General features: G+C 40.2%; 1 protein-coding gene across 5 annotated transcripts; it reads left to right on the top strand.

The window, feature by feature from the left end:
* Positions 1-44,661: 44,661 nt before the first annotated feature.
* PIK3C3 (phosphatidylinositol 3-kinase catalytic subunit type 3) lies at positions 44,662-119,184 on the top strand. 5 transcript variants are annotated; one of them, XM_074569253.1, is made up of 26 exons: positions 44,662-44,835; positions 46,471-46,659; positions 47,162-47,305; positions 49,571-49,700; positions 52,465-52,551; positions 55,847-55,942; positions 63,323-63,394; positions 63,825-63,914; positions 64,491-64,595; positions 65,095-65,187; positions 65,839-66,024; positions 67,328-67,482; positions 68,727-68,814; positions 70,027-70,094; positions 73,194-73,299; positions 74,153-74,269; positions 75,881-76,012; positions 77,753-77,881; positions 78,217-78,286; positions 78,957-79,021; positions 81,735-81,819; positions 83,048-83,122; positions 93,784-93,952; positions 99,146-99,236; positions 112,354-112,479; positions 118,410-119,184. In XM_074569253.1, the coding sequence occupies exons 1-26, from the start codon at positions 44,768-44,770 to the stop codon at positions 118,422-118,424; spliced, it is 2,751 nt and encodes a 916-aa protein (XP_074425354.1). In that variant the 5' UTR covers positions 44,662-44,767; the 3' UTR covers positions 118,425-119,184. The 5 variants fall into 5 exon arrangements, with proteins under 5 accessions (XP_074425354.1, XP_074425356.1, XP_074425355.1 ...); XM_074569256.1 differs by lacking the exon at positions 44,662-44,835 and adding an exon at positions 45,089-45,216; XM_074569255.1 differs by lacking the exon at positions 63,825-63,914.
* Positions 119,185-144,179: the final 24,995 nt, after the last annotated feature.

Below are 144,179 nucleotides of genomic sequence, written 5' to 3'. Positions count from 1 at the left end.
TGGAGGAAAAAAATGACACTTGCAAGCACATGGCAATTGAAGGAGCTTCAGTAGTGGACGGAAGTGAGCAAGTGGGAAAGCAAAAGTGAATTCAACTTCATTACACTTTGGAAAAACATCATATTTTTGTGGAGGACAAAAAAAAATAAGAAAAGTTAGTTTTAAATAGTCTTTGTGCCATTATTTTAGCAATTTAGAGCTCATAGAAACTAAGTAAAATGTAGTGCTTGGTATCCAAGTCAACCCAAACTCTGGAGGCAGCAAACATGAAAGGTTAAATGCTCTAGAAATTGCATTTGTAGAGTTTCTCAACTTAGGAGATTAATAGTTACTCAAAGCAATGGATAAATATTAGCAAAGGACCATTAGCAGAGAAAAACACATCAGTGAATCAGAGCTCCCCAGATTATCAGATCAATTTTAAACAGGTTTATCTTGGACTTTTCTAGCACCTTAATGAGGAACAAATTGGTTTTTCACCCCTTTTTTGTTTCCTGAGCCTTTGTTGACTTTTTGATGTTACCTACATATAACCATTAATATAAATGGGTCGGTGGCATAAGACTGTTAATTCCCTTTCCCCTGCAGGTTCCTGAATGCAGTCATTTTATAAAAGTTCCCTTTTATTACTCTGTTTATGGTCATCTAAAGTTTAAGAACAAATGAGTTACTGTTGTTAAGTGATTCTACTAAGGCAGAGGAGACCAAGTAACGAGTGGAAACAAGGCTAGATACAGGAGACCAGCTTTTCTTTCTTTTTATATATATATGTAGACAGCAATTTGAACAGCTAAATCGGAGCTTGTACACTGGCATGAGCCTCTGGCCAGAGAGAAAAGAATCACATCTTGTGTTTGCAAGCAAATATGGAACCCAAGCAATTGAATAGGAAAGCTCCATTTTACGTTTTAAAACTCCATGAGGGGAAAAAAAAAAAAAAAGAAAAGAAAAAAAAAGAGAGAGAGTGATATTTGAAACATTTGAAATACAGTCTTTGTTAAAGCAACAAAACTCACTCATTGTACTTTATTAATGGTAGAGAAGAGACCAAAGCAAGGTCATTCTTTCTTAACTAAACTCATTTGCTCACACGTGGAAATCTGAGTCTATTTGAAAAGCCCCAGGACATGCCCCTGGCCTCTCACTGCCATCGCAGAAAACTGCAGGTCCCCATAAATCCTGGGACATTTCTGACACTGTCATGCAGATCTCTTAAACACCCAAGATTGTCTCAGATGATTCAAAGCACCCAGGGGAAAGAAAACGGAATGAACTTGGAAAGCTAAACCTTCCAAGACATGCAGACACCTGCCTCTGGGCCAGGCATCTCATTGACTATTGACTTCTGTGAGCTTCAAATGACATTTAGCAACTAAATGCTTCTGTGGAGCTGACTGTAGGATCCTTTTCCCTGGGGTTCATAACATTGCTCTGAAAGCTGGGGGCTGAGTTTTCCTCCTGATCAGCTGAGTAAATCTTGACAATCCATTACTCACCTTTGTTTTCATTTGGCACTGTATGAATTTGCTTTATTTAAATTGCTTCCTGCAAGGCTGAATTTCTCTATGACACTGTTAACAGAGCCTCAGTCTTCTTTGGACACTAAAAAATGCTGAGGTAACAAAATAGTTTTCGTGGCCTTTGGATGCTGAGATGTGGGTGGTCATTTTGGAAGGATGCTAGAAGCTGTTTGTGCCTTGAGGTGACTGTGAGATGGAAAGTGGTTACTCTGTGGACTTGTAAAGTCTCACGGAGGAACAAGCCCCCACCTCCATCAGCGCTTTAATGACTCTTAGATGAGGTACATCATGTAACTCCCTTCCACCACAGACCTCACAGACTAGGGACATCTACTCATTCTCCTCCCTCGATCCACCAGCCACATCAACCTGGTATTTTTCTGCAAAAGTCTTATGTTAGATGAAGCAGAACTTTTTACCAAAAAATTCCTAACAGGCTTTGACATGAGTAGTTGGTTTTATACATGATTTGGATGTACAAGGTCTAACAGGATAATGTAGGAAGCTCTTTTTATACCATCTGCAGCTGACAAGCCGATGCAGCTGCCCTTATACTTTTTTCTTATAATCGGAATTGTCTGAGTTCTGCAAATAATGGTGCGGGCAAGTTTAGAAAACTTCTTTTGGATTCATATATTCATCCCATTTTCATGACAAAACAAGTGCTTTTTGTGTGAATACTTCATGCTTTTACAGAGGGAAGAACAGAGTTACCATGAGGTTAAATGTTGCAGTGCAGGTCTGAACAAGCTGAAATTCAGAATAACATTTCTACTTCCTCCAATGAAATATGCATTTTATCTTCTATGGAGACTTGCTTCTTGCTAGTCTCTGTCAGCAGGAGCCATCAACATAATAGTGTTTTGCTGACCTGTGAAAGAACTTCTGGTAACCACTACTCAAGAGCTCCATTAAGACAGAATCATTTAAGCTGATTCCATAACAATGTGAAACTTTTGTAAAATGAGGTTAGGAGGTTGATGCATTTTATATAACAAAATGCAACCATTTTGGGCCTGAACTTGTGAGCTGCTGAATAGTCTCAACTTCCATTAACATTATGGACATGCTCAGCATTTTATGAGACCAATATCAATGCAATCTAAAATCTTAAGATAATGTTTTAGTTACAGTAATAACAATGAAAGTGCACGGGAATTTGAAGACATTTCAAAAATAGAAGAAACAAAACCCATGGCATGTTTACTCATTACTTCCCTTCCCTTTCTTCCCCTTCCCTTCCCTTCCCTTCCCTTCCCTTCCCTTCCCTTCCCTTCCCTTCCCTTCCCTTCCCTTCCCTTCCCTTCCCTTCCCTTCCCTTCCCTTCCCTTCCCTTCCCTTCCCTTCCCTTCCCTTCCCTTCCCTTCCCTTCCCTTCCCTTCCCTTCCCTTCCCTTCCCTTCCCTTCCCTTCCCTTCCCTTCCCTTCCCTTCCCTTCCCTTCCCTTCCCCCTCTTTAGTCTGGAATACCTCTTAGAAAACCTAGTAAAGTGAATCTGATTCATGACTTAATACAGTTTTTGACACTGTTCCTCAACAACCACCAAGTATTTTATATGCTAATCATTACTTGGGCAGCTTTAATATTTATTAAGTACAACATAAGAGAGCCAGCCCATTAAATGTGAATGTAAGGGCCGGTATCCAATGTAGATGAATCAGATCAGTAATCTAGTCTGGAAAGAATACAGTCCAGTTCCCTGTTTTCTCAGGAAAGCTTATAATTTAGTCACACATATAAAATGTACTGGACCCTGTTTAAAGCCTTGTTGAGTCTAGTTGACTCCATCAGGAGACAAGTTCCAGAGCCATATTCCTCGAATAGATACAATCCTTATCACCTTCTCCGGGTTAAATATGTTCATGTGTAGTTTATCCCTACCAAAAAGATCTTGGTGATACCAGTAAGGCCTGTGACAACCTGAACTTATAGAGTTTTAGACTTCTAGAATACATTCAAGATCCTCTGTTTCTACTGATTGCAGCAGGCCTGGACAGACTCCACCAGCCAGGTCAGAGCTAGGATGTCTTCAAAACTAAATTCCATCAGTGTAAGTAGAAACATCACTGCTAAGAAGCAGGTTAAATATTAGTTTGTGGGAAGTTATAGACAATTTCCCAAACAAATTCACTTTCCTCTTGAAACTCCTAGGACCTGAACACACAAATCACTCCTTTTTCTCAGGCTATTTATCATTTTTAGAGGCTATAAATTATACACACCAAGCACCAATTTTATACACCAACAACCATAACAATGCAGTTGCAAAACAGAACACTCTGAAGGGTACGTTCCCCTTTCAAAAAGGAAGAGAAAGAATAATAATGCAATGCCTAGGTCTGCAGTAACATTTTCCAAAGATCTCAAACTGGTTATAAAGGGGCCATTAACCTCATTAAACACCTGTGAGGCAGGAATCTAGCCATTATCTTCATTGCTTTCCACGAAGGGGAGGAGGGGGGGGAATTATCTTAAGTTTGCATACCTTAAGGGGAAGCTTTGCAAATGTTTTCTGCTCTTGCTATGACTGGTTCAACTCCAACAGTTTTAAGCAAATTCTGGAGCAATGTATTGATTGTTCAGAGCCAAGATAGATTACATGATATATAACATGCTGACAGCAATACTGGATAGATCAGGCTCCTAACACCGATCGACTGATTGTTGTTAGTATCGCCATTAAGTTAAATCATAGGGTGGAAAGGTCCCACAGAAATCAAAATTGTGTATCACCTGCTTCTCTCGAGCCAGGGACTCACTGATGGAGTTTGGGGTCTTCCACTGCCTAGAAAAGGGTACACTTGGCTCTTGGGAGAGCTTCCCACAAATTGGAAGTGGGAAGTCACCCTCAACCCCCTGTCGAGGGGGACATCCTGAGTGAAGAGGGGCAGCTCGCAAACCCAGGGCTGGCAGGATGAAACCGCGGAGACATGACCTGCGTCTCAGTTTTCCTTTTAGCTAGTTCTTGGCGATTCCCGTTTAGCTGACTTCTGGATCACAGACTAGAGCTAACTCTCTCCCTCTAGTCACTGAGCAGCTGCCATGACCTGGGGTACCTGTCAGGCCAGATTTAGGCTTTGATGCTTGGTGTCTAGCTGGAAATGCCTGCAACCGAGGTTAGCAGCCTGAGTTTTCATTATATTCAGCAGTGATTCATTCAGCAGCATATGGAGCACTATTCAACCCACCCTGAAGCGGCATTTCCTTAGCTGTCGCTCACCACCAACAGTATCAACCGGTTCAAAGAACAGCCCTTAAGACTCCATTGACTGTGCTGTACTGACTGCGACAGACATACAGACCCCCAGCACATATGGAAACACTGACATCTAGGGTCCTGCATCTAGAGCTGAATCCCACCCTGGATTGCGCTCCCCCTTGTCAGGAATCTATTTTTTCAGACGCTGCGATGCCAAAGTTAGCTGCCTGAGTCTTGTCCTGTGTGCTGATAGCCTGTGTGACTTTTTGTTTCCTACTTTTGCTTTATTAACAGCATTTTTTACGAAGTTTCCCGGACAAATGGACCTAGGGAGGCTCAGCCATTTACTCGAGGTCACCAGCACAGAAACAGAATCTGAATCTCCTGCATCCCCCAAATGATAAGCAAAGCTCCTTCTCCTGTGGAAGACATGTTTTCCATCAGGGTTAGCTTGTTTTCCAGAAAAAGTGTCCTCTGAAATCTCTCTCTGGCTGTCTCCAGCAGCTGGTCTTCTCTGTTTCAAAAACACACAGCTCAACTCTGACAGTGCCACTGGCTCAGGGAGGTCATGCCGTGCAGCGTCATGCTTATCTTTCAACTTTGATGCTTTCTCTCTTTTTAATGCTACATGTAGATGGTTACAAAACCTTAGAAGATTACCGATATGCCATATTCCCCCAGAAATACATAAACTAAGATACTTGGACTTTAAGTAATATCCAGGTTCAGGCAGTACTTAGGAGGAAACTCCCAATTTTTGTTTTGCTTCATAACCATTATGAAGGTCAGTCCTTGTTCACCCTCATTACAAAGGAAATTTCCTGATAAATGACAAAATTGTCTGTTTCTCTAATTGTTTAATCAGTTTGGAGCTTGAGAGATACATCCTATGTGGTGAGGACATTAAGGGAGTTTGAATGGTGTTGAGGGAGGTGAGAGTTCCCCAAAATCCAGCGTCGCCGTTGTGGTAAGGGCTGTACATGCCATGACTCAGAGCATCCCTGCAGCAGGCAAGCGAGACAGAAGGCGAGAAAAGAAATGTCCACAGAGGCACTTGGCCAAAGTTATAGGAAGGTCAAGGGGAGAATGAAACACAGATCACAAATCTCTCAGCTTGTACTAAGTGTTCTTGCCACAAGGTGAAATATGAAATGGACTTCTTCATCTAGTCTTTCTATTTCAGTACCTATCCTAGCTGTGATTCTCCTACCCTTTGTCCGGACTAATTATAGTTTTAAATAAAAGCATGTAGTATAGTTTTAAGTAAAAAACCCAGACTAATATAGTTTTAAAGTTCCTGAGGTTTCTTCTGAACTTTCATAAGTCAGAATGAGACGCAGAACAAAACCAACCAGAAGGAAATTCCATTTGCTTTACCCTTACTGCAGAGACGTTCACAGGAAGCATATGTGTCACCTGCTGATTGCACACAGGGAAGGCTACATCATAGTTTTGCACTGTGCTCTTAAACAAAAATGAACCTGAAGCCTACACACTCTGCTTTTCTCCCACCCACCCCCCAAATGCACGTAAAACCCTAAAGTGTGTAGTCTTTGCTCTTTGTACATATGCTTACCTGGGATATGAATTCAAGTCGGAGCCGTGCTTTGCTTGATCTGGAACTCACTTTGCCAAGAGGATGCAAACAAGAACATATAAGTGCTGACAGTTCTCCAATGCCATTTCCACAAATACTCCTCCAGGGACAGATAAATAATGAAACAACTCGATGGGAAATAACACTTAAGCATCTCAGCCCACGGAACCACAGGATATGCACAGACACACATGGGTGAATGCAGAAACGCTGAGAACATTTAGTTACACAGATAGGACTTTGGGAATCCTCATGCTTGCCTAGGCTAACTGAAGCGTAAACCTGGACTAAATGGAGCAACAGTGATGAAAACTGTCATAACAGATTGAGAACCAGACTCAGAGCGCCTGCCATCTACCTACATGATAGGAAAAATCTTCATCATCTCTGTATCAAGGCGTATTTCTTGATATTTCTCTTTCGAATGCCTACTCGGCCCGTTTTAGCGGCGCTGAAATGCAAAACATTCCATCTTACGTTTTCCACAGCAGACTCCCGTTCTGCTAATTCAGTTATGCAAGACTTGACCCCAAATGATTCCTCTCTCTTGACTTTTTTGTTACTACTTTGCTGATATTTGTAGGCAGTCTTCGTGTCCGAGGCTGTCAGTGAACTAAGTTTGATCAGGCAAATTTTTACTCCCAAGACTGTGCTGCTGAATTAGACTGGTAGTGTGTGCTCTCGGCTAAGTGCATTAAGTAAAACAGCATAACAGCATGCAGCATTTTAGACTTGTAGCCTACAATTTCCCCTCCTGCCCAGAACTTATCAGGGAGATCTATTAACATCCTGCAAGCACAGGATTTTTCCATTCAGTTACCATTTCCTTTCCTATTCATTACTAACATGCTATTAACCATTTCAATCACTGCTGAGCATTGAGATGAAGTTTTTGGAGAATTATCTAAAATGATTTGAAGGCTGTGTTCCTGATTGTTAAGTATTCCCTTAAAGATTTTCATAACTACTATAAGAATATCTTTTTTTTTTTCCTTATTTAGTAGGTAGCTTGGACCCGTCTAATTATAGGGGCACCATATACCACCGCGGTCCCAGACATGATCTCTGTGACTTCTCAGACACATCAGAGTCTCCAAGATGGATGATGAAATGCTTGCTACTGACAGGATTGACTTCAGTTTTCTCTAAGCAGAAGACAACTGGAGGACCTACAGTCTTGTGCCGCTGTCATGATGCTGCGTGTCATCCTCCTCTCCCCATTCAAAGGCTGTCTGTTGACTCCACTCTTCTCAGCCAGGGAGATGCCTCTGATTTGAGACAACGTCATCAGTGGCCTGATTTTTTATAACTGGCTTTACATAGGAGACATCTCTTTCAGTTATCCAGTACCGCTTTTTTGCTGCCGGAATGGCTGTGGAACAAAACGTAGGTTTCTTTCTGATACGATACCTGTTGTTCCTTGGGAGGTTTTCTGATTTTTATGCAAGACTGCAGTGTCCCACTCGGATCCACCTTTAACAACAAGGGGCAGGGGAGGGTCTTAAACCTCTTAAAACCAGCTTAAAAGGGAAATGCTTTTCATACAGCAGCTCTTCAGTTTTCATATGGCTCTTGCTCATTGTGCTTTGATCCTATTGACGCTGAATGCTCTCTTGCTATACCTCAGTGTGATATAATGGAAGGAACGCCATGTGGTAGTCTGCAGAAAAGTCGATTAAACTAGCAGACATAAAACTGCAAACAGCTTTTACGCGTCACTAATGGACTGGGACCGCTTGGCTTTTATGATAGCTCAGAAAACCTTACACACCTGAGGTGCTGTAAAAATGAGTAACAGTTAAAAACAGGAAGAAATGTAAAGGACGAGGTGCAAAGCTAGATGGCTTTTGGCATTAGCTGTTCAACAATGTCAGACCATGGTCTGTTTACAGGTACAAACAAAATGAGCTCTCCTCCTCATGGGAGAACTGCCTTTATCCCAAATGTACCCTGGAAACTTGGTGATCAAAAATTTTACTGTTAACAGAGTCCCTCTCCATCTGTTAAAAAGAAGGAATGGCTTTGGTCAACAGGGACATTTTAACTGTAGGTTCAATGTTTGCCTAACTGAGGACGTGATTTGGCACTTTCCTCCGAGTTAGCAGAAATACTGGTCATTAAATATTTCCCCACATTTTGTTTATCTCCGGCTAGTGCTGTCTGTCTTTTGCTTTCAGAGGAATTAGACCCTCAAGGCTTTTGGCCTCATCACCGTGTTGCCACATGTAACTTCTGCATAGTGCTGTTTCCCCTTTCAGGGCCCAGGATTCAAAAGTTCTGCAAAATCCTTTTCTCCTGTCCTCAACTGGCAGACATGTGGACTAATTCTCCAAGATGAGCTTAACAAAGCGGCATCAGAGAAATGACAAATTTCCGTAAATAATGCCGCATACTGAAAATGATATGCCTGAAAAATCACTCGATCATTAAACAATAGAAGATGCCTTCTGAAAAGCAAATAAACCATGAAAGGAGAAGGCAAATCTTCAATCTAAGATTAATATGGTCTGAACAGTTCAGGAAGATGTTGGCCAAGTGCGAAGATACTCTGTATGTCATATACCTTTGAAAGATCCTGTCCCCAAAGCAAAACTGAAGTTAGTCTGACACCTGATTGATACCAACAGGGAAGACGGAGAAATCTCCAACGCTGGCTCAACTAGGCAGGAGACAGCAGGGTTTTTTACGGCAAAATCTTTTGACCATCATAAATTTTCATGCTCTGTACCTGGATACCATGGTGAATGGCGATAGATTAGATCCATTTTTCATTTTTTTCTGAGTCACTGCATTAAAAGAACGTGACACTTAGAAATCCGGTAACGAAAAAATAAAAACTCTGTGATGTCTTATTAATATTCCTACACATATTTGAAGGAAAAAAAGTTAAATTGCAGATAGTATAGCTCAATTAAGTGGAAAACACACATCCTAAAGAAAACCCAACCCTAACTGCATAGCTTTGACCTAAAATGAATCAGGTTTGATCTTAACTGTCTGGGCACCAAAATATATATTCTATTATTTTTTATCTTGCTGTGGTAATTAATGTAAGAAATGTTTCATGCCAAGTTAGCTTTGCCTGTAGTGTCCTCAGATTAAAGGAAAATGGAAATAGCATCTCTGTCAGAGTGGTTGCACAGTGTTCTCATCCCCTGAAGGAAACCCAAGCTCTGCTGACTTAGAAGACTTCAGCTTTTGATCATGAGTTATTGGATATCGACCCGTCATTCAGTCAGGGTTGCAGACTGACTGTCCTGAACTGAAAGGGTTGGAATCAGATCACATCCAGGGGGAACAGCTCTCCCAGCAAAACTTCCTTCCCATCTAAATCAAGCCTACAAATAGCAACTCACGTTTGTCATACATTCATCAAATGTGACATGCTTCATGGAGCCAGGCCACAAAAACACAGGAACCTGTCATAATAACCTCACGCAAGACAGTAGACAATCCTGATGCTGTGTGACATGTCGGGTAGCAGATATTGCGCTTCCGGAACAGGTGAATGTAAAACTCGATCTCGTAGAAAGAGAAATTGTCACTCATAAATTGAAAAAAAAAAAAAAAAAAAAGACATCTATTTGATCCAATTAAAATGTACATTGATTACTGTCAGGCTGTGGAAATGCTGACACTTAGGGATTGATCCTGCTTGGGGATGTTGCATAAAGCAGCAAGCCCCAAAACTGGAAGCTATCTGTCTTTCCAAACCCACAAGGAGGGGCTGCTAAATCCAGGCAAAAAAGTTCTCCGAAGTTACGCATCTCAGCCTATCGCTTAAAAGCACTACTGGTGTGGGCAATGATAATCACTATTTTTGTTATTTTTCAGTACAGCATGCCACAAGTTAGACATTTTGGTATCAGCATAACTCACTGATCCTCCTGCAGTAAAGATCGGTCTGGAAAAATCTGGGCTGTATACAGACATACTCAGTAAAAACACAGCAGAGAGGATATGATAAGCAAGAACAGTCAGTGCCTACCCAAGCCCAGCTTGCTTCAACAGTACGGGAAGACCGCATCAACAGGTAACGCAGGGGGAAGGTTTTGAGATGTGGCTGAAAGCAACAGTGAAAGAAAACTAAAATAAGACAGAACATTTAAAAAAAAAAAAAAAAAAGATGTTTTTAATAAAACTGCCTCCTTTTCAAAACTAGGGAATGGCTTTGGAGAAAACTATTTTCCCCTTTAATCATTTGTCTCTCCTCAAAATTTTCTCTTTTTTAAGTTGACATTTTCTCCCTTTGCCATTTTTATATATCCCTTTCTTTCTATATCTACCTCATTTTTCCATAGGAGAAAGCAGAAACAAAATTAGGAAAATGAAATTAAAGCCGAACACTTTTAATAAAACTTCCACGAAAAAAATTTCAAATAAACAAAAAATATTCTGATTTGGAAAATCAGAAATTTTAATTACTTTTTTTTTTTTTTTTCTGTAGCAGATTTACTGGAAAACTCCCATATCCATTAACAAGTTTATTTATTTTCTTTTCCTAAAAGAAAAAATGGATGGTCTTGTCTGGTAGATGGCTGTTTTTTAAACCTTGTTTTCCCATATGCCCATGTGCCAATTTGATTATGTGTTGGGAGGAAAAGACAAATAAGGATCTAAGTGTAGATAAGTCCATAGTACATGTACTGCTGAGGTGAAAAGACGAGGGCTCCCAGTGCCCGGTTGAACCTGGTAGTGTCACACATGTGGATGTTTCAGTGGCAAAGAGTATAAAATGATACCTACATTTAGGTACCTGCACGGCCCCATGGGTATTACTCAGACTGTATCCCCTTAGGTGTATTTAAGTTGATTTTCCTTGTATCAGTTCATTCACCTTCAAAAAAAAAGAATACTAATCTCTTGTACATCACTTGGAAAATTCTATTCAATCCATTGACAAAATTATAGACACAAAATATTAAAACAGATTGACATATCTATCTAATGTATTGATACATTTTAGACCAGTAGATGAAGCGATGCGATATACCAGAAAAATATTCCAATTGACTGGCCAGAAGGAAAGTAAAACTCAGCCTTCCCCTAGAAGAAATCATGACTGCTCAACTATGTCTTATGTCCTTTAGCACAATAGAGAACTGCTAGAGTAGGTAACAGTTGATAACTGATTTTCAGGTAAAACAATAGATGTCAGTAGTTTGCTGATAGAAATTTTTGCCCTTTTGATGGTCAAGTTCTAAATTACCGTGACAGACATTTCATGGACAGCCTGTGACAGTACTGTACGGCTAGAGAGGGGCAACAGTGCCCATCCAGTTTATGTATGCCTAGCAGCCTGTGAGCCAGAACCTACAAACTTCCCAAAACTGCAAGTCACCTTGGAAAAAACTCCACACAGAATTTCACACACGCACATCCTTCTTCTTAACACAGGACATAAGAGATCATTTACACCATGACAAAAATTGAGCAACCCACCCCCTCCCGCCCCCCATCCCCACCCCGATTATTGACAATTTGCAGCTGGAATGAGGTGCCTTATGATTAATGCCTTGTGAGGAGGATGCTGTAAACAAAACATTATTTTGTATTGCAAATAAATGGGACTGCTAAGTACTGTGTAAATCCCCCCAGGTACCAATGGTCCGTAGCTCTGACAAAAATGCATTTGCAGAGCACTTAGTGTCAAGAAATCCCATCTCTTGGTGCCAAAGGGTTAAGAGTCTCTCCAAATCAGAGGATAAACTCATTAAAATGGGCCATTACTGGAGGAAGAAGCAGCCCCAAGACTCCTTCGCCATTTCTTTGCCCGGTTAGCAGGACGAACCAAAAAGCATAATATAGGTTTGAGTGTACATAAAACAATAGTGAGCTCCATACGGAGCGAGGATTCCAAAGTAAATAGAATACTGAAAGTCAGCAGAGGCAAAAGTTAACTTAATATAAAATACTTGACCCTCAGGTAAGGCATTAAGATGCTGTTTTGGCAGCCAGAACTGATAGCAGACTTGCTGAAAGGGTATTGGCTTCAGAAAGAAGACAAATACAATCCTAATCCCTTTTTCCTGCCACACACTGGAGATGAGTGAAACCCAAGGGGGAAATTCTTATTACAGCAAATAGGTGCAAGTCCAGAGGAAAAATTAAGTCAACTTGACAATTTACAAATTTCCTTTCAAGCATGAAAGGTGGATGAAAACAGAAGGTTATTTTTAAATCCAAACCACAGTATTTTGTATCTGTTAATATCACTGACAAAGAATAAGGGACAGAGGAAAAGAGTTCATAATGAACCCAAGCTTCATCTCACTGGAATGAAGCCAGGACAAAATAACTTTTGTCAGACAAACAATATTAGAAAATCTAATTCAAGGAAGAGACATTTTTCCTTCTTCCCATCGGGGGCAGCGAGACCTGGAGGTTTACCCACAGCTTTCCGGGTGAAGATGCAAACCAAGGTAAAATATGCTTATCCCTGACTTTTCTGGGGTAAGGAATATACAGCACAATGTTCCTCAGAAAAAAAATAAAAATATATTCTTTTGCTGTTTTCTTCACGTTCTTCCTCATTTATTCCCCTGCAGACAAAAGAGGATTAGGAATAATCAAAGTTTGCCATCAGCATACCCATACTATTCCACAAATGAAAGACCTTGAGCTTTGTGGAAAACACCCATACTGCTAGGTGGGCACCTGCTTAACTCTTATGGACCCTTAACATGTGTTTGAAAATGCTCAGGCGTACCAGGATCTAGCAGTATTACGTCTTGCTTTTGTAGGTGAAAAAATTGAAATCCATGCTGTGTTACAGTGAAGTGATCATGCAGATCAAATGATATCCTACCCACTACATAGAGCCAGATACTCTCTGATCCTGAATCTTGGCCTCAAGTGCTCCTATCTCCCCTCTGACATCCAGCGAGCTTCACTTCCACTGTTCATTTTGGGGGTGGAGAATACGCCCCTTTCCAAATGCATCGTGGTTTGGGTTTACATCAACATAGGCATGATAGTGTCAGCGACTGGGGCCAAAATATCTGGTTTGGGGATAAAATACAAACTGCTGAAATCACATCCTTTCTTGATGTTCCAGCAAGTGGTGGTTTGACTTTTTTCCTCTCACTGTAGAGCCAGGTGCCTCTTCTTGTTGAGGGGGGAAATCAAAGTAGAGCACTCTGCTCAAGGAGACTTTCTACCACGAGAAAAGATCTGATGCTGAGGAGCAGGTAGGTGCTGGAAGAAAAGCAACTGCACCTCAGAGACTCGAAGAAGGAGTTTTGCCCTTCCTTTGTAGACCACAGAGGAGCCGAAGTGATGTGGAAGATAAGATGAGAGAACTGGTTTGGGAATCTGCTTTGTTGCTTCTTGCAAAGGTCACCCAGGTGAAGAAACATGTCCATTCCTAGGGGCAATCTGCAGATTAAGGCAGAAGCTGCGGAGACTTTTGCGGAGATAATTGCCTGGAGGAGAGAACATCAATTAAAATTCTGAAATGGAAAACATCACGGAGGCTCATAAACAGACAACATTCAAATCTCTCTGTCAGCAGATACGCTGGATCATCATTTCCTACCTCAGATAGCAAAAGGATGACCATCCAATAAATAGAACAAAAATATCATGCCCAACCACAACAAAAGGCTACTGGAAATTTCCACACCAAGAGAGGTGAGTCCACCTGGTGGTATATTTTTATGATTTTCCTCAATACGACTTAGAGTTGACTTATAGCTGAATATGGCATATATCTACCTTAGCTAGTATGATGGGGTCTAGTGTTATATAGATAAAGTTAATTACATAATTGCTACCATGAATTGCACTGTAATATTGTTAATACACGGGAAATGTTTGCAGGATTGGGGCCTAAACTGCTACCTCATGCAAAACTTTCCCCAAATCCCAAACTATTCTTTTTGAAAAACTGCTCTTCTTTGACAGCACCTAATTAGAGAATTGCCTGGCGGAGAGGTCTATATGATTATCTATATAAGTATATAAATATTCATATAAATAAACATATAAATACCTACAGATGAATATATAAATATCTTTACATAGAGAGATTTGAATAAACATTAAAATATGTCTTGGTTCCAGCAATGTCAACAAAATTATAACTAGGACGCAGAACAAAATTCCAGTGGGTTTGGTTTTAAAGATTTGTCGGCACAAATTCGTCCTCTCTAATTTTATATGTTTAGCTAATAGCTGAAAGTTAGGACTTGGTCACCCTTGAATTTCTCTGTAGCTCAGAGAGAGAAAGAGAGGAAGATACTCTTTGAGAAGATGACTGATCTTTTTTGGGTTGAATCACCCTCTCTAGATGCCTATTTTATCTCCTGCCTAAGCAGCCAATGTAGGATTACTTCTTATTTAGCATGCTGGCTAAAGAGGTAGAAGTTGAATTTGGTCCCTAGTTCCAAATTCCTTGATCAGACACATAGAACGGTGTCTCTCCTTATCTGGTGCAGATCAGTAGAAAGGTATGTGAAGGCAGTGAATTTTGTCTAATTTGCACAGCGGCTGACCTCATCTTGAGACAGGCATCTGAGGCTGCTGACATCAATTCTAGAGTGGTCACCCTACCATGACTAGCCTCAGACATTAACGTTATAACTCTCTGACACCTGAAGTTACATAGAATCATAGAATAGTTTGGGTTGGAAGGGACTGTTAAAGGTCCACCCCCCCCGCCATGAGCAGGGACATCTTCAACTAGACCAGGTTGCTCAGAGCCCCGTCCAACCTCACCTGAAACGTTTCCAGGGATGGGGCATCTACCACCTCTCTGGGCAACCTGGGGCAGTGTCTCACCACCCCTAGCATAAAAAATGTCTTCCTTACATCCAGTCTAAATCTCCCTTCTTTTAGTTTAAAACCATTACTGCTTGTCCTTTCGCTACAGGCCCTATTAAAAAATCTGTCCTCATCTTTCTTATAAGTCCCCTTTAAGTACTGAAAGGCTGCAATAAGGTCTCCCCGGAGTCTTCTCTTCTTCAGGTTGAACATCCCCAGCTCTCTCAGACTGTCCTCACAGCAGACATCTTCCATCCCTCTGATCATTTCTGTGGCCCTCCTGTGGACCCGCTCCAAGTAGTCCATGTCTTTCCTGAACTGAGGGCTCCGGAGCTGGATGCAGTACTCCAGGTGGAGAGAGATTATATGAGATGCTCCTCTCCCTCCTCTTTTCATTATATGCAAGTTTCCACTCATCTGAGTGAATCTCAGATTTCCTTGCAAAATCATCTCTTAAAATTCAAGCACAGCTAGGATGAAACATAGCAGGTTTTTATCAATTGCTAACAACAATTTACAGTTCAGGACAGAAAATGATTTAAGTCTGAACTAGACACCTAGGCTCCATCATAGATAATAGAAAGAGGTAAACATCTTCAGAGGGCAATTAATCCCAGGCTCAGTCTGGTCTTGCTTTTGGTAAAGTGAAAGTCATTTTGGGGTGGATATGAAATGTAGGACTGTCTTGCAACAGTGATAAATATGAGGAGAGAGGTGTCATGAGACAAGAAGAGTGGAGATAACAGTACAGCTGCTAAACTTCTGAGCTAGGAGTGTACAGGCTGGAATTCATCTCATTCAACTTCATCCACTTAAAAGATCATCATCAGGTCCAAGTTCATCATCTAGACTCCTTTCTAGTTGATGGAGAGAGATGCAGAGACCTGAGGGTCTCTCTACCTGGCACCCACTATTGGCAGGCTCAAACACCCATGGCATGTGCCAGCGTGTGCCACCAACTTCAGTAACAACCTTGACACCTAATTATTGGATGCCTTACTTTTAGTCAGCTTAAGAGAGGTGAGATGAATTCCATACTAGATATTTCCTACGGAGTCACGTTTGCTTAATTTAACTGTCGAGTTGGGAATTTGCCACAGTCCTTCAAAAAATCTTCTACTATATAAGCTCAGGGAATGTAAGGCCTGGACAGGGAGTATTAGCTCACCTAGTCTAACCACTGGGATTATCATCAGCTATTTACTGACATACAATTATAACTCTACTAAACCCAGGCACTTGGTTTCGCTTAAATATAATCTTTACTTGGCTACATTTACTTTTCAGTCTTGAACTGAAGACTTCAAAAGCAAGAGAATTCCCCTCATCTCTGTATTTTTTTCTGAGTGTTAATTCCCTTCTCCAGTATAAATGTGCACCTTTTTGCCCATTTGAATTTGTCTGGCTTCCAGCCACTAACTCTTGTTAAGACTTTATCTTCAAGATTCAAGATCCTTTCACAACCCAGCATATTTCCCTTAGGAGGCAACTTGCACATGGTCACAAAGGAAATACATAACAGAGCAAGGAACCAAACCTTAGACTCCGAAATCTCAGGATAATGGCCAGATCATCAGCTCATCCGTGCTGCTGACAGCACTTTGGAGAATGGGGATGGATAATAGTTATTAATGCAGCATGTAGAAAGGTTTTTACAGGTGAGACTGTGAGACAGGGCAGTGTTACCTCTGCCCCTTCCAGTCACATGCTGACCACTGAGTTGCAGCTGGGAGACAACAGAAGAGACCTGGTTTTAAAGGACAGAAATTGCTCAGGAATTCAGCTCCGTGTGGCGCTGGCCTCTCATGAGGCAGACTATTTCCCATATCTGCTTCAACCTGTAGCTAATGTAATAGCAAATGCCTGCCTTGATTGTCCCCTGACTTTCGTGGACCAGACGATGCTATCTGCAACGTTGCAAGAACCGGGTGCCCGTGAACCTGGCATCCCTCCTCCTCCTCCAGCTTCTGTTGCTGGCACCCTGAGGTTATTATGGCAAAGAACCATGAAAGGGCACGCAACTTTTATGGAAAAGTGGCAGATTTCATGTATGAGAAAGCACCTTCCCCCTCCCTGAAACTTCACCTTGCCGTTGTGAACTGAAGCTCTGCTCCCTGTCTGCTGCAGCCCCACATAAAAAGAAAATTGTTTCTCATAAATTACTTCGGAAATGCACATTGCATGTTAATTGTAAAATAAACAGTTTAAATTCATTTCATTGAGCACAACATCAGAAAGAAAATGAGCCAACTGCAGTAGATTATTTTTGTTGGATAGGTTTCAATCATCTTTACTGATGCCCTTCATTCTTCTCCTGATTACCATCACTAAAAACCCCCATAGCAAATTTCATCTGAGCATCTAAAAATAGAGATATTTATAACTTGGCTGTTTTTGTCTCACATCTCTCCTCCCCCTTTCCTCCTTGCATTTCTGATCAGACTTATTTCAGACCCTGGTGAAACATGTAAAGCAGACATGCAAGGACTATGTACGGGGGAGAGTCTGGGGGCTTCACCATCACCTTTTCTATCTATCTGTCCCGTAGCTGGCCAAAGGAGCAGCCTCACCCCATTCCCAGTTGCTCTACCAGGGGCTGTCATCCCATGAGACTTGCGCTTCCATCTGTTTATGTGAACGTTGCTATTATCACTCAGATTCAGCCAAGATAGCAAAGACTTCATAATTAAGCTAAGGTTAAGCTAACCTAGTTTATTTTCACTACAGAGACAGAGGAGCAGAGGACACAAATAGTCCACCCGGCAGGACAGCAAGAGCAGGACTGAATAGATGGCATTGGACAAGGAACAGCAACTTCTTCAGGTAGTTGCACTCTAGCCACGGAGGTGTGTGACCAAGGCCTTAGTGCAAGTCCTCATTTGGAATAAAAGTGGCATAGCTCTATTGACTTCACACTGACGAGGAGCTGGCTGACAAGGTGGATGCAAAAATAGCAAGTTTCGCAAGTCTCAGAGATGGGTGAATGTCACCCTTCTAAGTTTCTCTTCGATTTTTTGGTTGACGTCCCAAAAATTAAGCAATTCATACTGAGGCCAGGAGTCTACATCTTGAGCCTACGTGATCACTTTGTAGGTTGTAAGTCATACCTTGAGGCACAAGGTAACTTGAAACTTAGCCCAGGCTCGTTTAAAATTCAGCTCAGGTTCCTAAAACTACAAACCTCAGTGAACCCTGTGAACTTGGCTCAATTTTAGGGTTTGAACAGTCCAGGTCCAAACGCATTTAAAATACTGTTTTTTTTTTTTATTTTTTTCCAAAAGGAGCCTGGGCAACAATTGAAAGCCTTGGGAAAAGTTCCTCTGCATAGGAAAATAGCTAATGCATCAAGTTATGGTTTCTTAATGGCATTCAATTAACACATCACTGTTGTTAGTTGATTAAAAATTAACTGTGAATACGCATTTAACATTTAGTACTTACAAATGTTCCTTGATTTATTAAAATTGTCAGGAGTTAAGGAGTCTTGGGATAAGCAAGGAATATTTTCTTTGCCTATTTTGGTAACTCTGTAATGAAGCAAGCAGCTTTTAATAGAGAGTTCAGACTTGCTGAAAACTTTTCCATAAAGCACATTATAAATCATCCTTCACATCTGAAACGCTCACTTTGCTCATTTCGTGTTGCTCGTGAAAGCGCATATTGGCTAGCAGCGGTTGCGCCAGAAGAAGCCACCTTTTTCAGGAGTGCAAAGGAAGGGAGTGTTGTTCGGAAGAGTCCTTCAGCAGTGCAGCTGTTTCCACTCGTATCTGCGTTTGCTAATGGGGAATCTTCTCCACACTGACTTTTTGGATTGCGATACGACAAGAAATGCCACCACGGGCCTTGCGCTGCACGGCATCCCGGTGCCACTACCGTGTCCACGGGACAAGAGGTGACACCCCCGGCACGTGGTGGCGAGCAAGCAGGAGGAAAGCTCAGAGGGAGCACGGCCACATGCTGCACGGTGAGGTGCATCCTCCGCAGGGAGGGTCTTCAAGAGGCTGGCAATCCTACCCAACCTCTGACGTTATTTACAGGACCACCTCTGGCAGACCTGCTGATGCTGACAGCCAGTATCCCCAGCATCTGAGACCAGCGTACTTCCTCCTCTTACATGTGATCTTCCTAAATTTGGACATGTCAGTGCCGATGCGGTACCCAGGGCTGACTCTGACTGCACGTGCAGTTACTGCAATCACATGTTCAAACAGACATTTAAGCCTCTGAAGAAATATTTGTACTCTCAGATGTGGCTAATGTGTTTATTGAAGCAGGTCCAGGCAATGACAGGCATGAGGACACTGCGGAAATAGAAACAGCCCAACCAAGAAGTAGCAATAGCAGTGCAAGTTGCTCAACATTTCAGCTAAAGAAGTCAGGGGGAAGAGGGCTTTCCTCCTACCTGAGCACTGACATTTCAGATCTGCCTGCTTTAGTCCACGATTGCGCCTCTCTGATTACGTCTGTGACATATGGATGCAGATCATGAAAACAAGACCCCTACAAAGTGAGCATTTGGTCACCCTGCTCGTGAGATGCTGACAAAAATCTTTTAAACACAGAAGTTGGTTTCCAGCACTATAATTTTCTGCCTTTTCCCTCCCACATTGTTCTACCCTCTGTATAACACAAATGAGAAAAAAAAAAAAAAAAAAAAAAGAGAGAGAAGGGAAAAAAAAAAAAAGCTTGGGAGCACTTTATATCACGTACCCCTCTGACTTGCTCCCAGGGAATGCAGCAATGTTTTTCCCTAGTTCTGCACCTAATGAAACTCTTGACATGATGCAGGGATTAATCTGATTATTCATTATTTGCATTAGGATGATACCATCTGCCCTTCCCTCCCCTCTCCTCTCTTCTTCCCTGCATGATTAGGGACCTATTGTGTTGAGCAAGACGGGTACCGTGTTAAGAAAAGGCTGTTATCCCTGTTTCAGGGAAAGGAAGTGAGGTGGGGAGAATTTCATGATTTAGACGGAGTTCGCTGAAGCACAGTCAAAAGCATCCTATCCATTTCTGTGGGCTCTGGATTGGCCTCAAAGCACAAGCCTGCTCTGCATAAGACATCACTGTGAGATAGAGATTTAAATTGGCTCAAAAATAGCTGAGTGTCTGCACTGCAGCATCGCCACCTGAAGAGATGCTAGTTCTGGCTGCGGGAGCAGACTGGCCATCCCAGCTTGGTGCTGGTAAACTGAGGTCCTGCAAGCCTCCTCGCTCAGATCTGGTCCAATGTACAGCGCTCCAGGCTTTATCAACCAAATGTGACCATGAATGCCCAGGATAACCTCCCTCAACTCACCCAGGAAGCAGTAAAATGAGAAAATACTGCTTCCATTCATAAACTCTACTTTACCACTGCGCATTCTTAAAGTACATCTGCCACACTGATAAAACAGGGTTCAGGATGAATCTGAAAGTAAGACATAGCTTCTCATTTTGTCTCTTCTCAAGTCTTCTACCTCATTTAGTGTGTCCTTCATCATGTCTAAAAAGGCAGTTTATCCTGTAATTAAGTGAATAACCATTCTCTAGAAAAAGGAAAAGCATTGCTTTATGATACCACCAGCATAACTCCTAAATGCTCTGGCAGAAATGCTTTTTAGTCCTCATTTTAAAAAGGAAGAACTTTCATCTAGAAGTTGTCAGAGAAGTTTTTAAAGACATCTAGATACGTAAAGATACTAATAAGTGGTAACTGAAATTAAGAAAAGACGGTTATCTTCTGCTGGAGTTAATGGGCATGAAATACATGAAAACTTTTGAAAATCTTCCCTCTCATCTGCTGATCTTTAATCTAAGAATCCTTGAAAATCTCAGTCTTGTGCTCATTTAAAAAGGAGATCCCATTGTGCACGTGCGACACTTCACTGTCGAAGTATTTTGCTGGCATTACTTACAGCCATGATGCCCCAAAAGAAAGCTTGAACCAATAACCTTTTTTGCCAAGTGGAGATGGTGACTTTCATGTGGTTAAAAGTCCACGACCGCACTCTCAGAGCCTCTCCAGATACACCTTACTCTTTTACTAGACTGGTCTCGTCTCACCATCTTCCCACATGAACCGCATCTTTGCTGTTACCGGCATTTACTGCTTAAGTCTGAGCCTGACATTCTTCAAGAAAATGAAGGGAAAAGGCTTACTCACCCCAACGCTCTCCATGTAACGCGTATGACAGAGCTTATATGCCTCGGAGACAGAGAAGGATCTACCCAGGCAACAAAAAAATCCCACAGAAAGCAGGTATTTGTCAGGTTGTGAGATAAAAGGCTCATCTCCACACACACAGAGCAGCATCGAGCATAACAACGGGGAGGGGGGGACCCAAGGAATTTCAGGAGGGGAACGTGCCCCTGCCGAGGGCATCAGCCCACCGCGGTGAGTCACGGGAGCTGCCCTCTGGAGCCCCTTGGGGACAGGGAGGGGTCACCGCCCAGGGACACGTTATGGGGGGCACAGGAAGAGCGGTTTTGGGATGGAATGAGACTTATTATGGGATGTTTAGGGGAGGAAAAAGAAAAAGTGGGAAAGGGAGGGATCAAAGCAGTTTGTGAGGGCCAAACATGGGAAAACTGAGGGAAAAGGAGACAGAAAGGCCAGCTGTGTGTAATGTTTACTGGGCAGTGCTCTTGTCTGTATCCGCTCTGTGTGCGCGTGTGTGCCATGGTGTGTGCAAGGGGTCTGTGCCCCGGAGTGGGGCTGGGGCCGCAGGCCCCCCGTGCCCAGGTACCAGCAGCACGGGGGAGGCTGGGATCCAACAGGCAGCTACAGGGCAGACCGAGCATCTGAGCCCAGCTACTGAGGAACCCCTATTTTATAGGCGTTTTGCTCTGACAGACTGTCCCCCTGATCAGCCAGAAAGGGGACACGGTGAGGCTGTTGGTGCTGACTGTGTTTGTGCGAGTGCTCTGTGTGTCTGTGATCCCTGTGAGTCGGAATACGCCTCTCTATAAATACGTACGCTGTATATGTGTCTTTGTGTGCGTGCGCGTGTGTGTGTGCCTGCTGGGAATACACGCCCAGTCTCTCTCCTGGTTGGACCTGGGACGTGGATCTGCAGCAGCCTCGGCTCTGTCGGGCTGCTGAATTCAGTCTTCCCCTAACAATATTCTCCAGCCACTAAAACAACGCAGGAGTGCCATAAGCCAACCTGCAACAAATTCAGCAATCTCAGTATTCGGAGGCAGACTTTGGAGGTTCGGAGAGGCTACTGTATCGTAACGCTCTGTTTGATAAGCTTCACCCCCTGGATCCGAGGAAGGGAACAAGGCAAGGAGGCACTGCTGGGCAGTGCTGCCAGGCAGATGGACAGGGGAGCCTTTCTTTTCAGTTGAATGATCCCAAGCACAATTGCACAGAATGGTTTATGGTGCAAAAGGAAAGATAATAAGAATCTAATGCAGAGGAAATTTTCTCTCTTTTTCTCCACAGACTGATACTGCTTGGTGCTTTCATTTTTTACTCTTTACCTCCGAGCTGACTGTGATCTCTCTTGATGGAGGCACCGAGAAAAATAGCAGTTGGGTGCCCAAATATCTCTGAATATCTCTGTGGACATAACTCTGAAGACCCTGAGCACTCAAAATTCAAAACAGGGTTAGATTCCTCCAGCTGCAGAACAATAACTTTTCTATCCCTTTTCCCCAGACAGTCTCCAAGTCTACAGTTTGAGACTATAATGAGAAGTTTAGAGCAACTGAAGTCTCTGATTTCATATTCCTCTGAATGAGGACAGTTCTGGAACTTGGAATATCTCACTTTTTGCTTAAAAAGCTAGACTTGTTTTACCTACGAAAGGGGCCTTGGCTGAAGTAAGGCCTTCTGCTGATCTTGAAGACATCAAGGAAGGTTCAAGTTGTACGTATCAGATTCAGAGACTTGACTTTGCCTATTTCCTGTATCCCACTGGGATTTAGGCAGGAGTTAACCAAGCCACTGTTCAAATTTAGGGGTGCCTAGGGTATGTTTTCAGGGTAAAAGCATAGACACCCAGAGAGGTTATGATTCCCATGGATCAAACAGCTGAAAGGAGGTGTGGTTTGGATGACACTTTGAGACTATGTTTGGCACCAAAGGCCTTCTTTGGGAGTGCTGCTGAAATGCATTTGTGAGCAACAGAGCAACGAGCATTACAGGCAGTGTTTGCAATTAGAAAAGGTTTAATCTCATCTAGTTTTTCCCATTTCACTGGGTAGCAGTGAACGTGGAGTTGCCTGGAGTCGCCCAGGCTCCCTCCAGTGAGAGGTAAGCAGAAGGGACTCCTTCTCTGTAAGCTGTGCAGCACGAGTTACCTTCTTCATAGTTGTGTCTCTCTCCTTCCCCTATAAGAAGGAACCTGGATGTCCAGCTCAGAAAAAGAAAAGGGGAGGCTGAAAAGATGAGTCTTGCTCGACACAACACTCTTTCTTCCCAAAGCCCTGTCCTAACCCGCACGGAGTTTACACCAGACAAAACTTTGGGAACTGACCACTCATTTCAAAATCTTCTTGTCTAATTGGAAGATGCTCACTAGCACAATACAGCTTGTTAATTATGAAGCATTAAACAGATGAGGCCAGATTTTGACATCTTGACAATGATGGCAATCTTGTATACAAATAGTCCTGCTGCAATAAATTGGACTGTTTGTGCGAGGGGATCTACCCAAGGCTACGAGTGACTCAGTGTGAATCCAAATCTGACACCTAATATTTATAACAGGGGACTAGATGACTCAGGGCTTTGTAACAAAACGCGGAGTTTTTCAGCCTCCGGCTACCTGCTTTCATCTCCCCGCTGTCAGCCGTGACAAAAAGTCAGCACCGCATGACAGCTGTTCGGAGACATCCTAATGAGGGGGTTGATGTCGGAGGTCCTGGTGGACATCACCCGGCAAAGCAGCGCTATGCCCGGGCCTCCGCGCTGGCCTCCGGGTCAGGGTGGGAGCATGTCGGGCGGCGTAAAGAAACCGGCGCCGCCGCCACTCCTTCCAGCATCTGCTTCGAGGGGAAAGGAGCATCTCGGCTCGCCGGGCGCAGGGAGGACAGAGCTCCCCATCAGCATGCACGACCAAAAATAACCCCCCCGCCTTCCCCCAGCCCTGACAACTTTTGGCTCACCAGTGAGGCCTAAACCGTGTATTCTTCAGGGAGCGCAGCAAACCCGGAGACCATAATTAAAATATGTTAATCTACACTGGGCACTTACCCATGGATAAACACTTCCATTTGGCACTATTTCCCGCAATCTTCTTCTGAGATTTGAGACTGATCTCAGAACCCCACTCCTTTCCCTTTTGACATTTTTGGGCTTACTTTTGAGCCAAAAAAAATAAAAAAAAAAAGAAAGAAAAAGAAACTAAAAAAAAAAATAAATAAAAGGGAAGAAAAAAGAGAAATAAAAAAAATTTAAAAATTGATGCTTTTTTTTTTTTCGTAAGCTTTGTAATTCCAGTTCGTTTTTACTGAGGGTGGGGGAATGCTGTAGCTAAGCTATGTGTTCATTACAGCCAGGGGGGAAAAATGAGGTTGGCTCCCAGTTTTGCTTATGTTGTTAAAAGAGCCTCTGAAGCTGCAGTTCTGGAACAGGTCTCCTCTTTCTTTGAAAGCATGCTGTTTGATAGACTGTCATTTGTCCCCTCCTTTCAGAAGAGCCAGCTGGCAGCTAAGTGCTAAAGCCAGTGACTTGCATGTGTTTTTCTGACATTTAACAAATGGGAACAGCTTGCAAATCTGCATTAACTCACTCTGTCTCACAAATAATCATCGGCTACGCGGTGTAGACATTCGGAACATTAGCGCAAACACAAAAGGGAGCGGGAGTCTGTGGGAAAAACAAGTTGGCAAATAAAAGATGTTTTACTAAGGGACAGATATAGCTTTTTTGGTTCAGATGGAGGGTTCGGATATAGCTGCTGAAGGTGGGGAGTGTGGGGGGTGATGGAGGTACGGGGAGCGCATGGCGAAGGGAACTAATCCTCTCCCTCGAACCGCAGGGGAAGCTATCGGATTTGCACCTGAAATGAGAGCTTCTTTCACCTACCATTCACGAGCGTTTATCAGCGGAGCATTTTCATTTTGCAGCCACCACCTGAGACAGTCTGAGGAAAATACAGAAATTGCACCCAATGCCAAGTTGTTTCCCCATCAGTGCTTCTGTGGGGGAGCTTACGGATGTCCCTGAGTTTTTCTCTTTGTAAATTAACATGGGAGTCTGTTACTAGGATAATGAATACGATGGGATGGTTCAGGTAATAAAGGAGCACGGATAAACCCAACACATGATCAGTTCTGTGGCTAAAATACAGCGAGCAAAACATTTACCTCCTAGGCTTAGGTGAGGGATTTGGACTTTTCACTTGAAAAAAGAAATGGATACTTAATTCCTTTAGCCTTTCTGAAAACTATAGCCACAGCTTTTAGGGAGTGAAAGAAAAACCCAGCTGTTATGTCATCTTAATCACTATTTTCTTCCCCCCTTCTAGGGACTGAGTAAGGCACATCCCCAGGTAATAATGTGGATTTTTTTCCCCTGCACTAAAAAAGCCCCCCTTCCTTTGTAGGCTCACGCTCTTGTGGGTCATGAAGTGACATAAACCACATGTAAAATGACGGGAAAGCCTCATGTATGGGCCATATCAGTTTGGGACGATCGTCTGCTTTTGTAATAGCACCCAGGCCAGGACTCCAGCATTTAGACCAAAAAACCTTCTCGCTGAAGCTAAGGATGAAGTCCTGTGCCTGGGAGTCATCACAGCTTCGTGGTACCTGCAGGGGCATCTCCTGAGGCTGTGAATAGTGAGTTGCAGTAACAGACTTGGTGCCCCTCCTCGCACAGAAGAAAATCACCACAAGACTGGCACAGTGAAGGGGATGCGCAGGCAGGAGATGTAACTTCCAGACAGAATCTGATGGATCTGAGTGTCATTAAAAATCGTTTTGCCGAGTGGACAGGTAAGTTATTTTGCATTCCTGAGAAGGAAACATTCCTTGGCTGCCCCCATGTAGCACACTAACATTTCAGAAAGTGTCACTCAGTGTGAATGCATTCATATTTCTGAGATAATTTAATCAAGAGGATATAAACTATGTATGGTATCGCTTTGCCCCTGAGTCATCCTGCCCCATGCTAGTTGCAGTTTAAAATCTTGACTATACGCAAGTTTTTAACTAGTCTCACTGGTGCCAAAAAAGCCTAGAATCAGACCTCATGCCAGCCTTCCCATGAGGCAGGATGCAGCAGCCCCGAACACCCCGTGAGGACGCGGCTCCTCAGGACCCTGCCTGGCCTGTAGGCAAAGCCTCAGCGTGCCCAAGAAGTCATAGACAGCCGGACTCTTCTCCCACTGGGAGCAAAAGCAGCCCCACACTTTCCTGGGTGTGCCTGTGCAGGTACGTGCTTCTTGGTGTGCAAAACCTGTGTCAGAAAGAGCAGCAGAGCCATAGGTGCTGGGTGCCTTTGTTTCCCCTCACCGGAATATCTGCAGGCACGCTTTTTGTCTTTTGGGGGTTAAAGAGATGGGATTTTAGGCAAATGAGAGTTATTTCTTGTACTCAGCTCTGTTCTCCCCACCTTTCCCCGCAAAAAAATATTTAGTGTGCTGGTAAAAATCATCTGGTCATTCAAACCAGCTATAGGAAGTTCAATGCCATGGATGATAAATTATATGCACCATCTCTAATTACTCTGTCACCTGTTCTCCCGTAAGTACTGGGCAATTGCAGTGAAGCCTTAAGTGGGGAACTCAAGTCACACTTCCTATCACACGTCCAACGTCCACTGTACTGTATTTGCCCCTCTGAAACAGAAGAGCTGCCATTTTTCCTGTAGCATCAACATTTCTTTTCACTGCATCCCTCTACCTCCTTCTCTCTCTCTTTCCCTCCCTCTCTCTCTATCTTGCAGCACTTGGCAAGTTTCTCCCTGACAAAATGTCCATCTGTAAAAAATAAACAGAACAATAACACCTTGTAGGCATGATGTAAGTGTTGCCTGGGTTTTATTTTTGTACGGATATTCATATATTTAATTAAATACAGTCCTGGCAGCTTTGTAATTGCTTAAGAGTATTCTAACAAAAGCCTAACTGCTGAAGTGGGCAGAATTGCATGTTCCTTCATTTTTCTTGCTCTCTTGTAGCATATTCTGTGCAGTGCAGCAATGAGTGTATGATTTACTATTGTCCTGGAACAATCTCTGCAAAATCTTACCTTTGATTCCCCTCACCGCCTCTGACTGTTCAAATGTACAGATGCACAGTTTGGATCCGGACTGGTCTCCAGGGAAGCTCGTGGACCACGTTCATCCCTTGTATATCTTCCTTGAACCCAGTGAAGTTTCACCATCGCGGATGAGCAAAGCTCTGCAGTGGTTACAAGAGGTACATGAAACCACCCAAAAGGTACTCCCTTCCGGACTGTGAAGCGGCAGATCAGACAGACAGATGGAGCGACAGACAGACAGGAACAGATAGGATTTGATCTGAGAAGAAGAAATGGTGAATACTTTCATGGCTGAGCTGGAAGTGATGCAGTTCTAGGGAAAAAATTGGAAAGGAATTCCAGGGACTTGAAGGCAAGTTGAAACTAATGAAACAGAGGTTACCAACTGGAAGAAAGAGAAAGGTATTTTCAAACATGCTTACATCAGGTCCTATACCTTAACCCCCTTGAGGTTATAGGACACATCTGGCCAACAGATACAACCAGCATGTGACTTTTGAAGACGCTGTAGAGCATCCTTAGAAAACACCACAGAACAAAATAAAAAGTGCCCAGAAGTTTACTTCTGAACAACCTTGATTCTAGAAAATAAGCAACTCCTGGCCAGTAGCTAGTCAAACTCAGGAACTGCAGGGTAAAACTCATGTTCAAAGGTTTCGCACATGGACTCATTACCAAAGCCAAGTCCTTTGGTGCAAAGCCATTACGTGAGAGCAAATCTCAGTGACGAGATCAATGCTATGGCTATTCCCGAACCTTTATTTCTGTGGAAAGAAGTCCTGTCCACAGGGGCTGCCATGAAGTTAAAGAATGGACATTGTCCTCAGGGACAACTTGTCCTGTGCCAAGGAGCTTTGGCTCAGGCCCAGAGCTGTTGGTTTTGCCATAGTCAGGCAAAGAATTATGAAAAAGCAGAGAGAAACTCACCTTTTCCTAAAGAAAAGTTAGGCCTTGGTAACAAAGCCATTCCCTACTAACTCTCTGGATGATTTAATACCATGTAACATTTTTACATGCACCTTTCCAACTTCAATGCCATTCACGGTTGTTTGTATAAAGATATAGCAGGATTGTTTTGTTTTGTTTTGTTTTGTTTTGTTTTGTTTTTTGTTGGATGATCAGAGATACCAAACAAATATTTGGAGGTTTTAGAGCTCAATGGCACAGAATACCTCAGAGAGAAATCATCTGAGATACTTTTAGAAAAGATCTAGTGGCATTTTTTTTAAAGATTAAGAATCAGACTAAGATTTTCATGTACATTAAGCAACAGTATTGATCTGCATAGCTCTGGGGACAGCGTATAGGCAGAAGAGGTCAGGAAGAAAGGCTCCCAGTTGCAGAGCCGGGTGTTCAATGGGAGGAACTGCAGGGAGGTATTTCTCATTCACAACTTCCCAGAAAATCTCACTGACCTCTTCAGTGCTTCTTCTTCCTGTAAAAATTATGTGAGGAATGAACCCAGACCAAAGCATCCGATTACTATTGAGCCTGGGATGGAACGGGAGAGGTCACCCAGCACAGACTGAATAACAGTTTTGAGTCCTACTGCTTCAAAATTGGAATGAAAATCCAAAATCTGAAGCCGAAGTACTTTTTCAAATTTCCAGGTATCCACTGCAATATCATTCCTATACATGGAAATTTCTCCCCTAGTCACTTCTGGAAATAGACTATCCCTTCTGGAAACTCGAGCTGGAAAAAAGGAGCAACTGTAATTGAGCTACCTATTCTCTAGATCCTGCTACCTATCTCTTCCAGCCTTTCCCCTGGAAAACAGAAAAATTGCGAAAAAGTCAAAAAGTAACACACGGGCATTTATGGGTGTGCAGCCATGTGTTTGCATGCATGTGAAAGAGAGAGATGGGGAGAAGATTCCTGTCCCAGAAGCGTGATTAAATCCAAAGCAGGTTGATAAAGGATCTACTGTAGTAGGATGTATTAAAAAAGAGAGTTATTGTATCTTCCGAACTGATCAAGGTGATAAAGTAACTGATCACACAGAAGAACTGCAGGAACTGCACCCAATTCTACTCGATGAGTAAACAGAGTCCTGTGGCTCATTCAAGAGGCTATAAATTTAAGCTTAGTATTTCAGGTCTATATCTAAAGAATGACAGAACCTCATATCTCCTGATTCATCCAGAAAGAATGCATCATCTTTTTGTACCAGTCTAATCAGGAACGCTTTTGCCATGTCCATTTTTCTTTTTAAGTCAAAAAAGGCACAGAAGAGATTTAGTCTTCTTTTTTCTTTCTTTCTTTTTTCCTTTTTTTTTTTTTTTTCCCCCCCTTCCTGGATATGGGGGAAAATAAAACCAACCTCGACTTCGCTAAGCCTCTGACACAGGTACCTTGACTATACATCTCACAGTAGACCAGCTCGTTTCAACCCTGTGCTTTAAGTACCATCTAGTGGTTAGAAATGTATTTGCATGGCTCTTGTTGGAGGATCTTCGCATTCAGATTTCTGTACCTCTTAGCGACGAACTAGTCTCATCATTTTCTGAAACGAAATAAAAATAAACAATCTGCCATTTATTATTCCTCCCCTTTTTTAAAAGAAAATAAAATCTTCATGTCTCGTTACCCACCTCATCCCAGTTCCACCAGGAACACTGCAATATTTAGCAACTTCAGAGAAAAAAGGGCTCAAGAAAAATGTAGCTGTGCCTTTTTTCCTTTTCCAGGTAGAAAATAAATGTCAATGCATGATCCTTTTTTTCCTTATATTTTTTTAAAAAAAAAAAGAAGATATTTTCATTAAGAGCTGAACCCATATGTCTCTGAATATGCATTTGAGAACTGGCCTTCAATTTGAGCCATTTATTTCTTTTGAAAGTATTGCTCCATCTATCTGTCTGTCTTAAATTAATATCTCTCTTTCTGTGTTCCCCTTTCCATATTGCCTGCCATCTGTTATGTGATCACTGAGAGGTAGCGCCTGGTTCGCTTGTTTGATTAGTTATCCTGCTTTCTGTTTCAGTGGACATTGGTTAAACGTACCCACGGTGCTGCTCTCCTGATACCAGCAAAGTTATGCCATAAACAGGTGGAGGTGACCTCCTCTTTTCCACCAAATCTGTGTGATTCTTTCCTAACATAAGGCTCCAAATGCCAGTTACGTAAGTCACAGCCAGTCACCTTTAAATAATCGCTTGGGAGAAAGTAGATTTTGTATCATCCTAAAATAGGCACTTACAAAAGATTAAATGAAAATGTGGCTTAAGGCACCTGTCTTCTCCCCTGATTACAGAGGGAGCTCATCGATGCAGGTCAGAGGAGGCCCCTGGACCATGATTTGGTTCCTCGCTGTAGACTTTCAGCATTGGTCAAGCTCCCTCAGGCACGAAAGAGCCTTCAGAAGACCTGACCTGTCTCCAAGTGGCAGCCCAGGGCCAGAGGGTACTCACAGCCCCTGAAAGGGCCCGAGATCGGGTAGTGTGAGTCCCTGCATACCTAGCCTCTCCCTGCGTCCGGGGGAGACCTGTCAGTGCAGCCTGAGGAGCCTGGGGATGCTGCTGCTCACCCAACAGCGGGCACCAGGACTGTTCCAAAGCTCCCCGTGGGCCACCGGCAGTGCTGACTGACTCCTACCGGCTGTGAGGACAGCTCAGACACCAACCTGGGCACAAACAGCCCCAGGTGTCTAAATTCGAGTTTTACTTATGCACTCTATCCCACTCAATACTTTAGTCAGCTAAAATTTGGCAAGACAAATTCCACCACGGAAGGTTACTAATTTCACCTTGTAAGTCTAACTGGCAAGCGATGTGAGAAAAATAAAGACAATAAAACATTTATCATTCTCACACCGCCTCAGCACGGGTTATTACCCTCTCGGAGTTTGTCCCCACAAACATTCAATTTGGTGTTTGTCACAAGTGATGGAGCAGGATCCCATAAAGAAGGTCCTGCTGCTGCTGCTGGAAAATGTTTCTGTCCCTGGATCTCGGTCCCAGCCTCTTACTCCCTCTCCCCCACACTGGAGATTTCCAACCAGCTCTGCATGTAGCCATAGCCAAACTCCAGAGACAGTAAGAATGTATGCATGGGAGGAATTTTTACACGACAGTTTAAAAAAAGTCAGTTAAGTTCCTAATTGGGAAAAGCAAGAATCATTTAACTACATCCCATTTGACAAGATTTAGAGATTGCACCTTTTCTTGTTAGAATACCGCTCGTGCTGCTTATATCATATATCATAAATTGCTGCCTAATGTTGAGCTGTGAAGTTTCATCCTAGAAATTCTTCTGGAGACATTTTGACATGAGCACAGGATTTATTGCTGGGCAGCTAGTGGATCTGACGTCTGTGATGACAGATATTCTTTTTTCAAATGAGCATAATGACACTGAAAGGAACGTGATCAACCTTAACATCACTGAAGTCTTTTCCTGTGAGTTGCAGGTGCACCCACATGCAGATTTCCGAGGAATCCCCATCAGCAGAAGCAGCGGCATCACATAAGTTTACTGAGCAAGAAAAATGTACGTGTTTGTTCGGTCAGGCAAATGCATTTTGCCTGCAGGGGTGGGGGGCAGGAGGGTGTGATGGAGTCCTGGACTGAAGAGAAACTGGTGGGGAGATCCTGCTCTTATGCTGGAAGATATTGCACATCTGCGCGCAAAAGCACATTTCTGTTACGTTACCCAGAGCGAATAGTTTATTACGTATCATTACCTCCGAACAACAGATAATCAATTTGGATGTGTCCTTATTTACCTGGACAAACACTGGAAGGCTTTGCAATTTAATGGCCTAACTGTTTGTTAGAACAAATAGACCTATTCAATTCTGAGATCACAGTCAATCTGACGGTTTATAGCTGGTTGGTTTCTGCTTTCGAACTGTGAAACCCTGATTTGTTTTCAAGGTGTAAAATTAGCAGCAACATTTTCACATGCTAACGGATAAGTCCCTTATTGAAACATACGAGTGCACTTGCTCGCTGCAGAGCAAAAACAGCCTTGCTCAAAAACCCAGCACAAAGCCTGTGGCCCGCCCGAATTTCACGGAAGCCCTGGTGTGATGCCAGGTGTGAACTGGCCCAGCCGCCGGCTGTCTGCACAAGAGTAAATTTCAACTATTAATTTACAGGTTGAAGCAGGAGGTTTTCCCGCTCATTATTAAATTATACTATTTGTATACAGCTCTGTAGAGCCGCAATGAGGTGCTTGAACCGAACATGGGCATTTAAAACAGTAATTCTTCACCTCATCTCTGAAATTACTAGCCTTGTTAAATCATTCTGAACATGGAAGAGGGGTGCTCAATCACATCCCCTTGGTTTGGCAATATATTCCACCTTGTAATCACACCAGTGTAAAAAAGCACAAAGTTAAAAAAATGAAGGAATAGCTGATCTCAGACATCTGTCTTCCTATCTTAGAAGCCAGGGGAGTCAGAACACGATACAAGTAAAGGGAAAAACAAGAGGAGAAAAAGCATTTTATCGTATTAATGTGTTTGTTATTTTTTCTGTTTAGTTGGATAAGCCAAACTAAACCCTCAGAATCAGAGAGCCAAGGTAAATTTCGAAAATATCAAAGTGGACTTCAGTGAGAGAGCTGAAGATGGAGAACGGAAAAGTCTGGCAAATGAAACAAGCTCCAGATGTAGCAGTTCCAGTGAAAAGCATCAGGCCTGTAAATCTGCTTTTTGGCCAGTGTGGAATGAGCTGCTGTTTCCAGTACAAATATCAGCTCATCCAGCAATATCCCAGCATTAATCTGCTTGAGAGACTTATTGGAGTTTGGACTTCTAAAGAAGACACTTATTAGGACGCACTGATGTATATGTGGAGTGTATGTGATAAGGAGATGCTCCAGAATAAATAGCGACGCTCAGAGAGGATGCTTCCAAGTGGCACGTGGGTGCTCCCAGCACTCTCCATCCAGAGGACAGCTGCACACAGCTATTCAATTTACCTGCACTAATCTGAATTTTTCATTGTTTTCCTTTAACTCGAATATCTTTTCCTCCTTCCGGGGATTTGCCCCCATAAGGAAAGATAATTATACAGTAATAATACTACTTCCCTGCCTTGCCCCCATCCCTTTTGCTCTAAAAGCCCAATCTCTTCTAATCTCTCCACATAAAATAGGTTCTCTATTCCCCTGTTAATAGTCCTTCTCTGTATCAGCTCCATTTTGGATTTGTCTTTTTGTGATCAGTAGAGCCTCCAAGTTCCTGCTAGAATTTTTTTGTACTTACCTTTCTTTTGGTTGCATCACTTCAATGATTCACAGACATCACACAACTTCTAGAAAGCCCAGTTCTTTCCCCTTTCGCAGTAATAACTGATCTCTCAATTTAAATCAGAAATGGTTAGGTTAAAATTCCTCCAAAGCTATTTCAAAAGGGATCCTATCAGTAACCTGAAGGAAACATCCACGTCCGAGACAATGTTTTGACAAAGCCCATTTACGTTTTGGTTATTTTACCCTCATCCATGCTGAGACGGGTTACTTTTTATTTAATAAATATTACAACTTAAATCATAGAGATTGAATGGAACAATTTGCTGACTTTTGTGTTACTTAATCACCAGTCTACAGAGAGCAGATGCCTTATTAGAGATGTTGCAAGCATCTCAAGGAGGTTGCATGTGAGAAGTAAAACCACGCAAGACACACAGACAACAACTGCCCCAGTAGCTCTAACTCAGACCGGGACATCCATGAATTTAGGATGCTTCATTGCCTTATTCAATTTCCAGTGATACTGGTAACATCTCTGTTTAAAGGCTCCATCATCTCATAATAAAGCTAGTGCACACTGCCACTTAGATTTCCCCGTCATAAAGCTTCAAAGCACTCTGGATCAGTGGTATTTTGCTTACTCTTATGAAGCCTTAGATTTTTTTCTTTTCAGTTCTTGACATAAGTGATCATATTTGACAATCTTTTCTTGAATTTTCAATTGAAGGTTTTCATCAAATGGAAGAAAAAAAATAATTGCACAGCGAATCCTTCTCCTTCTTATTACCATTATCACTAATATTATCATTGTCATTACCCAACACAGACGTAAATTCTTCAGCTCTTTTTAGCTTCTTTCTGAGGCTTCTTGACTTAGAATATCTGTGAGTGCCATAGGAAAGGCTTTTATTGGAGGTCCTGAATAAACTTCCAGAAACATTTTTGTACCAGAGTGCTACGGGGATTTATTTAGTTATTGCCAGGGATTCATCTTTAAATTAACTGTGCCTTTATAGTACTAAAATTCTGCATTTTCATTAGTGACATAGCTTAATTGCTTCACAATCAGGGGAAAAAAAATTAGAAAGAAGAAGAAGAAGAAAGAAAAAAAAAAAAAAAAGACGAGCAGCAAATACCTGCCTGACTTAACCACATTAAGCAGCATGGTGCAGAATATAACTTAACAGTCCAGTGAACTGTCAGTGGCAGAAGTAATTGGAAATTGGTGGGATAGTTCTTCATGTGATGGGGATGGGAGTTTTTCATGCCTATTTTTAATGGGCAAATAGCTCTCAGGGCAGCTTCATATTCTGTCATTAATTTGTAAAGATCCTTTATAATGTAGAAAAGTTAAGATAGCAAAAAAAAAAAAAAATTCCAATTACATGTTTAATGACTTGGCATTTGTGGTAATGCTATCTAGCACTAATTCACCTGTTAGAAAACAGTCTATCTTTTAGCCCCTGGGGTTAATAGAGTGCAAAAGCCTAGTCTTATCAGAGGGTGGGAGAAAAGTGATTAATTTTTTCCTACAAATAAGAAAGGAAAGCAAGAATGACAAAATTGATTATGATTTTTCAACTTGCTTTTTGAGCTCGGACTATTTATTAAATATCTTTTTAAGGAAAATAACAAGCTTCTAATTGGTGTCTGACCGGCCCTCAGCATTTTGCGGGGAGGCATGGGGGGACCTCAGTCCCTCTGTGCCCAACACGAACACCTGCTGGAGAGAGGCACATACCCATACCGTGTCATGAGGACACAGGGATGGTGCCGTGTGGCCCTCCCTTGGGATGAAGGCCTGCTTTCCTTCTACATGGAAATGGCATCCATAACAAAAAATGTGGTTTGATAGCTAATAGGTGGACGGATGGATTTATCGTGTCCTCAGCGGCATGCTCGTAACTACACTGAAATCAAGAGCAGATGCTTAAATGTAACTAAGTGCAGAGTTTGCTCCAGAACAGCAAAGAAATACAGTTTATGCAAACACCCATATTCATTTACATGCCTGTCTTCATCAGTCGCTGCTTTATTTGCATCTCACCCTGGACAAAAGGCTAGCAAAGGCATTTGTAATCAACCCTTCCATTTTAAAACATTTAAATAGACTGTACTGTAAATTGCATATTCTAACTGACTGCTCTGGTGTGAATTTCTGAGCCCACTGAAAGGAAGAGAGGCAGCATTTACTGTGTTTGTGCTACACCTTCCTTTGCTTAGTACCAGACTTGCCTGTGTCAAGGCTAAACCAGGATTAGAAACAGAAATACTAAATGATGTTAGAATTCACCCAGTCCTGTCTAGCCCGTGTAGAACACAGAGATACTGGTAATATATATGAAAAAAACCAAACCAAACAACAAACAACCCCCCCAAAAAAAACACCAAGCAAACAAAAAACCAAACCAAACCAAACCACCCCAAAAGAAAAACAATTGCCGTCAGTCTAATCTCTAAAACTAGCAGTTTCACAATAAAGATAAGTGCTGTCTAACGGCTGGAAAACAAGCCCGGAAATCAAAGCTTATGACCCCTGTTCTTAACTCAGCTCGTGGCTCATCTGTCAGGAGCTAATGAAGGCTGAATGCCGAGCATCCAGAATATTGAAATCCGGAATTCTGTAACTTTCGGCCTTCTGAGCAGTCAGCCCGTACCACTTGCTCTCGAGCCCTTTAGGGTCAATTACGGTTTTATCACTAACTGCAGTTGGACAAGAAAACATCAAACTTTATATTCCTTGTACCTCAGCACCTCCCATCTGTGGCATGGAAGCACCCTGACCATTCTGGATGTGTCTTGTGTGATCTGGCGGTTAGAGAGGAAACACATAAATCTCAAATTAAGGGTGGGATCCACCTCGTTTAATACTAGCTTACAAAAGCAGTGCTTAATACAAGTAAGTCATCTAGGTTATCTTTAAAAAACAGGATTGTGAACAGTGGTACACCCCGGCCCCACACAACTATTGCAGGTAAGTGTGATTATATTGCTTTTACATGTTACCATTTCCTTCCCTTGACTCTAAACCAAGGTGAGACTAGTCTAGAGAAGGTAAAATTGTGTATCCTACTATAACAATCTAGTTTTAAAGAAATTAACAATCTTTTGCTTATGGCCTGATGCCTTATTTGTATTCGGATGCTTTGGAAATGGACTCCTCTGGATGGATGGACAGATGGATGGGCTAAATTTTGTCTTCAGATGCATATCAAAACTCACTTCTTTTTGTTTTGTTTTTGTGGGGTTTTTTTGTTTTGTTTTTATTATTTTTTAACTTGCTATTATTGTTGCTTATTTGGAACAACCTAAAAGAGATGCTCAGCCACTTCGGGGAAGCACAGGGTGCAGGTGAAAAATATGACCCAGTCTTATAAAAGAGTCAAACGTGTTTTCCCTAAGTTAGTTGAAAGTGATGTGCCCTCATTCCCATGGCAAGGAACATTTTCTTTAGTGCAGCTGACAAGTTTCTCAAGGTGTTTCTGCACATCCTGTAAGGAAAGCAAATTGTCATCAAAATTGAAAATTCAGATTATGTTTTTTTTTTTTTTTCCCCTGAAGGTCCTTGGGGCTCTTGAAATGCTAAGCAGAAAACCGAGCTCAATGCATATGGAGGAGATTTTCATATTTTAAAAGACAGACAGAGTGTCAGCCGGCAGACACAGCAACTCCAAGAATCTTCAAAAAGACAGTAGCAGAAAAGTTTACTGCTTGTTCGGCGGACACATTATTTTAGCCTGTGTTCTGCACACTGAGAGACAGATTGCCCAGGGTCAGAGGGTGACCCTGCCCTGCAGCATGAGCATTATTCCTTTTTTTTTTTTTTTTAAAGTGCAAATTTACATTTGGCTGCAACCTGCCTCCTTAATGATGGGTCAGCCTTTTGTGCAGGTATGAGCTCTGATTGATGGGGCACGGGGATAGGAGAGGAGAACGGAGAAAACAAGTTTATAAATTTGACATAAGATTTGAATCGCAGCAGGAACTCTGCCAGTCTCCTTAGGCATAAAATTGGACTGGCTGGAGATATGTACTGCATGTGTGATGTTTCAGCACTTATTGCTTTCATTATATCTTTACTTACTCAGTTAACAGACTACTGAACTTGCAAAATCTGGCAGGCTGGGTTTTTTTTAAACAAATTCTATGATGGGGGAAGGGGAGGAGGAACCAGAAAAATCTGAAAATTGCATCCCAGATCTTCATTTGGTGTAATCCAATAACATTTAATTGATTTCACTGGAGTTACAGTGATTTTCTCTAGCTGATGACCTAACTCAGTATTTTTGTTTTGCTTTAGCTTTTTCTTTTCTTTTTTTTTTTCCCCTTCTGAACAGGCTGTGTTGACATTTCATGTTTCCTATTATTATTATTACTTCCCCTTCTTTGTTTTCGGAATTATATGGCTTATTGACTAAACAGCATTAGAAAACTAAAGTTAATGGGCCAAAATCTTCCCTAGCACAACTTTATTGAGTTCAAGTTATATAGGGATGAATGAGTTCAGGGACTCCTCCAAAGAGGGTTATTACAGAGGCTAATATTGTAATAAAAGGGAAGTCCACAGCTTTGTTGTCATTTTGATGGAAATCAAATGTTGCAAGAAGCCCAGTGCTTTCATCTTCAGCTGATGTGATAAAACCTGAGGGTACTGGGCACAAAAAGGTAAAATCACACCTTGTTTTAATGGATTAGAAAAAAATCTTTTAATATTATCAAGAATGCATTTAATAATACTCCTGTTCATGTCTACCTATTCCCTGGAGCACTCTGAGTTGGACAGCCAACCAGAATGGCCACTGAGGGAGGGGCTTAATGACTGGTATGACATCTGTCCCAGGAGCAAGGTGAGACTGTGAGGATCTGGTTCCTTAAAAGTGCAGAAATGCAGCACCAACCTAGATCAGGGTCAGAGAAAACAGACTTTTATGGATGGCACAAAAAAAAAGAATGTCATTCCTAACCAGGAGTGTCTTAGGACAACCTTCTCACGGTCTTAGTGGAGCTGAAATCCTTTTTGCTTGTAAAGTGGAACTCACTGAGAGACTGAAACAGTTGGTGCTGGTAATAGTAAAAGACAGGACTGAATGTGTGGAGAGATGTCCACAAGTCCTGGGTTTCCCTGAGGAGAAAGAATAATGCTGCTGTTCTTTGGCAGAAGGCTGGGGCAACAAGAACGTGGTAAGTTTGTTCAGTGGTAGTGTCACTTAATGAGAAAAGGCCTTGGCACACACTAGACAATTAGAAAATACCATACTTCTTACTGTACTGTTTCGGAGATAAGTTCTCTAATAGCAAAGCACAGTAGAAATGCAGAAGAGTAGATGACTTCTTCCTCAAAGATCTCTAATATAAATCTATCAGTCATTAGTTATAGGAAAATATAAAATCAGCTAGAAAGTGAACCTTGTCAGGTAAAACATCATTCCATAAACCTAAGTTACTGGCGGTCTGAGTTTTCAAATAGAGCTTTATGCATGCCTTTGTGTTATCTGGATGAGAATCCACAGGGCCACCCTCGTGAAAGCCTCAGCTCTCTACAGGGGTATATGCTGCTGGTCAAACACTCAGTTACACTTTGCACATTTACTCCCTGCTCCATATGGTCTAGACATGAAAGTTTTCTGAGCACATTGCAGGGACAGCTTTGTTCCAAGGCTAGAGTTATGAGACGGATCAGTTTTTGGACCAAAACGATACTACTAGGTTTGAATTTAACTCCAAACAAATGTGGTTTTTTTACACCTATCTAAGGTTCTGCATGGATACTTACTCACTATCTACAGTATATGAATCAATGACCTGTTAATGCACCTATAAATAAAGGTAAAACATACATTTGTGGTGTGTTCTTTTCTTAAACCACATTCTTACCCATTTTTAACAGAAATACGATAACCACTGTGTTAACCACCTCTCCACTGTGGTTCTGAAAACCTGCCCATCCTTGTGGTATTTGAACACAAGGAACTCTCTCTGCTGTACATGCAGCATGTAAAGTCTTTCTCAGGATATTACTAGAGGGAATAAGGTGTTTGCCAATTCAGTTTTGTTCCAGTTCGTTAGTGACCAAAAAGTCACTACCATCTGACAGATGTACTACGGGTTACGTATAGTTTTTAGTTGTGTCAGTCTGGATTCTAGTGGACAGATGTCCACACTCAGAAAAGATGAAATAAAGCAAATCTGACAAGACAGCTACTTTCAGCAACTTTGCTGAAAGTCTTTACCAAGAATGTGGGACCTGGCTGAACACCTGAACTGATCAGTCCTCTTGGTTATCATTGTAGTCCCACTAACAGGAAATAGATGGTGCATGAGGAAGCAAGGCCATCCTTGGCAAGGTGGTATATATTTCTTATTAGGACTGAGGGGTTACGTATGTCTCTGTGGCTATCAATCGAATATGGACTGTGAGTGATACTTTTGCTTCAAAGCAAGAAAAATAGCTCTGTCCCCTCCAAAGAGAATCGTGTCAGCAGCAGAGCGCTCTACTGCTCCCACTGTTTCCTCGATGCTTCACCTCATCAGGCTTCTGGGACCTGACAAATGATCAAACTGAAAAACAAAAAAAAGGATGGGTGAGATATTAATGCATGAGCAAAGCAATGAAGACTGTCAACCTCATGCTTCTATAGGTTTTCCAATGACAAGAATGGCATAGTATCAGTAAATAACTAAATCTAGGTGTAGCTAGCCAGTTACTTATAGTCTTCATGAGAAAAGACAGATTTCTCTGCGTGTCTTTCTTAAAAAATTTGTAAACAAAAAATTCAACAAAATGTGTTGAATTAAATTGGTGTTTCAAGATCAAATGCTCAGGTAAATGTTAGGACACGACTGGAACATGTGTTTGGGCTGCGCTGTGGAAGAAAGCCAGGGCCTGTCCCACTGCCCCAGCCAGAGAGCAGGGCAGACTGGGGTACGGCCAGGGCAGCTCCAGCCCTGGCCATCAGGCACCTCCATGGGGATGGGATATTAGCCCAAGAGTGGGAGCTGGCTCAGTGGAGCCCATGGCTGGGCCAGGCAGGGCTGCGGTGGAGCAAGAGACTGATATCTATGGCATTGCTGGGACACAGAACTCCCTGAAACGGGGTCCTGGGCCATAAGCAGGGGTGACTGGTGACCATTAAGGCTTATTAGTCCCTCAGGTCCCTCTCAGTTTCACACCAAGGCTAGAAGGGACAGATGCTCTTTTTCTGTTGGCATGATGAAGGCCAGAGTTTGCTTCTCAACACACTTGGAGCATCAGCAGTCTTGACACTCTGGTTTGCTTTCAGAACTTGTTCCTGCGATCACATATATGCAGTTGCCCATACAGTGTGTGCGCTAGTTCATTCCCGGACTCCCTTCTGGAATATACTTATTAGTCTCCTTAAAGAAGGATCCCAAGTAGACTTGCCAGGAGAGTTTGCTTATGGGTGTGCTGCAGATCGGCACCAGAACAGATGTGCCTTGTTTGACACCCAGCACTTGGAATAATCCCGCCCTATGTCAGCAGGACACAGACACTCAACCACCACAACATGCCTTCATGCCATGCCCTGCATGTCACACTGTAAAAACCTTCCTGCAGGCTGCAAAACAACCCTGACATTATATCCGGCACTTTGAGTTGGAAAACACACAGAGAAATAATCATGTCTTTTTGACACAAGAGCGGTTACTGAAGCTTAGAGAAGAGATGGACCAAATACAATTGCAGCTGGGATACAGATGGACCAGTCTGCAGGGGCCAAGTCAGGATAGCGTAGATGATGGGGCCAAGTCAGATGATAGCGTCAGGATAGCACACACAATACTCGGTTTAGGAGAAACAGCCTACAGTGGCTGTTTTTAGCAGTATAGACATTTCCGTGTGTGCCGAGTGCCCTGAGGGATCCAGGGAAATGGCAGTAGAGAGTAAACAGGATAATGCCCTTATCTAGCTCTGTGTCTGCTCCGTACGGAATAGCCCTGCTCAGCTCTAGTGTGCCACCTCGGCTGTGGCAGTGTGGCATCTCGTACAGACACTGTACCCGCCTAGACATCCGTCAGCTCTGGCAAGATCGGTGTCAGCAGTGTAGGCAGTGATTCCCAGGCAGACATGGTATGTTCACTACGGCATTTTCAAAGCACTTTCGGATCCTTCAAAATGAAAAAATACTCTCTTTCTCAGCCTCTATGGCAGTATTTGAAAACTTAGAAAAGCAAGGGTATTAATACGAGAAAGTAGTATAAGGTGACATTTTTGATTGAAATTGCATCTTTCTACAATTTTATTGTCAAAAATGTCTTTCCTAAACATTTTTCTCCTCTTTTGCCTCCCACAGACCTAATCTAGTTATCTAGTTAGACGCACTGGAATCTGAGAAAGTTGGGAAATATACCACTTCAAAACCTTTTTTTAATGACAACTTCAGAGGTCTTCTGTAATTTTTTTTCCCTTAGCTTTTTTTTTTTTCTGATAAATAAACAAAACTTGAATAATGACGTAGAAATGTCTCTGCAATGGTGAAATCAATGGTGAGATTATTTAACTGATACTACCAATTCCATTAATTGAAAAAGGATCCAATTTTCCCTGAGCAAAATAATACCAAACCAGGTACACACATGAATATACTTGCCGTTTGTCTACACACAGAGATATACTTTGCTTAGCTTTAAAATTTTGAGTTTTATTTGTCTGATAAATTTTTAGTTTTATGTTTTACTATTTCTCCACAGGCAAGAGGATCAATACGTTTGTTTATCTTTGTTATGGAAAGCGGAGATTTTTATGTAAAAACTGGGCTGGAACCAAACTAACAAACAAACAGAAGCCATCAAAAATTACAAGGCAGGCAATAAATGAATGGCAGCTGCCAGAGCTGTAGAAACTGTAAACGTGATCAAAAAGTGACAAATTAAGATAGAGAAAGCTGGATAAACGATCCATTGTTGTTATTTTAACATCATCTGTGCAAAGAAATGTGTTAATTTAATTATGTTTAAATTACGTTTTGCACGCACGACACATGATGGCTTGGCAGTGCTGGAAAGCAAGGCTTCGTTTTAGTGATACAAGGTTTTGTGTCATGGCCTCCTCTAATTTGCTAGTTATTTTGGAGAAAAAGGAAAAAAAAAGACCTCCTGGTTACAGCACCTGAAGGGGAAAAAAAAATAGCGTTGAGATGAAATAGTCCTTCTTTCCTTAATGAAGGGCTCTTCCACTGCCTCAGCCTCTTCCCCTGTTGCTGACTTGCAAGAGGAAAGGACTAGATGACATGTCCTTCCACATCCAACCGTTAATGGTTCTTGCTGTGAAATTGAGAACGTGGTGGTTCCAAGTGACAATTATCGTTCTTTTAATATGAACAGCACTTGCTGGGAGAGAGCACCTCTGTCTTGATGCTTCCTCAGGACCAGCGCTGCCATCCGTACAGTGAGCTACACCAAAACTGCACTTTTTATACTTTACATTCAGCAGCGCTGAGAAGATCAGTAGCTGTGGTGGATCACAGAACACAAACCTCCTCTTTAGTCGGCCCTGGCTGCTTTGCCTGCATAGAGTAAGCATAGGATAGTAATGATATGTATATCTTTGTTACTTAAAAGTGCCTGTAATCCTTATTAACCCTCAAAACAGTAGGGATTGTTTAAAATCATATGATTATTACAATATGTAAGTCGTGGGTGGTTTTTGGTTGCCAGTGTCAGATGCAGAGACATTCCGCGCAGATTTTACAATTTTGTTTTCTGTGAGGTGACGATCGCTGACCACCTACTGCTGCTGACAGCTGAGGCTTCAGGAAAAACAATACTCTCAAAGTAAGCGTGGTGAGACTCATGATAAAAGCACTGCGACAAATTCAGTGATTGACCTATAATGTCCACGTCCTGCACAGCGTTTGCTGCACGGTGGCAGAAGACAACTGCCGTTTCTACTCGTCCTTCTTCAGAGCCATCAGTACCATAAAGCAAGAAGCATTAATTTTAAAATTACCCAGTGTGTGACTGTCCCTGGAAAAACATACGGTGTATAGTCTGCAAGCCTCATAGAAGCAGCATCCACCTTTCAGGGCACAGAAAGGTTTTGGAGATGAGGGATTTGGCTGCAGTATGAAGAATTGCAGCCTGAGGAGACAGAATCATAGAACCGTCCAGGTTGGAAGGGACCTTTACGATCATCAAGTCCAACCATTAACATAGCACTGCCAAGTCCACCACTAAACTGTATCTCTCAGCACCACGTCTACCTGTCTTTTAAATGCCTCCAGGGATGGTGACTCAACCACTTCCCCTGGCAGCCTGTTCCAATGCTTGATAACCCTTTCTGTGAAGAAATTTCATAGAATTGCCTTGGTTGGAAGGGACCTTTCGGATCATCTAGTCCAACCATCAACCTAACTCTCACAAAAAAAACATCACACCTCCAAGCACGATGTCTACCTGTCTTTTTAATACCTCCAGGGATGGAGACATTTAAAGCACTTCCCTGGGCACCCTCTTTCAATGCTTAATAACCCTTTCAGCGTAAAAAATTTTGCCTAATATCCAGTCTAAACCTCTCCTGGTACGACTTGAGGCTGTTTCCTCTTGTCTTATCACCTGTTAGAGATTAGGAGAAGAGACTGACCCCCCGTGGCTAACCCCTCCTTTCAGGGAGCTGTAGAGAGCGAGAAGGTCTCCCCTCAGCCTCCTCTTCTCCAGGCTGACCACCCCCAGCTCCCTCAGCCGCTCCTCACCAGACTTGTGCTCCAGACCCCTCACCAGCTCCGTTGCCCTTCTCTGGACACGCTCCAGCACCTCAATGTCTTTTTTGTGGTGAGGGGCCCAAAACTGGACACAGCACTCGAGGTGGGGCCTCAACAGTGCCAAGTACAGGGGGGCGACAGTGTGACATCAGCCCTTCAGACACATCACCCTGGACTCGGCAAACCCTCCCTGCCCCTAGCTGGGACCGGCAGCCATCTCGCACCCAGCTGGGGCACCGGCCATCTTGCCATACCTCTCCTGGAAGCGGCCATCTTGAGTGCCGTGGCAGCTGGCGGCAGCCATGGTGGGGAGGGAGAGTCGTGGGCGCAACCATCTTGGGCCCGCCCACCTCAGCTGATTTAGGCTGGCGGACATTTTGGTAAAGGGCCGCCACAGTGGCCTCCTCCGGCTCCTTCCCTCCCTTAAGCGAGATGGCGGCGGGGGCGCATGCTCAGTGCGCGGCGGGGCGCAGGCGGCGGGGCCGGACGCTTATGCCCGCGCGCAGTTGTTGGGGAGGGGTTCAGGCGCTGCTGCGGCGGCGGGCGGGGCGCCGTCAGCAGCAACTATGGGCGAGACCGAGAAGCTTTATTATGTTTACAGCTGTGACCTGGACATTAATGTGCAGCTGAAGATGTGAGTTGGGGGGTGGGAGGGGGGTTGGGGCTTGCGGCGTCCCCCTGCTCCGCCGGTGTGCGGGAAGCGGCCCGGTCCCCAGAGGCTCGGGGGAGGCTGGGCCGCCCGCCCGCTCCCCGGAGCTGCGCTGGGTCCCGAGGCCTGGCTTCCTCGCGGGAGCCCGGTTCTGCCTTCACCGGCTCCGGGAGCTCCTGGGTGCCGCCGCCGCCGCTCGCTTCCCCCGGGGCCGCGTCCCTGTCAGCGCGGAGCGGGACGGGCCCGGGGCCGCGGCGGCGGCAGGGCCGGGGTTCCCAGCTTTGCTTTAAACGCTTCCCAGATGTTCGTGGCCTTAGGTCCTGTAAGAGGTAAAGATGGGCTGTCAGCTCAGCGCTAACGTCTCTGGTAAGCTGTCACCTGCTGGTGTCACTCCTCGGTGTTACGCGAGGGAGATAAACTGGCGACAACGCACTTTCCTACTTGTTTGCGTGCTCCTTAGAAAGCAAGTTGCTCTTCGTCGGGTCCTTTGTTGTAGGTGCTGCAACACGTAGGTATGTTCCTAACCAGGTGTATGCAAGCACTCTTGCTGAAGCTGATGTTATCACACGCTGATGTATTTGCTGGTTCATTTTTTTAAATTTTTTTTTGATTTTTCTGCATCGCAGCAGTGGGATGTTTACATTTGTGTAGGAGGGATGTGGCTGGTTTTAAAATGTAGTATGTCTAATGTTGCTACTTCATATTGCACTTTGTTTGGAAAACTAACTTGGGAAAGCATATTCGGAGGTTGTTTAACTTCTTAGTGGAAGATGATAATCTGAAGTTAGGTGTATGTGTCCTCTTCGCTAATTCATTCTGCCTAACGAAAGCAAAACTAAGATTTTTTTGTGTGTATGTGTATCAGTGTACATTGGCGTGGAATGTGCTGTGCTACTTTCTTGCAAGAAACTTGTTCATCTACTCTGTAGTTTTTTTGTGTGGTACAAATAGATTTTTGTTTGATGGGAGATTGATCTTGCATGCTTCCCCATTGCCACCACAGTTCCTTTTTTGTTTTCACATGTGCATCCGTAGTCAGATATTTAATATGCATGATTGTTTTCATCGTGGCATAGCTGAGGCCCGAGAAATTCCATCAATTTACTCTAACACTAGCATTCTGCAAATTGTTGCAGGGCTTTAATCAAGTTTGATTTGAATAGGCTGCATAGTTGAGCTTTGATTTGTTGTTGATTTGAGCGATGAGTGGCATCCAAATCCAGCCATTTGTTTTAGTTTTTTAATAATAGTAGCATATATCATCTCATTCTTGTCCTGCTTAGCGTACCTCATTTGATGCTGTCTGACAATCTACAGCTTGTACTTGGAGAAGTTATCTCCATTGAAAAGACAAGCAAGTAATTCTTCCTTTCCCTGCTCTTCCCCCCTATATCAGTATAGCAATAAATTCTGTGTTTGCTCATCATTTCACATCCTGAGTTCCTGTACAGTATTTGGATTTCACGCAAAGTGAGGATAGCCTCAGTACTGGGTAATCTGAATATAAGCTATGGAAGTAGAATAGGACTTTTACTGCGGATAAAGTATATTTTGGTTTAATTATTTTTTCTCTCCCTCCCCCCCCCCCCTTTTTTTTTTTTCTTTCCCCTCCACACATAGAGGAAGTCTGGAAGGGAAAAGAGAACAGAAGAGTTACAAAGCTCTCTTAGAAGATCCAATGCTGAAGTTCTCAGGACTGTATCAAGAAACTTGCTCTGACTTGTACGTAACTTGTCAGGTGTTTGCAGAAGGGAAGCCTCTTGCTCTTCCGGTTAGAACTTCCTACAAAGCTTTTAGCACTAGGTGGAAGTAAGTGACTGCCTTTTATTTCATATTCCTGTTGGTTACTGGGGTATCAAGTTATATAAATAAATTGGTATGGGGTTTTTTTGTGTGTGTGTAAGAAAGATTTGTTTTCTGTTGTCTTCAAATAACTTAAGTTTCTTCAAGTCTGTATATGGTTATTAAGTGTTACCCTGACAGCACAAAACCAACCTTTTCGTGTAATGGGTAAGTGATAAAAAATGTTATTTTTGTGTTTGGGTATGGCTTACTGCTTAAATAACTTCTGGGGCCTGGACTAGCACATTTTCTTCCTGATGACTGGACAGAGATGAAGCCAGAGTGTTTTTCCTTTGGTCGCTAGCCTTCTAATCATGCTCAAGGCAAGTATTTGAATAGTTAAAGCCCACAGGAAAATAGTCCATCTGCCCTTAGAAATTCATATTCTAAGGAGAGTCTGAGTTCTATAAACTAATAGAGTAACTTGAATTATAAAGCTTTATGATTAATTAAAAGTGTCTCTCTGCAGCTGGAATGAGTGGCTGAAACTGCCTGTGAAGTATCCAGACTTGCCTCGCAATGCACAGGTGGCTCTGACCATCTGGGATGTATATGGACCTGGTAAAGCAGTTCCTGTGGGAGGAACAACGGTCTCGCTCTTTGGAAAATATGGGTATACTTCTTTTTCTTCTGTGGTTCAGATATGAAGCTCACTTGTGAATAGTAAGGTAGCAGTGGTTGTGACAGATTTTTTTTTTTTAATTCTTTTAAACCAGGTGAACAGTTCCATGCTTGAAGATTCATAGATGATTTATGCTGTTTCTTTCTGAGTGTAACGTCATACATGCTACTGTGTTGTAAAAAAAAAAGTCTTCTCTTGTATAGCACCAAAGTTTAGGCATTTTTTTTTTTTTTTTTTTTTTAGCTCTGTAAGCTTGGATTTTAAGGTAGCAAACCCTGAAATCACTTCCTATTTATACTTTTGTAATGCATGGATGCCAGTACTGATTACTCAGCGCTATTTAGTTGGCTTGCAGTTGGGCTGTTAGTGCAGTATTTTTTATAACAAATAAAGTATAACTCAGTAAATGAGAATTTTTCAGAATTAGTAATCTGTGATCCAATAGTGGGTGGGTTTAGTAAATTTGTGGATGGTAACACTAAGCTGGGAAGGATTACAAGTGTGCTAGAAGGTGAAAATACATCAAAAGGGTCTTGACTAAGTGAAAAGCGAACTGTAAAAAAAAATAGGATGCAGTTTAATGAAAAGCACGGGGCACTGGTACTTTTTGCAGTTTACTGTAGTCAGGTACAGAATGAGGAGCAGCTGCCCAGGAAAACAGATGAAAAGATTTGTGTTTCATAGTGAACCTTTGAGTTTTGCATGATTGAGCATCATGATGCGCTTGTGAAATGTGCCAACAGCATTGAATATATAAACAGTTTACAAGTACACCCATCAGGGAGAACATGGTATCCTCCATCTCCATACTCCACTGCTCAACAGGGATATGTTCAGTTCTACATAACTGACTTTGGGTAAGTTGCTGACTACTGAGAGTCTAAGGGAGTCCGTGTCATTGAATGCCTAGCATGAGGTGTGGTGTTGGAGGAGTAAAGACAAGTGAGTCTGAAGAAAAGACTAAAGGAACGCTTTTCTAGTATGTAGGTGGCATTGGAAAATGAGGAGAAATAGCCTTTTTTTGTCTTGTCTGTGGATGAGAAGTAATAAGGCTAACTGAAGTGCAGGAAAAGTTTAGTTTAGCGTTAGGAAAGCTCTTCTAGTGATGCTTCAGTGCAGAAAATTACTGTAGAGAGAGGTTGTGTCTCTGTCGTGGAAGATATTGCTTTGACATTGACATTGTTTTAGGGCAGAAAATTGAACTGGATCAGTTGCACTGTGCCCCAAAGACTGCTGGTAGTTTTAAAAGCATTAGAGCATAGTTTCTGGAAAAAAGATATAATTTATAAATGAAATCTAATTTTGTTTCCGGCATGTGGGGCCTGGGGGAAGTAAATGGACAGAAAGCAACAAATAATTTTGAAATTTTTTGTAGTTTACATTTACTTGTAAATGGAAACCCTTGTAGTAGTACTCCACAAAGTGACGTGTAAATTCAAGGTCAGATGGTCCTTCTAGTTGGTATTCCTCATTTTTAATGGTTGACTTCAAGTGTTCCTTCCAGTTGTATTTACCTGAAGTTGTTAAGAGTTAAATGATCAACTCTTACTGACAAAAGTGATGCACTTGATTTCTTGGAGCATCTGTTATAGGTAGATCAGTACAAATGTGCAAGGGAAGCAGGGTTTTCAAGAGAAAAGGTGTGGTCAGTTACTCTGCAAAGTTCAGTTCATTGCAGTTTCAATTACCAATTCAATTTCAAGCACAGATGGAGAAAATGGTGTGTTGAGGGTTGTGGGTGGCGTGTTTTTTGTGTGTGTTGTTTTTTTTTCTTTTTATTTGGCAGCTCAGAAGGCTGCTTTATATCAGTTCACCTTCAAATGAAACTTAGATAGTTTTTTAGTTGAATTCTCAGACTGGCAGAACAAAAGTCAGTATTATCATTTGCAAGTCAAGAGGAATACTTTCTGCTTCATTACAAATAATAAAACTATGAAGGTCAAGCTCTGTCCTCAGTTTGTGTTTGTACCACCCCACTAACTTTGGGAATTGCCCATTTTTCTCCCACTTGCCAAATAAGTTATCTCAGACTTACTCATTTTCTTCTAAACTCTGTGCCAATAAAAACGAAGGCCGTAGAGGGCATGAAGTGCAAGGTACTTCTGCAGTTCAGTTAAATTATGCATGGCAGTGCGTGTTTGTAGGTTTGGCACAGGAAGCTACTTCATTTTCTTGTAGCTGCTGCTGTACTTTGGTTCCTGACAGCTGTATTATTTTGAATTTACTGAAGCAATTCTGCATTTTTTTTCCCTGCAGTATGTTTCGTCAAGGAATGCATGATTTGAAAGTCTGGCCCAATGTAGAAGCTGACGGCTCGGAGCCCACCAAAACTCCTGGGAGAACCAGCAGCACAGTCTCTGAAGATCAAATGAGCCGCTTGGCAAAGGTAACGGAATAGCAAGAACCTTTAAGATGTATGTGAAAAGCTTGCACTTCCACTGAAGTGAAACAAAGACAGGCTTTAATGATGACCGGTTTCCGATCTTGTTTTCTCATGTGAAAGCTATCTTCTTTTGATTGTTTAGGTATTTCACTGGATTTATACAAATGAGTAAACTAAATCACGCTCATTTGCTTCTGAAGTATTTCTTAAAAGGGGACATATAAGTACCTTTTAATATACATAGTATTCTATTGTAAAAAACTTATCCTAATTCTCTGTAAAGAATGAAAATTCGGTTGTGCCTTGAACATGCTTGAAGCCAAAATTCGATCAGGTTCAGTAAGAGCAGCTCCTAACAGTAACTGGTGAGGACAGTCTAGTTTCATTCAGTAGCCGTCCTTTAGATTTAAGACTGTCTGGTGTAGTGTTCAGGTGTGTATGACGTATCTCTGTTAGAAAGGATTTTAGTAGAACTGGAAAAATTAACAAGTTTCATTCATTTAAGCTCACAGATATGTGTGTATATTAGCATTTTCTTCTCCCAGCTTGATGGCAGAGTGTATTTTTGCCATCAAAACTACTTCTGTAACTGATAAGTAAATGCTAGCTTCTCATTCTTCAGCTAACCTTACCCCAGTCTTGCCAAATGGCTCAATCCGCTTGCTCAGTGTACTTTCTTCTTGATCTTGGTCTCCAAGTTTTCATCCTCGCCTTTGCACAGCTCCAAGTGCAAGATAGGTCCAGTGCTATAAATATGTCCATTTTCTCATCTAGAGATTTATCGCAGCAATAAACTAACTTTCATTTAGGGTCTATCTTTTATTAGTCTAGTTCACCTTGACTTTATAATAGAAAACTCATTAAAACTTTCTGCCAGTGGTGGTGCCCCATTTCTTGATCATAGTCGAATAAATCCACGCTAGCCTAAGGAAGCTCTGTAGACACTAAATATCAAGGCTTGTTTAATTCATCAAACGGTTATGTGATATAGGCAGTGGGTCTCTGAGAAAGGGTTTTGGAGTGTAGGCATTCTCTTTCATGTTAGTTCTGTTATGCAAATGTGACCATACCCTACCAGCATCCAGTGGCTTTTTTCTCTTCCCTTCACTCCCTCTGCTTCGTAGCTCAAGAAATATAAATAAAGTAGCACGTTTCAGTCTCAAAATACCTGGGTCTGTTCTTTTGACATATGGGAGATGAGGGCTCAAAGCCTCTGAGGAAGAGAAGGGAATTCTCCTTTCACATCCCAATTGAAAGTTCTAGTTAATGGCTAATAAAAATCTGGTAACATCACTGTCACCATCTACTCTTCTGAAAGCTGTTTTGGGAGATAGTAGTTTCTGAAAGATGAGTATGTTTTCACTGATACTCTGTTGTGTTCATTTATAAAAACATTTTAACATCAGATGCTAGCAAAGTGAATAGGATTTTTGGGTAGTGTGCCTATGAGAGCTTTCATTTGCACAGCTGTTTACTTGCACAGCTGTTTACACAGCAGATGAGGTTCTTGTGATTTATCATTCCTGAATAGCCATTGTTTGAGTACAAACAGCTTCAGTTTTTCTATGACTTACTCATCAGTTGCTGAATGCCTCCTGATGCTATTGTATGTGAGGGTATGTTTAAATATAGGTAAGAGGAGTAGGACTAATTAAATACAACAGGAGTTTGTGTGGACTTTGCTATGCTTCCTTTCGTTTTTTCTGTTTGCGTATTGGATAGGCAGTACCGATTGATGTCTGATACCAGAGGCCAAATTAGAATCCTCCAGGTAGTAAGTAACTTCTGAGAAGAGCTTGCCAAAGGACCTCTTCTCTATCTAAAAGATAACTTTTTATTTTCTTGACATGCTTCTGAGTTTGTGTGTGTATGTGTGTGGTGTTTATTATTATAGGGAATTTGTATAAAAGCAATGACTGGCTGCTGGAGGAGTTGCATCCTTTTACCTTAAATAATTGATAGTATGGCAAGCCTCTTATTTCCTGTTGAGATGCTACATGGTTATGCTTTTACAAAACACATAAATGTTGCTTGTAAAATTGCTACTGATGAAAAAGTCATAGCTTTGCATCCCGGGGTCTTCTGCTGAATTTTTCATAAACTGTTGTGTGTCAGTGCGTCTGAAACCACAGGTATTGTGGCTCATATGTTACTTATCTTCTCTTCCACTCTTCTACTGTTAGGTAATCCTTTAAACAACTCTACTTCCTTGCTATTTTTACAGCAATATGTAGATGTAGGAGTGAAACCCGAACTACTTTTTAGATGACAAAAAAGAAAGGGAGACAAGCTCTCTGTGACTTGCCATAAGCCTTCAGCTGATCTTTTGCGATGTGTAAGTCCCAATCTGAAAACCTGTTCAGGTGAGATTAACAAGGGCAGAATTATACAATTTGGATAGTTTTTGAAGTATCTTCTGTTTTTTTTGGCTTGGTAAGTTTTACTATATGTCACTTAGTAAAACAAAAACTGAAGTATCTTTATGTGGCTGCTTAAAAAAATATGTTCCTGTTTTTAATGTGTTAAAAATGCAAAGCTGGTGTGCTTATAACATGGTTTTGGTCTTTGCTATGATTTGTGTTTTAGATAGTAGAATTATGTCGTAGCTTAGCTGTTTACAAGAATCTACTGTGTATACTGTACAAGTGTTTTTTCCAGTTCCTTTTTTCCCCTGATTTCATGGTAGTGTCTCTTTTAAATTATAACTTTGATATTATTTTTTCTTGCTCTGAGGAATTTAATGTTATCATTGTGTTTTTTCATGCAGCTCACCAAGTCTCATCGGCAAGGTCACATGGTGAAAGTGGACTGGCTGGATAGACTGACCTTTAGAGAAATAGAAATGATCAATGAGGTAGGTCATTGTACCTAAGATTTGTAAATTCTTTTTTTGGATCTTGCTAATATGGAACCTATGCTTGCTTAGGAGACTAACTCTGAGCACTTTTTTCCTATTTTTCTTCAACCGCCAGTGTATATGATAAAAGGAAGAATAGTTTTTTAAACTTCCAAAGTTGATTTTACTTTGGCAGTAATGAGAATCATGGAATGATTTGGTTTGGACCTTTAATGGTCACCTAGTTCAATGCCCCCTGCAGTGAGCCAGGACATCTTCAACTAGTTCAGGTTGCTCAGAGCCCCGTCCAACTTGACCTTGAACGTTTTCAGGGATGGGGCATCCACAACTTCCCTGGGCAACCTGGGCCAGTGTTTCACCACCCTCATCATAAAAAATTTCTTCCTTATATCTAGTCTGAATCTACCCTCTTCTGGTTTAAAACAATTACGTCTTGTCCTGTCACAGGCTTTATTAAAAATCTGTCCCCTTCTTTCTTATCAGTCCCTTTTAAGTACTGAAAGGCTACAGTAAGGTCTCTCTGGAGCCTTCTCTTCTTCAGGCTGAACAACCCCAACTGTCCCAGCTTCTCCTCATAGGAGAGGTCCTCATTCTTCTAGCCCTTCTCTGGACCTGCTCCAACAGGTTTGTGTCTTTCCTGTGCTGAGGGCCCCAGAGCCGGACGCATCACTGCAGGTGGGGTCTCGTGAGCGCAGAGGGGCAGAATACCCTCCTTCTGCCATGCTGCTTTTGATGCAGCCCAGGATGCGGTTGACTTTCTGGGCTGCGAGCACATATTGCCAGCACGTGTCCAGCTTCTCATCCACCAGAATAGATAGCTGTCTTACCAGTTTTCAGCTTCAAGTGAAATTGATCATGGAAGACAAAATTTATTAATAATTTGGAATAGCTTAGAACAAATACTGTTAGGTATGACTAACTTAACTTTAGGTATTGGATTGCGATGGGAAGCTTTTTGGACTGTTACTTGGTTTTAGACCTGTTCATCTTTATTAGTTTTGATTTTGAGTGCTGAGGAAAAATACTTGTAAGATTTGAATGAATATTTAAAACGCAGTGGCCTTTTATGAGAAGATCACAACATCAGTAGACAAGGGGAGGGCAACTGATGTCACTTACCTGGACCTGAGCAAAGCCTTTGACACTGTCCGGCATGACATCATGGTCTCCAAGCTGATAAAATATGGGTTCGATCGATGGACAATTCAATGGATAAAGAACTGGCTTGATGGCTGCACCCGAAGAGTGACTGTCAATGGGTCCATGTCCAAGTGGAGGCCAGTGACAAGTGGTGTCCCTCAAGGATCAGTACTGGGACTGGTCTTGTTTAACATCTTCGTCAGTGACATGGACAGTGGCATAGAGTGCACCCTCAGCAAGTTTGCCGATGACACCAAGCTGTGTGGGGCGACTGACATGCTGGAGGGAAGAGATGCCATCCAGAGGGACCTTGACAGGCTGGAGAGGTGGGCCTATGCCAGCCTCAAGGAGTTCAACAAGACCAAGTGCAGGGTCCTCCATCTGGGTCAGGGCAAACCCAAGCACCGATACAGGCTGGGCAGTGACTGGCTTGAGAGCGGCCCTGAAGAAAAGGACTTGGGGGTGCTGGTGGACGAGAGGCTCAACATGAGCCACCAGTGTGCACTAGCAGCCCGGAAAGCCAGTCGTATCCTGGGCTGCATCTGGAGAAGCGTGGCCAGCAAGTTGAGGGTACTCCACTCTCGTGAGACCCCACCTGGAGTACTGCGTCCAATTCTGGAGCCCCTACTTCAAGAGAGATATGGACGTGCTGGAACGCGTCCAGAGAAGGGCCACAAGGACGATCAGAGGGCTGGAGCACCTCTCCTATGAGGACAGACTGAGAGAGTTGGGGTTGTTCAGTCTGGAGAAAAGAAGGCTCCGAGGAGACCTTCTAGTGGCCTACCAGTATCTTAAGGGGGCCCACAAGAAAGCTGGTGAGTTACTTTTTAGGATGTTGGGTAATGGTAGGACTAGAAGGAATGGATTAAAATTAGAGATGGGATGATTCAGACTGGACGTTAGGAAGAAGTTCTTCACCATGAGGGTGGTGAGTCACTGGAACAGGATGCCCAGAGAGGTGGTAGAAGCCCCATCGCTGGAAGTTTTTAAGGCCAGGCTGGATGGGGCTCTGAGCAACCTGATCTAGTGGGAGATGTCCCTACCCATGGTAGGGGGGTTGGAACTAGATGATCCTTAAGGTTCCTTCCAACCCTAACAATTCTATGGTTCTAAATAAATAAATCTGGTAGTTAAATATCTGAACAAAGTGTTAAAACTTATTAAGCAAGATCACCCCCAAACTGTTACCTGATTATACTCATCTTGCACAACAGAACTCTGTTGTTTTCTACTTTTTGCTTTGAGATTTTTATTTTCTTATTTATAGTTAGACCTGTGGGAATCAGATTCTTTTTTAACTTAGATATGTGTTTTTATAAACCCTGCTGATTTTTTTAATACTCAGCCTACCCTTTTTTTTTTCCCCCTCTTCCTTTTCTGTAAAAATACATAAAACTAAAAACTCCTGATTCCTAGAGCTGTACCTTAAATGTAGAACCACTTTTCCTCTGCTGGAAAGTCAGTCCACTATTAACGCATGAAACAAAATTGAGTTGCTTGTTATTGAGGTGGTGGCTTATTTTTGGCATTAGATACATGTTCCTGGTGGTGGTTATGTATGACTTCTTTCTTGTTTCCCACCTACACTTTAAAATTCTAAGAACTTTTCCTACGGAAGGCATTTCAAAAATGCGTACATGAGCAAATCTCCTGAAAGTCAATGATCTGCAAATCTAATTCTGTGGTCCAAGCTGAATTTGTCTCTTTCATGGTTCTAGCTGAAAGAGTGATTTTTTTTTTTTTTCATGTCCTCTAGTTTTTGACTCTGACATGCGTAACTGTGTTTAATGATGTGAAAAAAAAAGAAACCAACCCAAATGCACACAAAAGCCCTCCTCTGTCAGCTGGTTATTCTTCATTGGCTTTTTGCAGAACTTTAGTCCATGGTTGCAAGCCACTGATGAAAACAATGTGATTGTTACATGTGGGTGTTTATCATGAGTTGTGATTGTAAGGAAGCAAGAATGTCAGGAAGAAGGTGATACGGTCTCAAGTAGTGCTATGAAATGATTAACTGAATAATTGCTGCAAAAACTGATAATCTAATTTATCAGTTACAGCACAAAGGAAGTAGGGTAATTGCTGTACTGAGAACGTTGAAGATAGTTGCACTTCAATATATGATACACATCTGTGGTGCTTCTCTTCTCAGAGGGAGAAACGAAGTTCTAATTTTATGTACCTGATGATTGAATTCCGTTGTGTCAAGTGTGATGATAAAGAATACGGAATAGTTTACTACGAAAAGGTATGTGCCTTGCAGGCTTTATGTTCATCTTTAAAAAGCAACATATGCACCTGAAATGGATAGGTTTTTCTGCTGAGGTGAAATATTCTGCTGCAGGATAGACTCAGACAGCTGTCAGTGCCAACTGTTTATGTACGTACAAATCAAATAGTATAGATGCAGCAAGATTGCAGAAGTCAATCATTCGTGTAATACAGTTCAAGATTACAGAATTCAGAAAGTGTGAGTGATTAAAAACTCTCTGATTTATGGTTCCTTCAGTCATCCAGCAGTACTTTCACAGTGTCTGTATGTAAAAATTATGTCTTATATCAGGAAGAACTGTGCCTGTATTGATTGGTAACTTTATAAAAGATAAGTTATTAGAACTTTGCACAGGAGCTCTGCTGGTGAACATTTTCTCTAAAATGAGCAAATAGGAAAGTTTAGTCTTTCATGCTGAAAATACTTTGGAAGTCAGTTAAGTAAAAGTCTTCTGGATTGGAATGTCTTCATGTTTTCTTTCTGTTTACAAAGCAGCGCCCTTGGTTTTTATGAGTTCACATTTAATGGAACGAGGGATTAACAGTGAGTTTAGCAGACAACAGTGTGGCTTTGCAAGGTGTTACCAGTACTTTTATGGTCCTCTGCATTGTTGAAAGACCCACTGAAATAGAAAAAGGAGTATATCTATAATGTGGTTTCAAAAACAAATTGTCAGTAATTGCCTCTTAAAATTTTCAGCGTATGTAGGTTCATAAGAAGTCAGAAAGTTACTAAGGAATGCAGCTTTATGGGAAAGAGTAAGAAAGCAGAAAAAGAGGCTGGAGTCTTGTTGAGATCAGAGGTACTAGCTTTAAGCAGCATCTGTTCTGAGTATTTTAAAAAAATCTGTAATTCTGTAAGTTTTTCCATGTATGTGACAACATTACAACTTGATCTGGACAGAAGAGCTGTGATCTAACTTAAGATTCTAGAAGAAGGTAGTGAAAAATACAGTAATTAATTGCATAAAGCAGGATTCCACAGAAAATTCTGACAAGGCACAGATCAGAATCTGCCTCAACTGTATGTTCTGTTGTAAGTTAACGCTCGTGAATGTTTGAAAGAAGAACTGTTTAAATGCTGTTAATGTAACGCCTTAAATTAAGGTGTTATTGAATATCCGAAGCCATTAACAGGAGTCTTAGAACCTATTTTAACTGAGGTGCCACTATAGAAGAAGCTCTCAAGGTTGTTTTTCAAATTGCTATAGTCATAACAAAAATGAGTGGCTGTTAAAGTGATTTTCTAAGCCCTTGTAAGAGGTATGTCTCGCAGATGTATGTCGTGGTTTAACCCCAGCCAGCAACTAAGCACCATGCAGCTGCCTGCTCACTCCCACACAGGAGGAGCAGGGAGAGAACTGGAAGGGTAAAAGTGAGAAAACTTGTGGTTTGAAATAAAGTCCGTTTAATAGGTAAAGCAAAATCTATGCATGCAAGCAAAGCAAAACAATTTGTTTGCTACTTCTCATTGGCAGGCAGGCATTCAGGAAAGCAGGGCTCCATCAGGCATAGTGGTTACTTGGGAAGACAAATGCCATCACTCCAAATGTCCCCCTTTTCCTCCTTCACCTTTATAAGCTGAGCATGGCGTCATATGGTATGGAATATCCCTTTGGTCAGTTGGGGTCAACTGTCCTGGCTCTGTCTCCTCCCAACTCCTTGTGCACCCCCAGCCTACTCGCTGGTGCGGTGGTGTGAGAAGCAGAAAAAGCCTTGACTCTGTGTAAGCACTGCTCAGAGGCAACTAAACCATCCCTGTATTATTTACACTGTTTCCAGCACAAATCCTAAACATAGCCCCACACTAGCTACTATGAAGAAAATTAGTTCTACCTCAGTCAAAACCAGCAGAACATCATATAAAAATAATGTGTGTCCGCACTCTATCCACACATCCCATATAGTGGTAGCTGTCTTCGTAATGCTTCTGGAGGAAACAGCAGTTCTACTTGGCAGTTAATGTCTCCTCCCACAGTCAGAGGCAAATATGTGGGGACTGTTTTGGGGGAGGTGTTCTGTGGGTTTTTTATGTGTTTGTTCAGGATTTGGTTTCTTTCTTTGATTTTTTTTTTTTTTTTTTTTTTTTTTGTGAGGGGGCTGTTGTTTGGTGTGGGGTTTTTTTTGGGTGTGGGTTGGTTTAGAGTTTTTGGTTTTTTTTTTTATTTTATTTTTTGGTGAATTTTGATAATTTTGCTGAAGCTGTGCCTTAGGCAGATGCCTGGGTTGTCTCTTCAGCATTTCTTTTTGTGGACTGTGGTTGACAATGGGACCTCTCCCCACCTTTCTAAGTCTTCTCCTGTATCTAGCTGTTGTAGAGGACCTCACTATTACAAAAACTCCCTTGTGTTACGAACAGAATAAAACCTACAATATGTCAGATTCCTCCATGAAACAAAATAAAGTTATTTACTGCTGTGGAAATCAAGGAAATATTTTTCTGGAGAGGATAGTGGAATATGATCAAAAATACTGAAATACTTTATTAAGCATTAGCTTTTTACATTAGAATGTGCTGTACTTTTCCCAGGTCCATACTGATGAGCATGGCTACTGTGTGGCTCTTTGTTGCTTTGGGTCTTCTGTTTTTATGGTTTAATGTGACATTCCTGAAAACAATTTCTCTCCCTCACCTCCAGAAACTTAGCATGATAGATGAATTATTCCCAATTTGCACACACATTTTTCTGTCATCATTATGGTTTTACAGATGCACAAGGTGAGGGAAAGAAGATTCAGACTTCAAGCATGCATCTGTCTATTTTAATAGATGTTTCTGAAGCACAGTAAAAGTGCATGGAAAAAAATAACTATGCGTTGGCTGCTCCTGTGGAAATAATGTAATTGAATGTGTAATAGTACATATTAAAGCTATAACTAACTGCAGTTAGTGGGCTTTGTTGTTATGAAGTAGCTTTTCAACAAGTTCTTGACCCTTTTCTGGCAGCAGTAGGAAGCAGTACATAAATTAGTGCCAGTCTTCTCAGTTTTGTCATGCTTCCAATTACAGTGTACAGTATACATATCTAGCATCACCAATCCAGTATATTAAGTCTAATGAAAGTAGGTTCTGTTGTCGCCTGCCTGTGACCGATAGTAGAAGTGGAGATTACTTGTCACAGTTTTGTTGATAGATTTGTTTTCAAGTGTTTACGAAGAACTAGCCTGTTAAACAGCAGCTGATAGAATTTGAGATTCTTTGACTCAACATTCAATTACAATAAAGTGAAGTAGCAGTGACTCTTCCCATGTTCTCTGTTAACTTAATTTTAATACAGCATTCAAGGCATGAAGGATAGTGGTCTGCTGGTAACGAGGGCATTGCTTCTGATTCTCCATTTAGGCAAAAATTCAGTGTGACTTTCCAAGTGCAGATAACACCAACATTTATCATTAATGTGTTTTTGTACAGGTTTCAAGTGAAACCTTTGTTTGAATAAATAAATTGATTGCACCGCTGCATCCAGTTCATAAAAATAAATAAATAAATAAAAATGTCTGATTATCAGAACCTGTTTCATGACTTGAAAGACTGAAAATGTCTGCAGCATTGGATGCCCATTTACATTTTGTGTCAGACAAAGTAGAAGGTGGTGTTACTTGAAATGATGTTTTGATTAAAGAGTAAGATAAATAGAACGTCCTCCTTATTTATTGGTGATGTGAAACTGATTTTCAGGAAAGTGCAGAACGACCTTGCTGGTTCAGAAAATTCTGCACATTTTGGTGACTTTCTTAAATGGTCTCTAGTACTGATATAAAGTCAAACACTACCTTAATGTAGTAAAATATCTCTAAAGCTCTGTAACATAATAGTTTAAAGCAAGTTAATGCTATTTAGTATTGATGCTGCTTTTGTTTCCCAGTGGCAAAGTAGCAGGTCACCTCAGGTTCTGGCTACGCTAGCAAGTAATGCAGCCAAGAGGAGCAGATTTGTAAAGGAAGGAAGTCGATGCTGAAGGCCCAATGTCTGCACTCCGTGCTTATACTTGAGACTAGTTTTAATCAAGTCCAGTGGGCTGAATGCTGTTGGCAGTTGGAGGATATCAGGTATTTCTAAAACCTCCATGATACGAACCAAAGCTTGCTACATGGGAGTGATTAGGAGGGACACTTCAAAAGCACACGCTTGACCAAATTCAAATGCTAATTTAGAGTTGACCCTCAGGCATTGGTATGATTTAGTAAGTTCGTGTGGTCAGGGTCACAGTGATCTGTGGGGTACTCTCCAAATACGAGATAGAATTAGGGCTGTGTATTAATGTAATTGGAAGGCAATTTAAACAACTGAAGTCCTCCAAAGACAAACTAATGTTATTATGCCGTCTTGAAGATTTCACAAAATAGTCTGTTCTGAAAATGTTAACTACTGACACAGTAGCTTTTCCCATGAATGCATGGCAAAACTTGGTTTTGTAGCAAATTTTGGTTGAAGCTTAAGGCTTTGTTGTAAAACAGTGAAAAACTGGGAACAGAGGTTTCCTAGTGCTTCAGCTGAATAACTAGAGTCACTAGTGAATCCACTCCTATGTACAATTTTTTCCTACAGTGCTCTCGTGAAGGGTCTCAATGGAGTGGAAACTTGTTTGTCACTGGGGCACTGGTATTCCTTTGTTGTTTTATAAAGGTCAAGTCAGATTGTAGCCTTATTATGTTGGTTGGAAAGGACCTTTGAGATCATCGAGTCCAACCACACACACAGACAAAAAAACCAAAACCAAAACCAAACCCAACCCCTACAATCTCTGCCACTAGAGCATGCCCTGAAGTGCCACATCTAGACATTTCTTAAACGCCTCTAGGGAAGGTGACTCAACCACCTCCCTGGGCAGGCTGTTCCAGTGCCTGACTACTCTTTCAGTAAAGTAATTTTTAATAATATCTAATCTAAACCTCCCCTGCTGCAACTTCAGACCATTTCCTCTGGTCCTGTCACTATTTACCTGGGAGAAGAGGCCAACACCCACCTCTCTACAACCCCCTTTTAGGTGGTTGTAGAGGGCTGAGGTCTCCCCTCAGCCTCCTCTTCTCCAAGGTAAACATGCCCAGCTCCCTCAGCCTCTCCTCGTATGACCTGGTCTCCAGACCCCTCACCAGCCTGGTCACTCTCCTCTGGACACGCTCCAGCACCTCAATGTCCCTCTTGTACAGAGGGGCCCAGAACTGAACACAGTACTCGAGGTGAGGCCTCACCAGTGCTGAGTACAGAGGCACCATCACTTCCCTGCTCCTGCTGGCCACGCTATTCCTGACACAAGCCAGAATGCCGTTGGCCCTCTTGGCCACCTGGGCACACTGCTGGCTCATGTTAAGCTGGCCGTCCACCAGCACCCCCAGGTCCTTTTCTGCTGGGCAGCTTTCCAGCCACTCTTCCCCAAGCCTGTAGCGTTGCTTGGGGTTGTTGTGACCAAAATGCAGGATCCGGCACTTGGCCTTATTAAACCTCATACAGTCAGCCTTGGCCCATCGATCCAGCCTGTCCAGGTCCCTCTGTAGAGCCTTCCTACCCTCAAGCAGATCAACACTCCCACCTAGTTTGGTGTCATCTGCAAACTTACTGAGAGTGCAATTAGTAGATAGAAATTGGTCTGTCATCTCTTGTCATCAGATATGTTTACTTTCAGAGGGATTTTCTGCCCAAACCCATTTAATTGTTTTTTACGTAATTTGACTTCGTAAAAACTAGTTGAACATGAGCTGAAAGTTCTGTCTGAGATGGCAAAGGTTTTAGTGCAATGCGGATGCTGATCGGTCAGTGTGGCTCCTGTTCACTTCAGTGTACTGTTACGTCAACGCAGCAGTGTTTTGTTATAATAGAAATACTTCAGGTTTAAAATTATTTCTATACAATTAGGTTAAAGCTAAGTTTATTATTTAGGCAGTATGGTTTTAAAACAGAGAAACTGTAAGCAAATGTCCTCTTTCTTGTCTTTCCTAATGGGAAAAGCAGTCCTGCTCATGTTCTGGAACTGTCTTCAGCCACAGACAGATTGTATGTATATTTCCTTTTCACTAGGAAGGATGTGTGTGTAGTTAGTCATTGTTGGTACTGTAAAATTGCTACTTCAGAAAGGCATAGAACACTATATAAATGTAATGGAAGTGTCTTCCTGAATGTGCCTTTTAGTAATAAGGGATCTTTTACTATAGTCAGCAAAACAAAACTTAGGTAGCTGGAAATAATTATTTCTCCCTAAAGGTTAATGTCAATTTTAACTCCTGTGTCTTGGTGACTAGTGATTCTTTTCTTCCCCTTGATACAAGCCCCTTCGCTTCTTTTAGAGTTACCTCTGAAAAGTATAAAAGCACAGCCATCCCAAGAGACATACGTGATTGGAAAAGCAGGAGGGAAAAAAAAAAAAAAGAGTGGGGGCAGAAGCAAACCTGAGCAAGTTATCTCAAAACTTACATTATTGAGGGAAATGTTGATATGTCAAAAAAACTGTATTCTGAGCTGAAATTATAAATTGCATACAATAAAATAAACTCCATAATAAATGAGAACAAACTACACATAAAAACAGCATAGCATATATTATGCTGGTGTTGTCTCATCGTTTTTTCTGGTTTATGTTTTATACTATCTTTTAAATGAAATGTTCTTCTGTAGATAGTGTCAATTAATGCGTAGTTACACCTCTAAGGTAAAAAAAAAAGTAAAATCAAATTGCTAGGTGTGAGTAGAAGAGGGAAACAGAGTTGCTGTTTTTGTCGCCTGGTGGCAGGCTTTGTATTTTCCCTTCTGCCTAGTTCAAACAGGAACCTTTTAGCTTCTCCCTTCCCTTATTTATGCAGCAGCAGCTTAAACTCCCCTAAGGAAAACTAGTAGGCTCTTGTCGTACTGCTCCAGAGCAGCACAGCGTGAACTTCTAGACAAGACTGTCATGCTCCATGTGGAACCTGTGATAGATAGACACACGTATATCTTCCTAAACCCATCTGCGTTGAACTATTAGGCAACATGGTTGTTATTTCTAGGAAATTATATGTTTTTGGTGAAAATATGGTCCCTGATTTGGTTTCTCTTTGTGATTTCAGAGGACATATATAGCAGTAATGGCAAATTTCTCCACATACCTGTGTACCAGCATGGTAGTGAGTTGCCAAGCTGCATCCCCTCAAATGAACTTTCATCTGTCTTGCCACCTTGTTTGTCATCTGGCAAAAGCTAACAAGAAAAATAATCCATTTCTTAATTTCTGTTTTCCCCTCTATAATTGTCAAAGGTCAGCAAGATGCGGTTGCATCGTTCTTTCACTGTAGTGTAATTTACAATACATTATGAAATGTTGGGTTTGGTTTTTTTTTTCCCTAAAACTTGACGTGTTTAATAAGCCTTTAAACTTTTGTCATTCAGGATGGTGATGAGTCATCTCCGATTTTAACAAGTTCTGAAATTGTTAAGATTCCAGATCCCCAGATGTCTATGGTAAGCACCCTCCATGCAATGCAATCTGTATTATCATATTGTTGTTGAAGTTTTCATAAACGGAGGTGAAAGCTTGTCTGTATTGCCGCCTTCAGTATTTTAAGGTCAATGGAAAGATGTATTTGACCAGTTGAGAAATGTCAGTGGGTTTGACTTCTTGTAATCTTTTCTTTTACCCTACTGCTGCTAGTTTAAAATACAGGAATTGATTTAATGCTTATATTCATCTCCTTTTCCTGCCTAACGTGCTTTCTTGTGAGGAAAGCAGAGAAGGGGGTTTGGCAAAAGAGGTCAGAGGGTGGGAATATAAGGAAGGGGGAGCTGAAAAAAAAAGAAAAAGAAATTTAGAGGAAGATGCAGTAAGTCTTGGTCACTTAATCTGTTAAAATATTTTCTCCCTACACTCTCTTGTATGTTGTCTTTCATGTAGACAGTGCCTAAGTACAGTTCTAGAAAAGATTTCCATTATTGTGGATGCCAATTCAGTGGGACTGGTATTGGCAGCTTTGGGAACCTTAATGTAAGTGGGCTTCTACTGGCAACACTGTTTGAGCACTGTGTAATCTAACACTGCAAGAGCAAGTCTGACAATGCTGAAAACTGCCTTGGCTGCTGAAATCTCATTGACACTGTGGCTCCTATTGTGGCTCCTACTGTTGCTAACATGGTATTAACAGTGGGAAAACTTTTTGAGAAGTTTTTCTTGCATACAAAGCTTTATTACTGCAAATGTCCTAAAAATGTTTATAAAGTGGCTAGCACGTTTGAGTGCTGTCTAAATCACAGATGTGTTGACTCGCTTGCATTTTGCAGCAATTCACCAAAAGGCAAGATAGGGTTTGTAAATTGTGTGAAGTAAAAAACCAAAACAAAAACTCAGAATCCCCAGCAACCCTCCACATATTGTTGAAGGAGTTTCTTCTAAAACAACAAGAAAACAAAAAAATCCAGAAGACGCTATAGTTCTAGATGTGAATTTTAATTGTCATGCATTATTTCAAGATACTGGTGAGTCTTTGCTAGGTGGTTTCACTTCAGTAGTAATTTTATCTGGAGCTTAAATATTTATAAATACTGACTTACCCTCTGCGTTTAGGAGAACTTAGTAGAAAGTAAACATCACAAGCTTGCTCGAAGTTTAAGAAGTGGACCTTCTGATCATGATCTGAAGCCTAATGCAGCTACGCGAGATCAGCTTAATGTAAGTCAGTTACATGATAGTTAAATTCAATTTTATTAGGTAGATTGGTATTAATATATGGTGAGAATTTAAGGAAAGTACAGTTCATTTCAGTTTAAAGAAAGTCATTAATGAATAAATGTCATTAAGTGTTTCTTACAAGTGCTTAGTTAGGTGGGTCCAACTTGGAAAGAAGCAGATGGTACTTGCTCATTTTTTGGTAAAACAGTTTGGGGGGGATAAGAATGTGCATTGTGCGCATACCATGTAGGTGTTAATGGTAGTCTTAAAGTAACTGTACATTTATCTGTGCGGCCAGGGAAACCACATAACTGAGGAGCATCACCATGATAGCATGTGAACTTTGTGTTGGAAAGTTTTGTTGTGGTTTTTTTTTTTTTTATCCCCTAGCTTTTTTTATATGTTGTCAGTGTTGTGCTTTGTTGCAGTGTGGTCTGTTAACTTTTTGATTATGTCTGTTCATGTTTTTAACCTCACTTTTTGACTATGTATCTGATAGATCATAGTGAGTTATCCACCGACAAAACAACTAACGTATGAAGAACAGGATCTAGTTTGGAAATTCAGATATTACCTTACTAATCAGGAGAAGGTAAGTTGAATGATTTGAGAGGACTTATTAATGCAAGTGCTTCATCTGGCAGTCATTCTACAATGTTCTGTCTTTGCAGAGATACAGAGCTTCAGTGTCTTAGAAACTAGTCAAGGTTATTTTAACTTTTTCTACAATGTTACTGATTTAAAAATTGGTGACTGTAATTTTCCCTCTTAAGTCATATAAACTGATTTACTACAGCAGTCTTTCTACAAACACTGACTGTCCCCTTAAAATACCAGTGTTGCCAATTTTGTTTTCAGCAAATAAAAATTATTAAAGAGGACCTTCTTTATCCCGTTAGACAAGGGTTAGCATTACCAGAATAAGTAGTAGCACACCAAAAGCCCAAAGTAAATTAAATAGCTAAATAATCCCTCAGGAGTGAGCATTTTTTATGTAGTGGTAATTGTGGTAAAGCAGTAATCATTGGCTTTACGTTTTACTCAGAAGATAAGCCAGCTACAGTTTTAGGACATATTAAAACAATCCAATATCATATTGCCAATTACATCAGTAGGGTTCCTCAGGCCTGCGCTTATGTAAATATAGTCTGAATATAGTTCTATCTTAATGTGAAACATTAATTTCTGAAGTAATTGTTTAGTCTGGCTTTTCAGATGAATTATCCAATCTCTTTCTACTTAGGCCTTGACCAAATTCTTAAAATGTGTCAACTGGGACCTACCACAAGAGGCAAAGCAAGCGCTGGAGCTGCTGGGGAAGTGGAAGCCCATGGATGTGGAAGACTCTCTCGAACTTTTGTCATCTCACTTCACCAATCCAACAGTTCGGCGCTATGCCGTCGCTAGGCTTCAGCAGGCTGATGATGAGGTATTCATTGGTCTGTGGGTACATGTGAAAGTCATCTGGTCTCAGGATTTTTAGCGTCATTGAGTATATGAAATGTTTGCTACTTTTTGTGGGATTTTAGTGAATAATAGTGATAAAAAAAAAGAAATTAAATGTGATGCTTTTGCTATAAGCTCTTTACGAAGCAAAGATTTTACATTATTAAGTGGCGCTCATTGATAATTGTCGTAGTGTGAACAGCCAGTGATAGCTGGTTTCATCAAACAAGGTGAAACAACCATATGTTCTTCCCAGAAACCAGTGATAAATTTTGGATGTTTACTTGCACAGCAGGGCTCTGAACTTAAATAGTCTACTAAAAGATTTCCAACAAATCCACCTAGTAAATAGAAGTAGTATATTGTCATACTCTTTTGCTAAAGAAAGTGAGTAGAAAAGCATCTGTGGAAATAAGATGTATTCTAATTGTATACTGATTGGAATATGATGAGCTGTGATTTCTGAGTAGAGCCCACTTAACTAGATGCTAATATGTTAAATTTTAATATTTATATATTTTTTCTTTTGACAGTAAAAAAAACCCCAACTTTGAATACATTATCATAACTCTTGAATCCTCTGCAATCAATAGAGTTTAAAATAGGGACCATAAATGTATCAAATTTCTGCAAGCCCACTTCAGTAGCCAAGGTCATACTCTTTTGCCTTCAAAAATGTACCTTTTATGAAACATTTGAAGGCAACTAAACAGAACATGTTGAATAGTAGAGGCAACAAATTCATTAAAACCAGCAAATTATTAAAATTCTATTCTTCAATCTAAAATAGATCAGATACCTGGGTTTGGGGTTTTTTTTTTGGATCCCTAGCTACACAAAGGATTAAAAAAAAAAAGTGCGTAAGAGAGGAGGCAATCTGAATTCCTGGTACCACAGTCCTTGAATGCTTGAATTTTCTTCTTTCACAAACTGAAAGGTTTGTTTGTTTTTATTTTCTTTTGTGGTTGCTGGAAGCAAGTAGAGCAGCTTAACTAAAGAGAATTCTAAAGTAGTAATTACACTTAAATGTTTACTTCATTAGCACTTACTACCTTTAAGTAAGAAAAAATTAGTAGTGGGATAACTCAGTACCTTTTGGGAGTCAAACTCCATGCTACACCAGTTTTTCTATTGCATAGTACTGCCTTAGGACAACCTCAATTTCCACATCTTTATAGGTCACTAAATCCTGACTAAGTTTTTCTAGAAAACAGAATATTGAAAACATATGGAGTCCTAGTCAGCTTTGAGCCCCTAAACTAATTTTCATTTTTTTCCTCCATGAGGATTTGCTGATGTACCTGCTGCAGTTAGTCCAGGCATTGAAATATGAAAACTTTGATGACATAAAGAATGGACTGGAACCTAGCAAGAGGGACAGTCAAGGTCCAATGTCAGAAAGCATGACAACGTCTGGAGCTAATGGTGCAGAAATAGACAGGTAAGAAGCTTAGATTTCCAGTAGAAAAGCAGAAACATGTAACACTGTAGGCTCTCAAATTCCTTTTCCTTTTTGGGAATCATTGCATATTCAATATCCTATTTTATAATCTGAAGTGATGATGTAAAAATAAATAAAAAAAACGCCAACCCCTGTGCTTTCACAGAATTTGTTTTCTGACTACAGATAGTTTACAGAGCAAACATACATAATCTTGAAGTTGTGGCCTTTGACTTTACTGCATGAAAGGAAGACAACTTCTGGAGAGCAGGAAAAGCACTGGCATTGCTTCCTTCTGTCCTTGCAAAAGTTAGAATGTCTTCGATGAAGTTGTTGTATGAGGTTCCAGTTCCCACTTTTCATCAACGAATATAGAACTAAATGTCCAATCAGTCTGAAATGGAACGAAATTTCTTCCTGCTCCTGCAAACGAGGGTGTAGAGAGAGTCCCGTGAATGTGAAGCAGGTGGGGGAGCACAGTTTTTATTCTTGCAGGAATCCAAAAGAAAGGCTGAAATATCTAAATAATAGGGTATTAGCCAAGGTGTGGACAAACTCGGTTAACCCAAGTCTCCTGTGAATATTTAATACAAATTTCCAGGATTTTTTGTCTTAAGTTTCAATATCACTAGGGTATACTTTTCATATTACAAGTATACTGCTTTTTATTAATTTTGCTGCTAAACTGTAGAGTGGGTGTCCCAGAATGTACGGTATACTTTGAGGCTGCACTAACACTTAGACATTAGTAGAGCTGTTTGATTACTTCCTTTCAGGTGAATTTATTGGCAAGCATTGGGTTTGTCTACTCTGTTATGTGTAATTGCGTTCCAGAGACGAGTGCTTGCAGGTGTTGTGCATTAGCAATTTCATCTTAAGAAATTTTAAAAAAAGCTTATCCTGAAAATGCGGATTTACTATTTCCTATGTATGTCTCCTTATCTTTTATGGAAGATGAAACAAAATGCTACGTTTGATGTAAGTGAACGTCCTTCACAACCATAAACTGTGTAGCTATCCAGGCACAGATTTTTGCCGTTTTCAGGAACTGAAGCTGTCAAAGGTGCTGTTCATGCAGTTTGTTCTGAAACAGGGATGAGACACTAACTTTAAAGATACTTCTGGTCCAGTTTTCTGGATTTATGATGCTGTGGAAGTGAAATGAGTTGTTATTTCCATGCATGCCCTCTGCCCCCCAAGCAAAAAGTTTGAATCGTGCCAATTACATGCTTTCCTTCATGTAGTTCACAGATCATGAGTCCTCTTCCACCTGTTTCCTCACCACCTCTTACTTCTAAGACAAAGGAACTTGCAGACAATGAAAACCTTGATGTAAGTCAAATGTTTTACCTTGCATTTTTAGTGCCTGAGGCTTTTAGTGACTTAGTACTGTTTTTAGTTTTTGTTTGTGAATCTCTCTGCTGTATATTGCTGAATACCTATGTGCTTAAAGAATATAAATGTAGACTAAATACTAGGAAAATAGCAATAGCTTAACTGATTTTTATTTTTTTTTCCGCAGGCCATCTATTTATGTACATGGTCACACTATCCAAAACTGGGGGACTGGGCACTGAATTCTTCATAAAGTTACTCTCCTTTAATGGAGAAAATTACTGCAAAGGCCATAACATGCTGATTAGATACTGACAATTGCATGTGTTTGAGGTGTTTTAAAGCAGATTTTTGTAATGGGAAACAGTTATCCAAGTATTTTAAACTCTGCAGTCTGTTCTTCCTGTAGCTATATTCTTTGGGGTGGATGTCATCTTTTTGGGCCTAAGTGAGACACTTTGTTGTTGTACATCTGCCAAAAATGATGCTCAATTTATACACTAAATAGAAGACCAATAAAAATGGGACTGAAGGGAAGGACAGCTACACGGAATAAACAGTTTGGGGGAGTCTGATTTTAATCTGATGTGCAGTTAATTGGTCTTTGAACTAAAGATCTGGTCTCTGTTGCAAATCTTCCTTTTTGGGTCTTAGCACTGTATAGAAAATAAGCCTCAGATTGAGCATATCAGTAAAGATACACAGATTTCTTGTCAGTTGGAATAGTAAAGCTTGAAAAAGCAACTAAATACTGGGTATCCTCTACAGATCTGTCTTTCATGTTAAAAAGTAGAATGTCTTAATGAGTTTCAGATCTTCTGGATGCAGAACAGGGTAGCAAATCCCTTTTGAGGTTGAATCTTACAGCAGGGGATAATTGCATGGAAGGAAAGTGTAATATATTGTAAATAGAAACTCTACATTAAATATCTGTTGTTGGAGAACATCACGTACATCTGACATGCTGGTAAATACATTACTGTAGTAGCAGACCTATTTTTTACTTGTAGTGTTGTTGCTGGATTTGCTTGGAGTAATATTAAAACTAATAAGATTTAAATATTAGGTTGGATTGGATTCAGCTTTGAGAAGCGAATATATCTCTCCAAACTCCCTGCAATTATTTGGGATTTTTCCTTAACTTGGTCTCTCTCCCAAGAGCTGAGGCTTCTTTATAACGTAACTTTGCTTTTCTTAAATCCCTTGCAGCAAGACCTTTGCACTTTCTTGATATCACGAGCATGCAAAAATTCCACGTTGGCAAACTACTTATACTGGTATGTTAGAAACTATTTGTTCATACTGTATCAATGTATAATTGAAATCAAAGCTGTAATGCCCAGAAGGTTGCACAGCAAAAGATGACCTGTCTTGAGAACTTGAGAATCTCAATTTCTGTCAGAATGAAGTAGTAGATTTAAAATAATATGCATTTGAACAGAATAATTAGTAAAAAGAGGGTGCTGGTTTTTATAACGCACAGATGTGCTTTATTGTGAGAGGAAGGTCATTTGTAGGGCATTAAGGACAGTGTTAAAAAGACAAAAAAAAAGGGAAAAAAAAAGCCTAACTATAGTTTATAAGTTGTGATTCATTTTGCATATGGTGGTGCGAAGGAGATGAAGTTCATCTTCTGTTTTGCTTTTGTGTTGGTTTTTGTTTATAGTTTTTGGCAGTGTTGGCTTGAATATTAAGGTTATGCACTTTAGTATTATTCAAGAGTGTACTTTATGAAGGTTCATAAAGTACTAATTTTTTGTGCTAACCTAATTACTTTTAAATTTGATTTGTGGTTATGTTATGAGCACAAACAAAATGTCATGGCAGATGTATGCTTTCTTAAGGGGGTACTTCAGTTGTGAAATAGTTCATCTAGATAGTGGCGAGGTAAGATTGCTCTGCTGAGGATCTTGTCTCACTTCAGTGGTTTATGAATTAAATTGGGCACCTAAACTGGTCAGCTACATGCCTTCTGAGTAAGCATTTGCAGATAGAATTATCTCATTTGAAGAAAGATGAGGTGAATGAAGCTGTACTCTGTGAAAGTGTGTGTCTATATATATATAAATTCATGTATATATGTATATGCACATACACAACACATACAGCTATTTACTTATATATGCACACATATTATAAAACAGATAGCTTAGATTCCTTTTACATTGCTAAACTTAAATGATTCTCATTTATATACTTTGTAGATGTATCTAATAATTAAAAACACTAATGCACATTATCATGTTAATGTGCTATGAATATTAACCACAGATAAGCCATGAATTAGGAAAAGAGTGTGATATGTCACGTAAACCTACCAAACTTATAAAATTTCTTACAAGAATCCTAACCTACCCTGAGAGTGATTCCATTTGTAAGTGTCTTTTAAAGTTTTATTATTTCATTGCTTTTTCAGTAGCTCGAATTTAAATATTTAAGTGCGTGACCTAACTACAGTTCCTTAGTGCGCATACTTCTACTGCACTGGCCAGAGATAACGGCTTGAGATAAAAAAGTGCTATTAAATTTAAATGATTAAAACAATTGCAGGCTGGATTGATGTGGGTAGAAGCCAAATGCTTGACCTAATCAAATATCCTTCATTTAAGGTAAGTGTTAGTAGGTTAGCTTATTTCTATCATATTGGTAGAAGCTGTGTACTTACACTTTATCAGCTTCTCAGGTATTCAGTCTAGAGAAAGTTTAAACATCCAGAACTCTGAACTTCTTTTTTTTATTACTTAAAAAGAAAAAAAAAACAACAAATGAACAACAAACAAAAAAAACACCAGAACCCCAACACACACACACAAAAAAACCCAAAACAAAACAAAACCCCCACCAAACAAAAAAGCCCAGTCAGTTTATTCTTTCTAGACATCTCAATTTCTCAGTGACAGAATACAGATGTTGCAGCCACTCTTTGAGCTGACGTAGCCATAAATCCTCTTGGCTGCTGATAAATTGCTCGTTTCAACTATCCAGACACAGCATGCACCTAAAATAATCAATGGAAAAAGTACAATAACCCCTGAAAATCAAACCTGCTCAGTCACTTGTCATTGTAAAGCTATCCTATCCTTATACTTTAACAGTGGCTACAGAAGTCAGTCCTACTGCTTTTTTCTGTCTCCTCTTTGGATGTACGAGACATCTATCTAAGTATAAAGCATTACTCTTACTCCTTGTTTCAAGATAGCTTTGAGAAACTGTCTAGTGCTCTTTAACAAATACAGATGAATATGACGTTTCAATTCATTACATCCTGTTTTCCTTGAAGTTTTGGTGCATAGACTTTGTAAATACGAGCTTTTTTAATGCACATATTACTGCAATCTAATTTTGTCATTTTAGTGAGGGAACAGTGGAGATCAATATATTAGCAAAGTCCTAGAAGTAATCTTTAGTTATAGATTTAATTCAGATAATATTCATGGAATAAGGTAATATGCCCTATTTTAATGTATAAAATATGTTGTGTATTTATAAATAAGACTAGTCAAATCTGATCAGCTGCAAACCCCTAATCTTGTGCCATGATCATTCAGTTGCAAAGAGTGCATAAGGAAGGCCTAATTCTAGCCGTCAGTGTAAAGTCCAAGAGTGTTTGTTGAATGTGTGGCATCACTTTTGAATTCAAATGCAGTGTTTGAAAATTGACTGACTTAGTAATTTCTTCGTTTTTTTAATGGGGGGTTTATATATTTTTGCTGGGTAATACTGGGAGATATATTGGTCAACAGAAGAAATACCTTCCGTGCATAGCTGCTTCTCAGTGCTGTGAATAGAAGCAAGTACAAAAGCTTTCCAAACAACTGCTTAACATAAGAAGTTAAACTTTCAGAATAACTGCTCCAAATTTTACTGTTTAAATCTTGTACTCAAATCATAGTTTTAGAAATGAAAACTTCGTTTGGAATGTAGACTTTTCAGAGCTGCTTCAGGACCAATATTTTTTCTTCCACTATTGCAAATGGTACAATAGGGAACACATACGGTGAGATTCTCATTTTTGCAAGTATACTTAAATAGCAAGTTTGCAGCAACTACATTATATAGAGGGTAGTAGCGCAGCGTAGCTAGTAGCCCAGTAGCCCACTCATCCCACATGTACTGCGTGGTTGCAGTGTTCATACGATTTGGACTTCTGACATGTCCTGTTTGAGTGATACCACTTCACCGTAAGTGAAAGACCTCAAAAACTTTGATAGATTCTCCTGGTCCAAACGGGAATTTGACTATGCTATTTTGAAGAGTTTGCCTGTTGGTTGATACCTCATTCGACTATAATAGACCTATAATAGAGGGCTGCTGTATTTCCCTCAAATTGTATAGTACCAGAGTACAGCGTAACTTGTGTTGTTTTTATGCTGCAGGTACGTAATCGTGGAGTGTGAAGACCAAGACACTCAGCAGAGGGACCCAAAGACTCACGAAATGTACTTAAATGTGATGAGAAGATTTAGTCAGGCTTTGCTGAAGGTAATGTCTCTGTGTAAGAAAATACTTAGTGGCTTGGGATAGTCATCCTTTAAATAGGCAAAGGTGTCTAGAAGGAGGACAGTTTTTCATGTCACGTATATTGAAATTTTAAAAAAGCTTCTGCTTTTGCTTGAATTTTCCAGTTTGTGGCAAACCAAAGAGACTACTGAAAAAGAAAAGAACAACTATCGAGACCTTTTTCCTCTGTTTCATTGCTTGTCCCTGTTAGTAACGTGCTGGTTCTAAAATATCTGCCTTGGGTGATCAGTCTATTTTTTTTACTATTTCTTTATTGGAAGCACTTGTCCTTGCAGTGTAAATTGGGACAAGAGTCTGTCTTTTGAATTCACAAAGAGTGTTGATCTGTGTGTGAGCAGCAGAGGGTGCTGAAGTATCAGGGAAAAAAAAGGAAAACCAAAACGCCCTACATTTTGTGAACTGCAATCCATAATTTATAGCAGACGTGCAGTCTTTGCTGGTTTTAGTGTATCTCACACTTTCCCGTATTCCCGTTTTAGGGATGTTACTCAAATCTGACTCTTACACTTCATAAGAATATTCCATGTACTTATTCTTACTAACTTATTTTGGTTGTATGAAAAGGTTTGTCATGCATGACTGTCCATCACTGAAATTGTTGATGCAAATTGAAGTGCACTGGTAGGTCAGATAATTCATTGCCAGCTACGGTGATTCTGATTGTGTGTTACAAAAAATACCTTTTGAATTGACAGGCAATTGATCGTTATTCACTTACCTCTTAAAAGCCCAGCGGTTCAGGAGTAAAAGATTAATTTCTAGATAAAATAATTACAGAACAAAGAACTAATTTTGTTTCTTTTAATTCATTTAGGGTGATAAGTCTGTCAGAGTTATGCGTTCATTGTTGGCAGCCCAGCAGACGTTTGTGGATCGGCTGGTTCATGTAATGAAAGCAGTGCAGCGTGAAAGTGGGAATCGTAAGAAAAAGGTAACTAAGGGATTGTAAAACTTATCTCTGGCTGGAATTTGACAATGGGAATGTTAACTCTTCACTAAAAATTCTTAGCACTGAGATTTAGAACAGATGTCCACCTGTCCTGTAATAATTTTAGCTAACTTGAAACAAACTTTAGGTCAGAGTTTCCACTATGAAAGTTTGAAGATGAAAAACAGAAGAGGCCCTTGAGAAAAATCTTGGGGTATTTTGGCAAAAGGGAGATATGAGAATAATTGAAGAGTTGCTGATAAAACAGTGAAGAAGTTGTGGGGGAGAGGAGAAGGGAGCAGAGGTTACTGTGGTGTGAGAATTATGCCAAGGTAGATATTAAAATTTGATTAGTAGCAGCATTTCGTTTGTTCTAAGAGCAACAAAACTACTTTTATAAGGTGTGTGTTTAGCAGAACTTTACCTTCTCTTGCATCTTGAGGAGAAGGATTTCTATCATAGGTGCGTTTTAAGAAGGTTTGTCCTCCTTAGTTAAAATATTTTAAGTGAACATGACAGACAGGTATGGGGAGGAAGGAGGAATGCCAAAAGGATTTCTATCCATGCATTTTGTTTTCTTCTGTCACATCAGTATTTTCAAACATGGATTTTTCAGTGAAATAACTTTTGTCACCTTCTTTTTGTCCCCCTCACCCCAATCTGTGGTTTGTATTTGTGCAGGAAGATGAAACTTAAGTGTTGCATCATTTTTATGAAATGTGAATGTTCTATGTATCAATAATAAAAGTATAATCATTTAAAAGAGGAGGAGAGTTTTTCAATTTGTAAGAATGTATTTCCTGGATGTGCAATACATTGATAGTGTTCTGTCAAATATTCCTCTATAATTGCCAGGATATTTCTTTAAGAAAAACATGGCTTTGGTTTTTTAATTAAAATCTAGATAGCAGCAATTAACCACTAGAAGTATTCCTAACAGTAATAGGCTACCGCGCTGTGTCTCTGTGTTTATGCCTGTTATATTCAGTAGGGGAAAAGAGTAGGGATTTTTATGTATTTGACCTTTATGTAGGACACCAAGTGTAAAGTAGTCAAAAATTGACTGGTAGTCTATTGACTGGTAGTCAAAAATACCAGTAGACTGCTATTTTATTTCTGGTAGCTACAGATGTAGGAATGTAGACCAAGCCCTGAAATCCGACCTGTGCAAGCTATTGGCAATTTGGTTCATTGGTGGTAGGAGATCTCCTTGAGTTCAGGGATTTAAAGTATCAGAGCTAGGGACTTGAATCAAGTTTCTGAAGCAGAACTAACATTTGATACTGTTATAGAAAACAAATCATCCTGCTATTTCTGCAAGCAATTTAGAAATAAATTTTTGTAAGACTATTAAATCTGTCACTTATAAAATAGCTTGACTACACTCAGACTAGATGGAATACCTTCTTTCTTATTGAGATTACTGCAAATGAATTTTTATTCCACTGGATTTTAAAAGTGAAACCTTGATTCTTTGGAAGAGTAAAGAATTTAATAAGTTGGGTATTTTAATATATCCTTTGTTAAAGACTTTTTAACTTTCATATGTACCTAGTATGTGTTTTATGGTTTGCTTTTTTATTAAACAAGTTTCTGATTCTTTTATTCTTTTAGAATGAGAGGCTTCAGGCTTTGTTAGCAGATAATGAAAAGATGAATTTAGCAGATATGGAACTTATTCCACTTCCTCTGGAACCTCAGGTGAAAATTAAAGGAATAATCCCTGAAAAAGCCACACTCTTCAAGGTAAATGAGATGTTCTGAATAACTGAAATACAAACAGCTCTTATGAGCACTAAGCTTAAAAACATCAGTTGAAAGATTTATGGGGCCTAACATAGTCGGGGCAAAATGTATCTGTAATAATGTGCTCATAAAGTTAAACAACTCTTTGTTTTCTTTGTGAAACTCTGTTTTCAAGTTAATGTGCAAAGTTCAAAGCAGCTTTTAAAGACTGATACAGTTCATAAGGTGTATGGAATCCCCAGTGAAGGCCTGCTTCCTCGTGCAGAATTTCTCTGAACCTTAGTTAGACTGTGTTCAACAAGAATACCACTTAGGATCAAAATCGTACAAATCAAGTCAGGTATGCTGCATCTCAGCTAGATGTATGCGTCTATTCCATTGTGAAATAAAACTGTTAAATTGTTAGAGACTGGAAAGAAATAAGGTGGTCCATTTCATTCTGTTGCAGTGGATTGTCAGGTGGATCGTGTATCGTTAAGGCTAGTTACTCCTTAAACCAATCCATAGCAATTGTTTGTGATCATATGCTGGAACAGCAACTAAATATTTCCTATCAAGAATAATAGTTTAACTTGATCAGGACAAAATAAAGTCAGATAGTCCTCTACACATTGGTCTTCTGTAGCACCATAGAAAATTTAGGACCAAAAATATGAGATGTAACTTGTTTCAAAATTGGAGATGGTTTAGATTATCCTGATTCTGAAAGGTTACAGATTTCCATTTCGTCTCTCATTCTGTACTATGGGATAAAAACAAAACAAATCCAAAGAGGGAAGAATGACTGATTTTTTTGGTGCTCTTGGATGCGATTTGGCAGCTTTTGTAGGACTATTTAAAGAATAATTTTTTCCTTTGTTTATGCAACCTAATTTTGAAACATTCATTGCATGTGAAAATCTAATGTGACTGCTCCAATATTAAACTCTGTATCCTTGATTGGGTTTTTTGGGGTTTGGTTTTGAGGGAAGTGACATGGTCAGTTGCAGTAGGTGAAATCATTCATGTAGGTAATTGATCCACTTCAACCACTTTTATGCAGAGAAGTTGCAAACAATTAAATTGGTTTTCTCAAACAGCGATATAAAAAGGCATTTTTGCTTTTACTAAATAGATTAAGGAAGCAATTAATTGTTTAAGATGTCTTGCCCCTAGCATTTCTTTGATGTTTATCCTATAATTGTGTCTCTCTTTGATCTGGTCAGTTTAAATTTGTTTTGTTGTGACCTTTTGCATGGCGCTTCTATGTTGATTGGAATTACATGCAAACAAAGTTTGAATCCTTCTGTCCATTCCTCTTCAGCTGTTGGGGGAGAGGGGTGAGGGGGAATGTATCCTTCACACTCCTTGCTAAAAAAGAAGGAAAGCCTTACGGTATTTTTTTAAAAACATGCCTAGATCACACTTTTGGTAACTGGAAATGGTATTTTCTATCTGTAGAGTCCTAGACAGTGAGTAACTGTTTTTAGAAGCTTTAGAATTACTTCTTTTCTACCAAACTTGAGGAACATGGAAAGAATTCTGGTGCTCACGGCTGCAGTGTTGGCATTCAAATGAGACTATTCTAAAACTTTTTGTAACTGAATTTGATACTTGAATCCTGTGACTTGATACTTGCTTAATTCACTTCTGATTTACAATGCAATAAACAAGGATTTATGTTTTAGAACTCCACTGTAGCAACATGTGACTATTAACATTGCTGTGAATCAGCTTAGTAGAGTTAGTTTCCTTTTCTAGAGTGCCTTAATGCCTGCTCAGTTATTCTTCAAGACAGAAGATGGAGGCAAATATCCTGTAATTTTCAAGCATGGTGATGATTTACGTCAAGATCAACTTATTCTTCAGATTATTTCACTCATGGATAAAGTAAGAATTATTAATCTGCATCCTTGTCCTTCTGTGTTCTTGATTTTCCTTGTCAAGAGAAAGACTTTTGAAAACTGTTAATGCAACTTATGTTGCTAATATATTCCAGGGCTCTCAGATCTTGTGTGGCTTTTTTTCTTTTCTTTATAGACAGGTAATGAGCCCGTGTATACTTTAAAATAAATAAATAAAAAGGCAAACAGGTCTACAGTCATTACTGATTTCAATGAAGAACAGGGGGGAGATCAATGTCCAATACACAGTCCTTTTAGAGATAGAAGCTGCCTTTCTATTGCATTCATCTTTGCTTTTTTGGGTGTTGTTTTTTTTTCTAGCTGTTAAGAAAAGAGAATCTGGATTTGAAGCTGACACCCTATAAAGTGCTGGCAACTAGTACAAAACATGGTATGAGTACTTATATTTCGTAAAAATACTGGATTGTGAGGAGTCTTCTCCTCTTCGTAGACTGTTGTGACACACTATTTTCATAAGAGATATTTTGCTTAGTACAGCATGCTAAAAAGGAGCTCAGATGTTTAAGAAAACCTTGCTGCAATGTAAGTCATGGAAGTAAACAACCTGAGTGACCACAGTATTCCATAGGTGACTCAGATATCTTCATAAAAAAAGCCCTGTCTGGATTTTGGAGTATGTGACAATCAGTAGTGTTATCTTTGCTGCTAGTTTGCTGTGTGATCTATGACAAAAAACTTAACACCTTTATTTATAGCTTTTTGCATTAAATGGAGGGGAAAAAAAAAGCAAAGACAAAATCAGACTTCGCTTTGCTTTTAGATACATTCTGGATAAATATTTAGAAAGCCATAGGTTTATCATTCTCTTCTCATGAAAACTTGGAACAACACACCTTTTGCAAGCTAATTTGGTGTTAATGACGAGTTGTTCTAAGACTACTGAAGGCAGAAGACTGGGACAAAACATGTTTTTTTGATAATAAAAAGCAGTTGAATGAAAGTGCATGTTAATAGTGCCCTTTAATAGATGTACTTTATGGAGCAGCTTCAAAGTTCTAAGCATTGGAGACATCTGTTTGTTTTTTTTTTTTCTGTCACAGGCTTCATGCAGTTTATTCAGTCAGTACCAGTTGCAGAAGTTCTTGCGACTGAGGAAAGTATACAGGTATGTGATGGGGGGATGTTAAGTCATTTTCTGATCAAACATTGCAGGCTTAGATCTCATGCAGAAGTTTTTAGTCTACCAACTGATTTTTGTGTCTGTCGTTAGAAGACAAATTACAGCTTGAAACATAAAGGTATTTACAGCAGAAATTTTGCTTTAAAAATATATATACTTAAATCACCACATGAGTATCTCATGTCCTAAAAGAAAGACCATTTAAATAACTGAAGTGTAATTTAGTTGTGATACTGAAATTTTGGCTTTGCTGTAATGGTGAATGGTAGGTGTGTGTTGCTTCTCTGTACTGTTTTGTTTTAAAGTGTTTCTGTTGTTCACTCAGTACTTTTGGCTTGATACATTGTCAAAGTATGTTTTAATGATTTTTTTATTATTATTGTTATTTTTCTTAATGGAACAGCTAAATAGCTTGTACATGTAATTTCTGAAGTCTCTTTCCCAACCACACTGAATGTATAGATAGTGTATGATTTTATTTATTTATTTATTTATTTATACCTTCTTTTTAACACACTTTCCGTAACCATCATGGAATTGAATAGTGGCACACAAAATACATGCTAATTTTAAGGACAGCACACAAGCTAGGTAGCACAGCTCAGCTGGCTGAGATAAATATAGTCAAATAAAAGCATGCCAAATTGCCATATGAGAGATATAGCTAATGAAAACACAGCATGTTCATGTTGGATTCAATTTGTTGCAGTATCTTTTTTCCTTTTTTTTTGGTTGATACTGAAGTTTCTGTTTGTTCATAGCTCAGTAACTGGGAGCAAAGAACTCCCGGTGGCTATAAAGTACATATATTAAAAAATGCTTCTCACTTGTCATCAATTGCTTAACAAATACACATATCAAATGCTTGTAACTTATTAAAAAATGCTTATCATTAGACAGAAAATGACCAGCATCAAGTTGCATAAGTGTTTTGAACTTTCTGTTCTGTGAAGGTTGTGGTAAGCTACATCTACATGTACAATAATCATACAGTTTATAAAGTGTTTTCTTGGCAATCCTTTTTAATCTTGGAAATTTATTATTCATATTCTAGTCCATGATACGTTTTTATAAAATAAATATATTTAGAAATGCTTTTGAAACTGCCATTTCTGCAATTACTTATAACATCATATTCCAATCTAAAATAGGTGCCCCACTGCTTTAGTTGCTGTGGAGACATAAGGAGCAATTTTCCTGTGAAGAATTGCTAATCTAAATAGACAAGATGCCAAAAGAATGTGATCTAAGATTATTTTACAGATCGATGGCAAAATACATTATAAACCTCAGATTTCCTGTGCCAAAGCATGATAAACTAGCTGAGCATTGTCAGTGAAGGAAATAAAACTTAAATTATAATTTTTAGGTGTTGTGAAAGTTTGGTTTATTCTTTTTGTAAGTGTTCATTTTGGGTGTCACAGCTGTATAAAGATGGGCACTGTATATAAACATTAATAAAAATGTTTCACTTCTAAAAAGATGTAAAGCAAGTAATGTAATACGGGCTGGTAATGCAAATCCGCAGGAAAGAAGAGGTGTTTTGTTTTTTTGAGTGTTACTTGCCTTCTATCACCAGTCTTGAAATTACAGTTCATGTTTTGGAGGTATTTCTGTTCCACACTCTACGAGTTTAGCATGTGGATGGTCTGAAACCTGTCTGTGTTTTTTGGTTTGCATTTCTGTGGGGTTTTTTTACATATGGCATGTGAACGTTTGGTGTACTGAAACTAAGATCTCTCTAGTACCCTGTTAACTATTTAAAAATTTCCTTCCACGTTTTGCTTAAGGATTTCATTTAACAGAATCTTTCTACTTTTGTCAGCTTTTCTAATGTATCTCAAAAGGGTTTGTTCCTCTGTAAGCAAAGGTCAATAGAGCTGTCCCCAGGCCTTAAAACACTGAGAAATGTTACAAAAGGACTGCTTTTCATCAAAACTTTTTTAAGTAGCCTGCAGGTACCTTCCTTCAGTACCCCTTCTCTTTTTTAACATTTCCTTCATTTTTTCATTATGATTTTAGTCTCTTATATGTCATCCAGATGCCTACAAAGCTTCTCTTCAGTGTTTGCTTACTGGAAAAAACTTATGCTTAAGCTTGGATTTAATTTACTTATCTTTTGCTGCTACTAAGAAAAAAACAACAGTTTTCTTTTGAGTGGTGGGAAGGACTGCTTTAGCCATGTTTACATTTTACAGGACATGCAACGTTTCCGTTTGATGCTTTAGATTTTTCCTTATAAATTCCATAGCGGTTGGTTGTATTGAGGAATATGGAGACATATAATGATCATAAACCTTGTAAGAGTGTGTATCCCAAATGTAGTTACTAATCTGTATTATTAGTCCTGGTTTAGTTTTTGTCGATCTGGCCTAAAGAGTCTCCTGTGGAAGTATTTTGCACTCATAGTTGTTAATTAGTAACTTTTCAATGCATTGTTAATTTTCTGTAGCTGTATAAAGAAAACTGCTTTTCAGTTTGAACTTCAGCTCTGTTTCTGTTCAGTGTAAGAATGTGATGATTCAGACAGAAAATAAATAAAGCAATACAAAGTTAGATCTTACTTTGGGTTATGGGAGTGATTGTTAGTTTAACAGCCATTTGTAGTCGTGATTTAAATCTTTTTTTGCTACAAGTTCTAAAGATCCTGTTTCAGATCATGTGGAATAACTAAATATGTTGATGACTTCCCCTCCAGAACTTCTTCAGGAAACACGCACCAAGTGAGACTGGCCCTCATGGAATAAGTGCAGAGGTAATGGACACATACGTTAAGAGCTGTGGTAAGTTACACTCTTACAATTGATAACTTCATATCTGAAGGTTTTAAGGCATACCAGTTTAGAAGACTGCAGATAGGGAACTACGCCTGTACTTTCTGTCAGAATCCCTGTGAAAAGGTTGCCCAGAGAAGCTGTGGCTGCCCCATCCCTGGAGGGGTTCAAGGCCAGGTTGGACGGGGCTTGGAGCAACCTGGTCTGGTGGGAGGTGTCCCTGCCCAGGGGGTTGGGACTGGATGGTCTTTAAGGTCCCTTGCAAGCCAAACCATTCTATGATAATAGTTTTGAGCCTGGCATGTCATGTACAATTGCTCTCCTCAGCCCTCTTTTTGTTCTCCTTAAAGGAGACTTTGAAATTAAATACTCTTTGCTTTCTAGCAATACGCTTACCTCTGTTCCCTCTGCATCATGAGTTGGGGTCTTTATTATTCAGGGAGATGTAAAGCATTTACATAATAAGAAATCATCTGTATTTGAATTAGAAAAAATTAATTTGTCTTTAGAACATGGGGTTTTGGGGCATGAGGTTACGTTCGACGTACTGTTTCATTTGGACGACAAGAAAAAGCAGTAGCGTAGTTCTTGTTCGGTAAACTGATGGCAATGTTAAAGGGATACAGTTGCTGTCCATTAAATTAAAAGCAACTTCCTTGTAAAAAAAAAAAAAAAGTAATTCAGTTGTTGCTCCACAGTATCTTCTCCTTTCTCCTTCTCTTTCTTATTGCACGGTCTTTAGAGCTGCTTCAAACTGTTCTGGTTAGTGGGTGAAAGTAAGAATTGAAACAGTTTGCATTCCTTCTAATTTATTTATCACTGCCTGGCTTACTGCTTAGCTTGTGAATACTGCTGGCGTACACATTCAGATTCATACGAATAGCTAATGCTTGTTTACAGTTGTCTTAAAATATCTTAATGTTTTGGTGTATCTTAGTCTCAGAATGAGTTTAAGCGTATAGTGTTAAGTGTTAAGCGTATAGTTGCGTGGTAAGAAATTAAAATCTAGGCAGTACTGAATAAACTTCACCATTTTAATTTATTACTTAAGTGTTCTTAATAATGCTGATAATCCTGATTATTCTTCACCAGCACCACCCCTGCCCCTGGTCTCTATGGCATATTTATTACTTTTGAACAACAACTAAGATGATGTCATATGTTGTTGTTAATTATGTGGAACTTGTTGTTCTCCAGGAAGGGTACTTATGTTGATATTTACAACTTACTTTTACAGCTGGTTATTGTGTAATTACCTACATCCTTGGAGTTGGAGATAGACATCTAGATAATCTTTTGCTAACAAAAACAGGTAATTCTTTTTAGCAATATAATTTTGTAACAGCAGTTGTTTAATTTCTTGTGTGTTGCTACTGTTTTGCTCCCTTTTCCTTTTGAGTATAAGCCACTGAGTGTTGTAGATTAGAATATATTTTAAAATGTAAAGTTTTATTGTCTCATCTAAGATAATATTTGATCCAGTGAATCAAAGTTTAGGTTTAAACCATTAGTAGTGTGAAGCAATGTGAAGTAGTGTGAAGTGACAGTTAAAGAATAAGAAAACAAGTAGATTAATTGCTCTCTAAAGACATTAGAAGCAAGATACAACGTGTATATGTGGTCTTCATGTCATTTCAGAGCCATGTAGCTAGTGAAAGTCTTAACTTCACCTAAACACAGACTTGTTTATAAACACCTGGGGTTTTTGAATAGTTTTCAGTTGGCTTATTTTACAGTCCTGTGTTCTTCTGTCACGCTTTTTACACCGAAAGCTGGACCTGCAAGTTGTTTTTTATTAAACATGAATATTTTCTTGAGTGATACTACCTTTTTTGGAAGTATTATGAACATAATATACAGTAACATTTGTCTGCCTGTACATAAGACCAAGAAACATTTCACTGTAATCTTAAACATGGCTAACACAATAATTACAGGGGGTTTTTTTTCAGAACTCTTGGTCCAAAGCTGAAAAAAAGGGTGCATTAAAAAATATTTGTAAATTGACTCCAACCCCAAGTATGCTAATTATTCTTTATCAAACCATTTGATTTTTCATTAAATTGTTGCATTCATGTTTAGTAGCTTTTTTTAACATGCTATCAGACAGCAAATTTAAGATCTACTAATTGGATGCCAGTTGTATTTTAATAGTTGTCTAATAACTCTGCTTTTTTTATGTATGCTATTCCAAATGCACTAGATGTTTAGAGAATTATTATCAGTAGTCATAGGGAATCAGGTATAATGTTGACTTCACTGGGATCTCTGTGTGAATTCTTGCCTCAGATTTGACTTTCTTTTAAGCAACGTGGTTCTCTGAGCTTTCCAGGTCTGTATGTTTTTCAAAGAAATTTCATGTTACGTCCCAGAAGTGGGAGCGTCACGTGAGACCTGTCAGAGGAGGATTCACTTCGGTATTTTCTATTGCCTGTGAATCTTATCTTCCTGAGGAAATCGAACCGCTGTACAGCAAAAATCAAAGTATTTCGTTATCAGCCTAACTGAGCTGGCTAGACCATTCAGCTCTAGTTGAGATCATATACATATGTATATATTTTTAAGCCTTCTCTAAAAACAAACAAGGAAATAGACTTTTCAGTGTTTCAGAAAGACAGCTGCATCCTGGGCTGCATCAAAAGAAGTGTGGCCATCAGGTAGAGGGAGGTGATTCTGCTGCCTCTGCTCTGCTCTGGTGAGACCCCACCTGGAGTACTGCGTCCAGCTCTAGAGTCCTCAGCACAAGAAGGACATGGACCTGTTGGAACGGGTCCAGCGGAGGGCCACAAAGATGCTCAGAGGGCTGGAGCACCTCTGCTATGAGGACAGGCTGAGAGAGTTGGGGTTGTTCAGCCTGGAGAAGGCAAGGCTCCAGGGAGTCCTTATAGCGGCCTTCCAGTACCTAAAGAGGGCCTACAGAAAGGATGGGGAGGGACTCTTTTATCAGGGAGTGTTATGATAGGACACGGAGTAACAGCCTCAAACTGAAAGAGGGTAGATTTAGATTGGATATCAGGAAGAAATTCTTTCCTGTGAGGGTGGTGAGATACTGGCCCAGGTTGCCCAGGGAATTTGTCAGTGCCCCATCCCTGGAGGTGTTCAAAGCCAGGTTGGACGGGGCTTTGAGCAGCCTGGTCTAGGGGGGGGGTGTCCCTGACTATGGCAGGGGGGTTGGAACTAAATGATCTTTAAGGTCCCTTCCGACCCGAACCATTCTGTGATTCTGTGTGTCCTGCTCATTATAAATTCACAAACTGAGAGAGAGAAGGTAGTACAATTTACTGTTCAGTCAACTACATCCTTTAGTTTGCAGAAAAACCCGTGTATCTTTAAAGTTCAAATCAGCAGATAAGCATTTTGATTCTTCGTAACTTGTTTTAACTATTTTAATATTATTTTTTATTGCCATCTGTATGGGTTAATGACAGACCAGGTAGAGTGAATAATTCTGGTGATTCTAAATAAATAGAAGATCTGTCTACTAGAGGAAATGAACGATTTGAAAATTAAGCTACTCCAACTATTACAATCAAAGCCTTGGCGTGGAGGGAAATTCAAGTGTTTTAGTTGAAAAACGAGTTTGTGTGTAGCTGCATAACCTTCACAAAGTTTCAACACGCAAAACCATTCCTTGCAGGCTAAAAAAAATTTGGGGAAAAGAGACACATCCATATGAAAGGCTTATTAATTTACAGATAAGGCTGTATGAATCAGCATACTCTATGAAAATAGAGTTGAAAATTAGCCATTTGGCCTCAATTAGAGTAAAAGGTCTTGCCCTAAGCATATGGGGGAACAGTTAAAGCAGGAGCATTTTTCCTTACTTGTTTGGAAATATACAAATGGACATTTAAAAATCTGTCTTGAGAGGTCTCTATCATTTGTCTTAAGGTGACAGTTGTAAATACTTCCATAGCAGGCACTGCTTGCATGCTCAGAGTAGTAATATTTTAGTATTGTAATTTGGTGTAAAGTGTATTTTGCCTATGTTAAAAAGTAACAGCACAATGGCCATTCATCTCAGTGGAAGAATTTAAGCAGTACAGCAGAGGGCAGTGCGCATCCACAGTACCTTCTGAGTCTGAAATTGTTTTCATCTGCTAGCTATGCTCTGTCACATACCCAGGGATGTTTTTTGAGCTATCAAGGGAAATTCTTATGTTCCAAATACAACAAAGGCTTGCTACAAAGGCTTCTTTTTTGCTACTGAGAATCTCTTAGACTTAAGTTGGAAAAAATCTAACTTCATTCTTCTGTTGAAGAATGGAAGCTTATAAGTACCTTTCTTCAAAATTATATGGCTGTATATGCATCCTTTCTTGATAGTTATTTAATGGATTGAAGCTTTCCAGTAGGGTAAAGAATGCTGAGTACCAGCTGTGGGTTTGCATACTTTTCTTGGATTTGTGTGGCAATATATATATCATTACCTTTTTCAGCTCTACCTTTTAGTTTGGTGGATGTAGCCACATCTGTGTTGGACTCCTTCCAATAGAATTGTTGCATCATCTTCTAACATACAGATGTCTATGCTTGTAAAAGATGTGGTATAATATAAATATTAAGCAATAGATACTGAAGTTCATAAAAACAAATTGTTTCCAACTCAATGTTAGAAATGGTTTTTTTTTGCTCTATAGGTTGAGAATGTCTGTTATCTGGGTGAAATAATTTCTGCTGTCTTCTATGAATGTTTTATGCCTCTAATTCTGTAAATAGGGTGACTTTTTTATTAAGTCTGAAACAAGAAATCTAGATTTTCACATGTTTAAATGCTGTACCATTATTCTCCGAGGATAGCGGTAGAAGTTTGTTTAGAATAGGGAACCTTCAGTCAAAACGTCCTCGTCTGTCAGTAATGTTAAAAATTACAAGAATACTTGCATCAGTTTCACAAATGTGCCTTAGCTTGTAACCTGAAGGTCATGTTATATAGTCAGTAGTGTGTTACAGGAATATTTATTTTCTCTGAGAACTTTCAGCTTCCTACTTCTCCTGGAGATGAAATACGTTATCAATTGCTGTATGTGTTAATTTCTTGTTTCCAAATATATAACAGCAGATATTACTGTGACTTGCAAATAACAAGACACTGTTTTGCAGCTGAATACACAGCTTTAAGTAGCATCAGCGTCTCGTTGTAGGATTACAGACTGATTTATATACTAATGCCAGTATCTGACTTGCTAGCTAATGTGCCCTTTGTTGCTTGGAAGAAAGAGCTGGGTGGTTGTGAAGCTGGATTGTGATATAACAGATGTAGCATGTTCAGTTAACTTTCATGTAATACGTGTTATGCTGGTATGTTTCAATTATGTCATGCATTCCCTTGAAAATACTTTCTTCTGCTTTTGTTCCACTCGCTGGTTTTGATTGTAGAGATGGGATCTAGCTACTGATGTAACACCCAGATGTGGATGTCTTCACGTTTGCTAAGTCTTTTTAAGACAGTCATCATTATAGCTTAGATAGCGTTTCAGCTATGATAGACAAGTGAAGTCTTCTGTCCCATTTGAAATATCTTAATAACTTGCTTTATAGAGAGACAAAGGTTTCGCAAAGATCCTGTCATATTTGCAGGCTACGGTTAGGTACTTTAGGATGTCCTGAGACACTCAAATGACATTCTTGAGTAGCACTGCATGTGTGTGTCTGACCAACTAAGTCTCACCCTAGTGGCTGGCCAGCTTAGTATTTCAGTAACCCTTAGGGACCTAAATGTACATTGAAATTCCCTTTATAGGTTCCCTAAATACAGGCACTTTGATCTGAACTCCACACCTGAATTTGTTCTGTAGCAGTAGAGCATATTGGTATGTGGATAAAATTAGGTTATTAATATCTGAGGGCAGGTCAAAGACTGAGGGCTCAGACCTTGAGACATTTGCTTTTAGCATCATGCGTACCTAGGTGAAAGAACTGGACTGTCTTCTCATTTATTCCTTAAAGTAAGGGCTGTGGTCTGTCTTGAGTGTGAAGTACACCAATTGACATCTGATTTATTCTTTCATCTCACAGTGTTTGCAGGTAAGACAGCAAAGATCTAAACAGTTCCCTGTGTGAGATGACACCATGTGTTTGTATTTTCAGTGGTTTTCAGTTAAAACCATCTATCCCAAAGCAGGCTTGAAGATGATATAGAAGGAAAACTGTAGCATACAAACCCTCTTTCTGTATCACTGCTTAGATAAGTACAGTGATAAATGCATTCATTAATGTTGCAAGTATCTATAGTGTATAAAATGCAGTGGAATTTTTAAATATGTTTTTAAATGTTACTGGTCTTGATAGAGGAACATCCTTTTTTTTTTTTTTAGAAAAATATTTAGAAAAATAACAAAATTAACACATACTGTTATCCTTTAGGTTTCTTTCTGCGATTCCCATTTCTTTACCAAAGAGAATATAAACTTTTAGCTGTTAGTATGCTAAACACTTTCTCTTCTAGCTATCTTCAAGGGTATTTCTCATTTAATAGTAAGTATGTGGCGTCTTTTTTGTTGTTGTTGTTATACTATGCATACATGCATAGGGTGTATTTTGAGAGTGGACGGCTCAAGGTGTGAGGGGAAGAATTACAATACTTAGTACAAGCTGGGCCCTTATCCATTATATGGATGATGATGATAAACTTCACCTCTAGCTGTTGCTGCATACTGAGTTTAAAATCTGTATCCTGGATAATTCTTTCACAATTCGTACTACTTTCTTCCATTTTTGTGTAGTCTTAGAAAAGTTATAGCATAGCTGATGAAAATGATGACAATAAATTAGGAATTCTGGGTTTTTTCACCATGGCAGTGCTCTGGTAGGAAAGAAGAAATTTTGATGGTAGCATCAGCCAGGAAACCACAACATCCATCCACTGATTTTCATCAGAGGAATTTTCAGCCTATTGCGTCAAACTTAAAATAGGAATTCAGTTAAAATAGTCACAAAATGGTACTTTTTCTATACAAGCCAGGTTAAAATAATAGTGGCAGTTACAGAAAATATATTGAAATTCAGAGCTTGGGGGGTTTTGTGTGTTGGTTGGGTTGGGTTTTTTTCCCCTCTTCCCAAAAGTGGGAACAGATAAGTTCAGGTTAATTTGTAATGCTTTCTTACCTGTTAAGACAATTGCCACCGGACTTATTTTTAGTAATTGCATCTAGTTTGCTTTGCCTTCCAGATTTTGTTTAAGGATTTGAGAGTTCTGTGCAGGTTTTCAGTAGTTTTTCCTAACAGTCCTCTGGTGAATTAAAGCAGTTTTTGTGCTGCTATATGGAACTTTCTCCCGTACTAAAATCTAGGCATTAGCAGTAAAAGTGATGGACAAATCAGCCTTTCCACCTGCAGTCAGATGTTATTAGCTATTGCTGTGTGCGCGTGCTTCATTATTTTGTATTCCTGGAAACATCTCGTCCTCTTCCAGTCAGTAAATGCTTTGTGTCTTCCTTTTTCTTCAGTAAAATAGTTTGAATGGAGAGTAATTATTAAGGCACCGTTTTTTAAGGTGAGGGACTCTGAAGTCTTCCCAGCAGAGATGTTTTCCTGCTCCCTGAAAGAGTTCTAATGTCATCTTTTAAACTTTGAGGGGTGAGCTACTTTCAGGCTCAGAAATGTTTGTCCAAAGATGTGTATCTTGAACTATATGTAGGTGCCTACATACAGTCCCGCTGCCAGCCTCAAAACGGCACGAAGTTCTGGCATACTTTCCTGTGGTCTCGAGGTGTTTCCTGAATTGTTATGTTTTGTTTTTTCAGGTGCCTAAAATTCCCCAGTTTTATAAGGAGCTCAAATTTCTAAATAGGTCTCTAAAGGTTTCACTGTCTAAATATTAGAAATCCAAGGCCGTTCTATCTAGCCTTACAAGTGTGTAAGAGGCTCAGAGGGTGAAATCTGTTGTAGCTGTGTCTTAAGTAACTTCTTTTTTAGTTTAAAACACGACTCAAACTAAAAACCCTCACCCATCAGCAGTCATTCAGTAACAGTAGTAAACCAAAATGAGAAGTCCAGTTTTGTAATTTATAAGTATGCCTAACAATTAAGAGCCCTTTAAATTAAGAGGTGATGAATCTGAAGAAGATGGATTAGAAGCTGAGGTAAAAACATGGTGGTCTAAGAGGTCAAAGTGCATGGGTTCGGGCACTGACACTGTATATTGAAGGAAGGAAATGTAATTGTTTTATAAAACATGGAAGTTCAAAGGCTTTAGAAAAAGCAGTTTTACACAAAGTTTACAAGCAGTCTAATTTTCTGTGAGGATAGATGTTAATTGTTTATAAATACTGTGCTATGAGTATGAATTTTTACTCAGAGTGACAGAGCACTGGTGCAGGTTGCCCAGAGAGGTCATGGAGTTTCCACCCCTGGAGATGCTCAGAAACTGTCTGATCATGGTCCTGGGCAAGGCAGCTGGCTCTAGGAGGCCCTGCTTGACCAGGAGGTTGGACCAGATGACCTCCAGAGGTCCCTTCCAACCTCAGCCATTCTGTGATTTTGTGAAATAGAAGTTTGAAAGAGTCATCTTCTAAATTCAGTTGAGAAGGTATACTTCTTATCAACCAAACTACATAACTTTCAGGAACTTCCACATGCAAACTGCACAACTGTGTGACATGTCGGAACTAAAAATCTCACTCAACACCTGCCCAAATAAGATGCTGATTCTCCTGTAGTCTGTTTTTAGCTGTGATGACCAGACAATATGGTACTCACAGTGGAAGTTAATTCTTACAGAATAAAAATTCTGACTAAATATATTTTCTGTCCACTTAGAATTACATCCTCAGTACAGTAATTTGTAGATCAAAGTGGTGTTTTTTGTTTGAAGTTCATATATAACACTTGCTTTATATAGAGCTGGGGTGTTACAAGTTCCTGGTTTTATCCTGCTCTTTCTACTATTTAGTATTTTCTGGCATTGCACCTTGTCAAATAGTTACCAGAAACTTTCTCCATTCTTGTTCTTGTGGTAGAGGTTATACTGAGTGATAGTCTAATGGTGGCATAAGTATCGTGAAAGTGGGATGTTCGGTGTTTTTATCCTTATACAAATTTTACTTGGCATCATCGCTTGAGATACTTGCAGACTTTTATTTTAGGATTAAAAGATTTCAAATCATCATTTTATTACATGTATAAATTTATTATTTAATGACATAAATAAAAACATAAACTTCACCTAATTTTCAGTATTAAATATGCAAACAATTTCATTTGTCCAAAACAGGCTTGTTCTTTGTTTGTTCCAGTTGTAGTTCAGTCCTCAAGAAGAACATGAATCAGGCTTCTTGGTAGAACGCTCTAAAACTGCAGTACTCCCTCGGGCTGGCTGGTTGGTCTTTTCTGGTGTAGCAGCTTCAGGCAAGCACCAAGGGGAGCCTTCTGTCCATATTCTGCAATAGTATTCTGGCTTAATTGATCTTGGAGGAGCCGCACAAATGAAAATGAGTGAAGTCTGTGTTTAGTACATGGATTTGAAAGTTACTAAATATATTTAATGTATTTAAATGAAAGCTTTTAACATGCATTTTGAGTCAGCCTGAAAATCTGCTGAACTTCAAAGTACAGCTAGGGAAGCTATAGTGTTAACGCAGGGTGGCCTCATCTTACACTTTGCTTTATACTTCATGAGTAAGTAAACTACTTGATATCTAACTAATTTATGTGAACATAGTCAGTTATTAAAATGTTTTTGAATGTTTTAGATGCATATTTGTTACCAATTTTAATTAATAATTATTGCTTCTTGTTCCCTCTCTCTGGAGCATGGTAAAAAAAGAATTAATTACTGCCACAAGAGTTATTGTTTTATTCAAAATGTTGTCTCTTGACTCTTCAAGGTGGGAGGTTTGAATAAGCGAACAGAAAACAGACCCCCCAAACTTTTTAATTAAACATTTTTTGTAATTTAATGGTGGGTGTGCATATATATATCAAAAAGCCTGCTTCAAAAACCTAGTGTGCAAAAATGAGCTCTAAAAGTAACTCCTGTAACAGCTTGAAAAAACTACTTGGGGGGGCAAGTAGGCACAGTTAGGGATGCAAAATGTAGTGGTTGTGCCATTTATCAACTGGCAAATATTTTGCCTGCTTATTAAGCGTCCTTGTGATCTCCTTTAGAAGATTGACTGTTATGGAATTTGTTTCTTGGGTTGAAGAAGAATGCTTGTTATAGATCTCAAGCAGCCGCCTCTGATAGAAAATTATTATTATTATTCAGTGAAATGGTCAGAGGGGTGACTAATTGGAAAATACTGGCTGTTCATTTTTTCAAGAGTGCTGAGCACCTAAGCTTATGAAAATATTAAAATGAATACAGATGCTGCAGGTTAAAATACACCTTGGCAAACAGATCTCTGTCCATAATGCTGTTCAGTTCCCTAATTCTGAAGCAAGACTCTCTGTGCGTTCTGTGCTTTCTGTGACTGTCTAGATAATAGTTGTGCCAATAATTTAACTACCTTCTCATTTATAACATCTTCTGTCTTGTATCTGCTTTTCTTTCTCTTCTGTAAATTAGTCATATAAGACTTTTTTTTTTTTTATGCCACGGGGTATCTTTGCTTTGGATGCTAAACTTAAATTACCTAACATTTCAAACACATACCACCTTTTATTACTTCTTAATTTGCTTCATGATTCCTAATTACTGCAGAGTTGAGGAAGATGATTCCTCTCTGTCCTAAGGAAATCAACAGATTTCATTTTTTTTAATTATCATTTTTTATATAAGTGTTTCTTGGCATATATGAGTTCTTACTATCTTTTTGTAATGCAGCTCTGGTATGGCACAAGTCATTGTTGAAATTATGCATTTCAAACTGAAAATTTGTTTGCAGAACACTTTCAGAAACTGTTTTCTTGCTTTATACGGTCAGTATTTTCCACTTAAGTGAGGCAAGAACGCTCCTAGAAACTGGCTTCCTGAGAATCATGAATTGTGCTGTTCTGACTTCTGTCGACAACATTTTTGTTTGTGCATTTATATAATATTTAATCTTCAAACTATCTAAACGTTTTAGTAGGATTTTTTTGAAGTTGCTGGTGTTTCAGTTGTTCATTTTGCCACCTGTTGCATCTCACAGTACTATTGGAAGGGAGTGCAGTGAGTACTTCCCAATAAATCTCTAAGCAATATTGCAAACAGCATAGCGGTACTCAAGTTCTTGATAGGATGCAACTTGCCTTGTGCGTTTGGAGTAAGTGATGTTAACATTTCTGTCAAGTTAATGCTACAGAAACATTTTAAATATGAAAATATTTTAAATGAGAAGGGAACATGAAGTGATGTAAATATTGCATGTTAGTACTGAAAAAGTGTAAGACTTTTGCACATTTGAAAAACAGTTTCAGATATGGAATTATAGTCAGGTTTCTTCAGTGTATTTGAAAACTGTTGATGAAGTTTAATCTTACTCAACTCTTAAAGAATTTTGAAACAGCTTTGAAATCTTATTCAGTATTTAGTAGCTGCAAAAGGTTTCTGTTAAGATCATGAGTCTTGGTAAATTTAATGTACAACTAATAACATATTTGATGCTGCAGCAACCAAATGGGATACAAAAAGCAATGTGATGTCTGTATTAGTATCTTAACTTGCTAACAAACTCTAAAGAAGACACAAAGAATTAGTAGTATCTTTTATATAACTCTGTGTTTAATATCTGCTGACCAGTTTCAACATTCTTTCAGTCTATGTTTAAAAAAGAAAAAAGGAAAAAAACCTCATCTTGTTTGTTAGTACTCTTAATGAATTTGAAATAAGCTTTATTTTTTTAAATCCGTAATTTCAAATTGGTAGCTGAAGATACACAGTTATAAATTTTACAGAAAACAGTGAATCATATTTTTTGAGAGCTGCTCGGCATAAATGCTATAGAGATTGCATTTAAAGATTTTTTTTTTTCCCCTAATTTTTGCATCAAGATTTGCTACTATATGAAGCGTTGAAATAAGTAAATACGTTTGCCTTTCCATCCTCTACAGGTAAACTATTTCACATTGACTTTGGTTATATTTTGGGTCGGGACCCTAAGCCTCTACCTCCCCCAATGAAGCTGAATAAGGAGATGGTGGAAGGTATGGGAGGCACGCAGAGCGAACAGTACCAGGAGTTCCGTAAGCAGTGTTACACAGCCTTTCTGCATCTCCGCAGGTAACAGTACTGTTTTGGTGCTAAAATTTGTTAGAGACGCTGTAGAGCAGGAGAGAAGAGAAGTAAATGAATCAGAGAGTATTTCTGCTGAAAATTCAAAACTTGTTTGAAGTCTGAACATAGACACAAGAATTTGTATGAAACAAAGGAGTCAAGACACCACAGTATTGGTGTAATGTGGAGCTTAAGTGTAATTATCCTTCAAGTTAAAGGTCCCCAATATTCCTTGTTTGATAACCTAAATAGTTTTTTTCATAAGTCCTGTTGGATATTAATTTATATCTTGCTTTTTGGATATGCTTTTGCTCTTAAGCAACCTTTTCTGTGATTATTGTTGATCAAGTAACTGTCCTTTTAACTCCAAGTCATTACTTATTTGCTTCTTTATCCTCCTTCAGTTTAGATTAGTGATGATGAAATTCTTTGGCTTGTAGATGGTACATATATAAGCTTAGTTGTGTTTAGATCCTGTGGGGCAAAAATTAGCTACTTGTAGTGACAATCAAGTAAGTTAGCAGTTTCTGTAGATACCCAGAACTGTGACAGCTAAAGCTGTATTTACTTACAAACAAAGATCTCTTGTTAGACTTGGAATCAGCTTCATTATTTTGCAGTGACCTTATCATTTACCATCGACTTTCTGAGCAAAGTAGCTCAGCTTTGTTCCGTTTGAAGCAGAACATGAGTAAGCATGCTTTGACTGTCCAGTCATTCGTTTAGTACATCTTCCATAGAGATGAAAGAATTTCACATTGATATCGAGATCATATTATGTAAGCCTCCAAATATGTGGAAAAAAACTAGTAATATGAAAAGCACAAGTAAAAAGTACATGTAGTATGAAAAGTATGCAGTCAATGATTTGAAAGAAAATGCTGCGTGTAGTTCTCTTGTTAAAAGGAGAATGAGTAAGGAGTTGGTTTATGAACCGACATTAATGGGTTAAAGGCTATTCAGTAGCATGAAAAAAACAGCAGCGTGTTATCAGCAAACAATATTCATTACTTCAGAGAACAATCGGGAAGGCTAATGTGTATTCCATGTTCTAAATTTTGCTTAAAAGTGTTTCGTGATACTGCATTTCTTATTTGCGAAATACTTGAGTTGTTTTTATTGTTTAAACGTAGCTGTTCCAATGGAAAGGTCTGTGTCAGTGAAGAATTATCCATTGCACTAATTTATGTAATGATTTGCTACAAAGATGATCATTAAGTGTGGAGTATAGCAGTAATTTGTATATAAAACTAAACTGTAAATCAAGATGGTTTCATTTTTAATGTCTGGGATTGTAGTTGTAATTATAGTCTCTCCAATATTTGTTCAGTTTAATAGGAAAGTATTTTTAAATGGTTCTGGATAAATATCTTTAAGGCTTTCAACAAAGGAAGCATAGGATAATATTAGTATTTTTATAACTAGTCCTTTAAGCAGCTAGAACTAAAAATGATTAAGATTACGTGCTTGAAAAAAGAATAATTAGAGGTGGAATGGCTTACTTCTAACAGTTATGCACATTGACACAAACCCGTTCACAGATACTTCTGGCTAAGTAGTGTGAAATCATAACCTCTGATTGCTAAGACAAAATGCAAACTCTGTTTGTCGTCTCCATCAATTTGTATTTTATTCTTTCTTCTTTATTTCCCTGGGGTATAGACAGTTCTCTACATCTTTCAAGTGTTTCGAGAATCCTAGTGGAATGGGTGTTGCATAGTGAAAACAAATAAAAACAGTTGATAAAATTTGTAAGTGGAAAAATAGTTTTGTTCATAGGTTGGGAGCAGTTTGGCATATGAACATTGGTGTGTTGGTTTTGTTGGTTTGGGGTTTTTTTTTCGGGAGGTGGGAGAGATTTCACTTTTTTGAACAACTCCTTCCCAAATAAGGATTTCCCCTGTGTTAGTCATGAGAACTTTGATATTCAGTTTGTGTTAGTCAGCCATAGATAGGGACAAAGGAGTAGGAAGTAACTAGAACTGTAGTTTGGGCTGAGATTTGCTCCGTAAGGATGAGGATACCCAGCTGGCTGGACCAGAGTGTTTTTCCCCAGTCTGTTCTCAGTGGTATAGTGGACAGGGGACCCAGATAGATCTGAATGACAAAACTACAGGCAACAAGTGAAAAGTTGTGATTCCCTTGGGGAAGTGCTGATTATTTGGAAATGTTGTAGCTGGGCAGTGCAAGATCTAGATATTCTTCTGGCTGCTGGGCGTAGATGGTGAAGAGAGGGAAGAGTAAAGTTGAAACTGGTTGGGATGAGGTCAGTGTTGCTTGAGTCTGGACTGGGAGAAAATGCTTTTGGAGGACTAAGTGCCATAGATCATTATAGCTGGCTGGGAGATGATAGTGATTGGGGTGGGGCATGATAGTGATTGGTGAGTATCTGTTAAAGGAGAGAACACACACGCAGACAGACACAGACACACACACACACTTAGGAATTTTTGAGTTAGACCAAGTAAACAGGGCTTTAGTTTGGGACTGCGGGTGCTTTCTTGTCCTGGCTTTGTAAGAGAAGCTTGTGGCTTCAAATTTGATAACATTGCAGTGTCCACAGCCTAAATATTCAGGTGATTTAAGACATCTGTATGCAAAGGACCAGTCAATGTTAAAAAATTAAATAAAGAAGTGCTTAGGATCAAACACATATTTGATGGGATATTAAGCACTTAAAAACAAAAGCTGCTGTTCTCAGAAAAGATGGCAGCAAGAATTTGAACTTGTCTGATGTGGGTTTCTTGGTATATATAATGCCTCTTTTATGTAGAAGTAGTTATTTTGTTGGATTTCTTAAACTTTTGCAGAAACTCCGTGTTTTTAGCACTTCCTATTCAAACTGTAAGTTTAATCAACCTCCAGTGCGGCTGAGTGCTCATTTATTTTGTAAAACAAAAAGAAAGAATCCATTTATGAGAGAGGGATTCGAGGTCAAATTTAGGTGCTTAATTGAAGCTCCTTAAATCTAGAAAAAACTGAGCTCCTGGTTCGTTCCGGTTGTGGATGGAGGTTAGCCATTCCGGAGGCCTTTGTAACATAGATGTCAAAGGTTAGTGGGATGACTTGCCTGACAAAGGTGTTTGGTTTTTTACAGGTCAGATTCCCAACTCAGGTGTTCCAGCAAAATGTCTAATCTTAGGATGAATTGGGGCTGTCAGGTGACTGGTTGTGAACATCTTGGCATATTTGCCAAGGATGTTGCCTATGGGAAAAATGACAGTCAATTGTCTATAAAATAGGAAGCTCTTACCTTTCTTGTCAAGTCCTGATTTTTGAATGAATTTTCTAAAAATCTGTGAAATACAACAAGGATCCTAGAGGCAGCTAATAGCTGTTTAATAAGCTGTTTTTGATCCTTAGATCACTAAAATTCATTACTGAGTTAAAGAAATGTTAGAGTGAGGGGCAGAGGAAAGACCTGTGGGTAGTATAGTAGCAGCTCTCACGATTTTTGTCTCTTCCCGCCCCATACTGGCCCCGAAATTGCCTTTTCTTGATGTATTTTTTTTTTTTTTAAATGAGGTTCTTCAGATGATCTTATGCTTTTACTTTAAGCACCAGGAACCAGAAGACTTCATTGTGTGGAACAGAACCAGCTCTTAACTGGCCTAGATTTTTTACAAATCTCCAGCGCATAAATAACCCTAGTGACCTGTAGTGCTCGTGAGCTCTTATCCTCTATGTGGTTCAGGAGGAAAAAGGACTCTGGACTTTTTGTTCAGTTCAAAGGGAGGGCTATGAATGGAAGCTACCAATGACCTGGAAGAGCATTGACAGAATGTAGCTGTAAGATTTAAGTATGTTTGAAATGAGACTTGCTTGTTTCATTCAAGTAGAAAAAAATTTCCCTACAACGTGTAGTGACCATTCTGGGCACCAAAGTAACTTAACTGCCAGATTTCTTAGATGGATCTGAGAGAAAATGGTAGCATAACATTTTCCTGCCCATCATCTTTCTTGTAATTTTCCTCATTCCAGCCCCTGAGAAAGTGAAACACAATAGCTGAAACAAATTAGACAGGGAAGATTTGTGCCCAAACAATTTATTTTAATTATTTGTGTTGTAGAGAGTTGAAACTTACATTGGAATGTGTTAGGTAGTGCTAATTCCAGTTCATAATGAAATGTCAAGAGTTTTTTGGTGGAATTATGCTTTTCTATAGAGATTTTTGTTGAGCAGTATTTACTCTGTAAAATATGGCTATGAAGCAGTCCTTTTGTGTAGTTAAAATACTTTACTCCTTGCAACTGTCAGCTTATATATATTCAGCAGCTTGCTAATAAACAAGTTTTGCTGCTAAGAATTCATTTTCTATCATCTCTGAAGCTCCTTAGTGCTCTCAGCAAAGCAATATCTCAGATTTTGAAGTCAGTTACTACTTATGTTTCTGAAAGGGGACCTAGATCTCTTTACAGAGGAAGGGAAGTTTCAGTTTGTTGAACAGCTTGAAAATTATGCTTTCAAAAAGCAACTTAACAGCTAATTTCCTGCAAGGGGAAAATGGTGTCCTTTCGAAGATTTGCAAGTACTTCCACACTACGTTAAAATTGAAAACTCTTCTCTGTCTTGTCTTTTTTAGTGGTTATAAGTGACATTTGTACTTCACAAGTGCAGCACGTCTTCCAGTTTTTATTGCAGCTTAACTGAGCAACTGCACACTTGGATCTGGTTAAATCACTTATATTCAACTTGTTATGGAAGAGGCCTTGCAGCAACTTAAAAAATCATTTCTTGTAATTGTGAAGTTGTCAGCTGTTTGAATGCTAGTTTATATAATACTGTTATATCACAGGTAGCCTTTTTAATAAAAAATAACCTTTGAGTCAATATTCTAGCATGTGTTTTTCCTACTAGAGGTAAAAAAGATCATTAAATCCTACAATATTTGAAATTATAGGTTATATCTGATATGTCCCTGGATAAATGTTCTGACAATTTTTAGAAGATTATATCAAAATCTGAGTAGTCTCTTCAGTTTTGTCAGTTTGAGACAATTTGAGGGTTAAACTTGCACTGGTAATATCAGGTATCTTACTTTTTAATATAAATGTGTTCAACAAAGCGTTATGAATGCATCTCCTCTGAACCATTACCAATTCACACAAAGGTGATGATGTGTTCTTAAATGAAGTTGTTTACAAAATGTCTTTTTTGCAGTTTGCAAAGTGTTTTACCTAATTTGCTCTTCTGCTTAGGTATTCCAACTTGATCTTGAATTTATTTTCCCTCATGGTGGATGCCAACATTCCAGATATTGCTCTTGAACCTGACAAGACTGTAAAAAAGGTAACTGGAAAGCTTTCCGCGTCTTTCAATAACCGAAGTCATCGTGTCATGAAACTTTCAGTCACTTTGGTCACATATTTGTAGCTGGTGACCTGAAAGTATTTGGTTCTGTTTATGAGTTTTGAGTGATTTCTTGTATCTTTGAAGTTCCAGATAGGAGAATATACTTTTGAGATCGCATAGCGCATGTGCCCATAATTACAGAATTGGTCTTCGTCATCCATGCAGGAGCACACAGTCTGCTCTAGCATTCTATTCCAAGTAGTATTTTAGCGTTCTGCTGAGAATAGTGATCCCACCTTATGAAACTTTTGTTAAGTGAAGCAATTGACACTGAGCGTATCATGAAAGATTGTTCCATCTAGTCTACAATCCTGGAAGTCACAAATGGTTTTATAAAAGCAGTCTCCTGCTGGATGTAAAAACAGTCTGCTGAAGATTTAAAACCAGTAGTCTGGTATATTTTCATCACCAAGAAATGTTTGTTTATTGTGAAAGCAAAGTCGTGTCCCGTAATTCTAACTTTGTCGCTTTGTGCCAGCCTGAAACATTCTCCATTTGAAGTCTCAACAACAGTTGACATTAAAAAAAAAAAAAAGGATAAATGTGCATCTAGATTTCATTACACTTACATTTTAGGCAAATGTTGGCTTTTTTATAGCCCGATTGATAGTGAAGGGCTATCTGTTTTAATTCCACAAAAGACTATGTGGAGCCTGTGTATCTGATGGAAATCAGCTCAGTGTAATTTTTATTCAAGCAGTGGATTTTCTCTAAAATAGGCTGTTCTTCAGTGTTTTCAATGGGCTATGAAAGCAGAGATTCAGCATCTTTAAATTAATATTTTATGTTCTAGTATAGTTCCCTTAAAGAAAACAAAAATGTGACTTCAACAAAATCTTTCCTTTTGCCTGCAAGAATTTGAGCTTTTCTGTTCAGAGTTTGTTGGTTTCAAATTGATACAAAGAGTACATATAGCTATTCAATTTCATTTCCAGGAAGGCTGGGCTAGCCAGAAGTGCTGTATTTTGTGGTACAGATGGCAGCCCACCCTCCACTTGGATGTTTACTGAAGAAACTGACAGCTAATTCTTTTTCTGTATCAATATTTGAACCTCTTCTCTGTCCCTAAATGCACTGCAAAGGTAGAAGATGGGACACTGAGGCTTAAATTAGAAAACCTAATGGTTCAATACATACCAAGTTGTAGATGATGGGAGTAACTACATTATTGTAGAGACCCTCTTTTGGAGGAAGAGACCTTCCCAACAGTATGCTTGCAACACGTGCCTATGAATTTCATCTTTATAAAGATGACATGTTTTGTTCTGACTAAAGAAGGGGGAAACCCTTTTAGATTGCAAAGTCTACAAATAGATGCACAATAAATCCTGGGAGAAACTGATGTATGTATGTGCAAGTAGCTCAGGGACTATTTTTGGAAAGTTTGTCTTTGACTGAAATAGTTGTCAAGGGCTCAAACTGGTGGTTTCATTGAACTCCAGAAGTGCTGGTTCTTTCATGTTTGCAGCAGTAAGTTTGGGACTTGCTGCATATTTTAATCTTACTTATCTCTGTCCAGAGTTCACTGTTGCTTGACGGGATAGTGTTCATCCTTGACTGGAATACTCTCTCATGAGCTCTTGACATTTTTTATCAAACTGAGTCTCCCGGCGTTCACTGCCAATTAACATGCAATATCCTTGTTTCTTATTAGTATCTTGGCATTGTATTTTATGTTGGTAAACTCTGTAGAAGCAGTGTCCCAGGGTATATTGTTTTCTGTAATTAATGATAATAGGATGTTAAGTTCTGTAAAGTATTTGTAAAGGATTGTTTTCATTTAGCACCATTTGGGCATTTCAGACGCTTCTAAAACTCTCTTATTCCATATAAATTTCCCATACATTTTCTTGAAATAACATATCAAGATACAGAATTGAAAGTCAACAAATCTTTTCTACAGCTGCTATGTTACAGTTCACTGCTGTACAGTAAAGATTATGTAAAGCATGTTTGTATTGTATCCTATTGGAGATCATGGAACGAAGGAAAATCTAAAAGGAAGCTCTAAGAGCTGTGAATTAGGTCAATGTGGTTACTTTTAAATTCCCTTACAAAGTACAAATAGTACTGCCTTCTTTGCATGGAAAGAACATAAGTTTATTTGCTGTATGGCAGTTCACTATTAGATCAAATGCAGCAGTTAGCTACTGGGGTACTGAGCTCTGACAGTGCTGCGGCTTGGTGAACAGCAACTTTTACCATCATGATAGGTTCAAGTCCCTCTATTCACAGAGGCTTTAAAATGTGAAAAGAGCTAGAACTGAAGCAGTAAGTCAAGTGTTTCCGGTAATGAAAGCGAATCACTTTCACATTTTCAAGTGTTGTGAGAGGAAAAGATTTTACTTTCCGAAGTTGTGTAGGTTTTTTTAGTGTGCTTGTTCCTTTCAAACAGTAAGGTATTATCAGAAAGATAAAACAATTATTTAGCTTGTTCATAAATACTTTCTTTGTAATTCATAGACTTTTCAGCTCTCCCCCAATATTTTTATTTTATATAAACTCTACTTTTTTCTGATAGCTCAACTGGTATTAACTGTTAACTGTTCAGGTTTGATCATTTTGGTTCCAAAATTGTCCTTTGAATAGACTGCTGGAATTTGTGTAAAAATAATATGTCAAAATGGGATCTCTAAAGACTAGGTGAAGAGAGGGACCCCTCATAAAGCAGTTGTTGACGTTACAATCTGCTGGATGTATACAACTATGTACAAAGCTCCTATGACAGTAATTGTTTTCTTTAGTTCTTGATTTTTTGGTTTTACTTTTTCGCTTTAAAAAACCAACAAATCAGCTGTAAACGGGCTAGGATCAGAATGATCTTAACCCATTATAGAAAGTTCAATAGGTCATTGTTGTTTTTATTAAATAATGCATTAGAAAACTCGTTTTGGATATTAAATGCCCCTTAACCTGTCTCAGAACAGTTATGAGCTTTGTTAGTACTAATAAAAAAAGGAACAAGGTGTCTTGCATCTCTTGGGCTGAGTGGCAAGTTTGTTCAGTCATTTAACAAGATAATACCGTACCTTGTTGTAGGAAAATTGAATAAATGCTTCCAGCATCTCAATTGATTTTTATTTTTTTACTTAAAGCTTTAAGAAAAAATCCATATATATTTCAACAGACTCAAATTAGCTGAAGATCCATTTTGGACTGACTCGTAAAATTAAATTACCTTTGATGTGTGAGTCCAGTCAATAGCCATTTCAACCGTGATATCACTTTCATGGAAGACAAAGGTGGAGATTTACAAATGTTTCTGCAGCTAAGAAGGTATCCCGCTTAATAGTGTAGGTGGAAGTTCACAGCCGTCATTTTCCTTGTTGGTGCTGTAGTGATACTCATTCTCTGTTTTGTAGAGTCCTCATTTTTGCTGGTGAGCCAGACTCTGGTCTCACAGGCAGCTGAAGTCAAGTCAGGTAAAGGTAACAAGATAAAGGTAACCTTATCTAAATTTGGTGATAAATCAGAATACTACTTTATGATTGAACCACAAGGAAATTTGTAGAGTAGGAAAAAAAAAAATTTCTTCTTTTTAAAGAAAGGAATGCTTACTGAAGGGAGTATTATGCTTCAGTTGTTTTGGCGGACAATTAGTTTGGCGTAGAGATCCTTGATACTGGAATTTTTCAGTAGGTGCAGTTACCAAGTTACTTGCTGTTACCAAGTAGGCATGAATTATTCTAAAGATTACTTCTAAAGAAAGATTTTTCTTGAATGGCCATAGTTTTAATTCCTCATTACGATGTTAGATGTTAGCTCAGGTTACAGTCGAATCTTTAGCTTCACAAAGTGACATAATGCATCCTCCTCACTTCTAATAGGAGGAAGGTGCTTTACGTTGCAGGAAGTGTCTGCCCACTGGTGAAAAATACGGTCAGATATAAAAAAGGTGCTAGTGAGTAAAGTCACCTTTGGAAATATTGTTGGTGTTCCCCTTTCCTACAGTTTCAGGAAGTAATCTACCAAGTTCTGAGAGCCAGAATGAGGGTTTAATTTTTGTAATATATACATATTCTAAATAAAAATAAATTTTGCATGCACCTCATGATAATGATGGCTAGAGTAAAATGAACTGAAATAGAGCGAAGAACACTACTGCCGTGTTGTATGACTTGATTTCTTGTGGTTTCTTTTGTCACTTCCTGTGATATATGTGTGTGTATTGTAACAGGGTGCTCACTAGTTAGACTGAAAAGGTGGTTGCAAGTCAGCAGTCCTTGGACTTTGTGGAAACAAAGTAAGATCATAAAAGAAAGCGTTATGTGGAACATGTCCTCTTTAGTGAGACATCGGATGGTTTGAGTTGTGATTTTTAGTTTAAAAAAAAAAATTCAGACTGGTATGTTAAATGAGACCTTTTAGAAAAATCTGAGTGCAGAAGGCACTCTTAAGGAATAGTATTACTAACCTGAGGAATGGAAGGGAAGGCAGGATCTCTGTAGTTGGAGACTGTTTTTTCCAAGATATCATCTAATTTCCGGTGACAACATGACATCCCACATCCCAAGGAGCTAACTGGCAGAATGTAATTGTATAATCAGGCTTAAAATCTAACTGAAACCATATTCTCTGGGTGTCTCTCTCTCTCAACAGTTGTGAAATGTCTTGGGAGAAATATGTATTGAGTCAAGGCAAAACTGAAACAGCAGCTTGTGTCATGTACACCTTTCTGTAAAATAAGTATAGATTATACCTGTTTGACAGGGTTTATTGCACAGGATGGTGTAAGCAGAACTGGGCGCTCTGTTCCTGTCATTTGTGAAGGTACTTTCACATTCTTCTTGTTCAAAAGAGAACAAGCTCTGCACAAACTGACTTTAGTTACTGGAGAAAGATGACAGTGTGGATATTTTCTTCCTGTTAGCTTGGAAAGAACCAGAAACTCCTGATGACTTCAACTGGAGATGCAGATTTAAAGCATACCAAAATTTGACAGTACCTTCTTACTTGCTATGCTTAATATTTGTTTTCAGAAATTAAATCAGCGCTGACTTTGATGACGCATTCTCACACCTAAAATTGGACTGAAAATGAGTTAGTCAGCATTGGCCTGAAAACCAAAAAAGCTCTGTTTGAAGTTTCGCAGCTATCCTTTGAGAGCGTATGGAAAAATGTTTTTCAACCAGCTATCCCCTTCAGCATGTATACCCAATATCACTAGATAAATTGCCTAGTACCTTTAAATTGTGAGAAAAGCTTGTTTTAGTGGCTCATTTCCTTCACTCCAGTCTCAATCAGTACTTTCCGCCCCTAGAAAAATCCAGAAAACCGTGATCACCCACTACACAAAATTGTTCCCATCCTTAAAACCATAGGAGCCCTCTTCAGATTTTTGGTCTTTTGTTTAACAGAAAAATGTTTTTTTCCATTTTTCACCAAGAAAAAGTAGCTGCAGAGCTTGAAATTAGTTGTCTTTTTGATCCTTTCATCTCCTTTTGTCCTCCCCATACTGTTTATAAAGAAAACTGTCAGTCTAATGTGCTTCACCTTATGGTTCATGACACCGTCTTCTACAGGCAACCTCTGATTTAGGCTTTTTCTGAAAACACACTTTGGCTCAAAAAATGACACAAAATGAAATTACGTCTAAAAGTAGCAGAAGATTCTCCCCAGTTTGCCTCTCCCTTTCTGTGGCCTCTAAGGTAACTGCCTTTAAATTTTCCACTTTTCGTATATTCTTTTCAACCTCTCAGTTTTCAGGAAAAGGACTGGGCTGAAGTCTCTTTATGTTGACTTGTCAATACATAACTGATAATGAAAAGATTTCCCCCCCCAACCCCTTTTTCCCCGCCAGTGCTACTTGTTTTTTTCTTTCCAGTACAGCTGCAACACTAATTGCTAATTGTTGGGCTTTTTTAAATTAGCCTGTGCTATAAATTTAAGTAGTGATGACTAAAATCTGGAGTCAATTATGTAGGCAGTTTTGTGTAAGGAAGAGGTAGACCATCACTCTTCAGATGTAGCTAATGTATTCAGCATTGTCACCTCCTAACAAAAAAGCTTTTGATTTTTCCACAGGAAAGCCAGATGGTTTCTGTCTGTCCTTCATAGCAAATTTGACCTTTAAATTAGAAAACATCAGGGACCAGTGATTCATTGGCACACAAAGAACTCGGCAGGCATTAAAGGACAGTGTCCTAATTGACTGAGCTGTATTTCAGATGCCCATTGATTAAAAAAGGCGCTGCAAAGATGCTGCAACTGTTTCATTTAGAGGCGAGGTTATTGTGAACATAGACGGCACAAACATCTGGCTTCCAGCAAACAGTAGGTAGCTGCTGTCTGTGAAAGTAGCCCCATATACACAGGAAAGGCTAAAATCAAACCATTCAAGAGAGCGGAGAATTTTCTTCCTACAGAGTGTAACACTGAGAGCACCCTCTGTGTTTCCAAGTCTATGCAAATATTGACTAAGTCTCAGCCCGCTTGATGAGAAAATGAGGAGTATAATTGTTCGGAAACCAGCAAGAAGAGACAGGAGACATGTTTTATTCCTTTTACATTAAACATATCAAAGTGAAATGATTCCCGTTCTGCAGGTATAAAAGCTGAAGCAGAGATATGGTGTGACTTGAGGTACAGAAGGAGTTTCTGAGGTAGCTTGTCTCTGAGCCTGAGCTCGTTTTGCCAATTTCTTCATCTGGGTTGTAGTAAAACTGCCTGTGCTCTTGCCTGCTCTTCTGTCCTCCCCAGGAGTTAGTCGATGGATAATTGAGAGTTGAGTTCACAAGTTAGTGAAATGGAAAAGACTTCTAATTTGTTGCTTGACATGCCTTTTTAGGCAGTGGATATCTGTCTCTTTTCACCTGACTGAAAATAAAAAGTAGAACTAGGAAACATTTCTGAGGTTTATTAATGCCAAGAGGAAATTTTATAGGAGAAAAAAAAACACCTCAGTTTTCCTTGGTTAGAGTCTGTTTGTTTCAGTATTTATATTTGCCTGCTGTTCTCAGGAGGTTTATTCTTTGTAAAAATGTCGCATTGACATGGAGCTTATTTTGCCTAGGCAGACATTCATCTTTCTGTCCATTTGGGTAATGATGCTGCAGCTGCACACCCAGCTTTTTTGTTTCTAGGCTGTTGATTTTGCATGTATATTAATTCACTTCGAACTAAAAAAAAAAAGGGGGGAGGGGGGAGAGGGGGAAAAGGAATACACACCACAACATGAACCAAGTGTGAGAATGCTCCTGTTGCTTTATATCATGCTGCCTATTTGATTATAATGTTTTGGCTAATATGATGAAATTCTGAGCTGGAACAGTATCAACTTTACGTACTGCAGCAGCTGAAATACTGACTTTCATGGAAGTTCAATTTAGAGATGTTCACTAGTGTCTTTACTGGCTTCTACTTAGAAAAAAAATAAATTACAGAAGCCTACACAGGCTTGTTTAGAAACTGCAGTTTGTTCAAAGAAAAGACTTGAAAACAAAAGCTATTGGCAGAATAGTATTTAAAAGGAAATTGTTCATGCAAATAGAGCATCTGAGTAGTCTGTATTGAGAGTTGTTTGGACTGCCAGCAACAGGGAAAGCAAGAAAGTCTTTTGCTGAAAAAGATGAAAGCCAAGAATTTAATGCCAAATTCTGATACATGAATGTTGGATGCTGACTGTTGGTAACAATTATAAAGCAAAACAGTAAAAATAGTCATGAAAACCCCACTAAATATTGTTGGTTTGGGTTTTTTTTGGCCATCAACTGACTTTTCTCTGACGTTTTAGTAGTAGTCAGGATGTTTATATCCAATGCATATTATGACCCAAGGAATAAGGACACTGAAATTTCTCTTAAATTTAAGTAGCTGACTTTGCAATGAGCAATCTCATATTGGACTGATAAAATTATGTAGCTAGTAGTCATAGAAACCACTAGCAGTGCTGCTTAATGTTGCTGGAAGAATAAATACTAGAGCAGCCTCCAGTCTTCAGAATGGCTGACTTGCAATTAGTCTGAAAACTAAACAGGGTTATGAAAGGGTTCTCATGCTCATGTGATATTTTACCCCAAAATGCATTACTGCCTTCTTCAGTAATTACAAAAAACATAGCTACAAATGTTCATCAGGTATGGGTTTGGATACTGCCTTGATGTTTGTAAAACCTTCGTAAGAATTTCTAAAAAGTTTGCCTTAACCTTGACCCTGAAGTACGTAATCCATTTTAGGTAATATTTTATAAGTGAGAAGATGCTTGCTAGTAAAAAAGAAAAATTCCGGTGTTTAATACAAGGATAACTATGACCTCTACTGTACAGTAGGTTGAACTTAAGGATGAAAAAAACGCCCCAACAATCCATACAGATCCACTCTTTGGTGAGAGGGAACGGACAGCCTTGTGGTTAAGGGGCAAAAAGGGTAAGTGAAAAGTCTTGGAACTTTGCGATGAAGTGCACTTACCTGCACTAGCACTATTCCCAACAGGGATTGTGTACGATCTCTCAACCCTAAGCCTGTCATGCTTCCAAAAATAGAGAAGGGAAAACTTGGACATTTGTTCAACTAAATGAAGACTCAGGTCTGCCATTATCTCAGACCTTTAACTGCAATTTTTAAGATGATAATTAGGGTTTTCTCAAGTATTTCATGTCCTCTTTATTGCTATCCTCATTTTTATACTGTACACAGCTCTGTGGGCCTGACTGGGAGTTTTCCATGAAATCGACTTCATACAGCTTGTTTGATACCATTTTCAAGACAATAGTCTTTTTAGTTCTCCTTGAAGACACTTCAAGCAAAAATGAAGTGTGACTTTACTAGCAATTAACACTGCCGATTATTCTGCTAGATGTTATGCTTTCACTCTCAGTTAACTTGATAACTTCCCTTTTTCTAGTGAAATGTCACATCAAATGTAAATATATTTAAAGTTTACAGGTTTTGAAATTTCCAATCTTAAAAATAGGCATTTTTTGGTGGGTGGTTGTTGTTTGTTTTGTTATTTTGTTTTGTTTTTTTTTTTTTATGGTATCTATCAGTGTTTTCTATGAAATAGTTTAATTTCTACAGCAGTGTTATCTCTCATAGTGTTCTACTTCCCTATAAGAGCATTTGTGGTGTGGGACTTGCTTTGCTTACCCTAGAATTTAAGATGTGGGATTCTAGTTGGTGTTTGCTCTGATCAGGCTGTGTCCTCATAGGACCCTGGGGTTTTTTGCAATAGGCGAAGTGACCACGTGATTTTGGGTTGAGGTGTAATTTTAGATGGGATAATCATGGTGCAAAGTAGTATTTCTTGGTGGGTTTACTGTAAAAAAAATTATATAAAACTTTTTTTTTTCACTTTTTTGGCTTATTGCTGTGCCAAGTTCCCATCCTGTGTGTGACTCTGCAGCAAGTGATGATAAGCCTTTTTTGTGTTATCATCATTACTTCAGCTTCAAGTAATTTATACTTAAATGATTCTCCCCTCACCACCACCACCCTATTATTTTCTTCTGAACTGTCCTTTGTAATTTGTGGCCTCTCCTCCTTTTAATTTTTATTTTCTTTGTCTTTTGCAAAAGCAAATCTCTATCATGATAACTGACAGTAGCTTTCTTACAGCACACTTCAAATTTAAATGAAGTATAAAAAAATTTCTAGTAATGCAGATTTCATATAACTGTGCAATCCTGTTCTTTTGCTCTTTTATTTCTAAACTATCCACTACGCAGGGGGATAGGAAGTGGTCAACTTGAAACTTTAAAGTTGAATGTCAGTATCTTCATGGACTCTAGTTCTTTATCCAGCCTTTTAATCCTTAAACGTTCAAATTCTGCTATTGACACCTGATGTTTAAAATCAATGTGTGTATACAGTATGGGGTTTAAAACTGTCCTTTCTGGAAACAAAGCAAAAGTTTACTAGATTCATCAAGTATGTTTCTTTTTTCTTTGACAAATACTAATGCCTAAACTAAAACATGTCAGTGAGAACTCTAAGTAAATAATTCAGGTGGGACGTTTTTGATGCCTTCAAGTTGGCTATTCTTAAGTGTATAGAATGACATAATTGCATAACTCATCAGAACATGACCTCCCCATTTACTTTTTCCGCCATGCAAAAATCTCTTCCTAATTGTGCCTCCTCGGTGAGAAAGTGTTGGCTTTCAGAACGCATGGTTTACTTTGGGACTCAGAGATTTCAAATAAGAATTACTATGGGTTTTGTTGCGAGAACCATAAGTCAATGTATATTAATCTTGTGGCTACTGTTGCACTTCAAGAGGTAATTTGTCATCTTGCCATCTTTATTCTCAGCTAGATTGTGACAGTTTTAATTGCAGTGCTGAAAAACTTTCATGCAAAGATCTAGTACTAGGCAGCATTTGATCCTGCTGTTAATTTCAAACTGATTTTAAGGTCTATCTGTGGGTAAATTTCTTGCTACATATATCATTGTGCCAGTCTGTTCCTGCGGAAAGTTGGAAGTGGGTTTAAATAGTCATTAATTCCATAGAATGAAGCTGCATCTTAACATCAGTAACTGCAAGACTTTCTGAGAAGTTCTTCTATGAATAAATTAGAAGATCACTGAAGTGCTTGATTACTAGAGTTGTGTAAAAGACTGTTACAGTGATTTTCTTTTTTTGAAACTAGAGTTACCAATTTTGCTGAACTCTCATTACATCACCTTTTCTATGAGCCTGAAAATAGATCTGATAGAAGTCTGTTCTCTAATCTGGGGGAGGTATTTGAGCTTGTGCATAATTGCGAGCATGAGAATAGTCCATTAAATTCAGTTGGATTCTACTGTGTGCTTCATTGGCTGTCAAACTTCTCATAACTCTGTGGAAGATAATAAACTTCTTCCTATCATGTTTGTTATGAAGATAAAAGTTCTATAATATTAGCCTGAAATATGTTCTAAATCTGTCCCTGGTACCTGTTCCCTTGAGATTGTGAACTTCTTCAGTTTATTCTATTCTTTCACATTGATCAAATTTCTTTTTGAGGGGAAGTTGAGGAAAAACTCAATTTATGCTTACTTCAAACGTATCAGCAGCAGAGTTCTAGTATATTTTGAGTGAAGCAGCGTTATCTTTCTGTACTTGGGAAGCTAACTTATGCTTTTTATTGTAGCGCTGAAGGGTACTATTCTGGAATGCATTACCTTTGAAAGGAATGCAGAGCAATACTAAATGGAAATCTCAGAATATTTGCTGCCATAAAAAGGGTGGTTGCATATGCAATACCCTTGATGCATAAAGTGAATGCAAAATGGGAAGAGAAGGTAGTATCATCTCACAAGTACGACCTTATTAAGAAAGTTGTTGAAATAACTTGGCTTGCGTTTTTGTCAATGCTTAAAAAAGTGAATGCATGGAAAATGTTGATTGACTTGATTCTGTCTTACAGGCACTTTCTTTAGTCATATCCAGGAGAGGGTTAAGAAGCAGATAAAGTCATTTGATATTTACCTACATGACAGAGATTTCTGATGGGCAGTTCTTGAATGTAAAATGTTTTAATAAGCTCAACTATTTCAGATGGAAATTAGACAAATTCAGATAGGAAATAAGCCACAACTGTTAAATAAGGCAATTAATCATTGAAACAATTGACCTAGGATGTGAAGCATTCTGTGAGTTTGCTAGGAAATTTTCATACTGTGATGGGCACTACTTTGCAAAGTGACTAGTAGTTTTAAATTTTGGGGGTAGGATTGATTAGAGAACTCTGGGATCTTAGACTCCTTAATTCTGAGAGATCATGGACTCCCTAGGAGGTCTTAAACAGCATACATAATTTTCCAAATGGAGAACCCAAAGTTAGCACTGTTATTCAAAAAAAGTGATGATTTTTTTTTTCAGAAACTGAACACTTGCCATTACTATATGCAGACCTTGTTGCACAGCCAGCACTTCAGAAAACTTCGAAAATGATGTTTTGATATCTGTAGGACTTCTTCAGTTCCATGTATCAGATTATTTGAACTCATCCAAAACGCTTGTTCATGCATCTGCCTCTCATAAATGTTATGAAGGATAAGGCAGGTCTGCAAAACTTGGCTCCTATAAAGCAAAATCTTTTTCTTTTTTCTTTTTTCTTTTTTTTTTTTTCCATAAAGATCTGCCTAAGCTCTTACCAGTTCTGTGTACAGAGGTTTTTGAGTATTACCAAAGGAATGTCTGTGGTAACAATGCTTGTGAGATGTTGCCATCTGGAGCAGTCCTGAACAATTGCCATGGAATTAGTTGGAATTCGCAGAAAGGCATCCACTGCACCTTTGTAAATATTCATGGATCGAGGCTTTGCCAAGGCTGAAGTAGGAAAGTATAGATGTTGTTGCTGTGTTCTTAATTACGGTGCTTTCATACACAAATTGCAAGTACTAAGCAAAATGTGCTATTGGTACAATTAAAGTACATTGCTGATAGAAGAAAAAAACAATGTAAGGGGTAGCAGTGTCTCCAGCCAACTGTTCATGGATGGTGGATATAATCAAAGTTCATTAAATTCTCACCTGCCATATAAAGGTCAGTTTTGACAGGGTTGGTTTGGTCACTCCTTCCTCTGATTCTGCATTCTTTACTTAATTGCCGTGCAGTTTCTGAAAGACAACGTTACCTGAAAATAAGGAAGTGTTACATACTTTCAAAAATAGTTAGGATCATCCAGACTCTTCCAATTTTGCCTTTAAAATGCAAAGTTGTGTGTTTGTTTGTTTGTTTGTTTTTTTCCTCAAGTGGCATTTCATTCTTGCTCAGTGATTATTTTCTCTTTTTCTCACAGTATTTTAATTCTGTCTAAACTCTTTATGTCCAGGTACTTCTCTTGACTTTCTGGCTTCGAGCTTTGAAATTACTAGTTGCGGGGGGGGGTGAGATGTAGGGGGCTGTTTCTAGCTTATTTAAATACTCATTTTTACAAAACAGTTGAAAATAGGCATTTTCTGTGACGTTGTAAATCTCCAATAATCTGCTGTAACTTAGAAGAAAAAGAGAGATTCTCTACTAAACTTCCATAACTGAAATCATTATGTCTCCTACTGTATACTTCAGAGAGAATACTGGATGTTGTAACTGTTGAATTGAATTAATTTGTCATCTCTGTCCCCATTCCAGGTGCAGGACAAGTTTCGTTTGGACCTGTCTGATGAAGAAGCTGTACATTATATGCAGAGTCTAATTGATGAAAGTGTCCACGCCCTCTTTGCAGCTGTGGTGGAGCAGATACACAAGTTTGCACAGGTGAGATATTTTCTCAGTTGATGGTGTCAGTGAATGCCGAGTAAGGTGAGAGGTTGCAAGTGGTACATTCAAGACTTAACTTCATTGTTTATGATGGTTTAGTTCATTTTCCAAGTATTTAAAGGTGCGTTCTTGCTGCTGGGACTGGAGAGCAAGCTCTTAGTGGTCCTAAAAGATTCTTTGAAGCACCTTAGCAAACATGCTAAGTGGGATGTAACCGGTTGTATTCCCAGAGATAAGAACTGCAAATTCGAAAGCTGGAGTTCTGAGGGAAGGATCCAGAACATCCTTAACTTTCATTCCCAAAGTAAATGAGCAAAGGTGAACTTCCTCCATTTCTTACCTTTCCTAGACTTCCTTAACTCTGCGTTACAGCTGGTGACTTTGATCATTAACAGGCACAGCAGCTTGCACAGAAGGGGCCATGAGCTCTGCTCATAATAATATTTACATCCTCTGCAATGATGACACGGTACCACAGAACACGCTCCCCTGCAGCTACGTGGGCAGCTGTCCCCTGTGTCAGGGGCCTCAACACAGATGGAGATCCTGAGAGACAATGCAGTTTTTCAGATTTGGGGCTGTAGGGGATGGCTACTGTCTCTTGCTGGGGCAGTAGGAACTGGGCTCCATGCTTGCAGGAGGTGTGCAGTGATGGAATGTCTACATTGCCAAGTAAAGGAGCTGTGGGAGGAGGTCAGCAAACTGCACAGTATTAGGGCTGACAAGAAAGGGATTGACCAGATATTCTGCAAGACCGTGGAGACAGAAGAGCCTGAACCTCCAGCAACACTGAAACAGGAGCAAGAATGTGTTGTCCTCATCAAGTTAGGAAATAGAGCTCGCAGGGTGGTGATGGCTAGAACCTTGTGATTTCTGATTTTAGGAGGAATGGCTTCTGCTCTACCTGCAGGTCTGCACCTGCAGAATAGATGGGAAGTAGTCAGCATGGATTTACAAAAGGGAAATCATACCTGACCAGCCTGGTAGCTGCTTAAGATAAAATGGTTAGCTCAGTGGGCTGTGGGAGAGCTGTAGGTGTTCTTTATCTTGACTTTTGCAAGGCGTTGGCATTGTCTTCCATCATATCCTAATAAACAAACTGGAGCAATATAGGTTGAAGAGTTGAACGCTGACATGGACTGGGAACTGGCTGATGTGCTGGGATTAGAAGGTTGTAATTAGTGGCACAAACTCCATCTGCAGGCCAGTCACTAGTGGTGTGCTCCAAGAGTTAATACTGAGGCCAAAATTGTTTAACATCTTCATTAATGACCTGGATTATGGGGTGAAGTGCACCCACAGCAAGTTTGCAGACAATGCGAAACTAGGAGTAGCTGATACACCAGAAGTGTCTGCTACCATTCACAGAGACCTTGATAGGCTGGAGAAATGACCACATAGGAACCTCACGAAGTTCACCAAAAGGAAGTACCAAGTACTGCATCTGGTGCAGACTAACCCCTTGCACAAGCACGGGCAAGGGGGGCAGGTGATGAGGTGGGAAGCAGCTTTTCAGAGAAGCCATGAAGGTTCTCGTGGACAAGTTGCACATGATGCGGAGCACTAGTAGTGGTCAACAGCTCAGTGTCTGGATTGAGATCAGTGACAAGTGGTGGCCCTCAGGGGCCTGTACTGGGGACCAGTATTGTTCAGTATCTTCATCAATGACATAAACAGTGGGATTGAGTGCACCCTTGGTGAGTTTGCGGATGACCCCAAGCTCAGTGGTGCGGTTGACACACCTGAGGGATGGGATGCCATCCAGAGGGACATGGACAGGCTTGAATAGTGGGCCTGTGTGAACTTCATGAGGTTCAGCAAGGCCAAGTGCAGCATCCTGCACCTGGGTCAGGGCAATCCCCCCTATCAATAGAGACTGGGGGATGAAGGGGTTGAGAGCAGCTTTGCTGAGAACTCGGGGGTATTGGTGGGTAACAAACTGTGCGCTTGCAGCCCAGAAAGCCAACCGCATCCTGGGCCACTTCAAAAGAAGCATGGCCAGCATGTCGAGGGAGGTGATTCTGCCCTTCTACTCCTGCTCTGGTGTTTAACCACACTTATGTGTGCTGTCTTACTACAAGCCACAGCAGGACAATAAAATGTTTAATTCTCATGGTGAATAAAACTGTATTCACAAAAGCATTTCTTCTTTGCATTTACCATTTTTTTTCCTTGAAGCCATCTGTCATTTTTAGTTTGTGTTTATCAGGAATTTACGACATTACACTGTTTGCTTAAGTATTAGAATCATGACAAGAAACGGAATTGAGAGGAAAAATAAATCTCATCTGAAAAACTAGTCATTATCCCAGGGTTTTTTTTTATTGATTCGTTCTTCATAAGACTCATCAAATTCTGATAGAAACTGAGAACTATTTTTATGGCTATCCATTTTGCTCAAGGTCTTTCAACTAATCTGTTGTTTCCTGCAAACTTAATTTTTATATTGAAGAATTGCACTGTAGTGTAGGGTGAGCATCAAAAATGTCATTCCCATCTGCATATCTGTTTAATAAAGGTGTTCTTTTATGTGATGTGAAAAGGAGTGTAATTATATGAAAATGTTGCAAAATTTGTTGTCATTCGTTATGGATTACTTTGATCGTAGGATGGAGGACAGTAATTTCATAAGACAGAGTGAAAAATGCCTAGGATCTGCCTTGAGGTTCAAAAAAAAAATAAAAAAGCCATTACAAAGATTCAAGATTAAAATTTTAAGTGCATCTAATATGTGTGTAGACCTTTCTTTTAATCACATACTGACAGTCACTTTTTTAAAGACACGTCTTTTTACTTCATTGGTTTTAGGTGACTGCCAGACTCTCCCAGATAATTGTTATTGCATTTGTGAAGCTGTATTAGTAAGTCAGAGTTTACAGGTTTGATTTAGGTGACCTTTTCTTTTTCCATTCAGACGTGTTCTTGCTTGACCTTTCTTCGGCGCTTACAACTGCTTTTAAAATCACAGGACAGATTTGCTCAGAATATTTAAAAGTACCCAAGAATTTGAACCCCAGGCTTCTAGCTCCCAGGAATGGTGTTCTAAGCAAAGGCTGATGTATATATACAGCAGCAGGCGATGACTGCATCTTCCATTTATATTTTGGGATTTAAAAAACAAGACCACAGTCTGTTTGTATTGTACTTTTGAGTACCAAATAAGCAGATGTGACAGCCACTAATGCAGGCCTGATCCAGTTGTCTCATTTGGGGTGTTTTTGCCCCTCCAGCTGGCTGATGCTGGGTCCCAGCACGGAGACTTTTAGGCTGTTTTTCCTGAGGCCTCGAACACTCCTCATATGCTGCTGCAGAGTTTGCTACCTTTTGTGTTTTTAGCTTTCCTTTCTGCTTCAGATGTCTAAAATGAAGACAATAATGGTTTGCTTTAAGTGCTTAAGGCATCTTTTGGCTCCATGTGATGTTGGATTCTGCTGCTAGGTTTGCTGTTCAGATTATTGCCTCTGTTCATGTTCTTTGAGTAATTACACTGGCAGACTTCCCCCTGCAAGAATATTGGATGCTTGTAAGTGTGAGGAAGATACAAAAAGAATAGTCACAAATGAATCAGCAGTTGACAAGTCTTAAGAATCTAAGGTCTATTTATATTTTTTTTAAAACTTACAAAAGATCCATCAAAATTAAATATAATTAATATCTATTCTCTTTATATTAGAAGTGAGGTATGACACTTTTTAGTGATATTTAGGACTTCATTAGTCAAAATCATTATCTTTTCTTTTTGTCTGATGCAGTCTTAAGAATTTTCTGCCAGAGGCTTCACAGAGTCTGTAAATCTTTGAACAACTGAGCAATTAATGCGTCATTGAATTTTCTGTAAAGGGGTCATCTTGCACAATGGCCAGTTGAAGCTTTCAATTTGTTCATGTATAATGCTGCATTGAATTGCCAGTGGCCTTGCTCTTAATAGTAATATAAGTTGCCTAAAAAAAAAAAGGCAAAAAAAAACCTACAAAAAAAACCCCAAAACAAAACACAAAAGAACCAACTATTATGACACATGCTTAAACAGCATGTTTTTGTGGTTTATGGATAGATACATATTTTCTTACTGCCTCCAAAATAGGCCTACAAGGAATCTATTCTGTCTACTGCAGCAGTTAAAAGCCTTTAATAAAGTTTGTTATTATAGTAACTGTTGTGTATCAGCATTCTGTATGTCACTCTGTAGTAAGTCAAGCTCTTGGATAAAGCCATCTAGGTATTTTGGCATCAGCTTGGTATTATTCTTTTGTAACAATATTTTAAATTGAGTTCAGTTCAAGCTCTGTTTCTAATGCATCTTTAATCTGTTACCAGTTTTTTTACGGACCTTTTTATGTAGTACTTATTTCCGTCACAGAATCATTTAGGTTGGAAAGACCCTTGGGATCATCGAGTCCAACCATCAACCCCACTCTACAACGTTCTCCCTTACACCATATCCCTTAACACCACATCTAAACGAGTCTTAAACACATCCAGGGATGGTGACTCCACCACCTCCTTGAGCAGCCTGTTCAGTGTCTGACCACTCTTTCTGTGAAGGATTTTTTCCTAATGTCCAGCCTAAACCTACCCTGCTGCAGCTTGAACCCATTCCCTCTTGTTCTATCACTAATTACCTGTGAGAAGAGACCAGCACCAACCTCTCTACAGTGTCCTTTCAAGTAGTTGTAGAGAGTGATGAGGTCTCCCCTCAGCCTCCTCTTCCTCAAACTAAACAGTCCCAGCTCCTTCAGTCGCTCCTCATCAGATTTATTCTCCAGGCCCTTCACCAGCTTCATTGCCCTCCTCTGCACTCGCTCCAGCACCTCGAGATCTCTCTCGTATTGAGGTGCCCAGAACTGGACACAATACTGAAGGTGTGGCCTCACCAGTGCTGAGTACAGGGGGACAATCACCTCTCTCCTTCTGCTGGTCACACTATTTCTAATACAAGCCAGGATGGCATTGGCTTTCTTGGTCACCTGGGCACACTGCTCGCTCATGTTCAGCCGCGTGTCAATTAGAACCCCCAGGTCCTTTTCTGCCAGGCAGCTCTCCAGCCACACTGCCCCAAGCCTGTAGCGATGCATGGGGTTGTTGTGGCCCAAGTGCAGGACCCGGCACTTGGCCTTGTTGAAGCTCATTCCATTAGTGTTGGCCCATTGATCCAATCTATCCAATGGTTATCCTTAATGGATATCAAAAAACTGTTGTCTCAAAAGTAAGTAAATTTAACATTTAGAATAAGTTAATGGTGTTGTACAGTGGTGCTCAAGAGGAGAAAACATGCATACTAATTTTAGTTGATACTAATGAAGACTGGATAGCCATTTCTCCCTGGAGAGTCATTTTCATTTCAGCAGCAGTATTTATTTCTGCAGAGGAAGGAAACAATCTCCAGTTGAAGTGACTGATTTTCACATTTTATTTCCCTTGTAAATTTACAAGTCAAGTCAGTTGCATTCTGAGCTCCTGTTAAGCAGTGATTAAAAAAAGTGAAAGCTTAGGAGAATGAGGAGTGTCTCGCCTAAAACATAGCTATACAGTTTGGTGTTACTCTCTGTTTAGGAACAAACTCAAATTAAGCCGTAAATGTTAAGTGGCTTTAGGATACCCAGTGCTGCTGCATCCCAAAATGCAGCTTTGGTTCCTTTCCCTCAGGACAGGGCTTCTGTTTTCCTCCTCTTCAGTGCCAAAATAAAATAAGGGACATCTACCATCAAGATTGCGTAAACTGGATGAAACCATTTGTCAAAAGGCAGATAGATTTGGTTTCCAAGCTGTCTGTTTTCCTGAAGAATTGTGAAAATTGCCTGCCTTTAGGCATTTCACCATGCTTTTAAACATAGAGTTCAATTTACGCATAACTTCTGTTCTTTGACAGTAAATGAGGTTGAATAAATGCTGAGCTATGTGGATTTTTTTGGTTTCTTCTCTTTTAGTATTGGAGAAAATAAGCCGCCTGTCTACCTGTGGTGGAAACAAGCAAATGCTCAAGAGAGAGACTTTCTCAAGCCTTTGTGGACTTCACCAAACAATTTTGGGATGCAAAAGCTGCAGGCAAAATAGCACAGCGAACTGAGAACTTCGGAGGCGGAGAAGCTTTTTGAGTCTCGGTTCTCTGAAGGTTTGGAAGCAACCTTTTTCTTTTCTTTTCTTTTCTTTTTAAAGAAAAATGGTTGTTTATACCATCCTTCAGGCTCAGGTACTGTGGCATTTCTTTCCAGTGAAAATATTTGAGTCTCAAAGGTTGAAGTAAGCAACTTCTTCCTAAGCCAAAGATAACTGGAAGAGGCTGGACTTGATGGTAAATTCTTGTACCTGTTAATATATTTTCTTATTTATAACCAGAAATCATTGCTGTACTGAACATGGTTCTCCTCCATGGAGAAAAACCACAATACTATGGCAATCTCCTCTCTTCCCTTCCAAGCGGCTTTATTCCTTGAGTAAGTTTTAAATGTAATCCGTATTATCCTGTTTTCCCCACCTTTGGCAATGTTATTCTTTGTAAAGGACAATCATTTCTTCCCTGCTTACAAAAGTGTTTTTAAGTGCTGATAAGTTAGGCAGCTGTAGGCAGCCAATTAAATGATCGCTAAAATGCTCAGCAACTGTCACGCACAGTGAGCGGTTCAGTATTTCACACTTTAACTCTGAATGTTTTCTGTACTGTGATTATATATTCTTAACTCTAATAAACTCTTTGTTGTTGCAGTCTTGAGGTGTTCTCTCTCTTTAATCTTACCTGCTGAGACATGGCATACTAGAGGATTATGTTCATAACTCTTGGCTTTTCGCAAGGATTTTCACTCCTCAGTTCGCTTGGTGCAGGAATAAGGCCACTCATAAAATGACTGTTGTGCCACATGTTGAGTTCAGAAAGAATCTGTTTTGAATGATCAACAATGTAATTAGCTCTTCATAAATGTGTGGATCTCTTCAGAGGGTGCACTTGTACTCCTGTATTTTTTTTTTAATAATAATCTAAGTCAGGAAGAAAACCCTCCCAATTATAAAGATAAGAAGGACTGATTTGAATCTGAATCTGACCGATACTCGTGAGTCAATATTGCTTTGTGTTTCTTTTGCCAGCAAACACCAGAAGAATTTTGAAGGAAAATCCACCAGGGCTATGATGGGCACTGAGCTGTTCCAGCATATTACCGAAGTGTGCTAGTTAAGCACAACATTGGTTCAGCCCCTTTCTTTCCCTATATGTGCAACTTGAAGGAACTGTGTTGCCCTAGTTACCTAGTGCTTGTGTTAGCTGGCAAAACATAATGCCACAGAGGAGCCACAGTAGTATCTCTTATTTGTAGTTGACTCTTTGGAGAAGTAGTAATTACCATTTTCTTGTGGGTTTTTTTTGGTTTTGCTTCATCTGGCAGAAATACGTATTTCTCTTCTGCTGCCATTTCCCATTAACTCATTATACATACAGTACTTCACGGTATTTTCCAAGGATATTTTTGAGAGCATGGATTTCTCAGACATTCAGAGAAAATTCTACCCCCAAAAAATTGTCTTTTTAAATTTATTTTGAAGGGGCATCCTATATAGTCACATAACTTGTTGATATGTATGATGTAGCCACGCTTCATTTGACTGTGTTCTTGACTCCTGATCTCCAGCGCTTCCCACTGTATATATTCTAGGATTTTTGCACCAGTTTTTTTGAAGAAAAATTCCTCTTCCCATTGCCCGAGACTAATTATGAAGAATATGGGCATGAGCTGCTCTGCACCAGTTGACCAGACAAGCCAAGAATGACTCCTTCTTAAAACCTGAAAGCCATCATCATCCCGATCCTAGAGTACATTCCACTTTGCAAAGAGGTTTATAAAGTGTTAAATGTAACTCTTATAAATACATTGCAAACGAATGCGTGGTTGTTCACTTTGTCTTGTGGTTTAAAATGAATATAATAACCTGTTCTTAGGCTGGATTATGCAACAGCCTATTAATAGTGTTCACTAAGTCAGTTATAAATGTTAGCCTGTGAACCCAAGTGGAATCTGAGCGTGATACGTAAGGCTTAGGAAGACCCTGACTTCACTGTAAATCACTGAGCACTTCCTAAATGGAGAACCACAGGCACAGAAATGTAAAAGCTTGCCTGAGTCTGTGAAACGTAATCCAGCCTGTGTGTTCACCTGTGTTTCTGCTTGTTGAGTGATCTTGCATATTTTTCCAGTGTATTTTCGGAAGAGTTTTGTAGTATGCGTACCAGCTGAATGCTGACAGACTGTCTGGGTATGTCGCAGGTACAACTAGTGAATTTTCTTGGTCTGGCTGACATACTCTGTTCCCAGCTCTTATGAACCCTTACCGCATGAAGAGCAAGACAGCTCTGGGACTGCTACAACATGCTAGATGTAAGTAAATTGGTGACTTTAAGCCTTGTGTTCCGAATACCAAGTATTGTCGAAAATTATTCTTGGAAGTCTGCACATCAATAGATTTTTACTATTTTTTTTTTAATCCTCATAGACTAAGTAGGTGTCTCTTGGCGCTTTGCAGCATCATCTATTTAAAGTAAAACAAAAAAAAAACAAAACTTGGGGTAATAAGGTATTTTGGTTTTTTTAAACAAAGGTTTTTCTTTTTTGGTATGTTAGTCTAAAGCTTTGACTTACGGGAGTTAGGTATGTTTAATAGGTTATCTATCACGGCTCGGTATCTCCATGTAATCCGGTACTGTGAGTATATTCTGCGTCTGTCTCTAATAACTTCTGAATCCCTTGAGTAACTACCGCGAATTTGGTCTTGAGGAGTATAAGTCTTAAAGGTGAAATCCTTAAATGTTTCACAGAGTAGATCCCAGTCAGAGGAAGGTCCCCAGGGAGCGTCACGCAGCAGTTTCACCCTGCACGTGTATATGTATGCATGCGCGTGTGGGGCTGCGTACACGCGCAGAGCTCTGCGTGCAGCGAGGCTGTGAGCTCCCACACCCGCAGCAAAGTGGAGTAGTGCAGTAGTTGGTGGGAAACCAGGCTGTACCAGCTGTGTCGCAGGGTAACTTGTCAAAAGTCATCCCATTGAGCCTCTCCGGGAAGCTTTGCAGAGAAAAAGAAACAGAACAGTCAAAAAATAACTTAGCCATGGGCTTGTTTTACCTAGCAGTTGTATTTTGTGTAAGTAGAGATAAAAAGTACTATAAAGCCAGCTTGTGGGTGCTTTATTTGCCTTTCATCATCCGTCTTGGTTTCATCCTGATTTTATTTTCTTCTGGAATCTCTGGTGGTCTTTCTGTTGGAATTGAGGGTGAGGGAAGGAAAAGAAATTGTTCATCTTTTTTTTTTCCTCCCCTAGCTGTACGCTGCCATTGATTGTTTTCAGCTGCCAGAGCTTGAGGAGCAGAAAGTGCCACAGTTGCTTTTGTTTGGTTGGTTGGTTGGTTGGTTGGTTGGGTTTTTTTTGGCGGGATGAAGCAGTAGTTGCCTCAGTAGTTTTTGTTTTGTTTTGTTTTGTTTTGTTTTTGGGGGTTGCAGTAGGGGGGTGGAAAAGAGAAGGATGGGCTCTTTGCTTTAATATAAAAGGCATATATCCACTTGTCAAGGAGTGTCCCTGTTCATACAGGCAGTTACCTGTCTTTGTTCTGCTTGCGTGCAATCTAAAATAAAAAGCACTTTTGCAAGGCTTTGCAGGAATAATGGCTTTGGAAAAGGGGAGGAGGAACAGGGGATGGGAATCTTAACACCTCCTGGCAGAGCCGGGTAGCAGCAGAGGGTGGTGGTACGGCTAAATGGCCTTCCTGTTGTGGGCAGCAGGGGTTTCACTCACAAGACCCTCTGTCATCAGTGGATGGTAAAATACCATGGTTGTTATGAAGGATCTGAAGCGCGTACGTTTCAGGAGTCTTAGGGGAGTCATTGGAAACAGATTGCAGGTGGATTGCGCTAAGATAGATTTTTGTAACCTCTTCAGCTAATGTGATGATTCTTTGTAATAGCGAAGCTACTTGAAGTGCAATATCAGTGTCCTCGTGTCCTTCCAAGCGTCCGTGATTTAGAAGGGACTCTGCCGGGGGGTGGGGGGGGGGGGGGTGGGGGACGACGACAATTTTACTTTGGAGGGGAAAACACCTAACCCCAGTTGCTTTTAAAGTATTGAGCCGTGACGGGTTCACCTGCACGGGTTCAAACCTCAAATGGCAGGAATGTTGCTTGGAGAGGAATTCACAGCTCATCTACGCGCAGGCGTTAATCGGTTAAGCTGTGTGTGGGATGATCCTTTCCAAAGTGGATTAAGCTATACCACAGGGAGGTACTTAAAGTCTGAATAAAGCCTCTCCACAATTAGATGTTTTGCAAAATTTAACAGAGCCGCTTTGAATTCCTTCCCTTGACAGAATCGTGTTTGTCCTAATTTTTTCCTCATCCCCTCTCATCAATGGTGAGGGATCGGAAGATGGTGATTTTCCAGGCCTGCTCTGAGGAGGGCGTTCAGTTCCTACACGGCAGCGCACGGAAAGGAAAGCGATTGGAAAGCAGAGCTGAGCCGGTGTGGGGACTCCGGGAGCTCCGGGATCAGTTCTTCGGTGGGCAAGGCGTTGGGTTTGCTCCAGCCTGTAGTCCTCACAGCGACAATCGGATAATGGCACTTTCCCCATCTCGCTAGGTGCTTAGACGTTAATTGGAATGTGTAATGAGTAAATCATACAGATACACATTGCACAGTGACAAACAAACTGCTTTGTCTGTCCTTCATCTCTGAAGCAGGAAGACTTTTTCCACAGTCCTGTCTTCGGCCTGTCTTCTTTCAGTGGGAATCAGGTTGCGAAGTTAATTGTAACCAAAGCCTGCTCTCTCCCGTGTCTGTTCAAAATAACGTTTCTCGCTGATTAGAGACTGAAGAACCCATATTGCGAAACAAAAATGGCTTCTTTTTTTTTTTTTTTAATAGGTTCCTTTTCTGGCACAGTCATATAAAAACAACTTTCTAGCTGAGAAGATGGCAAGTAATTGGGGAAAATCTCTGCTTTTAACAAACCTTTTACTAACTGCCTCCCTTTGAACTTTAGGTGGAATAACAAGCTCCATGCCTGCATGCAGGTACGGAGAGATGCCTATTCATCCTGCCTGGCTGGTGGCGTGTCACCCTGTGACAGGGGCACTGTGTCCCCAGGACAGGGACAGAGCTTTTTTTGCTCTTCCAGGAAAATACTGGATTGGTGTTTTGCCCGTATCTGTTGATGTCAGCTGTGCTCATTCAGGCCAGTCAGCCGTCTGTCACCTTTCCAACGTCGTATCGTTGTCAACGGGCTCATCAGGGAGAGATTTCTGACGAAAGCACAGCAGGTCTAGAAGCGGAGTCTGTTCCCCGAGGTAGGCAGCATCCTAAATTCAATCAGCCTAAACTTGGGCTTTTCACCGCCCCCCCGCCCCCGGCCTTTGACTGTCCCTGCTGAGAGCCATTGTTGTATGGATAGCCGTTTCGCTTGTGACGCTCCGGTTTGATGATGCAGTGGCTGACTCGGAGACTAAGTTTTCTGACCCGGCAGAGGTGAAGGGGCGGTGGTTGGATGCTGTAATGATGATGTGATTCATCCACCAGCCTCGAGGGTGAGGAGGACAGCAGCGTACATGGCAGGAAGCCCTTTCTTTAAAGGAGTGATTCAGCCGAGGTCTCTGACCAGCTTCTGCCGAGGCAGCGTTACGCTGGAAGTTAATTCAGTTTCCTGTCTGAGGGAAAGCACAGCAGCAGACCTTGGAATAAGGAATGAGGCCTTTTTAAAAATGAAATACATAGTAGAGAGCTGGCTGCCGCAAGAGCTGTGTTTGATGAAATCCTGAATGGGGAAAAAATGGTGGTTATATAGTTTGGAGGCGGTTTGTGCGGTTAGTCCACACAGTTCACTAAAATCTGTAGGTGGTGTCTTTTCAAGGATATCAGGCCATATTGCATTCATCTTTTCCAAGTCGCAAACAACATGCCAATAACAAGGTGCTGAGTGGCATTGTACTCTGCAAACGAGGAGATGACAGGTCTTAGCTCCCGTTCTGCTGCTTACTTGACAAACGCTGCTTTTGAAGTGAGAGCTGGGAGACTGTGTTACCGTCCTGGCTGTGGCTTTCCTTGTCCATTGGCCTTGAAGATTTTTTGCTTTTTGAACAACCATTTCCCTCACAGCTCTGTAAACTCAGTGGTGCGGGACCCGTGTTTAACTTGTCTCACACAAGAAGTACTGGAGCTTGGGGCTTTAATTTCAGATGTGCCATTAAAATCTGCCAAAACGCAATGTGTTTTGATTGCATTTTGCATTCAGCCTTGGTTTGTTGGCTTGTACTTGTTCCATACGTTAGAGTTGAAAGATGCCTGAAGAAATGTACTTGCTGGAACTCCTGTTCCTGTGAAAAACTGTCCTGCTGGTTCTCTCCATCCTTCTGTTTTAGAAAGCTGCGGTAAAAATAGGGAGAAAATGTTTCTTTGCTTTCGTTAACTAATCCTGAAGATCTGTACGTAGAAAAAGAAGGCTTATCCGAAATACAGCAAAATAAGATGATCAGTTTTTCAGCTTAAGCAAGAAATAGCCGCAAGACATGCCTTCAGGTCTTTTTATCAGGGTCCATGTTTTCTGCATCCCCATCATCCAGTTTAATGATTACCTGATCCTGATTTAGTATGCTGCAACAGATTAATTCTTCTATTCAATGAAGGGATATAGTCGGAAGGATAGCTAAAAGCTGTATGTTTTTTCTAGTTTAACACCATATGGATTGTAAATGGGTGAGTACAAGAACAACTGAGAATTACAAGTTCCAGGGATTATTTTCTCATTTACAGTTAGAGCTGTATAATAAATAAGCAAGAAGACCAACTCATTTAAGACTTGTAAATCAGCATAAATCAGGACACCCACAGCTCAGTCTTACATCTCCATTATGTATGTATACAAAAGGCTTACTTAGCGTATGTTTTCCCACTATTTCATTATTTGGTTGCCCATGTGTTAATATCCCTGGTCATGTACCTACTAATGCTCCTCAATAGCAGTTTCAGTGTTGAGCCTTTTGTTTGGTCGTTAACGCTTGTTCTTTCTGTCACTCAGTTTTTTGCACGTTGAGTTCCAGTGCATTACTGTTGTAGCTTGCCATTTTTCAGCCAGGGCGTTGGTCCTAGTGCAAGGGCAAGCACAGGTGTGGGGGTAGGGTTACCAGCTGTCCTGATTTTTGCCACTGCAGAGTGTGGACCTTGGACTAGAATATCTCTGAAGACGTAATCACTGCTTAAATACTTCACCCAGTTTACACAACGTACTGTACTGTGTAATACGGGACTGTGAAAAAGCGACCTGGGACCATTGCAGTTGGTGCCCTACACGCACAGATTTGGGGCGGTTAATCTTGCTAGATTAAAGCTGCCAGGTGTACGCATGTTCTAATCCTGTAGACTGCAGTACCTGCAGGATCCTGTTTAGTTCTTTGCTGCCCTTGGAAAACTACTGAATAATCTCTTCCTTCCCATTTGTCTTGCCAGGCAAGCAGGTAGGGATCATGAACCTCAGCTTTACACTGTGATATTTGGATCACAGATTAGGATTTCTAAAGGAAGTGTGTTTAAGGTAGGTCCCAGATTTAAACAGTATCCCTCCTGGGCTCTAGCTAATGCTCCAGAAGAGCATGAGTTACACACATTTTCCATGTTATATTTGCCAGCCTGACATGGAGGTCTGGGCTACCCCAGGGCATACCAAACGTCACTGTGTCCTTAGTTTTGGCTGAATCGAATCAAGGCTTCTGTGCTTACTTTAGGATGAGCTGACTGAAATTTCTAGATTTCACTTGACTGCACTGAGTAGATTTCCATGGACCATGCCGGGAACTTAAATGTAGTTATTTATATGAAGTTAAAACACCCACATGGCAGTTCTGTTTTCCAGTACTGGCGTGTTCCTCGCAAGGACCAAGCAGAGGGCATCCCTAACTGCATTTCCCCGTCATGGGAAGTTTGGATAATTTTAAGAGAGTTTGCGGTCCTACTAGTTAGCAGGGGAAAGGTTCAAGGCACGAGGCCATCTGCTTCCTGGGAGGAGGTTACAGTCATTGCCAGGCGGACATTATGTTTTCTGTACGCTGGAACTCACTGTGAGATGTGGATTAAGTGCGCATTCAAATCACACTTAGGCTTTAATTGCTTTGACTGTATGGTCACACGCTTGTTTTCTGAGAGGATTCATATGTACAGGAATGTTCAGCGAAAGGGCTAATCCCGTCATGTTTTCATCCAGCTGGTTCCCTTGGAAAGATCGTTGTTTCCATGAGCCCGACTTCTGCAGAAGTTCAGAGCTTCACATATGGTAAAGTATTAGGAGTACGGCGCCGACACTGAACACTGGCATACTTTTCCCACGTTCAGATGCCCATAACCTTGGCTAGAATGATGTAAATGAGAAGTCTGCCCCCAGAACCCTAAGAGACGGTGGTGTCCCAAGAAGAGAGACTGCTTTTACTTAAATTTATTTAGTGGATGATGTCGCAGCAGAGAATACCAGCTTTCTGGAAATGCCATCCACTCAGAAACTGGAGCAGAGTCAAATGTATTTCACACAACTCGGCACATCAACCAAGCTTAAATCACAGAGTAGATAATTACATTGCCCTAGGAAATCAACTAGCTGTTCTGTTATGCCCAGCTTTGGGCTCTAAATCTTCCTGTAGCATCCAATTGCCATGGTAGCTAGGCTTCAGATGTGCTTGCTTTGATCTCTGTTCTTTACCTGCTTTCAGGTGTTTTGTGAAGCCTAAAATAACAAATGTGTTCAGGTCCTGGTCGTGGAAAGGTGCCAGGTGAGGCGTAAATTATTAAGTTTTGTAAGATAGAGATTTTCATTAATTATCTGAAGTTAAACACGAATTTGTACTCATACTGCAGGGTTTTTTTTTTATGTCTCTTGAGCATTTTATTGATTATTCTCTTCCTATTTTGTTTAATTTCATAAAACCCAGCATGATTGAGGGTGGAAAGGATGCTACTTTTACTTTATTTTCTTTAATTTATTTTTCAATCTAAATAAGAAAGGAGCTTTACTTGAATTTGATATCATTACAGTGAATTTCTGCTGGCACAATAAAGGACAGACTTTATCCCAGTGCTCCATAGATATCATGCCAGCTGTTTGCCATTTCATATGTATGAAGAGTTTATCCAGTCTCCTTTAAATCCTATATATCTGGCATCAGGGATCCAAGTGGTTCTTATTTCATCTGTTGCATCCATCTGTTTTGCCTTCTCTTGACATTTTAAATTTGTAAGCTCCTCTGGGCAAGGATCATATCATTACATTTGCACAGTGATTCTCACCATAGGTCCAGAACCTCTGAGCACTCCTATCATACAAATAATTGTGGAAGAAGCCAGCTATCCAAGCCCAAATGAAAAGGCACATGTAAATAACATGGCTGGATCTTGGTAGTTAAATTAACGGTAAAATGAGAAGGGACACTAGATAGACGTAAAAGACAGGAGAAGACCTCTGAAAAAAACATATACCTTCTGCTGGAAATAATTCAGCTCACAGATTTTCACTTTGGTCAACCCGAAAATACCACAAAAAAATTAGGGTTTTGTTTTCTAAATCAAAGTGAAAAGAACTGTCAACTATTGTTGTTAAACAAACTGTATAAAGACCCAGTGAAATACTTCAAGTCAGCCTGGTAGACCGCACCAAATAACTTCTGGTGGAGAACAAAACAGTTAATGTCTGCAGATAGCTTATCATTATGTAGCATAGAGACGTCTAAAAATTCAGTCAGAAAAATGTTACTGTTAAGGTGGCAGTAATGCATGCCTCTGAATTTCTTAGTCCACATCCATGTGGACATCCATGTGTTGGATTGCAAAAACAGATAGTCAAGCTTTGTCTGTAACAAAATCCTAGAACCACAGAAGGGTTTGGGTTGGAAGGGACCTTTCAAAGCCATCTAGTCCAACCCCCCTGCCATGAGCATCTTCAACTAGACCAGGTTGCTCAGAGCCCCGTCCCACCTCACCTTGAATGTTTCCAGGGATGGGGCATCTCCCACCTCCCTGGGCAACCTGGGGCAGTGTCTCACCACCCTCGGACTAAAAAATGTCTTCCTTATATCTAGTCTAAATCTTCCTTCTTTTAGCTTAAAACCATTACACCTTGTCCTGTCAAAACAGGCTCTACTATTAAGTCTGTCCCCATCTCGCGGATGAAAATATTTGACACGGTTATGATTTAACAGCTATTCAAAATTTATTAATGACGTAAGGTAGATGGGGAGGTTGAACTTAGCAGCACTTTAATGATTAGCCGGTTTAGGGGTTTACAAAGTGAGTAAACAAAATAATTGAACAGCGACTTAATTACAGATTTGAAGATGGCAAAATCCACACTAACTTACTAGAAGGTATCCCCAATCAATACATATACATATGAGTAAAGTACAAACCAAAAATTAATGCTTATATATATATATATGTATATATAGAGAGAGAGATTTCTAAGCTAAGCATATAAACGTCTGAACACACATACATACAGGTCTCTGGTTGGGAATTTCTTAATAGCAGGTAATGCTAGTGAGCCAAAAGGTGCCGCTTTTAGGTCCTACACATTAACGGATGGACAGAAGAGCATCCACATCCATGAAGCTAATGCGTATCTCACAACATACAGGTGGAGAGGTGGATGAGAGAGAGAGGCAGGCTAGTCTATAGTTAAAATTTCCCTTTCTCAGATTTAGGATAAATACTCGCGATGCATCAGTGTTCCTCAACGGGCAATAGTTGAGGCTTGAGAAGGGTCTTCTTCTGCCCTGGCCTCGAGGCGTCAGCCTGAGAGGTATCTCACCTCCAGGGAGTTGCTGGCCACAGCCTCCTGCGTTCCAGAAGAGCTCAAAGGGTCCTTACTAGATTCGCTGCTTACAGGATCCGAGACAATTCACTTTCGTCAGGTACTTTTCTAATCCAGCCCAGCTCAGGCAACCCCAGAGCTTGCTAGATCTTGGGGTCCTGGTGTACCCCGCTTTGTGGCCATGATCCGTGTGGTGTTATGAGCGATCGATTACCGTTATTATCTCCAAGAGATAGGAGCCATGGGGACCAGGCACACTCTTGTGTTCTGCTCTGGTGCTCTCTACCGTTTCTTTCTTTCACATTAGACCATAGTGTTACATTCTGGTCCGTTGTGGTAGTGTGTGGACGGGGTTGGGAGAGAGATCACGCCAAGTACCGAGTGGCCTGAAGCGGGGCGGGAGAGGTGTTGCACCACCAGACCCCACCTTTCCTGTAGGCCCCCTTTAGGGACTGGAAGGCCACTATAAGGTCCCCCCGGAGCCTTCTCTTCTCCAGGCTGAACAACCCCAGCTCTCTCAGCCTGTCCTCGCAGCAGAGGGGGCTCCAGCTCTCGGGTCATAAAATTGTTGTGCCTTTGGCCCTGAGTGTATTTTGAGTGCTTCTCATCCTTTTGGAAAGAAATCCTAAAATACTCCAAGTCTTACTTTATTCATAGTATAACACACCTCTTCGGCCCCTGAACAGAGAGCCATTTCTGATCAAATCCCATGGGGTTTTGCATCCACTTATCTGCATGTCAGGAGTTAAACGAGACTTTATTGGAAATGTGAAAAGAAAGGAAACAATTAAAAGATTTACAATAAAGCTACTTCAGATCCCTCCAAGCATCTAGTCATACGTCATGGCAGCTAATCCGGCTTGGAAAAGCAAGTTACGTGGCAGAAGTAGGTAGTGAAAGCCTGGCTGTTCTGCTTTGTTCTCCATTTCGCAAGCTAGAAGTCCTCAGCCCTTGGGCTGCTTAGTTTCCATATGTCTAAAATTGTGCCCACAATGTTGATAGAGGTGTTCGAATTCTTCTGTCATTGCATAGACCAGCAAGTGAGCGTAGAAGGCATTCCCGTAAGCTCTGCTGCAACCATCTCAAAAAGAAAATCACTTTTGCGATCAAAGCATTACTTCAATATTCCATCCTTACCCATACACTTCTACCATTTTGAGGCTTCTCTTCTGCCCACTTTCACTTTTCTGCTTTGCCATTGCAAAATAATTGAAAGTGGGCAAAAAAGCTAATGGAAAATAAATTCCTTTTTTTCAGTTTTTGATTAAGAAAGCAAAGCAAAAACTGAAGGAAGAACAGGGGGAAGGATTTGAAAGTGATTCTAATAATAATACCATAAGGAAAAACTGGCATTATACAACCCCATCTGTTAAAAGGCTTATTCAGGAAAGAAATCTCAGAGCTCTAATACACAGTTTTAGGAAAACATCTTTTCATGCTCAGTAGCAGTTAAAGAGCAATTGAACATTAGGATTTGATAGAAAAGGAATGGAGGATGTACAGAAAACATCCTCATGCCCACTGTGTGTGTGCATCCGCACACGGAAGGCAAGCAAAGCTATGTTTGTCCCATCCCAAAATAGAAAACGTTGGATCTAGAGAACATGAAGATGAGTAAAAAGGACAAGCAAAGGAAGATGATTACTCCCAGCACAGTATCAATAGCTGGGCTGGGGAGTTTCAGCCTAGAAAAAAAGATGTCTAAAGAAGGATGTGCCAGAGGTCTTTAAAATCTACAATACTCTGTCCAGTTCTGGGTTCCCCGGTACAGGAAAGATACAGACTTACTGAGCAAGTCCACCAAAGGGCCACAAGGAGGGTTAAGGGACCGGTCCATCTTTCCTATGAGGAGCGGCTGAGCGAGCTGGGACTATTCAGCCTGGAGAAGTGAAGGCTAGTGGGGATTTCATCAATGTGTATGAATACCTGGGGGTGCAAGATGAAGAACAGTGTGTCAGACTCTTCTCAGTAGTGCCCAGTCACAGGACAAGAAGCAGTGGGCACAAATTAAAACACAAATCTGAACACAAGAAAACATTTTTTTTTTTTTTTTTTTTTTGTCGTGGGGGTGATCAAACTTGGGGACAGGTTGCTCAGAGAAGCTTTGAAGTCTTCATCAGTGGAGATGCACAAAACCCAACTGGGCACAGTCCTGGACAACACCTGTTGTAGGTGACCCTGCTTCAGCAGGAGGGTTGGACTAGGTCTCCAGAGGCCCTGTGTACCCTAAGGTATTCTGTGGAAAATCCTGAGTAATATGGAAAAAAATGAGTAAGAAAGGATGGTTTTTTCTCTTTCTTAATGAACAGATGGTATCAAAAGAAAACTAGTGAGAGAAAGGTTTGAAATAAATAAAAGAAGTGGTTTTTACACAGTGCATAATTGAACTACAGAGCTCCTTATCATAGTGTTTTGTGGACGCTAAATAGCAATTAGATAAATGTATGGAAGAAATATTCATCAAGGTCAGTTAAACACAATGTTACCCACAGTTCTTTAATTTCCTGAACCTACAAGCCATTGGAAACTGAAAGAATTCCACACAGAAATATTAGTGTGTTCTTGCCCTTCTCCTCACTCTTCTTTTGACTTTTGCTACTGGTGGCGGTAGAAGGTGTGACACAATAAACACAGCTGACCTCACGTACTTGGTCGATATGTTTTAAAGTGTAATGCGTGTGCACTTTGTGATCCATTTCATTGCAAATGCTCTGCGAAAAGAGCATAAGAGAGAAGTGGGTGTCTATCTTAGAAAAGGAAAATATGCCTTGAACAGAGAAAAAAATTATTTGCGTGGAGGGCAGATTTGTTGAGCACAAAAGTTCCATTCTCAGGTCTGCCTTTGACGAATACTGTATTTTAAGACTTTTTTTTTTTTTTTAAATTGATGTTTAATATATAATACAAGAAATTCCATACTGAAAACTATTCAAGCACAAATGAACGTTTATTATGCTTTTCAGAGGCTTGGTGTAATTCTGAGGTGTATAAGTATAAATAAAATTACTTGAATTACTTAGAGTCAAATGGGAATTAGGAAATCTATTCCTTTTGCAAAACACAGGAGTATAGCTGTGTATTAGGAGACTGAAGAGTTTCCCATTTTAAAAAGCAAATCATAAAGTTTTAGGAAAATCTGGAGCATATGCTGAAGAAATTGTTCATCGTAATTAATTCTTAGGGAAAATAGTGAAGAACTTGATTTGCACGAGACAGAAAAATGCCAGTCCCTGTAATGGCCTAAAATTGAGGGAACTGACCCCTGGGCGTTATTTTTTGTTTTGATTTTGACAAATAAGGCACATCAAAAAGCAGCCATGGTCTTGACTTATAGTGCATGGAAGAAAAAGTCTGGATAAGAGTTTTCTTATTTCTTTTTGGGCTGAAGACCTCTATATTCAAACTGAGAAGAAAGAACAAACGGAAGTGACAGGATTTTGTGCAAAGAATCTGTACAAGGTCGAAAATGTTGAAAAATTAGGCAGCGTGGGGATTAATTGAAGTCTGGGCAAGAAAGTTCTCTCTTGAAGATGAGAGCAGCTGAAGCTGCCTTTGAACTGATGTCAGTGGGACACTGTGATTAAATACATCTTGTTTTTAAAGCGCTGACGGTCCCTGTGGAGCAGTGATTAGGAACCCAGATCAATTATGTGTCGGTATTGGTTTAAAAGACTGCTTTTTTCCTGCTGTTGCGTGTGTTGCAAGCCTTTGGAACGAGATGGTAAAAAGGAGGAACTCCAGGTTACTAACCTGGAAAGGCTGTTAGTTTTGTTTGGGTAGGAAAAGCCCCACGGAATATCACATCTATATATTCCTCAAAGTTCATTCCGGATAGTCCAGCTTTTTTTTTGGCTGTTTTTTTTTTTTCCCCTCCCACATCTGCCCTGGGTGAGAACTGACCTGCTGTGGCCGGCAACAGATCCTGGTGCTTGCTGTGCCTTCCAGCCGTCACGAGCTTCATCTGGAGAGCTGAACTTAGCTGTAAATACTCCAAGTCCCTTTGTCTATAGTTTGATTGCTTTGATAATATTCTTCTGTCGTGTGTGATGACAATTAAAGAACGTTTAAACCACCAGACACAAAAGAAACATGAAGGAGCAGTGCTGGGTGCAGGGAAAAAAAGTGCTTTCATTTAAATAGTGTGATCTTAGGGGACGAAAGAGGAGGAACCTGAGTGCCTAAAATGACTTTTAAGCGGAATTTGAGTGCCTGTGCAGCTGACACCACCCGCGGAGTCAGGCAAGACTTTGACAAATTCTCTCTTTGACCTTAAAGTTTGTGCCTCAGGATGAGCACAATATTATGCCTGTTTTGCTAGGTTTAAACAACACCAAAAATTAAATCGGGACTCTTGAGAGCAGGCAACCCTCAGTTTGTGACTGGCTCAATCTGATGGGTTTACTCCAAGGAAATACAGAATGTGCCCTTCAGGAAACTCGGACCTCGTGCAGAGCCACAGCAGCCACACCACAGCAGTTGTCTGCTACTGGCAGAACTTTTCCAAGAAGAAAGAGAGCCAAAGGCTATGTCCTTCCTGGGTTCCAGGCTGCAAACCAGGGGGTGACCGCCTCTCCTCCAGCACCCCTTGTTTCCATAGGGTGTTCCGTGGTTTCCCTCAGAGACCTCTCTACTGGACGACTAAGTGAAAGTCCACCATTTCTCCAGGGACTAGAGCAAAGAGATGGGCAGAACCCCACCGTGTGTGTGATGTGATCCGCCAAGCTGTTGGACTCCTCGGTAATTAGAGCTCACAAAAGCAGCTAGTTTTGATGACTGATTGATATTAATTAGCTTTAGGATATAATCCCTCCTGTCTCTGACTATTCAAACACTCGCCCGAAAAGTCAAGAGAGAAAAAGACAAAAAAATCCCCTCTTGGAAACTGTTTCCATATCCATTATTCTTAGCCCATTGGCTGCTAATTATTCACTGTGTGTGAGCTCACATTATCCTACATTGCAGCAAAGGCACCATAAAAGATGTTATAGATAGCATTTATGAACACAAAGAGCTTTGAAAAACTACTTTTAGTCCATAACAGCAAAGTCAAGCCTACACTGTAGTCAGTCAATCGCCTCTAATGCAGTTTGGACAGACTTTCCTAAAACTCAGCATAGAGTGATTTTGTTCTCTTTAATCATTCTTCCGTGGAGGGACTTGCTATGAAAGCAAACCCTGGCCCTGCTGACAAGTGGAATTGAGGGTGTTGGGGTTTTCTCCCTCACCCAAAAGAAGTCAGAACTACAGATATATTTGTACACGCACACTTAGTTCAGGTTTGTTTTCAGAACCAGGTTTGCAACTGGTGGTGCTGTCCTGTTCAGCAGATTAATTATAGTGTATGGAAATAATATTTGCTACAGGAAAAAAACGCAGAGTGACACAGGGGTACATGAGAGGCTGCTCTGGGAGGAATAGTTTCCCCCTGAAGGCAGTAGAGCTTGTTCCGGTGTTCCACTATAACCATGTATTGTGGCATCTCAGTATGTAAAAGAGACCCCTGTCGAAGGGAAATTACTGCCCAGGGATCACATGGTCCAAGAGAAATGAAAAATGATGCCCTCTTTCCAGGGGGAATGATTTACTGGCTCAGCACAGGGGACAAAGAAAAAGGGCGTATTTATTTCTGTTTCTTCCTAAAGCATAAGGAGATGACACCTGTGTTGTGGCTTGGAATAACTATTTCAAATCTTACTCACAGTGACTTTCCACGTGAGATTTTCTCTAGCAGCAAAACCCGTTTAGGAGAGCCTTTTCCTTCTGTTGTCCGAAGGGCTCCTTCTAGCCCGTGTGATACTGAGCTGCCCCTTCAGTTGGGCCACTACAAGACTGTGTGTGACGAAATCATCCGAATTAACACAAAGGACAATAAAAATCCAGGACTCTTGCAAATGAAGAAATAGTGACGGGAGAGTGGATAAAGAAATAATGGAGAGAAGAATTTTACTTGGAGCAGTGAGGAGCACAGTTAAGGTACTTACAGTTGAAAGGAAGGTATGCCTTGTAAGCGTCTAAATGCACATAAATCAGTTCCTGTGCACTGCTTAGAGCCCAAAAAAGCTGTGATACAAGTGGAGAAGGCTCCCTACGTGACAAGGAACACAGGTACCCACTGAGTGGTACCATGGGAGGAAAGGGAGACCCCAGAGCTCCTCCTACCCCAGCCCTTGGGGAAAGTCTCTCTGCTTTGGAACCGTGTAGCTATTCCTGGTCGTGCCTTGCTTCTAAGCAATAATAAGGACGTGTCTGCTCTTGCCATACAGCAGCCTGCAAGCATCTGCTGTCCATTTTGCCCAGTCCCCGAAGAGCCATTGCTCAAGTCCTCCCTGCAATTAGCGCAAACCTAATTGAATGCAGCAACGTGGTGCTTCCCTCCTCTAAAGGCAGCTGAGCTCTCCCTTTCCAAACAGATCCAGTCCTTTCGCCATTATCCTGCTGCCTTCTAATGGATTTCTGGCAGTGGCTAAAATGCTTTGCAGAAATTTCATCGCAGGCCGAAGGTGGTTTAGAAGATTGGCTCCCATTCAGCTCGACACTTAGCCATTTAATTTTCATAATCAAATAATCCAGTGGGACAACTCAAAGGCCTTTAATGAGATGGATTAAACTTCTTGGAAAGAAGGGGTTTAATAGCTGTTAAAAGCCATTAGGCTTCTCTATTTGCCTCAGGCACGCCAATAAAGTTATAGGAGACTGCTCTGGAGTTTGAATTTGGTGAATTAAAGCTGTTTTCTAGGAGACATGCACATGCAAAGAAAGGCAAGCCAAATACCCTAGAACTAGTCACAAAAGGAGAAAAAAGACAGAAAAAGAGCAACTCAAAGAACCCAAAGAGAGTTCTTGGGTTAAATTCTGACCTCAATAGCCTGCTTTGCATAAGCAGCTCAATTTCTGTCTTGTGGAAGAAGGGACTTCATGTGTTTTTTTGTGAATTAGTGGCAATAAAATATCCACCATGTAATGGAAGAAAACGGCAACAAGAAAAATTAATCAACAACAGTAAACCTGAAATCTTATTCTAGCATCATCATCTTTTCCTCCTAAGAATACGAGAAAATATTCCTAGGACACTTCACATGACCTCAAAGTTTGGCTACATCTAAAAGAGGTCACCGTTCAGAAACCAGGTGACAGTGTGTATAATGCTGATTCTCGGTGAATCTCTTGCTGAGGTCTCAAGACCTATAATTCATGGCAATTTCTATGGTGTCTCATCGTGGACTGGGTAGACGGGTAGACTAGGACAAACATATTCAATACAACACAGTGATCACCCATCGCTCCTTTGCTTTCTTACAGTGTTGACTTTGCTTGGTTCTAAGTGCAAACCCAAACCAAGGGGCCATCTCTTAGACACCCAAAATAATGCACTGGAACAACTTAGAACTTGTTCTATGACCAGTGAAAGTGTTGAAGAACTGCTGAGACTGGTCTGTTATGGAGTAGTTACTCAGCTGAATTTTCTTGTGCTTGCTGAAGTGCAAATAGAGACAGTGTTTGTTGGTTTGGGGTGTTTTTTTGTTTTTTTGTTTTTTTTTTCCCTAAAGCTAGGGAGCTCATAAAAGTTTCTGGTGCAGCTTCTCTGTTTAATGATTCTTACTTTCACACTACAGCTGTTTTAATAAGCAGATAAGTTAATAAGGTCTCCCTTCTTGATTAAAGATTTATCTCCATGAAAAATAGATTCATATCATTTCTTTGAGACCTCCCTGGTCCACCACATAGAGCTGAAACTGGCCAACACCTCCAGCAGTTATACTGCAAAGAATGGACAGATGGATGAAAAGTGGTAACATAAAGCTTTCAGCTTCAGCATTGACATCACTAAAAATGTTGTTCTTATTGATGTCTGTCAAATAGAATAGCTAATTTCTTCCTTACCAATCCCCAAAATAAGGCCTTTTAGGAGCTTGAATTTTATAAAAAAATTAATTTATGAACCATACATGGTGACCTGTTGGAAAATGTTACTTTATCATTTTGGACCCAGGGAGAAAGCCCTCATCTTTGCTAGGAAGTATTAGCTCTTGCTTCTCCTCACCTGCGCTGAACAAACTATTTTGTTACATCTTTTATTATTGTTAATGTTAAATATAAAATAATCAAAATAGTCTGTAGTTTTACCCTCTGAGGATGCCCATTCCACTGTCCTTCTACGTCCTTTTGAAGAGAAAGGGGCAAATTTGGCCGGCAGTTCCACAGATGCAAATGTAAAATATCCGTGACAAGTCTGGACCTGTCCCCTGACCATCCCCGTCTGCAATTTATTGCGAGCCACTTGAGCGGTCTGAGCCTAATGAAGGTTTTAAAGTCCTGCTATGCAGTTTGAGGAGCCCCTCAACTCTACAGCCAGCCCAATCAGGGCAAAGAGCTACACTTGGCTGGGGTTACAGCAGAGCTCTACCGAGGTGCAACAGTTAACAACAGCTCTGCCCGGCTTTGCAGCTCTGGCTCCAAGCATTCCAATAAATTACTATTTCCAAAGCCCTGATGGTTTGTGATTTCACATCTCTCGTAGAAGACCCATTTTTTTCCAGCCTTCAACATCTGCAGAGAGGCTGAGTGGCTGGATATGAGACAAGGAGACAGAGAATGATCCCTGGGATAAGTTTAGGGGCACGATAATCTCTTTCTCTCCCAGAAGTGATGGAAAAGCTCCATAATGGAGCAGACATTCCCTGAGCTGTGCAGGTGTCACGTTAATGCCATACCCGGGTGTACAATGCAAGCTAATTGAAGCAATTGAGCAAAAGATTGGTGCATCGCAAAAGATGTCAGTCTGGCACGCAGAACCCAGGTGTTCTGTGGGAACTAATTAGATCAGGGAGTGAAGGAGAGATGAGGCTTTGACAGGGGAGGCAGGAGGCTTGGGAGGGAGAAAAAGCAAAAGAAAGGAATAATTAAATTAAGGAGTTGGTATAGCAAGGAGGGGGGAATAGTGCTGAAAAAAATGCACATTGTTGTAGCTTTGGGACACTCAGCAGGGTTTGGTGAAAATCCCACGATGGCCTGCAGGCAGAGTTGTGCCTCGCTGAGGCTCCCCGACGCTGCTGGTCCTGCTGGGGTGGGCGCTCGGAGGCAGCGCTTGCAAGCGAGTTCCTTCCAGCAGAGCCTGGGCATGCAGCCGGAGAGGCGAGGGAAGCGCTGCGGGGGGCCCAAGGATGTGGGCTCTACAGTCCCCACCACCCCCAGCTGAACGCTTTCACGAGAAGACAGGCAGCAATAACAGTCCTTCCTTTCTGATGGAGGCAGGTGTCTAAAACCTTCCTTGCACCCTGGTTTTGAGGTTGCTTTCCTCCGTGTACAAGCCCATCTGAAGTCTGCTCTGAGGTGCTGCTGGAGTACAGAGCTGTTGTCAGAGAATCATAGAATAGAATCATAGAATTGTTTTGGCTGGAAGGGACCTTCCATTTGGTTGGAAGAGTCCAGCCATTAACCTAGCACTGCCAAGTCCATCACTAAACCATGTCCCTCAGTGACACATCTACATGTCTTTTAAATACCCCCAGGGATGGTGACTCCACCACTTCCCTGGGCAGCCTGTTCTAATGCTCGACAACTGTTTCTGTGAAGAACTGTTTCCTAACATGCATCCTAAAGCTCCCCTGGCGCAACTTGAGGCCATTTCCTCTTGTCCTACCACCTGTTACTTGGGAGAAGAGACCGACCCCCACCTCTCTACACCCTCCTTTCAGGGTGCTGCAGAGAGCGAGAAGGTCTCCCCTCAGCTGCCTTTTCTCCAGGCTGAACACCCCCAGCTCCCTCAGACGCTCCTCACAGGACTTGTGCTCCAGACCCCTCACCACCTCCGTTGCCCTTCTCTGGACACGCTCCAGCCCCTCAATGTCTGTCTTGTACTAAGGGGCCCAAACTGATCCATGGGGGATGTGGAGCTGGGCACACGAATGGCTGGGCTCTTCCCCCCTCTGGTGCCAACTTGAGGACACACGGAGTAGCAATCTGTGGTCCTCTTTCTCCCTTTATTGCAAAAGGGGACGAAAACCCCTAACGTCGGTAAGGTGTCTCAATTTTAGACTTGCTAACTTAAGGTGAGATACATCTTACCCCGGGGTAATATGTGTTTGTAATCAGGTAAGCTTAGCAACCCAAAAGTTTTGCGGCATCAAGGTAGCATTGCTGTGGGATGTTTTGACATCTGCCTGGAGAATTTGTTTGCAGTCCGTGGGGTTGCCCAGGATAATTTTCATCTGTTCCTAGGCTGAGTATTCGCTTTGTGCATATTAAGCTATTTTACTGCTTGTTCTTACTGACGTAACATAACAATGATGTGAAAATAGTGTCAGTTCTGAGTTTCCCATGGAATTTGGCTTGTTTTGCCACCATCTGTCTGCATTACTGACTTTCAAAACCGTAGGCTGTGAGATAAAGACTGATAGTTTTGTCAAGCCACCTCACTGGTGTTTAGCTTTCTCCAGGCAAACTGACGAAAACACATACGTTGAATCCTAGTCACATTTTAGAGGCAGAGAATAAGCCTTAAAGTAATCAAGTAGTAACTATTCTCTAATGCTATACCAAAAGCTAATGAAGTGTTTTAGACCTCAATGTGCTGGCTTTTGTAAGGCTCTCTATCTTCTTCAGAGAAGATTAAAAAAAAAATCCAAAAAGCAGTGTGAGGGAAAAAAAACAGTGGGGGAAAAAAAAAAAAAGGTCTGTAGAGGGTATGATGGCATGGTCTTTTTGAATTGGACCTTTAAGTGATTTCTGTCATCTAAATATCAGGAAACATATTGGACCTCTCATTCATTGTAGGCATCTGATAGTGCTGGAATGACTGCAAACCTGTGAAGCGCTCTGGGCTTAGTGTATTTAGTTTATGGGAGACCCTGGCAAGAGTGAGTTTTGTGCTGTTTTATGTGTGAGTGGTCTTTAGAGGGTAGGGTTTCTAATCTGCTTAGTTTTTCAGGGAGACAAAAAACTCTTTCTGCTGTTTCCAGCATGTAATAAATTGAGCGTTTATCTGATTCGCAGTAATTTTCATGACACAATGTCTCAGGTCTTTAGGTGACTCCTTGGATTTACATTTTTCCTGGATAATTTCCTTTTATCCTCATTTAGGCTCTGTAAAGTCAAAATTAGGTTAGAGACTGGTTTTAAAAGATCATTTATGTACATTAACTCTGGGGAAAAAAACAAAACAAAACAAAACAAAACAAAACCACCACACAACACTTTGGCATTGAGCAAGGTCCTAACTGCCGTGCAATCACATTAAACTGAATCTGTCCTAAAATTTGTTCTCCCCAGGCAGAATGGGCATGGCAAACCATTTGACTGAATTGCTCCACTGGGAGTAGTTACATGCTGCATTTTTTCTGCAGCATGCCAAGTTCCCTGCCATCCCTTCAGCTGTGTTGATACAACTATGTGCAGGGTTGCAGTTTAAACCAGGTCTCTGAAATTATCTGTGTTAAAACAAACAGTGCAACCTTGTTCTCTAATTTATTTTATCATACATTTTCGCCTTGCCCGGCAACACCATGGACTGTTGTGCTGGTACAGCAGAAGAGCAGGGAGGGGTGCAGGCAGGATTCAATGACCATGAGGGAAGGGAATCTCATAGAATCATGAAATCATAGAATCACAGAATCATAACCGTACGGTTTAGGTTGGAAGGGACCTTAAAGACCACCTAGTTCCAACCCCCCTGCCCTGGGCAGGGACACCTCCTGCCAGACCAAGTTGCTCAAAGCCATGTCCAACCTGGCCTTGAACACACCCAGGGATGGGGCAGCCACAGCTTCTCTGGGAAAACCGTTCCACTGTGTCACCACCCTCACAGGAAAGAATTTCTTCCTAATATCTCGCCTAAATCTCCCCTCTTTCAGTTTAAAATGGTTACCCCTCTTCCCATGGCTCCCCTCCCTGATCCAGAGTCCCTCTCCAGCTTTCCTGGAGCCCCTTTAGAGACTGGAAGAGGCTCTAAGGTCTCCCCGGAGCCTTCTCTTCTGCAGGCTGAACCCCCCCCAACTCTCTCAGCCTGTCCTCACAGCAGAGGGGCTCCAGCACTTGTATCTGCTTTGTGGCCTCCTCTGGACCCACTCCAAGGAAGGATGGGGGTGATGGGAAAGTCTTTAGAGAAGGAAACTGAAGAAGTGTGTGTAGTTTCATCCTTTTTTGCTATGCTGTTTGCATTCTTGATAGATAAGTGTTTGAGCTGGGCACGTCAATAATAGACAGTTCCCTTTGAAAGGGAAAAAAGATGGGCTGTGAACCCCAAGTTAGAAGGGAAAAAACAGCCCAGGAACACTATAAAGTGTATGCATTTTTCTGGCACATATGATGGATTCCTTTTTAATACCCCCAGCACTAAGTAATTTGAACTGTTGCCTGGTATTTATTTTACTTTAATCTGTGTCATTTCTCTGTGGTTTTTATCTTCCTTCCCACTGCCCCTCAAGTTATGTATTTCTAGCCAGGCTCCTATAATATTAGGGGGTCTTTTCAAGAAGGGAGGCCTGAGTTTGTGAGGAGGGAAAAGTTCAATAAATTATCCATGTAATTTGTAACTGTCAGAGTGGAAAATACAAAATACTTAAAAAAAAATATAAAATAAAGCAAATGTTTGCATTTACATTCCATAGTGGGAACTTATATTTTAAGCTAAAACTAAAGCCTTTATCTGAACTGTCAGTGTTATAGATGGTGCCTTTATATATATAAACTATTTGCATAGTTTTTATCAAAGTGATGCACTTAACTGATTTAACATTCCAGCCTTTTCTTTAGGAAGGAGGAAAACTTAATATTTTAAAAGAATATGACAAATGGTCGCCTTTATTCAGGCCGGTCCATCAACCTGTCTTTCATTAGTTCACTTTGGACACAGGAGCCCTTTTTGGTGGTTGTTCGGGATACACTATCTGCAAGGTGGATTCTGGGTCTGGTCTTCCGTCTTGGTTTTCAAACTCTATGCAATGAAGTGTCACTCCGCCCATACTCTTATGGCACCAGAAGTCCTGCACATCATGGTGAATGTACTGGAGATTAATTTAGGAATTGCCAGTTGGAGCAATGAGGGTTGGGTTGGTTTCGTGAAGCCTTGCATGAAGTTCAGGATTGCCTCTCCAGGTCTCCTTGAGGTCAGCTGTAACCTACCGATCACCGTGTGTTGTGTGACCATGCTCCATGGATGGTTCCACGGTTCTCCCGACGTGAAGTTCACTGTAGCCTAACTCATTCTGTCAGAACTGCCTTTCCCTCCCCCAGCACTGGGTAAGTCCTGTGACTACCCAGTTCAGGAAGCGAGCCAACAACACCTTGATCCATCGGCTTTATAGTTGGATTTCTTATGGCTGAACACACTGAACTGATTTACTCGGTAAGCTCAAGAACATGAGGGCTGGTGCAAGTGGGGCAGGGTGTCTGTTTGTGGCAGTTTGTGGCAATTTAGCTTTTCCTGCCATGGAGCAGGACCTTTGAACTATCTCGGGCAGTTGACACAGAAGATTTTAGCACTGAAAGTGCTCGTTTCAGTCTCTGGTGTCTGGTGTCTGGTGGCTTGTCTAACGATCTTAACCAGGGAAATGGTATTAAGGGCTATTCAATCCAGTGCACTAAAGCATAATAGAATTGGATAGCAGGAAGTTTAGGTCAAATAAATTCAAATGGAAAAGAATGAATTCTGTCAAGGTGTTTAAGCACATTGTAAGCTTAGCGAAGAAGGTGGTAAATTTACACTGGAGCGTTTATGCCAAGACTGGATGTCTTACTTAACGATAAGCTATAGTTCAGCCACCAGCAAGTTATTGGGCTTGATAGCGTTCAGTTAGGAAGAAAGAAAGAATAATTCCCTCCGCCACAGTGGGTGAAATCCTGTGGCCTGTGTTAAACAGAAGGTCATGCTTGCAGAGGGCTATGATCAATTCTCTTTTGAGATCTATGACTCTCTGCTGGTAGGTGTTTTAAGGTTGCCATTTGCTATGTGTTTTAGTGAATATGTGAAGTCCCAGACCACTGCATGTGACATTTGTTGCGGTTGTGTTAATCTCTCAAAAATTATCTAGTCTTCGAACACATATGCCTCAATACAAACAGTAACAAACTGCAGTGTCATCTAGGCACTCCCAAGCTGCTAGAGCCCTAGAATTTGTATTATAGTATCTGTGGGTTAAATCCTATTTCCAAGAAGGAACTGGAAATTGGACACAGGCTCATTCAAATTCAGGCTTTTATCCCTCATCAGCCAAATACACTCCACAGCCTCAGTATTAGGGAGCCTGGATTCCCATCTGGGAGAACCTGACGACTGAAAAGGATGGGTCCAACTCCTCTAAATGGAGCAGAAAAGAGCCCACAGTAGGAGAGATGTGTCTGAAAGCCATGGGCGTGTATGTGCTTTGAAAGTCCAACTCGGGATGGAGTCCTCTCTAGAAGACAATCACCAGATAATATCCATTCTGTCTAACTCTCTGCCACAGCGAAAAAACAAAACCAAAAACAAAGCAACAAACAAACCAAGACAAACCCACCAAAACCCCCCAAAAAATCAACTTGCCCATGATCTTCTCCATTCTAAAATTCACCTTGCCACTATCTTCACGCTTTATTGAAGTCTGTCTATACTCTTCTGGAAGCCCCCCCAGAAGTTCAAAGCTAGAAATCAGAGTTCAGAAATTCTTCCCTCTGCTAGGTTGGTCTGCTGCAATTGTCCCCAGGCTTCACTGGCCGATGGGAAAAAATACTAATGCCGTGGGTACATACTGACAGCTTCCTAGGAGCATTAGTAACATTGGAGAGTCTTCTAGACAGTGTGTTGTCCACAGAAATGTGACAGAAGTGTTATGGGCTCCCATGCCCTTTGGTCTCTTTTTCTATAAATCCCTGACAGCTGCATTCAGAATATTCATGTAAGAATCCTTGATTT

Source organism: Larus michahellis, chromosome Z (genome assembly GCF_964199755.1).
Source record: "Larus michahellis chromosome Z, bLarMic1.1, whole genome shotgun sequence".
In the NCBI taxonomy this organism is placed as follows: Eukaryota; Metazoa; Chordata; class Aves; order Charadriiformes; family Laridae; genus Larus; species Larus michahellis.
This window is presented reverse-complemented; position numbering and strand designations above follow the sequence as displayed.

What these genes read in the sequence shown, in the direction of transcription:
- PIK3C3 (XM_074569253.1), top strand. Translation starts at nt 44,768, where the DNA reads ATGGGCGAGACCGAGAAGCTTTATTATGTTTACAGCTGTGACCTGGAC. An exon ending in ATTAATGTGCAGCTGAAGAT is followed by an intron (nt 44,836 to 46,470) that starts GTGAGTTGGGGG and finishes CTCCACACATAG; the next exon opens with AGGAAGTCTGGAAGGGAAAA. An exon ending in GCTTTTAGCACTAGGTGGAA is followed by an intron (nt 46,660 to 47,161) that starts GTAAGTGACTGC and finishes GTCTCTCTGCAG; the next exon opens with CTGGAATGAGTGGCTGAAAC.